Genomic DNA, 111,173 nt, shown 5'->3' on the forward strand with positions numbered 1-111,173 from the left:
TGAGCTCCTCTCTCCTCCTCTCCCTCTCCATCTGTATGCATTCTCATCCCATTAATGCATGCTACTAACTCAACTTCTTCCATCTCCCCATAGTTTTGTACTTTCTCTGCCCTTTCCTTTCTGCTTCTGTCGCTTTCAGTAGATGTGTCTGATAACAAATCAACACAGTACATAAACTAAGCACAGATTGGTCACTCTGTTTAACTATATGGCCCCTACTTTAATGTCCAAAACGCATAGCATCTTAATCCACTTTTGCTAGTTCCACTAAATAGTGGAAATGGCTCATTCCCCCCTCTCCGCTGTCTTTCCCCACCCAGTCCAGGCAGATGGCCACCCACCCTGAATATAGGTTTTGCTAGAGGTTTCTACCTCCTAAAAGGAAGTTTTTCTTTGCCTCTGTGGCCAATGAATAGAAAGCCAAACATTACAAACTGGGGGCACGCAGTTTAAAATATGTAGCTGTTTACCAGGCAGGGGGGTCTCATGAAAACATATGATTGTGTTGCATTATTGGTAAAGTGTTTTTGGAGTTTGACTCATACTATGGACTAAAAGTCAGGATATCTCAGCCTCAGCTTTTATTTTCACCATTCTTTTTTGTGTCACTCAATGGAATTGCATTACTAAATCACTGGATTACTTTAAGTTGTGTCTCAAAGGGCTCTACAATGAATCTGTAAGAATCTGGAGCAAGTTCTATCTCTATCTAAAATGTGTGACCTAAAGGAGTGTTTAGTGTTACTGAGAGTCTTTTCTCTATTGTTAATTTAGTAAGTTACCCCAATGAAAGGACCAAAGAAAAATAATTCTCAACTCAAAAACAACACTTGGCAAACATTTGATTTATGTGTTGGCATATCTATACAGAGTGAGACCACACTGCACCATGATTTACATACATGATTTTTGAGAACGTGAGCAAACTGTAAATTTGTCATCTTCTAACTCTCTCCCAGTGGAGGTGCTAGCTGCATCACAAGCATTGCTCTTCAGCTTTGTAAATTGTCTTGGTGGATTATTCACATTTACACTTCTGAAAGAAACCCAGCCCAACTATGAAAAACTACAAAGCATTTATATAGAAAGACTCTCTGCCAGTCTCAGTTCTCAATCTCATTGAAATACTCTGAGAAGCCTGAGTATGGAATGATGTCACCAGGATCTAAAGAGAACAACAAGACAACACAGATATGAGTAAAACAATGCATTTAGTATTGCTGAACTGTACAAATATCATAACAAAGTCTGGTTTAAAGAGAAAAATATCTTAAACTTTGCTTTTGTGTACAGTTACAATATGTCTGCATTAGTTTGACATAGAGATGAAAGTGGACAAGTAAAGACACAACAACAGCAGTCTAGAGTGAAATAGGTATGATCTTTAGACTGTGTGTTATACTAACCTTCACATGGTCCTCTTTTAATAAGGATGTCGTCAATAGCAATATCACTTCGTAGTGATGGGCCTCGGATGGCTTCAAATATAATCTGTAGGAAAAAAACTATGTGAAACAGAGTATGTCCACTAGACGCATAAAAGTGGGTGGGACAAACATATTATGGACATGATTTATTTTGACTCTAAATATTCTGACACATTATTTACAATGCTAAATAATGTTCAGCAAAAGAATGTTTGAAAATCTAATAGCATTCATGAAAGGCTAGTAAATTGGCGGCTTGTCAATTAACTGAAAAATGAAATTGTTTGTAGCATAGCCACTTAATGCACCTGAGAGTACAACAACCAGTCACATCTGACCCAAAGAACAACCTGTCCCAGTGGCTTTATTCGTTGTTCCACTGAGCAATTTAAAGCAATGTAATTAACCAAGAGTGTCCGTCTAACTCAGATAAAGAAAGCTACTCAGATGTTGAATAGTTGGTACAGGGAAAAAGTCAATTGGGTTGTTGGGCTGAGACTTTGGTCGCAGTGAACACAAAATAGACCAAAACCAAGCTAAACATAAATAATACTGGAAAATAGTGGCTGCTTTGTGAGGACTCATGAGCAATTTCCTCCATCACTTGTCATGCGACATGATGGCCAAGAAAAGAACTTGCCCACTGGCCCAGAGCATGTTTCAGACACAGCAGTCTGTTACACTAGTTTGTTCATGTCAGTCCAGACCCTAATGTCCCACAGATGAAATGAGATTATTAAAGTGTGTCTCAAATCAGTTTTCTCTGGACCCCTGACAAATCTGACTAGTGAAGATATATATAAGCGCATGACATCTAGGGTTGGTCCGATACAATGTCAAGTGACCATATTGTCCCGTTGTGTCTAGAGGTCGGAAACGCACGTGTTTGTCAGCCATAAAGATACAAAGTAGTTTCCGGGTAAATTTGTACCATTGTAACAGCATTGTTTAAAAGTACATTATCTTTACTTGAGTTACTTAATTACTTGAAGATGCAAATAGCAGATATATAAAAATAATTATGCAGGAAATGTGACCTTAATACTTTAAGAGTTACAACTCTGCCAGAGTCTGTAATCAGCTAGATTAATTTGATGATGAACAGAGACATGGGAGGCTACTAGCTGTTTGGTGTTTCCTCACCATCTCTATATTTGGAACCACTCTCTTATTGTTGTCATTTACTCAATGACGTACCTGGTGTCGAACATCACAGTGGTAGTCCACCATTGCCCTCATCCAGCTGACGCTCTGCTCACCACGCCGTCTCCACAGCAGCGTGTCATGCTCTTTGCTGCCGTGGTGCAAAAGCACGCTCAGTATGCCGGTGCCAGATCCATACATGTGGTAGTAGAAGATCAAACACTGAGGGGACAAAGAGCCCCGCAGGACAGAGGTCCGTAGCCGAGCTTTGTGACCGGGATGCATGAGTGACGCCTCAATGTACATGAAGTAACCTGGAGGAAGAACAGAGAGGACAAAAGAGCGGAGACAGGACAAGTCTGAAACTTTATTGATCTCAGTGGAGAGTTGTTTTTGCAGCTGTAAAAAATTTAAATACTACACACAAAGAAGAACAGAATACTGTGTGAATGAGAACACACATCCAACAGCCAACAACTTGTCAAAGTCTGAATTCCTGAGATTAAATTCTTAAACAGTGAGCTCTGGATGATGAACAAAGCAATGAATAAGGAAATAACTCACCCACCCCAGTAGTGTGGTCTCCTCTGGGCCCTGTATAGGAGGTGGGGGTGTGTCCTCTGACTCGCAGCCAGTCAGCTTTGTCTTCTTTCTTATCCTGGATGTAGCCACAGACTCCATTTTCAAAGTTACACTGGCCTGGGAGGGAGCCTATGGAGCAAACACACAACATGCATAAGGTGAGCAGGGGCAACCGGGGCTAGTTTTACTAAGAAAATGGCTGAGCGCAGTGTGTCTACGGTTTTCATTAAAAACTCCAGGATCTTCTGCAAGTGAAGGACAGCCCAGCAGACACAGGTCAGTGGTGGGATTTCTCCAATCCAGCAGCTCAGAGTGCACTATAATAATCTGAGGTAAATGTAGCCAAACACTCACGCAGTTGTCTGTAATGATTTTAATGAACAGTATAGGTCTGTGTGTATGGTTTTCCTTTATACTCCAACATGAAGGCCTCCTCTTTAAAGTACTGATATAATGCTCATTTTCAGGTTCATAATTTTATTTAGGGGTTGTACCAGAACAGGTTTTATTGGTTTTATTTTCAAAAACACCATATTTTTCAAACTGCACATTGCTGCAGCTCCTCTTTTCACCCTGTGTGTTGAAGGCCCTGTTTTAGCTGCCGGGGGAAGCATCCCACATTAAAGTATTAAATCTTTGTTGGGAGTTGTACATGCGCAGTACCTAATTAAGGACTACTAGCCAATCATAAGCAGAGTAGGGCGTGTCCTGACAAGCCGGAAAACACGGCTTTGGTTCACAAACTAGACTGGAGGCAGTGAGCAGATGTCTTGTCACTGTGTGAGCTGCAGCTCAGTGTGTTTCTCCACCTGTGTTTTTGAGGATGTGCCACACTAGCCGCTAGGCAAGCATTGTGACGCGTGTTACAAAGTGACACAGATAGGTTGCAGAAATAAAGGCTGGACTACAATCAAGCTGTTTTCAGGCAGTTCAGGAGCAGCGTTTTCTGAGGGAAATGGGAACTCCCTTTGGGGTGGACTTTTACATGCAACAATAAAACCATTAGAAACATTATACAAACAAGCATTAAAAATACTGGATAAAAAACCATACCATTACCACCACTGTAGTATTCTGAGGAAATATCAGTTACTTACCTGGGACAATCTAATTAATTTCAAAAACATCTGTTTAATTTATAAAATCAGACATGGTTTAACACCTCCCCCACTATGTGAATTTATACATTTCAGATCCAGTGAGGTCAGGGTAACCAGAGGGGCAGTGAGGGAAGACTGCTTCATCCCCTGGAGAAAAACATTTTAATGACCTCCTCATTGCATCAGACAAAGGACTTGTCTCTGTACTGGTTTTACTAGATCTTAGTGCTGCATTTGATACCATTGACCATCAGATCCTATTGAAAAGGCTGGAACATTTCATTGGCATTAAAGGAACCGCTCTAAGCAGGTTTAAGTCCTATTTATCAGATCGATTTCAGTTTGTACATGTTAACAATGAATTAGCTAAACTTCAAATGTGCCTTCAGGATGTTAAAACCTGGATGACCTGTAATTTTCTAATATTAAACTCAGATAAAACATAAGTTATTGTTCTGGGGCCTAAGCATCTCTGTGACTTCAATTCAATTCAATTCAATTCAATTCAATTTCATTTATATAGCGCCAAATCACAACAACAGTTATCTCACAGCGCTTTTCATAAAAGAGCAGGTCTAGACCGTACTCTATGATGCTATTTACAGAAGCCCAACAGTTCCCACCAAGAGCAGCACTAGGCGACAGAGGCAAAGAAAAACTTCCTTTTAAGAGGCAGAAACCTCGAGCAGAACCATGGTTCAGGGTGGGCGGCCATCTGCCTCGACCGGTTGGGGAGAGAGAGAGAGAGAGAGAGAGAGAGAGAGAGAGAGAGAGAGAGAGAGAGAGAGAGAGAGGGATGTAAGGAGAGAGAGAGGGGAGGGAGGCAACCTACACAATATACACACAGAGGTACAGACAGTAAAGGTAATGTTGCTATAGACTAAATGAAAAATGGTACAGATATTTATAATAGTGTTAATGGTAACCATCGTAATGTCAATGATTATAATAACAATAATAACAATAAGACTAGCAACAATAGTCGTTGTAGCAGAGGGTGTCGAGCAGGAACACGGGGGCAGCAGGTGACCCGCAGCCACAGATCCAGACTCCACAGCTCCAGAGCCAGAAAACCTGCAGGAAGTGATAGGAGGAGAGAGGAGAGGGACGAGAAAGCACAAGACTACCAGAAAGGGGAGAAGTTGTGTTAGTAACATGCAATAATGGGATGAGGTTGCATACAGAGGGAGAGGAAGTAGAGGAGAGAGGAGCTCAGTGCATCATGGGAAATCCCCCGGCAGTCTAGGCCTATAGCAGCATAACTAAGGGATGGTTCAGGACTCTCCTGAGCCAGCCCTAACTATAAGCTTTATCAAAGAGGAAAGTCTTAAGCCTACTCTTAAATGTGGAGATGGTGTCTGCCTCCTGAACCCAAACGCATTATCTAAAGATATAGTTTCCCTTGATGGCATTGCCTTGGCCTCCAGCACCACTGTGAGGAATCTTGGAGTTATCTTTGATCAGGACATGTCGTTTAAGTCTCACATTAAGCAAATTTCAAGGACCGCCTTTTTTCACCTACGTAATATTGCGAAAATCAGGAACATCCTGTCTAAAAATGATGCAGAAAAACTAGTCCATGCATTTGTTACTTTTAGGCTGGATTACTGCAATTCCTTATTATCAGGCTGCTCGAAAAAGTCCATTAAGACTCTTCAGCTGATCCAGAATGCTGTAGCACGTGTTCTGACAGGAACCAGGAAAAGAGATCATATTTCTCCTGTTTTAGCTTCTTTGCATTGGCTTCCAGTAAAATCCAGAATAGAATTTAAAATCATTCTTCTTACCTACAAAGCTCTTAATGGTCAGGCACCATCTTATCTTAAAGAGCTCATAGTACCTTACTACCCCACCAGAGCACTGCGCTCCCAGAATGCAGGGTTACTTGTGGTTCCTAGAGTCTCCAAAAGTAGACTAGGAGCCAGAGCGTTCAGCTATCAAGCTCCTCTCCTGTGGAACCAGGTTCCAGTTTGGGTTCAGGAGGCAGACACCATCTCCACATTTAAGAGTAAGACTGTTCTCTTTGATAAAGCTTATAGTTAGGGCTGCCTCGGGTCCCTTAGTTATCTCTAAGTTACGCTGCAATAGGCCTAGACTGCCATAATGACCATAACGACTGTTGTTAGTCGGATCCTTCACTCATGTCATGAGTGTTGCACAGTTTTCCCACCAGAGGGCACTCAGCAACTCCCCTATTAAAAGCACACAAAACAAAAGAATCAGCTGACCGGAATCTACAGGAGCATGCAGGAACAACGGAGAGGGCTGTAAGGTGTAACTTGGTCATGCATCACGTTAAATACATGACTTAAATAATAATATAGCCCTAACCACTTCTACTCTCCTGAAAACATTCAGGAACAATACTTGCTAACCCTCCTGTTTGTCATGGCCCTCTCCTGGCCTCTTCCCGGGTCACAGCAGTATGTTTAATTTTACAGTAGTTGAGTGGTGGAGGCTACGCTGTTGACAGACTTGATTGTAGATGTATTTCTGAAACGGTGTGGCAGTTCTAGCTCATCTCTCCGGAGTTTATTATTTCTAAATATTTTCTAACATCACTTACAGCAGCTAACGCCGCACATTGTTAAATTAAATTAGCCACAAAGCTAGCTAATGCCATGTTGATCAGTAGGTAACATTAATGAGTGGTTAAACTATACCGTTCAACATATTCTTCTAAACATATCTGTGAAACGTGAGCTGAGTATCTAACATGGTTTTTTGCCAAACAAGGTTAACTAAGTTAGATCCTCTTTCAACTGTTTCAAATGTGAAACATGTGAAATCTCAAAGTTGCAGGTCCTGGTTGTAGACAGCCTTGTAGTATTAGATGCATTCAAGAGCAGCGTTTTCTCTGGGTCACTATGTCATAGATGGTGGTTGAAAATCTTTCGTAGTTTTGGCTAGAATGAAAAGCGTGCTGGTAGAGGGACAAACTAAATGTGAATATGCTACATTGAATATAGTCATTGTGGCAGATTATATGTAAGGTAATAACTACTCCACGACAAAAAGTATATAGCCTATGTAGGCGAGCTCTGCTAATCATTATTATGTTATACAATAATTGTAATGACATGAGTATGGTATTAGTAGGGCCCTATTAGAACTGAAGGAATTATTAGGGCCCAAACACGAAACGTGCAAGGACCCTATTAGAACTGAAGGAAGAGGAGCATCATTTTTTACAAACAAAGAGCAAACTGCAATATTACAAAAACAGCCATAGTCTAAGTAGCACAGCTGCAGCTGAAACAGGCAGTAAGACGGAAAATCGCTGACAGTGTGAATGCCAAAATGAACAGGCGTAACCTATAATATAAAAGCATTTATTTAATGTGTTCTTATGGCGTGTATAAAAATATTAGCCTTTTTCTTTTAGCTCGGCTGTGTGTCGGTTAATTAGCCTTGGGTACTGAATAAGTGGTTGTTCCACCTCACTTTTAGGAACTTCTCGTCACTTCAAAAATCCGATTAATTTAACACACTCAAATATGTTCCAAATGGTGCTGTAAATAAACTTTATAAAGCAACAAAATGAAAAAATCAATTTATGCCATGAAAGGAGCACAAATAGTGGTCGAAAGGCTGTATAATATTTACTGAAAACTCACCACATTACCTACATCCAAATAGCAAAAGGTGGGGTGCCACATTGCCAGTCTCTATCATGGGCAACAAGATAACTACTAACCTAAAATAAAAACATTCATATTAAACATTAAATATAAAAAATCGCTCAAGATTCTCTTCATCATCCACAACAAACAAAGTAGAAAATAGTCTGTGGGATCTTCTACGGATGGTGATGTCATTTTCCAAGAGACCTGATTGGTCAATAGGTGGTGTTTTTATAACGTTAGAGTTGATCTCTTATCTGGAACATAACCTGTTTTAGGAACTTGGAAGGCCCCTGGCTTATTTCAGGCATCAACAACAGTTAGCAGTGTATGTAGTGAGTCTTTTACCTGCTGTGATTTGACAGTCCCCCAGGCTGATAGTGATGTCATCAATGGCTACCAGGCCACATTCCCAGAAGTTCTTACATATGCTGACAAACACTACCTGGAAGACAGAAAAAAGACTGAAAAATGCTATTCAACCATTTATCCAGTTAACATTCTAGTCCATTTATCATTCCATATTAGAGCCCGACCGATCTGGGATTTTTAAGACCGATACTCATTTCGATATTTGAGGATTTTAAAATCCGATATGCATATTATATATATCAGCCAATATTCTTTTCACACATAATGTAAACAAAGATTATCCCTTACATTTGTTATTATGAGACCTCACTAAGTTAACAAAATGATGAACAAAAGGACAACAAAATGTACTAAAGTTTTGATAAATAAGAATAAAAACTTAGATTAACAAAGATTTAAAGATCCATTATAAACTATAGAGTACTACTACTAATGAACACAAAAGGAAATATTGTGTGTAGTTGTCTGGGTCTGCCAAATAGAAACAGAGGCCGCACCGCAGGTGCCGCTGCTCTGCCGACGCGATTCTGAATTGTTACACGCTTCGAACGCTTTAGTTTTTGAGCATGTTTAGGTCCCCAAATTTTGATATTCATTCGCAGAAAAAAGAAAAAAAATTAAAGCTGTAAGCAGAGTTGGGCAACCCTCGTGCCTTTACGAGCCTTGGGGCCTATCGTGGGAGCAGTGGCTGGAGGTCGGGAGACATGGTTGGAAAGTGCTGCAACTTTTGTAATGGTCAGGAAGGAGTGAACCGTCACTTCCTGTGTCGCCTTTGTGGCGCTAGAGAACACCTGCTATTTATGCATATGCTGTGAAGTGTGGACCATGCTGTTAAAATGCCAGGTAAGTCTAATTATTTTTGTCACAAAGGGCTTACATCCTGGCGCTATGATATTGAATGAATTTTGGCATGTAGATGTGTTCAGGGGGGAACTTTAATGTAGCACTTAAAGTTTGGTACAGATCTGAGCATGTTCACTGACATTATAAAAACTTCCTGTTTCATGGGGCATCATTGATATTTGACGGCACGCCTTCAACTCATCAATCAATCAAACTTTATTTCTAAAGCCCATTTAAAACAACCAGGTTCACCAAAGTGCTGTGCATTGACATGAAATAATAAATAGACAAATACAACATACAGCTCTCATGCCGGATTAAATGCCAAGGGATAAAAATGTGTTTTAAGACGCAATTTAAAAACCGGAAGGCTGGGGGCCGGTCTGACATGGAGAGGCAATTCATTCCACAGTCTCGGGGCTGCGACTGAAAAAGCTCGATCCCCTCTGCTCTTGAGTTGTGTTTTAGGGACAACAAGAAGAGCCTGTTTCACAGACTTTAATGACCTTGAAGGAGCATGCAGCTTCAACAGATCAGTGATATAGGCTGGAGCTAGGCCATGATGGGCTTTAAAAACAAACAATAGAATCAATCCTAAAATGATCAAACATGTGACATTTGGTACAGATAAGAGCACATAAAGTGTAGTTACAAGAACTTCCTGTTTGATGGCGAAGTTTTGAGCTTCATCGCCATACAACTCACAAAACTTCCAGGCACAAGATTGTAAAATGTAAATGCGCTGTTACATTACATCACATTCACCCATACACTGAGCCTAACTGCTCAAACAGACATTCATACACAGATGGAACATCCATCGGGGGCAATTCGGAGCTCAGTAGAGGACACTTAGCTACCACGCTACGGACATGCCATTAACTCACTAATTTTACAATAGGTCGGAGTCGATGGGAGAAATGAGTTTGTTAAACCACGCACCCTGTCAATGATGAAATATTTCATGCTCGGGCACTATTAATTGAAGCTGCAAGCAGCGTTGGGTGTGCAATGACGCGTTTTGGACAGGTCACAAAGGAGTTAATTGTCACTTCCTGTGTCCAATATTTGGCGCTAGAGATCACCCGCTAATTATATGTTGTGTACCAGTAGGTGAAGTGTGGATCATGCTGTTTTAATGCCATGTAAATCAAATGATTTCTGTCACAAAGGGCTTACTTCCTGTTGCCAGTAGGTAGTGCTATGACATTGAGTGGATATTTCCATGCATATGGTGTTCAGGGTGGGACTCTTATCCACCATGTAAAGTATGGGACAGATCTGAGCATGCACACTGAAGTTATAACAACTTCCTGTTTCATGGCAAAGCATCGAACTTCGCCACTACGCCACAGACAAGCTGTCAACAACATAGCATCATCAACGTCTTAAGGCTCTTATGTGACTGCTTTGAAGTGGATGGGGCCAACCTGCTAGGACTAGTACATCACAGCGTTAAACTTGACACTTCCTGTTGTCAGTAGTGTTCAGGGCGGGACTCTCATGAAACATGTAATGTTTGGTACAGATCTGAGAATGTATGCTGAAGTTTTAACAACTTCCTGTTTCATGGTGAATCATCGATTTTTGATGCCATGCCACAGACATGCCCATCAACAAAAACTCACTGCACAACTTTTCATCATCAATGCCTTAAGATTACACAGCGAAAATAAAGAAGTTGATCAGATTAATTCCCTAGGGGGAGGAGTTGAAGTATGTAACCTGTGAATTGCCAAAAGTGACCGTTAAAATCAAAATGGCCGACTTCCTGTTGGGTTATGGGCATCACTCCCAGAGACTTTTTTCTAGGTCTAGACATGATATGACCACAAAAATTTTGTACAATTTGGTTAAATGTGGCCCTGGGGCTGCACTGTAGGGGCGTGAAAACAATATGACACGAAAACTTTCGCCACCCTTAAATTTTGTGCCAAGTTTGGGGAGTTTTTGAGCATGTTAAGGCCGCCTAAAATGTGATATGTGATGTGATAAAAATAATTCCTTCAGTTTCAATAGGGTTCTGACATGTAGCTAATTTAATTAAACAATATGTGGCTTTAGCCGCTGCAAGTGATGTTAGAAAATATTTGGAAGTGATGAACTAGTGAGAAATAATAGGGCCAATTGCTAGAACTGCCACACCCTGTTTCAGAAATAAATCTACAATCAAGTCTGTCAACAGCGTAGCCTCCACAACAGACCTACTGTAGGCAACAAACTGCTGTGACCCGGAAGAAGCCGGGAGAGGTGGTCATGAATGTTTTCAGGAGAGGAGAAGTGATGGAGGCTATTTTATTATTATTTAAGTCATGTATTTAGACTTAAATAACTGAGTCATTCGTTGGTTAACCAGATCTCTCCTTTGTTCCTGCATGCTCCAGTAGACTCCGGACTCCGGACAGCTGATTCTTTTGTTTTGTGGCGTGCCCTTTGGTGGGCAAACTATGCAACATACATGACAAGAGTGAAGGATCCGACTATGATTCTTCTGATTCACTCTTTGTGCTTTACTTCTAAAAGTGGTAATTGATGCTTAACGGCTAATCTGCTCCAGTACAGGTTATGTTCCAAATAAGAGATCAATGCTATAAAAGCCCTGTGTACTGACCCTGCTCTCTTGGAAAATGACAGAACCATCCATAGAAGACCCCACAGACTGTTTTCTGCTTTCTGTTTGCTGTGGGTCATGCTGATGCTTTCTACACCTACATCATCCTACAGAGACTGAGTGAAGCTCTAAAGCTTTGTGCTTGTTGTAATCTGAAGCTTCCATTATGAGCATATATTTTGGTATTCAAGTTGACTATGAATTAGTTTATTATGACTTTAAGTCTGAGTCTACTTAAGTAGCACCCACCTTTTGCTATCTGGGAACATAATGAGGTGAGTTCTCAGTAAATGGTGAACTGAAGCTGTGGTGATGACATGTATTGCCGCATGTCGTCATTCCGCCGCTGGTTGTCGAGGTGGTGTCCAGCAAACGATGTGGGCTTTGTTGATCATTGGCAGACTTTCTGGGGAAGACCTGGTCTGATTCGGAGAGACGGCATCCATCCCACTTGGGAAGGAGCAGCTCTCATTTCTAGAAATCTGGCCAAGTTTATTAGTGGACCAAATCCATGACAACCCAGAGTTGAGACCAGGAGGCAGAGTCGCAGTCTAACACACTTCTCTGCTCCTCCATTTCAGGAGTTACTTAGTGAAAATCCTATAGTGACGGTGTCTGCCCCCCGACCATCGAAATTATTTAAAAAGGTAAACAGAAGAGGAGCTGTGCATAAAAACCTCATAAAAATTAAAACCACAAGAGCAATAGTGCAAACGAATAGGAGAGTTAAATGTGGACTCTCTCTTCTAAAGGTGTACTAGTAAATGAACTAATATCAGATTATGATATTGATTTATTTGGTCTTACTGAAACCTGGCTGGGTGATGGAGAATATGTTAGCCTAAATGAATCCACCCCTCCCAGTCATATTAATACTCACATTTCTCAAGGCACAGGCCGAGGAGGTGGAGTTGCAGCTATCTTCGACTCTAGCCTACTAATCAGCTCTAAACCTAAACTAAACTATAACTCATTTGAAAGTCTTGTCTTGAGTTTTTGTCAACTTTAAAGTTATTATTGTAGGAGATTTTAATATTCATGTGGATGTTGAGAATGACAGCTTCAGTACTGCGTCTATCTCTTTGTTAGATTCCATCTCTCAGAGTGTTCATGAACCGACTCACTGTTTTAACCACACCCTGGACCTTGTTTTGGTGTATGGTATTGAAATTGAACATTTAGTGGCGTTCCCACAGAATCCCTCTTTATCCGACCACTGTTTGATAACTTTTGAGTTTGTATTGCTGAACTACACGCCATTGGGCAAAAATTTCTATACAAGATGTCTGTCTGATAGTGCTGTAGCTAAATTTAAGGATGCGATTCCATCAGCTCTAAATACATTATCTAGTCACAAAGTAACGGAGGACTCCTATGCTAATTTCAGTCCCTCCCAAATCGATCATCTTGTTGATAGTGCTGCAGGCTCGCTGCGAATGACACTCGACTCTGTAGCCCCTCTAAAAAAGAAAATACTAAAACAAAGACGGTTAGCTCCATGGTATAATACTGAAACTCGCAAATTAAAGCAAATATCACGGAAACTTGAGAGGAATTGGCGTTCCACCAAAGTGGAAAATTCTCGTTTAATTTGGCAAGATAGTCTTAAAACTTATAGGAAGGCCAGAGCAGCGTACTACTAGTCATTAATAGAGGAAAATAGGAACAACCCCAGGTTTCTTTTCAGCACTGTAGCCAGGCTGACAGAGAGTCACAGCTCTATTGAGCCAAGTATTCCCATAGCTCTCAGTAGTTACGACTTCATGAGCTTCTTTAATGATAAAATTCTAGCTATTAGAGACAAAATTCACCAAGACCTGCCCTCAACTGGCACCGACTTATCTCTTAACTCAGGAACCTTAGAAACAGCTGTAGAACCAGATACATGTTTAGACTGTTTTGCTTCCCTCAATCTTTACCAACTAACTTCAATAATTTCTTCATCTAAACCATCAACCTGCCTCTTAGACCCCATCCCGACTAGGTTGCTTAAAGATGTTCTACCCTTAGTCAGCACCTCTATACTAGATATGATCAATCTATCTTTATCAACAGGCTATGTACCACAGTACTTTAAAGTAGCTGTAATTAAACCTCTTCTGAAAAAGCCCAAACTTGATCCGGATGTTTTAGCCAACTATAGACCTATATCTAATCTTCCATTTCTCTCTAAGGTTCTGGAGAAAGCAGTTGCTAAACAGCTGTGTGACTTTCTACAGAGCAATAGTTTATTTGAGGATTTTCAGTCAGGATTTAGAGCTCATCATAGCACAGAGACAGCACTGGTGAAAATTACTAATGACCTCCTTATTGCATCAGACAAAGGACTTGTCTCTGTACTGGTTTTATTAGATCTTAGTGCTGCATTTGATACCATTGACCATCAGATCCTATTGCAGAGACTGGAATATTTCATTGGCATTAAAGGAACCGCTCTAAGCTGGTTTTAGTCCTATTTATCAGATCGATTTCAGTTTGTACATGTTAACGATGAGTCCTCCATGCACGCCAAAGTTACTCATGGAGTTCCTCAAGGATCTGTCCTTGGACCAATCCTCTTCACTTTATATATGCTTCCTTTAGGCAATATTATCAGGAAACATTCCATAAGCTTTCATTGTTATGCAGATGATACTCAGTTATATCTATCGATCAAGCCAGATGAAACTCATCAGTTAGCTAAACTTCAAATGTGCCTTCAGGATGTTAAAACCTGGATGACCTGTAATTTTCTCATGTTAAACTCAGATAAAACTGAAGTTATTGCTCTGGGGCCTAAGCACCTCCGTGACGCATTATCTAAAGATATAGTTTCCCTGGATGGCATCGCCCTGGCCTCCAGCACCACTGTGAGGAATCTTGGAGTTATCTTTGATCAGGACATGTCGTTTAAGTCTCACATTAAGCAAATTTTAAGGACCGCCTTTTTTCACCTACGTAATATTGCGAAAATCAGGAACATCCTGTCTAAAAATGATGCAGAAAAACTAGTCCATGCATTTGTTACTTCTAGGCTGGATTACTGCAATTCCTTATTATCAGGCTGCTCGAAAAAGTCCATTAAGACTCTTCAGCTAATCCAGAATGCTGCAGCACGTGTTCTGACAGGAACCAGGAAAAGAGATCACATTTCTCCTGTCTTAGCTTCTTTGCATTGGCTTCCAGTAAAATCCAGAATAGAATTTAAAATCATTCTTCTTACCTACAAAGCTCTTAATGGTCAGGCACCATCTTATCTTAAAGAGCTCATAGTACCTTACTACCCCACCAGAGCACTGCGCTCCCAGAATGCAGGGTTACTTGTGGTTCCTAGAGTCTCCAAAAGTAGACTAGGAGCCAGAGCGTTCAGCTATCAAGCTCCTCTCCTGTGGAACCAGGTTCCAGTTTGGGTTCAGGAGGCAGACACCATCTCCACATTTAAGAGTAGGCTTAAGACTTTCCTCTTTGATAAAGCTTATAGTTAGGGCTGGCTCAGGTTAGTCCTGAACCATCCCTTAGTTATGCTGCTATAGGCCTAGACTGCCGGGGGATTTCCCATGATGCACTGAGCTCCTCTCTCCTCTACTTTCTCTCCCTCTGTATGCAACCTTATCCCATTATTGCATGTTACTAACACAACTTCTCCCCTTTCTGGTAGTCTTGTGCTTTCTCGTCTCTCTCCTCTCTCCTATCACTTCCTGCAGGTTTTCTGGCTCTGGAGCTGTGGAGTCTGGATCTGTGGCTGCGGGTCACCTGCTGCCCCTGTGTTCCTGCTCGACACCCTCTACTGCAACGACTATTGTTGCTAGTCTTATTGTTATTATTGTTATTATAATCATTAACATTACGATTGTTACCATTAACACTATTATAAATATCTGTACCATTTTTCATTTAGTCTATAGCAACATTACCTTCACTGTCTGTACCTCTGTGTGTATATTGTGTAGGCTGCCTCCCTCCCCTCTCTCTCTCTCTCTCTCTCTCTCTCTCTTTCTCCTTCACCCCAACCGGTCGAGGCAGATGGCCGCCCACCCTGAGCCATGGTTCTGCTCGAGGTTTCTGCCTCTTAAAGGAAGTTTTTCCTTGCCTCTGTCTCCTAGTGCTTGCTCTTGGTGGGAACTGTTGGGCTTCTGTAAATAACATCACAGAGTACGGTCTAGACCTGCTCTTTTATGAAAAGCGCTGTGAGAAAACTGTTGTTGTGATTTGGCGCTATATAAATAAAATTGAATTGAATTGAATTGAATTGAGTTTCGTTGTTTTATGAAGTTAATTTAGAATGATGTTTGGAACATTTTTTGAGTGTGTTAAATGAATCTGATTTCTGCAGTGATAAGAAATTTCTTAATGTTGAAACACCGACATACAGTACAGCTGCTGCAGCAAAAGAATTAGGCTAACGTTGTCAAACATACCATAAGAACACATCTAACAACAAATTCAATTAATGGAACACACAAATGTAATTATAGTCAGATCTCCTCGCCTTTTATGTGAAGGCCCTCATGTTTTTAATGTTTTGGACAAATTTAACTCCCCATTGACCATTTTATAGCACTGTAATCCTATTATGTTAATTATTCTTGTTTTTCTTATTATTCTATTACTTTTCTTTGTGTCTATGTTTGAAATGTGCTTTATAAAAAAACTGCCCTGCTCTGCCTTGCTTTCAGGTCATTAAAAAGCATCACCTTCCACGTACATCACCTATCTAAGTGCTTCATACCTTGGAAAACATGGGCTTCATGTAGGTGATCTCCACCTCAGTCCATACAGCCCTGGAAGTGTCAGCCAGGCTCCACACCTTCTCAAGGGCCACATTGTTCTCGTCATAAATGTAAAGACTTAGAGCATTGTCTACTTTTCTAAATCCATGAAGCAGGTAGTAGAACCTCAGGCAGTATTTGTGGTTCCCCGGTAAAAAAGGACCGTGAAGCCGACCCACATAACCAGGCCTCGAAGTGAAACGTGTGTTTGCCAGGAGGTAACAGCCTAAGAAAGATAAGACAAAGAACATAAATATGAACAAGAGTGGTAATATTAGTGTAACTACGATGGTACAAGGTGCAAAGTAAAATACCCTGTACATCATGTCACGATCCTGGTCTGAGTCTGGTGTCTGCGAGTTTTGTCCATTGTCTGCCTCTTTATGTGTTTTGAATTGTCTGCGTCTGGGTGTCAGCGAGTCTGTCTGTTAGTCTGCATTTCTGCCTGTTCCTGTTTTACTTTGAAGTCTTCCGTGTCTGCTTGTCACTTGGTTACCTGATGTGTCGCACCTTGTGTCTCTCCCTCCCTGCTCGTTTGTGTCATTATATATGTACTCTGTTCAGTGTTTGTCGGATCATTGTAGCTTGTTGTTGCTGTCATCAGGGGCGGTGATGGTGCAGTGGATTAGACAATTCCCCAGTGTGACACATCTACCCATGTGTCCCTGAGCAAAACACCTTACGCTCCAGAGGTTTGCAACCTCTGGTTGCACATGCTTTTATCTGCTAGCAATTGTCAGATAAAAGCGTTAGCTAAATGAATAAATGTAATGTCATTGTTAGTCGAGTGTCCCTGCTTGTTTCCGTGTCGTTTGGATTTCCCTGCTCGATATTACCTGTCAGACTTGCCTGCAACTCAGTTCATGTGGTGTAGTCTAGTTTTTGGTAGTGAGTATACTGTAGTTCTTCCCTCCCAGACTCATACTCCCCTGTATCCAAGCGACCCGTCTCAGAGTGACATGTCCCAGAGTAAAGTCCCATAAGCACCACTACACCCACTAATACATGGTATGCTTGTACATGTAATTGAGAGAATTCTAAAGGACTGCTTCTGTGTTATCAACACTGCAGGCTTAGATGAATATGGTCCCTGGAGCACAGGTCTTATCAGCGGGCCATTTTTTAATGCACATTTAAGAGTGCAAGTTGCAACTATTATAAACAATAATGGAAAGCTGAGGCTTATTGGTAGCAGTAATAACAATGAACATTTGTGCAGTTCTATCACCAAAACTTTTTCACTACAGAATATTACAAACTTAAAAGTGAGGATACAAAAAGGGGTCCACATCTTCTCAAGCACACTTCTCTTCCAAAAACCAAAAAAAATGCATGAGCAAGCATCCAGGAACTGCTAACATTAACGTTCGTATCATCTGCTGGAGCTGCAGTGTCACCCGGAGCAGCAGGAGTTTCAGGCTTATGAAAATACTGAAAGCGTTTAGTTTGAGTTTGCTCTTGTTTCATTTCAAAGCATTGTTTAGACATACATATTAGTATGTAAAATGTAAATGCTCCACATTTGTATAGTGCATTTCTAGTCTTTTCGATCACTCAAAGCGCTTTTACACATCTGCATTCACCATGACACACTGGTGGAACAGCCACCAGGGGCAATTCAGGTTTCAGTATCTTGCCCAAGAACACTTTGACATGCTGCTCCTGGGATTGAACCACTGCCCTTCCGATTAAAAGGCAACCTGCTCTATCTCTTGAGCCACAGCCACCCCTTAACCCGCTTCTCTGTGTCCTCGGTGCAGTCTGCCGCTAAAGTGAGAGCACACTGCAGAAAGATTACTGGATGCACTGACGGTCAAAATAGCGCTGCTTAGGCCTAAGGCCCGTATTTTTTTAGTGTGGGCTACACTTTATAGTCTAGTGTGTGGAGGTACATCACGCAGTGTTGCATGCTGGGATGGGGGTGCCATGTTTACAGGAACAAGCTCTGTTTGCCTGCCGGTTGCGCCATTTTGTTTTGGCTAAAAACCATATAACACACCGACGAGAGGTATAATCTAAAGGAAAATGGAAGAAACGGAGAAGGGAAAAAAAGAGAAGGGACCCTACCAGGAGAAATTTAAAGTCACTCCTGAGAAACGTTATTTGGACAAACTGATAACGATAAACAACGTCCAGGCATATGACTTGGCAGCCTAAGACTGGATTAATGTTACAGAACCAGACGAGACCACTCACATACCCGGACATTGTAAATGACCTTGTTTTAGGACTGCTTGTGTACACTTAGCATTACTTTATTATAAATCCCTACAAGCTCATGAACAGTTTTGCAGTGGCTGTTTAAAGGCCCCCTAACATTAAATCACATGCTAGGCTAACTGCCAGAGCACAGTCATAATGGAAAATGTAACATGTCACTTCTCTCTTTGGCCAAGTTATTAAACCAAACTCAAAGCAAAACATTCAGCTGTGGAGCAGGAGGTAGAGCGGGTTGGCCGTTAATTGGAAGGTCGGTAGTTCAATCCCGGCTCCCCCCAGGCTGGATGTCGAAGTGTCCTTGGGCAAGATACTGAACCCCGAATTGCCCCCGGTGGCTGTTCCGCCAGTGTATGAATGTGTGTGAATGTTAGTTTCTATTTGAGCACTTAGGCTCAGTGTATAAATGTGAGTGAATACAGATGTAGTGTAAAAAGTGCTTTGAGTGGTTGAAAAGACTAGAAAGGCGCTATACAAATACGGAGCATTTACATTTATTTTATAGAGTCATAGGCAGTTGGTTTGATCACTCGCATTATTAATACACATTATTTTCTATAAAAACATGTAAAACAACAAAGGTTTTTCTGTTTTCTGTGGCCAGATGTATTTAGTATTTGTTCATGTTGAGTACAAATTAATGGAGACATTATACAGGTAACTCCTACAGTGTTTGCATTAAAAGAAGATACTTTATGCTTATACTTCTACCTTAAAGTCATTTGTTACATGATTTGTGATGGATTTACATTTCTGTCTGCACAACAGGTGATAGGTAGGTAGATTTATTTTCTCACAATACAACAGGTTGTAGAGCATAAATCGCAGGGGGGTCAGGCCACTTCAGAACTCCAGTAAGGCTTGCAAGCTTGTTTGGTAGCTTGTTTAATAGCTTGTTGGATAGAAGTCACCCACTACAGCTTGAGATGCGCAGATCAATTGCCTGGGGACTGGAATAGTGACCATGACCGGTGACTGGGTCCGAGCTGCATCAAATATCCAATTTTCTGCACGGTGTTCCACATCATGCACACAGCAGCACAGCAGCACAGACAGTAACCAGCTAATGTCACAGCCACACACACACACGCTAAAACATGTCATAGGTGTGGAAGAAGACATAACGCTCACTATTAACATTTGCAGAGAAACACACAGAAAGAAATGCGTTCTTGTATCAGGTTAGCAGACACGTTGGATATTATAAAGCATGGACCAGATAAAGCATCAGTAAACACAGCTGTTGGGGCTGATGTCATTCATACCAGGGTGGTCTCGACTGGTAATTAATAACAAGCCTCCTCCACACTGGTCACCTGCTGCTATGAAAATGGAATGGCGGGTGAAAAGTAGAAAACTACTAAAATCATTAAAGTCAGAGCAGACAGATACAGGCAGAGAGACAGGTGTAGGTGTGTGCTTGTGTATCTAAAGGGAAAAGCAAAGTGAGAAGATTACTGTAGTTTATGAGTGAACACTAAAATATGGTGGAGAATAAAGTAGAACTAAATGGCCTACTAGAAATAGTGTCATTTATTCTTTAAATATTTTCAATTAAAATATATTAAATGATTGGATTTTATTTGTAGCTACAAAACAGCTCCCTCCAGTGAAAATGTGAACGTTGTCTAACAATCAATTTTTCATTATGACCATACAATTGAATAGACCCCATTGAGAATATCCAATATTTATACTGGTGCTGATGGGGATCTAATAAAAAATGTTTTTTCAATAGAGAAAACTTAGAAAGATGTTTGTTGGAAAGAATTGGAATCAGCAGGTCCAACCTTTAAATAATCAGCTAGGAAAAAGGCAATTGTTGTATATATGTGTAAATTGAGAATTATAATTATAATTGGTGAATAACAAATTATTTCAAAAGTTTCAGTCTGGTTTCAGGAAGTACCACAGCACTGAGACTGCCCTGCTTAAAGTCACCAATGACCTTTTAATGTCTGCTGATGAAGGTATGTGCTCAGTCCTGGTACTCCTGGACCTTAGCGCTGCTTTTGACACCATTGATCACAACATTATGACAGTATATGACAGACTGAGGCACTGGGTGGGGATCTCTGGTACTGCCCTAGAATGGTTTTCATCCTACCTGTCAAATAGGAAGTTTTGTGTGTCTGTAAACAACTATGTCTCTTCGTTCTGTCCAGTTAAATATGGTGTGCCTCAGGGGTCGGTCTTAGGACCCATTTTGTTTGCCTTGTATCTGCTTCCCCTTGGACATATTATCCATAAACATGGCATTTCTATTCATATTTATGCTGATGACACACAAATATACTTGCCTGTCAGATCCACAGACCCTGGAATGCTGAGTTCACTTAACAACTGCCTTTGTGAAGTAAAAAATGGATGTCAAATAATTTCCTCCAGCTGAACTCAGACAAAACAGAAATCCTGGTCATCGGGTCCCAGCAGTTCACTAGTAAATCACATTAAGTCTGTGGCAAAGAACCTTGGTGTCTGGTTTGATAGTAATTTAAATTTCGAGCAGCACACCACAAAGCTTGTTCAATCATGTTTTTATCAACTTAGAAATATAGCAAAAATTCAATCTATGTTAACTTTTAAGGACACCGAGACCATTTTACACGCCTTCATCTCATCACGCCTGGATTATTGCAACAGCCTTTTCACTTGTTTAACCCAAAAATCTATTGATCGACTCCAGACTGTCCAGAACTCAGCTGCCAGGCTTTTAACCAGAACAAAGAAATATGACCATATTACTCCTATTTTAGCTTCATTACACTGGCTCCCAGTATGTTTTAGAATTAACTTTAAAATTCTATTGATCACTTTTAAAGCTCTTCATGGCCTCTCGCCTTGTTATATTTCTGACCTTTTAGTCCCATACGCACCAGCACGCACCTTGAGATCCTCGGGCAGAGGTCTGTTGTCTGTTCCAGAGTCTCGACTGAAAACTAAAGGGGACAGAGCGTTTGCTGTCAGGGCCCCAAGGCTCTGGAACAGCCTGCCCGAGGAAATCAGGTCAGCTGAGTCAGTGAACTCTCTTAAGTCCCTTCTTAAAACATACTTTTATAGGAGAGCCTTTCCCGATCTTATTGGACTTTATTTTATCCCTTTTATTTTATTCTATTTTACTTATTTTATATTTATCTTAAATGTGTATTTTGGTCTTTTCAATGTTTTCTTGCTTGTATTGTTGTCTTTTGGGTATTGTATCGTTGTCTTTGCACTTGTTGAAGCACTTTGTAACTTGTTTTTGAAAAGTGCTCTACAAATAAAGATTATTATTATTATTATTATTATCATCTTTTACTACAACTAACACAGGGATGAGCCTGTGTCTACTGATATTACGCCAATATTGTAGACCATTGTGTTGGGTTTTGCTCAGTATGATGTTAAGTGGCAGATCAGTTGGCTTGCTGCAGTTGATTATCTAAGTAAGAGACGAAACCTAAAATACTATGTGGAGGATGCAAGATAATTAGGATAATACAACTAATGGTGAACCCACAAACCTAAGTCATATTTTAACAACTATTGCTGAGTGTTGTTGGCCAGAGAAAAGAGTAAGTACAAAAATTCATGGCAATTTGGTAACATCACTGCCTCCATGTTACACTAATAATAATAGTAAGACTTCCCTCTGTGTACATGCATCAAGTATAATTTTGGCTGGATTATTTGTCCCCTTTAAAAATTTCGTTTGAAAAATTTCATGTTTATTTGAACGATTAGCGGAGGGGAAGTGAGGGGGGATACAGTAGGTTGTTATCTTAAAAGTTACTCGAACACTGCTCATTTATCATTTTTCTCAATGCACGTAGGCTTATCTGTTTTTAGGGGCACATGCTAGAGCCTCTGCCCGTGGGCAGAGATAATGAGCAGACTGCAGCGCACACAGAGAATAGTGAAGTGTAATATACACTTTTTCTGTTTTATTAAATCACACACTTTTTGTGGTTATGTTATCACATGACGACATTGCGATTGCAATTAGATTAACCGTGCAGCCCTACTTTCGGGTAGTCTTAATAGCATCATTTGGGCTTTGCCACTGGTAGATTTATGATTTATGCTGAGATTGTTTATATTCATCCTAGGGAATGTCAAAAAACAAGTAGTTATGTAATAATTTTCTTACACTTTCCAAATGATCTTATGAACCATTAACAACTCATATAATAAGATCACAGTTATAGAAACGTAGAACACTAAACAGACCTCTCTACTGACTCTGAAAAACACCAAAAGAAAGATGCGCAGGGTCCCTGCTCATATGTGGGAACATGCCTTCGGCATGCTGCAAAGAGGCATGAGGACTGCAAATGTGGCCTGAGCAATAAATTGCAATGTCCATACTGTGAGATGCCTAAGACAGCGCTACAGGGAGACAGGAAAGACAGCTCATCGTCCTCGCAGTGTAACAACACCTGCACAGGATTGGTACATTAGAACATCACCACTGCGGGACAGGGACAGGATGGCAACAACTGCCCGAGTTACACCATGAACACAAAATCCCTCCATCAGTGCTCAGACTGTCCAGAATAGGCTGAGAGAGGCTGGACTGAGGGCTTGTAGGCCTGTTGTAAGGCAGGTCCATAACGGACATCACTGGCAACCTATTGGCACAAACCCACCTTCGCAGGACCAGACAGGACTGGCAAAAACTGCTCTTGACTGACGCGTTTTTGACTCATCAGGGGTGATGGTCGGACTAATGCTGTGATATACAAGGAAGACATCCTCCTCCCTTATGTGGTATTGTGCGAATGAGGACACTGGAAGCAACTGGTTCTGGTTCTTGGGGGGCCTTCATAGATACTGTTTGACTGCCTGACACATACGCAAACCATTTGATAAAATTATTCGCCTGTGCTTTAACTCTGATGGCCTGTGTTTTAAGACTGATAAATGCTTACTGCTTAGCTCAGATGGCAAAAGTAAAAAATTAAAGTAAAAAAGATGTTTTACTTGATATACTGTTTTATATTTAGTGTGTCTCCTGTGCGTTGACCTTTGCTCGACCTCCGGAGACCTATTGTTGAACATGATCAAATCAAACTGGCCCTTTACTTCCTGCTTTCTTACAGTGCAGACAGATAGACACTTTGCTGCTTGCTCTTGCCTCTCCTTGCATTCTTTTGCTTAAACTCTCTTTTTTTTGCTAGAAATCAGCAGCTCTTGGATACTTTTAAATCACTGGGACTGTCAGATAAAGTTGTCTCTTGCCATACTTTGAAAACTTTTACGATCTTAGTGCTACGCGAGTGTGGCCTATCAATAGCACTAGCCTGTACTGCAGTGACTGGAGCTATAGCTAATGCTAATTAGCAATAAGATGGCCCCTCTTCTCCATGGACAACTTCTACAAACTTCTACAGAAAATTACTGTGCTGGAAACCAAGATCCACAGGTTAGAAGTGAATGGACTATCTGGGAATGACACCTCTTTACTGTGGACCCAAAACGGTGGACAAGAGCATGCTAACACACGGCTAATTAGCACCAACAAGACTACCAAGGCCTGTGTACTGGGTAATAAATCTGGGAATGGGAGTCCTCCCTGGAACGCTCTTGGTGCTAAGCCTAAGAGTAAATCATTTCCTGGGGAAATGGGAGGACGAGTAACAGACAGAACCCAGCGCCCTGAGATTTGTGATGCGACTGGCTGGCCTGCATTATCATCCAGGCAGAGTGCCTCTTCAACCCCTGTTCTTGGTAGGACACAGCCGTGGACAACTGCGAAAGGGAGAGTTAGCAACAAACCTCCCCAACAACCGAGTGTACAACAGCAGAACAGATTTTCACCACTATTGCAGGACCCTGGATCTCGGTCTGATGACCTGGATAACCTCCCGTCCTCACACAGAAGAGTATGGACTGAGAGTAAATCAGAAAGTAAAAGGCTGCAGGGAAAGCTAACGACTGGGCCTCAAACTCTGATTGTGGGTGACTCTGCTGTAAACGATGTAAGAAGCATGTGCAGTAAGAATTCAATTCAATTCAATTCAATTTTATTTACACTACCGTTCAAAAGTTTGGGGTCACCCAAACAATTTTGTGTTTTCCTGAAAAGTCACACTTATTCACCACCATACGTTGTGAAATGAATAGAAAATGGAGTCAAGACATTGACAAGGTTAGAAATAATGATTTGTATTTGAAATAAGATCTTTTTTAGATCAAACTTTGCTTTCGTCAAAGAATCCTCAATTTGCAGCAATTACAGCATTGCAGACCTTTGGCATTCTAGCTGTTAATTTGTTGAGGTAATCTGGAGAAATTGCACCCCACGCTTCCAGAAGCAGCTCCCACAAGTTGGATTGGTTGGATGGGCACTTCTTGCGTACCATACGGTCAAGCTGCTCCCACAACAGCTCAATGGGGTTCAGATCTGGTGACTGCGCTGGCCACTCCATTACCGATAGAATACCAGCTGCCTGCTTCTGCTCTAAATAGTTCTTGCACAATTTGGAGGTGTGTTTAGGGTCATTGTCCTGTTGTAGGATGAAATTGGCTCCAATCAAGCGCTGTCCACTGGGTATGGCATGGCGTTGCAAAATGGAGTGATAGCCTTCCTTATTCAGAATCCCTTTTACCCTGTACAAATCTCCCACCTTACCAGCACCAAAGCAGCCCCAGACCATCATATTACCTCCACCATGCTTAACAGATGGCGTCAGGCATTCTTCCAGCATCTTTTCATTTGTTCTGCGTCTCACAAACGTTCTTCTTTGTGATCCAAACACCTCAAACTTGGATTCATCCGTCCACAACACTTTTTTCCAGTCTTCCTCTGTCCAATGTCTGTGTTCTTTTGCCCATCTTAATCTTTTTCTTTTATTGGCCAGTCTCAGATATGGCTTTTTCTTTGCCACTCTGCCCTGAAGCCGAGAATCCCGCAGCCGCCTCTTCACTGTAGATGTTGACACTGGTGTTTTGCGGGTACTATTTAATGAAGATGCCAGTTGGGGACCTGTGAGGCGTCTGTTTCTCAAACTAGAGACTCTAATGTACTTATCTTCTTGCTCAGTTGTGCAACGCGGCCTCCCACTTCTTTTTCTACTCTGGTTAGAGCCTGTTTGTGCTGTCCTCTGAAGGGAGTAGTACACACCGTTGTAGGAAATCTTCAATTTCTTAGCAATGTCTCGCATGGAATAGCCTTCATTTCTAAGAACAAGAATAGACTGTCGAGTTTCAGATGAAAGTTCTGTTTTTCTGGCCATTTTGAGCGTTTAATTGACCCCACAAATGTGATGCTCCAGAAACTCAATCTGCTCAAAGGAAGGTCAGTTTTGTAGCTTCTGTAACGACCTAAACTGTTTTCAGATGTGTGAACATGATTGCACAAGGGTTTTCTAATCATCAATTAGCCTTCTGAGCCAATGAGCAAACACATTGTACCATTAGAACACTGGAGTGATAGTTGCTGGAAATGGGCCTCTATACACCTATGTAGATATTGCACCAAAAACCAGACATTTGCAGCTAGAATAGTCATTTACCACATTAGCAATGTATAGAGTGTATTTCTTCAAAGTTAAGACTAGTTTAAAGTTATCTTCATTGAAAAGTACAGTGCTTTTCCTTCAAAAATAAGGACATTTCAATGTGACCCCAAACTTTTGAACGGTAGTGTATATAGCGCCAAATCACAACAACAGTTATCTCACAGCGCTTTTCATAAAAGAGCAGGTCTAGACCATACTCTGTGATGATATTTACAGAAGTCCAACAGTTCCCACCAAGAGCAAGCACTAGGCGACAGAGGCAAGGAAAAACTTCCTTTTAAGAGGCAGAAACCTCGAGCAGAACCATGGCTCAGGGTGGGCGGCCATCTGCCTCGACCGGTTGGGGTGAGAGAGAGAGAGAGAGAGAGAGAGAGAGAGATGTAAGGAGAGAGAGATGTAAGGAGAGAGAGAGGGGAGGGAGGCAGCCTACACAATATACACACAGAGGTACAGACAGTAAAGGTGATGTTGCTATAGACTAAATGAAAAATGGTACAGATATTTATAATAGTGTTAATGGTAACCATCATAATGTTAATGATTATAATAACAATAATAACAATAAGACTAGCAACAATAGTCGTTGCAGCAGAGGGTGTCGAGCAGGAACACGGGGGCAGCAGGTGACCCGCAGCCACAGATCCAGACTCCACAGCTCCAGAGCCAGAAAACCTGCAGGAAGTGATAGGAGAGAGGAGAGAGACGAGAAAGCACAAGACTACCAGAAAGGGGAGAAGTTGTGTTAGTAACATGCAATAATGGGATAAGGTTGCATACAGAGGGAGAGAAAGTAGAGGAGAGAGGAGCTCAGTGCATCATGGGAAATCCCCCGGCAGTCTAGGCCTATAGCAGCATAACTAAGGGATGGTTCAGGACTACCTGAGCCAGCCCTAACTATAAGCTTTATCAAAGAGGAAAGTCTTAAGCCTACTCTTAAATGTGGAGATGGTGTCTGCCTCCTGAACCCAAACTGGAACCTGGTTCCACAGGAGAGGAGCTTGATAGCTGAACGCTCTGGCTCCTAGTCTACTTTTGGAGACTCTAGGAACCACAAGTAACCCTGCATTCTGGGAGCGCAGTGCTCTGGTGGGGTAGTAAGGTACTATGAGCTCTTTAAGATAAGATGGTGCCTGACCATTAAGAGCTTTGTAGGTAAGAAGAATGATTTTAAATTCTATTCTGGATTTTACTGGAAGCCAATGCAAAGAAGCTAAAACAGGAGAAATGTGATCTCTTTTCCTGGTTCCTGTCAGAACACGTGCTGCAGCATTCTGGATTAGCTGAAGAGTCTTAATGGACTTTTTCGAGCAGCCTGATAATAAGGAATTGCAGTAATCCAGCCTAGAAGTAACAAATGCATGGACTAGTTTTTCTGCATCATTTTTAGACAGGATGTTCCTGATTTTCGCAATATTACGTAGGTGAAAAAAGGCGGTCCTTGAAATTTGCTTAATGTGAGACTTAAACGACATGTCCTGATCAAAGATAACTCCAAGATTCCTCACAGTGGTGCTGGAGGCCAAGGCGATGCCATCCAGGGAAACTATATTTTAGATAATGCGTCACGGAGGTGCTTAGGCCCCAGAGCAATAACTTCAGTTTTATCTGAGTTTAACATGAGAAAATTACAGGTCATCCAGGTTTTAACATCCTGAAGGCACATTTGAAGTTTGGCTAACTGATGAGTTTCATCTGGCTTGATCGATAGATATAACTGAGTATCATCTGCATAACAATGAAAGCTTATGGAATGTTTCCTGATAATATTGCCTAAAGGAAGCATATATAAAGTGAAGAGGATTGGTCCAAGGACAGATCCTTGAGGAACTCCATGAGTAACTTTGGCGTGCATGGAGGACTCATCGTTAACATGTACAAACTGAAATCGATCTGATAAATAGGACTTAAACCAGCTTAGAGCGGTTCCTTTAATGCCAATGAAATATTCCAGTCTCTGCAATAGGATCTGATGGTCAATGGTATCAAATGCAGCACTAAGATCTAATAAAACCAGTACAGAGACAAGTCCTTTGTCTGATGCAATAAGGAGGTCATTAGTAATTTTCACCAGTGCTGTCTCTGTGCTATGATGAGCTCTAAATCCTGACTGAAAATCCTCAAATAAACTATTGCTCTGTAGAAAGTCACACAGCTGTTTAGCAACTGCTTTCTCCAGAACCTTAGAGAGAAATGGAAGGTTAGATATAGGTCTATAGTTGGCTAAAACATCCGGATCAAGTTTGGGCTTTTTCAGAAGAGGTTTAATTACAGCTACTTTAAAGTACTGTGGTACATAGCCTGTTGATAAAGATAGATTGATCATATCTAGTATAGAGGTGCTGACTAAGGGTAGAACATCTTTAAGCAGCCTAGTCGGGATGGGGTCTAAGAGGCAGGTTGATGGTTTAGATGAAGAAATTATTGAAGTTAGTTGGTAAAGATTGAGGGAAGCAAAACAGTCTAAACATGTATCTGGTTCTGCAGCTGTTTCTAAGGTTCCTGAGTTAAGAGATAAGTCGGTGCCAATTGAGGGCAGGTCTTGGTGAATTTTGTTTCTAATAGTTAGAATTTTATCATTAAAGAAGCTCATGAAATCGTAACTACTGAGAGCTATGGGAATACTTGGCTCAATAGAGCTGTGACTCTCTGTCAGCCTGGCTACAGTGCTGAAAAGAAACTTTGGGTTGTTCCTATTTTCCTCTATTAATGACGAGTAGTACGCTGCTCTGGCATTACGGAGGGCCTTCCTATAAGTTTTAAGACTATCTTGCCAAATTAAACGAGAATTTTCCACTTTGGTAGAACGCCAATTCCTCTCAAGTTTCCGTGATATTTGCTTTAATTTGCGAGTTTCAGTATTATACCATGGAGCTAACCGTCTTTGTTTTAGTATTTTCTTTTTTAGAGGGGCTACAGAGTCGAGTGTCATTCGCAGCGAGCCTGCAGCACTATCAACAAGATGATCGATTTGGGAGGGACTGAAATTAGCATAGGAGTCCTCCGTTACTTTGTGACTGATAATGTATTTAGAGCTGATGGAATCGCATCCTTAAATTTAGCTATGGCACTATCAGACAGACATCTTGTATAGAAATTTTTGCCCAATGGCGAGTAGTTCAGCAATACAAACTCAAAAGTTATCAAACAGTGGTCGGATAAAGAGGGATTCTGTGGGAACACCACTAAATGTTCAATTTCAATACCATACACCAAAACAAGGTCGAGGGTGTGGTTAAAACAGTGAGTCGGTTCATGAACACTCTGAGAGAAGCCGATGGAATCTAACAGAGAGATAAACGCAGTACTAAAGCTGTCATTCTCAACATCCACATGAATATTAAAATCTCCTACAGTAATAACTTTGTCCGTTTTAAGGACTAAAGTTGACAAAAACTCTGCAAATTCAGATAAGAATTCAGAGTACGGGCCAGGTGCTCGGTACACTATAACAAAAAGAATTGGTTGCAGTGATTTCCAACTTGGGTGCGAAAGACTAAGAACAAGACTTTCAAATGAGTTATAGTTTAGTTTAGGTTTAGAGCTGATTAGTAGGCTAGAGTCGAAGATAGCTGCAACTCCACCTCCTCGGCCTGTGCCTCGAGGAATGTGAGTATTAATATGACTGGGAGGGGTGGATTCATTTAGGCTAACATATTCTCCATCACCCAGCCAGGTTTCAGTAAGACCAAATAAATCAATATCATAATCTGATATTAGTTCATTTACTAGTACACCTTTAGAAGAGAGAGATCTGATGTTTAAGAGTCCACATTTAACTCTCCTATTCGTTTGCACTATTGCTCTTGTGGTTTTAATTTTTATGAGGTTTTTATGCACAGCTCCTCTTCTGTTTACCTGACGGCTACCAGAGGCTAACTCAGGCCGTTCCGCACCGACTACCGGGGACTGGCTAGCTACAGTAGCTAAAGATTGATCTACCAAGGTGCGGAGCCGGACTTCTAAATCACTGAGCCTCGCCTCCATGTCTATAAATAAACTATACTTATTACACGTACCATTACCGCTAAAGGAGGCAGAGGAGTAACTAAACATCTGACACACCGAGCAGGAGAAAGTAGGAGAGAGAGAGGGAGAAGGAGAAGCCATCGCTAGCTGCTAAGCTAAAGTCGCTAACGGCTAAGCTAAATTACTGTAGCGTCAGTTACCAAAACTTTAGAACAACTATGAGATTGAACAGCAGTCACTAAAAGATGGAAAGAACTGTGAGTGCTTAGGCAAAATTACTGTAAAGAATAAGTGTTTAGCGAACAGTTGGCCGCTGTAATCAAACAAATGTAACTGTTATTTAGCGAGAGCAACAACACGGTACCAACACACAAGCACCGGAAACGGAAATGAGTCGACACGCTTACCGCAATACGTCAGCACGCCATACAACGCAATACATTAATCCAAAATACCAAAATACTCTGCTTTCCGAAGTCAGAACTTGGCAGAAAGAATCCTGCATATCGTGGCTGAACATCCTACTGTGAAAAACATCATACTGCATATCGAGACCAGTGATGTTGTGAAGCAACAGTCTGAAGTGTTGAAAGAGGATTTTAATAATCTGTTGAACACAGTCAGCTCTTTGAATGCTGAGGTGTTTATCAGTGGCCCTATACCGCCAATCCAAAGAGGAGCTGAGAAATTCAGCAGATTGATGGTATTGAACATGTGGCTCTCAACGGCATGTACTGTCCGTTCAGTGCATTTCATCGAAAACTTTTACTTTCTGTGGGACCGCAGACATCTTTTTAAGGCAGATGGATTTCGCCTTAACAAGTCAGGAGTAAAATTGTTCAGCTCAAACCTGTTTTACTTTCTGCGTCACTCATCTGTTCCCTATGCCAAGGACAAGAGACAAGAGGCATCTAAACAAGAAGAAGACATAACACAACACGCCAGAAACCTTGAAGGAGAGCCACCTCAGCCCCCGCCAGAAGAGAGCTCTGATCGCAGGAGACATCTGAGTCAAGAGGAAGAGCCCCCACCTCCCTCACTGAAAACTAACAGTGAGGATTCACCATCTCTACCCCCCCCAATCCCCATCTAGGTCTCCAGACACCCTTTCTCCCCCCTCCCCCCTGTTGGACTTCACTGATCACATGGAAGACCTGGTTAGACTCCTATTCTCCCATTTTACTCCCCGCACCTTCCCGCGCTCCACTCCCATTTTCTCCACCCTAAACCCCCCTCACTGTCCACCTCCACCGCTGGTTCTAAGTCCTCCAGGTTTGACACACGTGTCACAAATACAGCGCACAACCCGCCTTCCCGCTCCGCAATGGCGAAAAAGCTCTGTCTGATATGTGCCTAGTCCTGGCTACAAGGAAAATAGCACTCATGACTCTTCCCAGGACAAGCCGGGGCCCAGTGTGCTGGTAGTCTTCTCCATCTTCGGAAAACAAATCTCCAGGTTCATTATGACATTTATAAAGAGAGACTTCGCATTTATAATTTAGAACTGAGAAATGCAAGGCGGTCCTTCTTCTCTGACATCATCACCAAAAACACTAATAATGCACGTGCCCTGTTTGCTGCTGTGGACAGGCTAACCAACCCTCCTGTGTCTGTAGCCTCTGACCTTCTGTCCACCAGGCCCTGCAATGTATTTGCCTCCTTCTTCACAGACAGAATTCAAACAATTAGACAAGCAATCAGTGCCTCCATATCAGGTACAGGATATGTCCTGTCCCTGTGTCCACTTAAAAACAATTCATATAGCATGAGACAATGAAATGTCCAGGAAATTAGACGTGCCTTGGTGAAGAGTGGAATAACATCTCACAGCAAGAGCTGGAAAATCTGGTGCAGTTGATGAGGAGGAGATGCACTGCAGTACTTCCTGCAGCTGGTGGCCACACCAGATACTGACTGTTACTTTTGATTTTGACCCCCCTTTGTTCAGGGACACATTTTTCTATTACAATTTCAATTTCAGTTTATGTCTTAGTTGATTTCCTTTTATTTTCATACAAATATTTACACATGTTGAGTTTGCTGAAAATAAAAGAAGTTGAAAGTGAGGAGACCTTTCTTTTTTGCTGAGGTTATGTTTATAAATGACTTACCAATCTCTATTAACGTAAGAACAATGCTTTATAAATGATGAATTAAAAATGTACTAATACTTAACAACTGGTTCATAGTGTGTGGATAATAAAGAATAAAACATTTATAACTGTGTTTATGAATGACTTACTAATGTGTATTAATGTATGTACAATGCTTGATAAATGATGAATTCTGTATTTACTAATACATGACTAATGCTTCATGTTGTGTAGTTATTATAAAGTGTTACAGCTAACTTGCACCGAGAGACCATCAGGCAGCTGTGTTGTTGTTTAGTAGGTGACGTCAGATCCTGGTCACAGGCCATGGAAGCCCCACAAGTCAGTGCTTCGCATTACAGACGGGGTGTCACAAAACCTTATTGATATGTAAATGCTCCATATTTGTATAGCGCCTTTCTAGTCTTTTCAACCACTCAAAGCACTTTTACATTATGGAACAGCCGCCAGGGGCCCAAGGACACTTTGACATGCTGCCTGGAGGTGCCGGGGATTGAACCTGAGCCACAGCCGCCCCTTAGATATGTATCATCTTGCTATTTTAAGTGGGTATACGGAAATCCTTGACCTTTCCTAGTGGGTATACGGTGTATACCTGCGTATCACATAGACTACACCACTGCTTTTTTCTGTTTTGGTGTTTTTTGATTAAATGCTGCAAACTGAACGAGTGGCTCTGTGTCTTGTGTTTGGGCTCAAAGCCTGTTTCACACTAGATCGCCTTGTGTTGTCCAACCTCAAATCCATCAGAGACCCACTCCTGGACCACCTGCAGTTAGCCCACAGAGCCAACAGGTCAAGCTCCTGAAGTTTGCGGATGACACCACCCTCATTGGACTCATCTCTAGTGGGGATGAGTCCACGGTCAGTGTATATTCTGATAGTTTTTTTTTTCGTTTGAACTGTAAAACGCACAAACGGGAAAACCTTTTCAACCTAAAAAATTAAGAAACGGGAACAAAAGAGCCATTCTTTTCATTCAATTTTGGTGTTTTGAAATTCCTATTTTAATTTTTCGGTTTTAAGATAGATGTTGAGAAAATAAAGACAGGTGGGCCAGGGGAACCAGAAGTAATAGTAAACAATGAAAATAAAAGCCAAGCTTGTAGAATGATCAGATCTGTAGGACATTTCTGTTGTGCGTTTGTTGTCAGAGCTGCTAGAAGCTGACAGCAGTGTTAGAACCAGGTCAGAACAGAAGGGCGTGCAGGTTTAACTCTGGGCTGAGGGTGAATGATGAAGATGATAACTAGACTGCAAATAAAACATAAATATCACAAACCAAATGAAATGAACAACAATAAATCCGTCTGTATCAGTAATCTGGATTCAAAACATAAAGACACAGTACAGACCTTCAGTTAAATCCTGCCACCTGTTGGTAGAAAGGGGGAACAGCTTGGTTCATTACGGTGGAAACCACATTAAATATTTATTTAATATTAAAATATAGCTCTGACAGTAACAACTCTGCACACACAATCATTTCTTAGGTTAACCTATATTAGCCTACCAACTATACTGCACCAAATAATGCGCTTAAAAAATGTGACTCCTGACTGCTGTTTACATGAATAAATGCACAATATTATAGTGCATGTAATCATAATGTTATAATCATCATAATAACGTATTTCTCTCGATCCAGGTTTACTTATTTATTTTCATCTAACATCACCCTGGTATAATGTTAGTGCTGCATAATGCTACAGATCCGACCGTTCTAAACGCTTGGCTTTTATTTTAATATCTATACTCTTACTTCCGGGTCACCTGGCTCACCGGTCTTTCTTTTCTTAATGTCTATCTTCAAACGGAAAATGAAAATAGGAGTTTCATAAAACCAAAATCGGACCATTATTTGAATTTGGCTTAGTGGTTTTTCGTTTTTGGATTCAGAAACCAAAAACGGGAGAACGGCTCTTTTTTCCGTTTCTTTGTTTTTGGTTTGAACTACAAATGAAAAAAAGGTGGTTTTCTCGTTTATTCGTTTATTGGTTCAAACGAAAAAACAAACTATCAGAACGTACACGGACCCAATAAGCACACGAAAAGGATTTACAAAAAATTACCAGCAGCACCTCCCTCAGCTGTGATCACCTGGAGCCACTTGAGAAAACAGCTCCACTGAGTTAATTGTGCAGTGTTTAAAGATTCATCACACCTGGTCTAGTTGGGCTTAGTTGTTTGTCTACTCGAGACTGCCTACATTTGAACATATTTCTGAGTAAGAGAAAGGGGTTTTGCACCTTTGTACCCATAGAATATTAAATTATTATAATTGAATTAAATGTGATGTGATTTTCAAAAATAGCCATGATGACAGATGGAAGCCAATAAGACTAAATAGCCATATCATATTTTATTATTAATTACTATTGCCCAGGTTTTATCGAATTTGTAAATAAAACAGCTGCTTTATGTAAACATGACGTCAATGTGTGCCTGAGCAAGAAACTTTACCCCTTGTTGCTCCAGAGGCGTGCGACCTCTGACATATATAGCAATTATATAGCAATTGTAAGTCGCTTTGGATAAAAGCATCAGCTAAATTAATAAATGTAATGTAAATGCAATGAACATAAAGCCAAAAAAGAGAACGTGATAAAATATGAGTCTTTTGTTAGTTTTAATGAAACACCACCAGGTAGTTGCCTACTAACATATGTACACTCCTGTGACCACTTTTTCCTTTTGCGAAGGGGCAAATCTTTCTATACACAGGGTCCTTCACAGCGTGAAGCGCGTAGCGCAGTTGCGTTTGGGGCGTGTCCAACTCCAATTTTGCTAGTTTGACGGCAGAAATAGTTGTCTTGGCGCCGGGTGCATGGTTCAAAAGAGTCATTCTTAGTCTGTGAATAAGTCATGGGTGTGTAGGACATAACATGCAATCCACCAGTCAGTGTCATTTCCCTTTTAAAGCCAGGTGCGCTTGTACTTTGGCATTGCTATTATAATAGCGTTTGAATGGCGCATTATGAAAAAAAAAACAACTGACTGATTGAATTGCAGACTCACAGCAGAGAGAAGACATGGAAATAGCCTAAGTGTGGCCGTGATATAAAAACCACCTCTGATGATAAAGCCTCTGCTGCTCTGTAGTTTATCAGTGAAATGTCGGAACTCCAGTCTGTAACCAGACAGACCAGTCTCCTCGAAACGTCTGGATTGTCACTGCGCTGCATTTATATAAATTATGAACCGGTTGTGGGTCACATCTCCCACACTGGTTTCTTTATTTTGTGTTTTATTGATGTATGAGTGTTTTCTTTAATGATTTACTTTCATGATCAGGGAGGCTGCTGTCGGTCATTTTAAAGGTCATGTGCGCAAGTCACAACAAATATAGTGGGATATTTGAGCAGCAAAAAATAAAAAGGCTGAAGTTATTAACTTGACATGACAGGGCAAAGGAAACTCTGCAGAGGAACTACAATTCAACTTTTAGCTTCTGAAATAATTTAGATGCTGTGATGCAGCTCAGGACTGATCAGGAGGATGGCTGCTTTACTCCAAACTGTTTCTCTGTATGAACCTGGACTGTGTGAGAGAGATTTTAACCAACGCAGTTGTCATTTTCACACCAAATGGCCATGTTGTTTAAATAGCAAATTGTGCGCCCATGGGAGTGTTGTTCTTAAAATAAGCTGTGGTCACTCAGGCAAATTGTTGGCACATTCCTATTTTGAAGCAACAGAAGGCGACTGTACCATTGACCAAACGGCAAGTCAACGGCACAGTATTTCACTGTTTCTTTGTTTTTTGGTATTTTTGTGGCGCATTACTCCACTTTACGCACGAGGCACAGCAACATAACTTAATATTAGAATCTCTTGACAAGTGACAGGATCGGTCAGGATCTAATGTTAGTTCATGTTCTGTGTTCTTCTCCATATCCAAAAGCTCTTACATACACGTCCATTGAAACTGGAGTAAAGCAGCGTCCTCCTGATCAATCCTGAGCCCCCTCAGAGCGTCTAAATTATTTCAGAAGCTAAAAGTTGAATGCTCTGCCTTCTGGCGAGTTTCCTCTGTCCTGTTATGTCAAGTTTATAACATTTTTAATTTTTTTTGCTTCTTGAATGCTCCACGATATTTGTTGCGACTTTTTTGCGCATAGAAACGTTTTAAATGACTGGCAGCAGCCTCTCTAATCATGAAAGTAAATCATTAAAGAAAACACTCATTCAGCAATAAAACACAAAATAATTAAACCACTGCAGGGGAGAGATGTGACTCCCCGACCGGTTCATCATAGTTTCTAATAATGCAGGGTAGTGAGGATCCAGATGTTTCACAGAGGAGACAGCATCTGTCTGTCTGTTAACAAACTCCAGTCTGCTTCACTGATAAACACAGAGCTGCAGAGGAACATTTGGCTTCATGAGGCAGTTTTTATATCGCTGTGAATCTGCTGTTCAGTCAATTAATGTATTATAATGCGCCATTCATCCACTATTATGATAGCAATGCGCCAAGGTGCAAGCGCACGCAAATCTGATTGGTTTGTTGCATGTTGTGCCCAAAACATGGCACGCACTTCACGCCACGCAGTTAGACCGTTCAAAGTGGGCACTGTGACTTCTTCCTCTTCACCTGTTGAGGCACAGCGGAGGAGATATTTGATCCCATCACATTTTACAGATGGTGTTGGAATAACAGGACTCCTGTGAACTTCTTGATCACAGCTGGTTCCAAATCAAGGCACATATCATTTATCATCAACTCAGATTGACACATTTCAGTATACGGGTCTCTTACTTATCCAACCGAGGTACAAGTTTAATCAACACAAATGACAACGTAGGCTATTAGGCTACAATTATTATAATGATTACATTATTTACAATTAAGAGGTGGTGTGCCTTGACGTTTTCGTTTGATCATTGATGTGGGAAACCTCTGCCGCAGACAGCGGCCGTTTTAATTGCAAATTTAGTGAAACCAGAACTAAGCTTAATAATAAATTATGATATAGTTATTTAGTCTTATTGGGTTGCATCTGCTATTTGCTATTTGCTATAATCTGCTATTATCATGCTATTTTTTAAAATCACATCAGGTACCGGTATTGATGGATAAAGGCTAACTGTGCTAAATGATTATCTATGGCTACAAAAGTGCAAAGTCCCTTTCGCTTACTCAGAAATTTGTTCAAATGTAGGCAGTCTTGAGTAGACATAAACTAACTAGACCATATCAGGTGTGATTAATCTTTAAACACTGTAGAATGAACTCAGTGGAGCCGTTTTCTTAAGTAGCTCCAGGTGATCACAGCTGAGGGAGGTGCATTGCGACACCTGCTGGTCATTTTTTGTAAATCCTTTTGGTGTGCTTGCTGTTGGTTCGATGCCATCGATCTTTATAATACTGAGAACACTTTCCTGTCCACAGTATTAAAATAAGCCTTAATCTGTAATGCTAAATAACAGAAATACCTTTGTTTAATTCATCACAAACTGATCACCACTTCATAAAAACTGTTAATCTCTTAATCATGGATTTATTGCATTACTTAATTAGTTTTCGCTAATAAACTGTCAACTAAGTGTATATTTTTGTGTAGACATTGCATTGTCTTAAGGCAAAGAGGGAGAACCACAGCAGTAATGGAAATTCTTTTGGAGCCCCTTAATTTTGAAAAGTAGCCTTAAGTACAAAGATTAGTGATGGAGCACACTATCCAATCAGAAGCAAGGGGTTGATGAAGTCCCACCCACCAATGAAAGGAATTATTGAGTAATAAATTAGTATTTTTGTTTTGATAAAAAAAAACAGTAAAAACGAAAACTCAAACTGAATGTTCATTTCGGGCCCAAAATTCAAAAAACAGAAGAACGGCCTGTTTCTGGTTTCTGCCTTTGTTAATTATACCAAAAAAACAAGCGTACCTTCGTCCGAACCGTTATTTGAATTTGCTTTAGTCGTTTTTCGTTTCTGGATTCAGAAACAGAAAATGTGCGTTCATTTGCTTCATTGTTTACAAACAGTGGATATGGTTGTGGATTTCAGAAATAGCCTGAAATCTATCATCCCTCCAGGACCTGTTCACCTCGAGGTCTCTGAGGTATCAGTGCAAGTGGACCAGTGTACTCCCTCACTCTTGACTGACTGGTGATCAATACTGAAGTAGGCTACTACTGTCTCTCACCTCCAAGGCACCTCATTGGAGGTGATTAGGCTTGACTAGACAATGACATAGGAAGAGATTTTTACAATTAATTAGGCTGGGTATTAACATAAATTCAGATCCAGAATAGTTGGAATTCCCTGACAAAGATATGTAAACAGCTGTACAATTTAAACAACACCAAACTGGTAATGCCATGCCATCTGTCACGAGACACAGAGAGGACAAGTAGGAGAGATGAGGCCAGCCCATTAAGCGATGTGATTGGGCCATTATAGAAAATTAACCAATATACCGTGTCCGCTGCTTTATGGGCCGGTCGTTAGGAATTAGAAATATATACAATGTATTGCCATACGACCGACCCCCAAAGTCGGCCAACCAGGAAAATGCCTGGTACGCCAGATTAGATAAAAGTGGACCTAGCAGTACTAGGTGTGTGGTGCAGTGTGACTCACCTGTTCCTTTGGTATGGTCTCCTATCCTGTATGCATTAGGCTTGACTGAAACTCTGCTCCACACCTTGCTATCTTCTTTCTCGTGATAGTACAGACACAGCCCATTCTCAAAGTCACAGTTGGCTATAGAGGGGTCAAAGGTCGGCTCTGAAACACAAAACACAGCATCTCCAATGTAGTGAACCAGCCAGTGTTGGTTTAATTATTTTATCCCAAAAGGAATAATCTGGAATCTCTCTTTGAGATGAGAGAAGGGGGTGGGGGCAGTTTTGACCATAAAACCTACCACCTCCAGTTAAGTTGAGATAACAGACTCTATGCTTGACTGTTAAAATGACAATATTGACCTTGTCCGGAGACTAACCTCATCCTGAACTAGACTATCAGGACCTTTTTGGACAAGGGTCATAAAACTCTAAACTGACCCCCACACAAAGTCATTCCCCAAGACCAAAAGTTATGGTAACGACGTTCCTCTTTCAGATTACCTCAGACATCAAAGAACCCCTTTCTTCAGTCTTGATTCTCTACCCTACCAAAGAGCCATTAACATGGACTCTTAACATGCCCTTTCCCTTTTCACACCCAGTTGTGAAACTGGTGAGGAAAGCCAGATGCCAAGAAAGGAACGGCCTCAACTTCCTTTATGTGAACAAGAATGTGGTCTCATAAACTTGCCTTATTACCTTGTTTGAATTAAATAATCTTTAAGTTACTTAGTGGCCTGCCACTATAATTTGAGTAGTTCTATTACCATGTTCTTGTTAGATACTGCGTGGAAAAGAAGAATCCATAAATAAGTTAATTTTGCAGTGCTCTTTAATCTTTAACTCACCAAATTTCCAGCATTTAATTTAGGTTGTAACTAATGTTGTTCCTTTATATACTTTCTTTATAAATGATATGGTACAGAAATATTGTCATTTGTTAAATAACCAACTTTCGCTGCTGACCAGTGTCCCCCCCAGAGGACAAAAGAAGTATTGCATGCCATTGTTAACTGACTCTCCTTGTGCATAATTTACATTACTCTGTCTTTTATTGTTTGTAATCTGATGCCATGTTCTTATAACTTTCTTATATATTTTCTAAGTAAGGATGTATTGATGTATAACGGTAGGAGGAATAGTCGTAAGCATTCAAAGTCCACGGGGCATCACCAACCTGTTCACGTTTCTAACAGATTTTCCCCACTCAGCGACACACCTGGTGAGAAACCAACTCTGATCATTGGCAGCTCCATTTTGAGAAACGTGAAGTTAGCGAAGCCAGCGGCCATAGTTAAGTGCATCCCTGGGGCCAGAGCGGGCGACATTGAATCTTATTTGAAACTGCTGGCTAAGGATAAACGTAAATACAGTAAGATTGTTATTCACGTCGGGGGTAATGACTCCCGGTTACGCCAATCGGAGGTCACTAAGATTAATGTTGAGTCGGTGTGTACATATGCAAAAACAATGTCGGACACCGTAGTTTTCTCTGGACCCCTGCCAAATCTGACCAGTGATGACATGTATAGCCGCATGTCGTCATTCCGCCGCTGGTTGTCGAGGTGGTGTCCAGCAAACGATGTGGGCTTTGTAGATCGTTGGCAGACTTTCTGGGGAAGACCTGGTCTGATCCGGAGAGACGGCATCCATCCCACTTGGGAAGGAGCAGCTCTCATTTCTAGAAATCTGGCCAAGTTTATTAGTGGACCAAATCCATGACAACCCAGAGTTGAGACCAGGAGGCAGAGTCGCAGTTTAACACACTTCTCTGCTCCTCCATTTCAGGAGTTACTTGGTGAAAATCCTATAGTGTCCGACCATTGAAGTTATTTAAATCAAAGGTAAACAGAAGAGGAGCTGTGCATAAAAACCTCATAAAAATTAAAACCACAAGAGCAATAGTGCAAACGAATAGGAGAGTTAAATGTGGACTCTTAAACATCAGATCTCTCTCTTCTAAAGGTGTACTAGTAAATGAACTAATATCAGATTATGATATTGATTTATTTGGTCTTACTGAAACCTGGCTGGGTGATAGAGAATATGTTAGCCTAAATGAATCCACCCCTCCCAGTCATATTAATACTCACATTCCTCGAGGCACAGGCCGAGGAGGTGGAGTTGCAGCTATCTTCGACTCTAGCCTACTAATCAGCTCTAAACCTAAACTAAACTATAACTCATTTGAAAGTCTTGTTCTTAGTCTTTCACACCCAAGTTGGAAATCACTGCAACCAATTCTTTTTGTTATAGTGTACCGAGCACCTGATCCGTACTCTGAATTCTTATCTGAATTTGCAGAGTTTTTGTCAACTTTAGTCCTTAAAACGGACAAAGTTATTATTGTAGGAGATTTTAATATTCATGTGGATGTTGAGAATGACAGCTTTAGTACTGCGTTTATCTCTTTGTTAGATTCCATTGGCTTCTCTCAGAGTGTTCATGAACCGACTCACTGTTTTAACCACACCCTCGACCTTGTTTTGGTGTATGGTATTGAAATTGAACATTTAATAGTGTTCCCACAGAATCCCTCTTTATCCGACCACTGTTTGATAACTTTTGAGTTTGTATTGCTGAACTACTGCTGTAGCTAAATTTAAGGATGCGATTCCATCAGCTCTAAATAAATTATCAAGTCACAAAGTAACGGAGGACTCCTATGCTAATTTCAGTCCCTCCCAAATCGATCATCTTGTTGATAGTGCTGCAGGCTCGCTGCGAATGACACTCGACTCTGTAGCCCCTCTAAAAAAGAAAATACTAAAAGACGGTTAGCTCCATGGTATAATACTGAAACTCGCGAATTAAAGCAAATATCACGGAAACTTGAGAGGAATTGGCGTTCCACCAAATTGGAAAATTCTCTTTTAATTTGGCAAGATAGTCTTAAAACTTATAGGAAGGCCCTCCGTAATGCCAGAGCAGCGTACTACTCGTCATTAATAGAGGAAAATAGCAACAACCCCAGGTTTCTTTTCAACACTGTAGCCAGGCTGACAGAGAGTCACAGCTCTATTGAGCCAAGTATTCCCATAGCTCTCAGTAGTTACGACTTCATGAGCTTCTTTAATGATGAAATTCTAACTATTAGAAACAAAATTCACCAAGACCTGCCCTCAACTGGCACCAACTTATCTCTAAACTCAGGAACCTTAGAAACAGCTGTAAAACCAGATATATGTTTAGACTTCAGAATCAGATTCTTCCCCACAACAGACAAACTAAATTCACCTTGAACCTTGAAATTATTCTCATTGATTGCACCCTGGTTGTTTAATCATCATTGTTTTTATGTCTTTGATATATTTAACCTCACTGTGTATTCACTTTAGTTAGTTAATAAATTTCACCTTAATCACAGGAACGAGTTTTTACTATTTCCGAACATTAATATTCATAACTTTATTAACCAGTAAAGTAGGTTTGCTACACCTATATGCCTTGTTCGCAGAGGTCTGAATGACTGAATGGAAAGTGTGCATCATGCAAAATAGGAACCCGGTATTGTCAGAGTAAAATAGTTTTATAGTATAACATTTTCCACAGATTTAACACCATGGAAAAAGTCACAAACATGTACATTCATTTTCATGAAACAATTCATGTTTAAATAATGGCCGTTGTGATTGCAGTCTGATCCACTCTATAGTCATAGTGTCATCATATATTCGACAGAAAAAGAGTTTTTCCTTGCCTCTGTCGCCAAGTGCTTGATCATGATGGGAATTGTTTGGTGTCTATAATATTACAAAGTACGGTCTAGACCGGCTCTATATGAAAAGTGCAATGAGATCATTTTTGTTATGAATCGGTGCTATATGAATACAATTTAACTGAATTGAATGAGAAGAAACTCTTAAACGTACATGTGTAAGATTGCATGATTTCAGTCATCTGTTCATCCTACAAGCAAATGGAGGGCATCACCAGACTAACCAGGAACGAACAAATCCTCCGAGACTGATACAGGAACCGTACATTATCAAACTCAAGCCTGATGCCAAGCCAGTTACCCTCAAAGTGCCACGGTGTGTTCTACGGCTATTGATGGGAATAGTAAAGACAGAGCTTAGTGCCATCTGCTGCATAGAAGAGCCGACAGAGTGGTGTATTGACGTGGTGGCACCAAAGAAGTCTAGAGATAAAATCTACATCTGCATTGACCTCAATGATGCAGTGGACCCAGAACTGGGCATGCTGTCAGGTGCAATGAGGTTCACCACAATTGATGCCAACGTGGGATTCTGACAGACCTCATTGTAAACAGAATGTGCACTCTACATCGCCTTCATGACACCATTTTGGGTGCTCTTACTTGAAATGTCCCCCATTCTGCATTGCCTCAGCCCCAGAGCACTCTCAGAACCTGGAGCAAAGCATATGATGTAATGTTAAAATAATGTATTTTAAAACATGAAGTTGTCTGAAGTCTTGTTTTGCACCGCTGAGGGAAGCAGAGGTGCAGTAAGAGGAAGCCAGAAGGCAATTAATATGTGCATTGTGTTCTACAGGAGCAAATAAATTGTAAAAAAGAAGCCATCTCGAGTCATCCTTCACACGCCATTAAACCACACCCGTTACACTACAATGTGTCACCTAAGCTGGGCGGACCACCAAAGTAAAGTGAATGTGTGGGAAACACTGTCTGAACAGTTATTCTTTTTCTTTTACAAGCCAGGTCTTCAGCACTGTGTCTCTCTCCATGATGTTGACAGTTTCTAGTAGACGGATGCGTGCAGACGAAGAGGAAGGGACGGGGCTGTGTGGTGAGGGAGAGAAATGAGCAAACGCTGCCAGGACCTTACAGAAACATATCAATTAATAATTAACATCAAACTATATTGGTATAAACGGTATTGTCTAATTTTATATCTCTTTTGAAATTATATCGGTATACCTCATTATACCACACACCCCTAACCTGCAGAGCCCGCACCTCCTCCACCGATGAGAATGGAGGAGGATACAAGCTCCACTGTGGGACACAAAGGCTGGGCAGGGCCACAGGCAGGCCTTTGTGAGCCTAGGAGCAAAATGCAGGCAGGACGGGCAGACGGACAAGTCACCAACCCGCTTTGCTGTGGTTAGAGCCAACAGTAAAGACGTTTTCAGTGAAACAAATTTCATCTCCAACGCCTACATAGGCTCAAATGGGTGACGAGAGAGGGCATCCAACACAAGTGACAGATCCCACAGAGGAAGCAGAGGCCTGGAGACCGGGAATTTGCAACGCGCACCGTTCCTAAAACCACAGACCAAAGGATGCTGCCCCACCGGCTTATCCCCAAATCCCACATGACAAGCAGAGATGGCCGCCAGATTCACCTTAACCGTAGAAAAGGCCCTCCCCTTGCACTGAAAAAGAATGGAGCACCACGAGTCGCACCATTCCTCAAAAATACACCACTTAGTGTGAGTGGAGGAGGCTCTTGCAGTGACCTGCTCAGGTAGGCCAGCAGCATTCAGGTTCCACTTTTCACGGGCCAAGCCTAGAGCGCCACCAGGATCAATCTCTGACTCTGACCAGGGTGGGGGAGATTAGGCTGAGAGGGGGAAATGCATAGAGCAGTACTCTCGGCAATGGGTGGGCTAGTGCATCCACCCCAAAAGGTGCACTTACATCCGAGAGGGAGAAAAACAGTGGACATTGAGAGTTTTCTTGCGAGGCGAAGAGATCTACAGCTGCCCGGCCGAATCTCTGCCAAATTTGATCCACCACTTGTGCGTGGAGAATCCATTCTCCCCTACGACAGAAGATCCCCCCCGTGTTCAAAATGCCTGGTACATGTGTCGCTCAAAGGGACAGGACAGGGCTTATCTGTGCAACTGCAGTGAGCACATGCTGCCCTGACGGTTGATGTACGTGTCGGATTTGTCTGTTTTCACCAGGACATGGTGATCTTGGAGAAAGTGCAGAAAATGTTTTAATGCAAGGAATACTGCCCACAGTTTCAATACATTTATGTGAGCCGGAACCACCTTCGGGGCCCCAAACACAGCCCAGCCCGACATGGTCGCCCCCCAACCTACCCTGGCTGACACCACCCCCAGTGCGACACCTGTCATGAGAGCCCTCGGGTCTCTCCGCTGGTGGAGAGCCGCCACATACACGGGTGTTATTTTCACCCTGCAGCTGAGGTGACGGCGTTGACACAGCCGTTAGGCAGCCAGCCAACGTTGAAAATCCCTCATTGTTAGTAGGAGTGGGAATCTCTGGGCACCTCACGATTTGATTACGATTCAGAGGGCTGCGATGTGATTATAAAACGATTATCGATGCATCTTGATGCAGAATTTTTTTCTATACAGTATCTCTGGATAAGCATTAAATTTGCACATTAAAATCCAAAAGAAACGTCTCCTAATTAGCTTAAAAGGACTAGTTTGCATCCCTAATTTACATCATTAACCTCAGCTCCATGGTCCCTCATTTCATTAACAACCAGATGTCAGACTCCTCAGAAAACGCAGGATGTACAGTACAGCTTGTACCTGATGTTCTCAACCCTTGACAAGTAGGTAAGTTAGCAATGACATACAGCTGAGCTAATTAATATTACTTCATTACTTATTTAGCTAACGTTACATAGCAGCCAAAAAACGTGTCGCACAGGGGAGATGTTAGCTAGCACTAACCGCCTTCACTGTCCAGCAGCTGGGCAAACAACAACAACAACTTTTATTAACGGAAACACTGTGACCTACACTGCACGTTTACCACCAGACAAACTTACGGCTAATATTTTTCCGCTAACTTTCACCGTCATGTTCAGCCGCTCGCTCTCTCGCTTACCCACACACTCAGGAGAGCTCGCCAGACGTTAAGAATCATCATGCTCGTACAGTGTGTGACTTAAAATCATTACTTGCGCATTGATATTAATGATTGTGTTTAGACATTTAGTAAAATCATAAATCATCTTGGAAGCGCATAGATTTCCTCAGCACCTCCACTTGCACTCTCTCTCTCTCTCTATCTCTCAAACACACACAAACACATTGAAACTGAACCATCTGAAAATCCAATGTTTTCCAGTTAGAGAAGTTAATCTCTTTATTTTATTAACACAACGCTGTCAGTGTCAGAGACCAACCTTCAAATAAGTTACAAGCAAGCATGTAAGCAGCCTAGCTAATAAGGATAGCTATGTTAACATTAGAATACAGCTGGGTTGCCACATGCACGGCGTAGGTACCAGATGTGCTCGGGTGGTCAGATATGCTCAGGGGCCTGCGCCTGTCAATAACGTCACATAACGTGATGACGTAACAGATTGCGATTGGCTGTACGTACTTTCGGATATAGTATTAACGGGTCCTCGGATCAACTATGGAGACCCCAGAGCTGTTAAATAATTTATTAAAAATTAAGAGCCGTTAATCTTATTTAACGGCTCTAGGAGAACTTATACAATGAAATACAGCTGTACTAAATGGGACCTAACACAGCCTGGCAATAGCTGTGTATTAATGTTACAAGGCTAATGTTAGCTGCCGATCAAGTTAAGCTAACAGTAGCTTACTTAAGCTACTCACACAAACTACATATGGCGCCTGTTATAAATGTAGGTATCAGATCTGCTCGGGATCTTTATTGAATATTTATGCTTTTATTTCATATTTACTTTGGCGTACGCACCCACGTGTGCTTAACTGGATCTGCAGCTAACATTAGCGTCGTAACATTAATTCACCGAAAACTAGTTTCCGTAAACAATACCACATACAGCCAATCACCATCTGCCACGTCATCATACAAACGTACAGCCAATCACATTATGTGATGTTTCCAACAGGCACAGGCCCCCGAGCAGATCTGAGCACCTGAGCACATCTGGTACCTACAGCGGTGCCACAGTTACACGGTTCTGTGGGAAACCCTGTACTGTGCATTAACAGATGTTTCTGGTGGTTTCTCTTCAAGCTAATAAGCCTATTTCTTCTATGCTGGCATTTCACTGACATGCAGCAACGTGACACCACCCCCTGGCAATCAGGTCACCAATTGGTGATCTCAAGTAGCCATGATCAGACGATATGAAAATAGAGAAGATTACCCAAGCCTACAGCCTCTGATTTTCGTCCCCCTGAACACATGGGGAGAGAAGGACGCCTGGAGAACTGGAAACTGCCAGGGCCTCTGAACAATATACTGTGGAGTTCTGCAACACTTCCCTTTCCCTCCCTTTTTTTTCTGGGAGCGGGGAAGAGAGAAGCTTGGAGTGTTGGGTCGCAGGCTTCTACTTCCCCTCCCCAGGGTGGGAAGGGCGGTTCCCAGCCACCACAGCCACAAAGGAGTGTTTTCCCCATGGCCTTGGGTTTTCTGACCGAGGCTGCTGTTTAGCCTGTTGACTGCATGCCTGTGTCTGAGGCTTGGCAGCCCTTTGTCTCCCTTTAACCGCTGCTGCTGCTGTAGCTACAGCAAAGCCTGCCCTTGGTGCTTGCGGGTGTAAGGGATGAGTTTCCGGGACAGGCAGAGGTCAAAAGCTTCAAAAAAGCGACCAAAAAGCGACCAAAAAGACCCTTGGCCATGGCCCCCTGAGAGGTTCAGCCACAAATCCCTCTCACCCGCGACAACAAGCCCCATCACTCGGCCTCAGCCTTGGACTGCTTCGCATGAGGAGCACAGGATGAGGTCGTTCATCAGCTGGCACGAGTTGTTTAGATGGTGGATGGGCTGGTGGGAGCCTCTTACTGTCATATAGGACTCTCACCATTGCCTCGGCATCCTGGGCTGCAGGCCACATTATCCCCAATTTCGATGCAGCCCGTTTGCAGACCTCGTATAAGTTGCTGTCCACGGGGGACACAGCTTGGATGCACTTGGGTCTGGACTGTTGAGCGGGGAACGTGGAGTCATCCTCCTCGTTCTCCATCTCGTCCATGTCGAGGATGTCAGACTGCATCCTCACAGCCCGGTTCCACTTCCACCTCAGCCTCCATCATGTCTGCACAGCTCGTGGTGGCTTTTGGCCAAAGAGAGTTGGTTGTGGCTTTCGGGGGCTGTCAACAGGCATGGGTCCTGGCTGTTAGCCACCGCAACTGCAGGCTATGCACATGAAATGAGGGGCCCTGCCCGAGATGGACGCCATGATGCTGGGCACAGGCGGGATGCAGCCTCTTTGGCCTTTGGTTCAGACCCTTTGGTGGGGGCAGCAGCCGAGGACATGGCACTGGAAAAGAACACCACAGCCTGATGAGTAGCTGTAGCTTTACTAGGCGTGCCGCTACTCGTAAGCCTATCTGCTCAGGTAAGCTAGCACAAGGGGTTTTAGCCAGAGCTAAGTAGGTAACATAGGAGACCGATCGTCATGACATGTTAGCCCTGCTCCGGGTAACGTTACACTGCCCAGTTAACAAATTAATGTTAACTAAAACCTATTTGACTTTCCGTAACGCGTTCGTAAGTTACAGGGTGGCCAGAGAAGTGGTTTGCCTTGACGCGGACACTGCTCTGAAATTATGCCATGTAACAGCAGAATATACTTCTTACGAAGGACTTAATCAGCAAATCCAGACTTGCCCTGAACTGCGTTTGATGACGTCGGCCTTAACGGATCGTCTCTGAACAGTTTAGCAGCTAACCAGCTTTGTATAGTTTCTTCATACAAAGAAGGCGAGAATGAGCTGGGAGGGGTTGGTTGGCTGTGGTAGCTCACACAGCTCGACCTGTCTGTCACTGACAGACATGGTGTCATCGGAGCTTCCATAGTAGGTCACGCTGAGGCATTTCCCATAGTGAAACACCAAACGGCGTGAGAAAAAGAAATACACAAAATATACAAAAGAAATAAGGGTCACTAGGGGGTTGTTGAAGAGAACTTAGAGAATGTTCTAGCCAGGCACTTTGGTCCCCAGGGCTCAGTCGCCAAAGAAGAGGGCGAGTGTTAAAATGCAGGGCATGCGTCAAAGAGTGGACGAACGTGAAAGAGCCTCTCATTCTCTCCAAACTGCCAGACAGGCCACGGCAGATGCTAGCAACACAAACAACCTGCTCGTAGTGGACAATTTCTCTAGATACATAGAGGTTACCCAGCTGAGCCCGATAAGGTGCACTGATGCTGTAGTACACCTGAAGTCAATGTTTGTGAGATATGGCATTCCAGAGATATGAGCTAGCCCCAATCACAAAGCAGTGGTGAGGCCAAACAAGCTGTGAAACAAACAGTGAAAAGCTTGTTGAAAAAGGCAAACGAAGCGTACAGAGCTATGCCACTGAGCAATGACTACAGCCCGGCCTAGTTGCTCATGGGCGCCTCCTGCATACAACCCTGTCAACCTTGCGATGTTGGAACCAGACATCACGGACCTGTGGAGATTTCAGACAAGGAAAGAGAGAGGAGGTGGATGGACAGGAGCAACTACGACCAAGATAACAGAAACGGGGACATGTACACATGCTATGCCGAGATACAGCCAGCTCCACCAGCTACAGACAGCTGCTTTGAGACACAACAAGCATGTACTACTGCAGTGAACGGTTCTGGCCCAGATCTGGCAGAGAAGCCAATATCAAATTGACTATACACACTGTGGGGAAAAAAAGGAGAAAACAAATGTCACTCGTAAGAGTAATGACAAGTCTCAGATTTATGTTACTGATGACAGGTGACACTATATACTTGTGAATTTCACCAAAACATCTTTTTTATTTAATGTTAAATCCTTATGTTTGGGACTGTAATCAATTGCATGTGTGTTTTATTTGGTGCGTGTGTGTGGACGTGACCGCCGTGGTGACATGGTTGCCGTGGTGACATGGGTGAGAGTGCAAACACTCTCACCCATGTCATGTCTGTCATGTCTGTTATGACTAGAGGTAAGCTGCCGTTGAACTTCTATATATATATCTATATATACACTACCGTTCAAAAGTTTGGGGTCACCCAAACAATTTTGTGTTTTCCTGAAAAGTCACACTTATTCACCACCATACGTTGTGAAATGAATAGAAAATGGAGTCAAGACATTGACAAGGTTAGAAATAATGATTTGTATTTGAAATAAGATCTTTTTTACATCAAACTTTGCTTTCGTCAAAGAATCCTCCATTTGCAGCAATTACAGCATTGCAGACCTTTGGCATTCTAGCTGTTAATTTGTTGAGGTAATCTGGAGAAATTGCACCCCACGCTTCCAGAAGCAGCTCCCACAAGTTGGATTGGTTGGATGGGCACTTCTTGCGTACCATACGGTCAAGCTGCTCCCACAACAGCTCAATGGGGTTCAGATCTGGTGACTGCGCTGGCCACTCCATTACCGATAGAATACCAGCTGCCTGCTTCTGCTCTAAATAGTTCTTGCACAATTTGGAGGTGTGTTTAGGGTCATTGTCCTGTTGTGGGATGAAATTGGCTCCAATCAAGCGCTGTCCACTGGGTATGGCATGGCGTTGCAAAATGGAGTGATAGCCTTCCTTATTCAGAATCCCTTTTACCCTGTACAAATCTCCCACCTTACCAGCACCAAAGCAACCCCAGACCATCATATTACCTCCACCATGCTTAACAGATGGCGTCAGGCATTCTTCCAGCATCTTTTCATTTGTTCTGCGTCTCACAAACGTTCTTCTTTGTGATCCAAACACCTCAAACTTGGATTCATCCGTCCACAACACTTTTTTCCAGTCTTCCTCTGTCCAATGTCTGTGTTCTTTTGCCCATCTTAATCTTTTTCTTTTATTGGCCAGTCTCAGATATGGCTTTTTCTTTGCCACTCTGCCCTGAAGCCCAGAATCCCGCAGCCGCCTCTTCACTGTAGATGTTGACACTGGTGTTTTGCGGGTACTATTTAATGAAGATGCCAGTTGGGGACCTGTGAGGCGTCTGTTTCTCAAACTAGAGACTCTAATGTACTTATCTTCTTGCTCAGTTGTGCAACGCGGCCTCCCACTTCTTTTTCTACTCTGGTTAGAGCCTGTTTGTGCTGTCCTCTGAAGGGAGTAGTACACACCGTTGTAGGAAATCTTCAATTTCTTAGCAATGTCTCGCATGGAATAGCCTTCATTTCTAAGAACAAGAATAGACTGTCGAGTTTCAGATGAAAGTTCTGTTTTTCTGGCCATTTTGAGCGTTTAATTGACCCCACAAATGTGATACTCCAGAAACTCAATCTGCTCAAAGGAAGGTCAGTTTTGTAGCTTCTGTAACGACCTAAACTGTTTTCAGATGTGTGAACATGATTGCACAAGGGTTTTCTAATCATCAATTAGCCTTCTGAGCCAATGAGCAAACACATTGTACCATTAGAACACTGGAGTGATAGTTGCTGGAAATGGGCCTCTATACACCTATGTAGATATTGCACCAAAAACCAGACATTTGCAGCTAGAATAGTCATTTACCACATTAGCAATGTATAGAGTGTATTTCTTCAAAGTTAAGACTAGTTTAAAGTTATCTTCATTGAAAAGTACAGTGCTTTTCCTTCAAAAATAAGGACATTTCAATGTGACCCCAAACTTTTGAACGGTAGTGTATATATATATATATATATATATACTTACACATATAAAAGTTGATATTTGTAAATTTGGCGTGACTAAACTGTTGTATGTTGTTGTATGTTATGTCCGACTCGCCTTGTGTGAGTCTTAATGTTATTTGCTAACCAAAGTTTTTTTTATTAATTAATTCACAAACCTAAAGGCTTACGTTAGCATGCTAGGCAGTCACAGTACAGAGTGGAGGACACTGTGTATTCTTCTAACGGCTAACGGCTGAATTACTGAAAAGTTAAGACTGTGCCTGTGTGTTTAATGCCAGAACACGACACAGACTCATCGGCAGACACATACACAAACACACATGATTGGGTCATTGAATACCATATCATATAGAGGTGAAATACTGTGAAATGTCTTGGTTGCAGTACACTTATATGTGAAAATGGTTTAAGGTAAGAAGTTCACATTAATGAAAAATTACGTGTGACATTCTACGCAACAGCAAGCAGAGTTCAGATGCATGCTCAGGGTTACCAAGCTGAAGAGCAGTCATGATTAAGCTACTGCCTGAATGTAGATAGTGTATTGCTCAGTAAAAGTTATAAAATGTGCCTATAAAATGTCTTTACCTGCTCTCGACTCCCTGGGGAAATTCTGAGTCTAGACTTCCTAAAAATAATACTAACAACATAATAGTTAGTATACTCTTCCATAAGTGCAACACTTTTGCATTGTGAAGGGTAATTAACATTGCAGTGAAACTTCAGAGTCCAGCATATTTAACACAAAAATGCACAAAAGTCTGCCTTTGTGGTCAACCATTACCCCCCTAAAATCTAGATTTCTTCTCTCACCTGTGTCAGTGTGGCAGAATTCAGGGGTAAAGGAGATGTCATCAATGGCGACGTATCCACCTCTGGCACTGTTAAAAGCTACCTCAAATACCACCTGGTAACACATACAGACATAAACAGCAACCATTAACAGATGGGTAATGAGCAATGTATGACTTAGACCTATTAATCCTGAGAACATGCTCTATAAATTGTCAAAGATATGTTGTGAAAGTTTGACATATACTTATAGATGAGACATCCGTAGAAGCCAGACAGTGACATCAGTATAGGATAAATTCAGGAACATGGGTCAGTAGCTGCTTGATGGAAACAGTCTGTGCAACTCTTGGCTCAACTGGACAGAGGAACTGACCCAGTTAGTAATGTTACGTAAGCTTCTTTCTACAGCAACAGCAGGCTGTAAAAAGTGTTTTGGCAGAAAGCATAAGGAAAGGAAACCATGAGAAGCATACACCATTGAAAGAGCAATGGAAAGCCGCAGAGGAGTGAGTGTGTCTGTCTATTCAGCTGCATACACAACAATAAGAAAGAGGCGGACCATACTGTATATAGACATGTCTGAAAAGCACAGTGGACTAATAACACAAAAACACTTGAAATAAGTTCATTACAAAGGAAATGAGCAGTTATTTGTCATGCTCAACAATTATATATGCTCAACAAATATATATATATATATGTATATGGTAGTGTTGTAGTCAAGACCGCACAAACCGAGACCAAGTCAAGACCAAGACCAGAGTTTATCGAGACCGAGACAAGACCAAGACTTTTAGGGGCTGAGAGCAGTCAAGACCGAGACTGAGGGAGGGCGAGACCGAGTCAAGACCAAGACCAGTTCCCTGCATTGCATAGCACGCAATAAAATGTGGAACGAGATCATAGGTACTTCTCAAATTGATCTGAAAGATCCACAGTCATTTTCTGGATTTCATGTTGATACTTTTGCATCAAAGTTGCATTATATAGTTTGCTGTTCAGCGTTTGTTAGGTATGATAAAATCCAAATCAAACATGGTGTGAAGTGATTTATCTATGTTCCAACTGTAATGGTAGTATTGCAGGAAATATATTTTTGGCTACAATACTTGAAGTGTGAAAAAATGATTCCAGCACAGCCTAACTTTGACCTACTGTACTTACTGTAGTTGTGTCCTCTCACAGTTTCCCTGTACAATGAGGAATTACTTTCAACATATTAACTATGCTCACTTTCAGTTTGACCATCAGATAATCTGGATAAACTGTTCTGTCTGACTGCTTGTTTCCATTGCATTTGATGACTTGATATCACTGTGTTTCAAGAGGTCAGCTATAAACTTGGTTAGTTCATTGTTTTCATGACTGCCTGAGATGATCGACAGAGTTACAAAAATAGGACCCAAACTGTAATAAACTGGAAAACCCATGCAGGCATTTTCTAGAGCAGACGAGACAGCCCATGTGACTTCCTGTATGGGCTTTCCTTTCTTTTTATAGGAGTGAGGCCAGACCTCACTAATTATCACCCGCTGCTCCATAGCTTTATAGTTGATTCAGTCACTCTGGCTCTCTCTCCCTGGGCATATGGTTTGTTGTTTGGGTTAGGTTTTCCTTGTCTTTAGTTTCTTTGTTCATTACACTTCAGTGTACAAACACGCAGATGTGATGGAAGCCGGCAAGGCTGTGCAGTGAGTAAACTTCACTCCTCGACACCCTAAGAGACGCTCTGGCGACCGACGCCAGGGCGCATGGGTTTTAACCTCTCCTAGTCTGCCTCCCATACCCGAGGTCGCCGGTTAGAGTCAGGACCGTGCAGTACGTTCTCGGGGGCAGACGGTTACACAGACACTCAACAACACACTACTGATGTTACTGATTTACATACTTTAAATCTTCATCTGTTAATTTATACTTTGTTAAAAAAATCTTTAGTTACAAGTTACGAGGTGTCCTCTCCCTTTTGTCCTCCCTTTGAGCCGGGCTGTGACACAGACCACAGGTTTTTTTAAATCCATGTGTGTTTTCATATATTTCATCTCATGACGTTGACCTACTTGCTATTAGTGTGCATTCTAGCTCCAGTACTGACCTCAAGGGGGTGTGGGGCCTTTATGTCAATGCCGACCAGAGTCCAGGCGGTGGTAACATACACCTCTGGCCTCCAGATCTCCTCAAAGTGGCCCAGCTGGTCTTTGGTGAAAACTGAAAAGATGTTTCCCCTCTCCTGGTCTCGGTGGTAGTAGAAGGACAGGCAGCCGGCCATGGGCACCGTAGTCATGGGTGAGGTCAGCTTGGCCACTTCCTGGAAGTGCTTGGCGTACACAGAGTCCACATACATGTAGTGGCCTGAAGCAGCAGAAGATATAGATGAGCTCACACTACACATTATGCGCTGATACAGTCACATTTATAGAAAATGTGTGGTTTTACAAGTTGTCATAAGACAAATGACAAGATGACTCATTTGCAGTAATTCACACAGACCTCCATCAGTGTTTGAAGACTAAACAATTTTATTGACAGACTGTAATGAGCATTGACGATATTATTATTATTATATTATTACATAAAGCAGTAATGGATAACCACAAGTCCCAACCTGTAAGTCTTCATTCTAACCAAACAACACAGCAGCTTTTCTCCAGCCAGCACTCCTCCCTGATTACTGATTCTGCCTCCAAAACCATTAATCCATGTAAACAGACTGTCAAACTATAGAGCACTGCTCTCTGCAACTTTATGTGCAGCCGGATCCTGGATGTTTAAAACTGATAGACCATGAGCTGTGGGAAAAGTTTATTTAAATGCAGCACAAGGTCTTTACAGACTAATAAAGGTAAGAAAGAAACAAGAACAGAACAATAATTAACTGATGACAACACTAGGTTTGATAAGAAATGAACATGAGGCATGTTACAGAGAAGTGCTCATTAACAACACAAAACAAAACAAAAAAGCTGGAAGCTGTGGAGAACTTGAGATAAAGCATCATCATCAGACTTCTGCAAGAATGTTTTTGTACTTTTATCTTAAACATCTCCAAGTGACAAACTCAAATTCGTACACAAGGCTACACTCCCTGTTCCACTCCATTTTTAGGTATCATTCTACCTAAAAATTTACCAAAGAGTAATAAAAAAGTCCTGGTGTCAGCAGGCAGAAACAAAACCAATGTAAGTAGTGAAATTAGGGGATAAAATAAAAAACAAATATTACTACAGCTGTCTTTATAATATTATAATATTCTGTATTCTGAGAGAGAGAGAGAGAGAGAGAGAGAGCATTGCTCACAGCTTCAGGGCTTGTCAGCAACTACTAATTTGTCCCGAGCAAAATTGTAATCAAAACATTTAAATATAAATGTTGTCGGTCAGCGTCTAGTCAATGTACTTGCTACACAAATGGTTAACAGTCGCCGCAAAGTAGTGAGAGAATAACATGACACACCTGACCGCGACACAGACACCTGTCGCTCTCTCTGCTGTCTCTGTCCCCCTCCCTCAGAGACACTTCGCTCTGTTTGACTGTCTCTCTGCTCCAGGATGCTTAATTCCCTCTGAAGCGGCTGTGAGCTGCACTTTATCAGAGGTGCTGAAGTGAACATGTGTGTGGATGTGTGGTAATATTTCTGTCTGATCACAAGTGTTTTCAGTTTTGGTTTTCTACCTCTGATGAAGAGCAGTGAGCTCTTCTCATCCAGTCCAGTCCCAGACAGGTATTCTGTCTGTCGGACGGTCTAAAGGGGGTAGCAGCCTACTACCATTTCAGCAGAGCACTAAGGCAGGGTAATGCACAGCAGTGGGGCAGGTAGATTTTGTTAAAATATAATGACTTCATTCTCATTATATCTCGTAATATTATATCTCAACTTGTTATTCTGCAAATGTCAGAGAACACAGATATGTGGGAGAGATTTTTAATGTGCAGAAAGTTCTGAACATTGAGCAGAAAAGCTGCTGAAACACAGGAGCTATTAAGGTGCAGGGGATATTAACTGAATTAAATGAATGGGGGAAAAAACAGGAGAAACATATTTGACAGCAATACAGAATGCCTGAGAGCCTTTCCTTTATATAAATAAAGACATTTCCTCAATGAATTGGTGCAGAACAATTCACCAGAATGCAGGAAATGAAGTGTTTAAAGCCCAAATGTTTCAGGGGGAGGATCCCCAGACTCCCCTCTTTAATCTTTTTTTTTTTTAATTATTATCAGTAGTAATTATAAAAATCATAATAAATGTATTTATTTATTATGATATTTAATAACTAAAGTGTAGCTCAGTGATTTATAGGGTTCAGTTTGACAAATGGAACAACAATGTAGCAGTTTTTGAGGGTTGATACAAGTATGTCTCCAGAATGCAGGAAATTAAGTGTTTAATGTTTAAAATCTTTTGTGGGGGTACCTCCAGACCCCCCTATCAACTATTTTGTCAATAAAAATTTTTCCCAAATACAAAGCCTATTAAAATATATTGTCTTGTTGTCATGGCCCCACTATTGTGCAGTGTCAAGTCTCATGGGCTAAGAGTTTTGTCAAACCCCTAATCTAAGCCCTTAAAAGCAAGGATGGTGTATTGGTGAGGGACGTCCGACCGATTTTGGTGGGCCGCCTGGGCCAAAAATGCCAGGGCCGATTTTTTGTCCCAGTCCAGATGGTGGAGAAGTGGTTTAAGCTACGGTAATAATTAGAAAAGTTTCTATGGACATTTTGTTAGTTTGTAATCACATTGGTCTGCTGCTGAAATCCATTGTCACTGCTGAGAATCCAAATTGCCTTATATTGCTAATGTACAGTCTTCACCTGCTCGATATGAAATGTGCAATGAGATAATGTTTGTTATGAATTGGTCATATATAAATCAAATAAATTAATTCATACATTGCCAAGCAGAAGCAAAGTGTATATTTGATACATATTAGAGATAGAGTATTGTCCTAGTTTAAATTCAGTCTGTAATGACTGAGTTTATTTCACCATGGCTTTTATTGTATTCTGTTTGATAACTACCTCATATGTTTCATTCCCTTTGGGATTAATATAGTATACACTAACTATCTACAGAATGTACCTATCTATCTTACCATTCTCTGTAAAGGAGCACGGCAAAGACACCTTTTCAAAGCCACCTTTCAAGACAGGAGTGGGCATCATCTAATACTCTAAACATGGTGGTGTATTCCTTCAAGGACAGCTTTGCTATCATCAGGCACACTTTAATCCCAATAACTCTTTGCCTTAAATTTCTGAAGTTATGGATGCAGGTTATGAATGTGTATGTGGGGTGTGTAAATGTGTATAATGTGATTAAATGTGTATAAAGTGATTTTTATGTAACACAGTGTAGCAATGAACAAGTATTTCATTGTTTCTTGTACTTGACTTTTAAACGACTAACTCTTCGACTTACAAATCTATCTGTTGACATGAGCTGCCGCGATAAAACCTGCACATGCACAGCTCTGGATGTAAACTCAGGAGGTCAGACAGGCTGTGTGAATGTGTGTGTGTGTGTGTGTGTGTGTGCGTGCGTGTGTGCGTGCGCACATATACCTCTCTGGTTATTGTTGGTGTGGTTTCCAAGCAGGTTAGACTCAGGCTCTCTAGCCACACTTCCCCCAACATACCAGTTGACATTTGGGTTCCAGCTGTTACTGTAGCCACACAGGTGATGCTCCTCAAAATTACACTCTAGTAACAAGAACAGCAAATGTTACATTTTTGGAATGAATAAAAACACTTTCACATCAAACTTTACATCAAAGGTGAAACATCTCACTTGCTATAATGTTGACACTGACCAATGCAGTAACCAGTAACAATGTGAATTTCAAAGATGGCCACGCTGTTCCCTGAGCCGTGTTCAGGTCGACCTTCCAGCAAAACCTGTGTAAGAAAAAAAGACTTAACAAAGTGGGACAGAAGGCAGCCAACATTACAATATCTCCCATTTGCTTTATACTACATCAGATTAATCTAATCTAAAAGTAGTCATCTGCACACATTATTCACCACCACATTGTGCATAAGAATGTTATTTTGGCCACTTTTCTCTCATTAAGTTAAATCAAGTGACTGTTAGCAACTTTAGTTATATAGCAAAATTTAATATATCACAAGTGGCCTCAACTGTTTTCAAGGCAAGATGAAAAATCAGCTGTGCAAGAACAAGCAGCACAGATATAGAACACACACAAGGGACAGTTGTGTATCTGGAGGATGGATCCTGACAGACTTCCATAAATGTAGGCAGTAATTAAATAATACAATGAGACATAGATGTATATCTTTTTTAATTAGCTTCTTTATTTAGTTGGCCGCAATCAACTTGCAGATTTATCTGCATCAGCGTTTATAACAGCGGATACAGTGGGAGGAAGATAATTGTCCTTGCCACAAAACATTGCAGGAACACCTCGAGAGGTAGGATTCGAACCACAGGAGTGCTTTACTCGAGATGCCCATTGCATCAAGCAGGATAAGAACCGAGGATTGGGCTGCAGCTTTAGCTGACCTTAGGGCTTCTGTTACAGACAACAGAGCCATTTCAGTAGTGTGGGCACTCTTAAAACCAGACTGATATGGATCTAGGACGTCATTCCGTGAGAGGAATTATGAGACCTGTTTGAAGACTGCCCGTTCGATAGTTTTGGATAAAAATGGTAGAAGTGAAACTGGATGATTGGACTCGACTTGAGTTGGGTCATGCGAGGGCTTTTTGAACAAGGGTGTAACCCGAGCCCTTCTGAAAGTGGTCGGGAAGGTTCCCGAAGCCAGAGAAGTATTTATCACGAATGATTGCCGGGACCACGGTAGGAGATATGGCTTGGAGGACATTGGTAGGAATCGGGTCCAGTGGGCATGTAGTAGGACGGCTATGGGTCAGGAGTTCTGATACTTCACTTTTCATGAGAGGAGTTAACGAGGAGAGTGAAGTGCCATTGTCCTGCGAAGACAGAGAGGTGTCGAGCCTTTTGCATCATTTATTTATAAGGAGGGCAACACTCCAGTCCAGCAGGTGGCGGTAATGCGCTTAAAACGGTTTCTTTCTTTATGAATGCTTTGGCTGCCAGTGTGCATTTCTTGTATATAAATTATGAATGTAAATGTAACGTGTTGTAGGTAAGGAAACGTGGAAGGTAAAATAGTGAAATAATTACATATTTTGGGTGGTTTTGTGTGTATTTGGGCAGTTTTTGAACAGTTTCTGGCCTGGAATCCATCAGCTGGATCTGGCAACACTGGCAGCAGCACAGAACATAACATCAGCTGACCGGAGTCTACTGGAGAGTAGCTCCTGGTAGCTCTCACACTCAGTGTTCCCGGTAAGTTGGTCATTTGTCAGGTCAATTACATGACTTAAATAATAATAAAAATAGCCATCATCGTAGACCATACTTCCTAACCCTCCCATTTTTTACTGTCCTCTTCCGGGTCACAGCAGTGTGTTTAATTTTACGGTAGGTGATTGGTGGAGGTTACGCTGCTGACAAACGTGATTGCAGAATTATTTCTTAAACTGTTCTAGCAAACGGTCCTCTCAATTCTCTCTAATTCATTACTTGTAAATATTCTTTAAAATCACTAACAGCACTAATGCTGCCCATTGCTAAATAAGCCACAAAGCTGGCTAATTCCATATTTATCAGTAGAGGAGCGCTAACGTTAATGAGCAGTTCAACTATTTTGTTTAACGTAACATATACCTTACTCTAACCCTAACCTGCAAGCCAAGGCCTGTCTCTCGTTAGAGTCGCTACATCAGAAATGAGAGGGGACATGTAAATAAACACGAGCTGAAGGAGATTTGATATATGGTATTATTATTATTATTATTAGTAGTAGTAGTAGTATATTGGTATTTTTTATAGTTTCTGGCCCTTTAATGTTCATTAGTGGTAGTACTCCATAATTTATAACAAATCAGATATTTGTAAAATGTTTTCTGTAGTTTTATACATTTGACTCTTATTTATCAAAAACTTTAATTTGTTGTGCTTTTGTTCAAGTACTACTTTTAACAATCAAAAAAGTTTCTTTTTAAACTGCATTATGTCATCTGTGGTATCTTGGCATAGTCTCAACATGTTCTTACAACAAGGGGGAAAGGAATAATGCCTGATATATCAGCATATCTGATTTTAAAATCCTCAAATATCAAAACCGGCACCAGACTTAAAAATCCCATATTGGTCGGGCTTTAGTTTAAATGTAAATGCTCCGTATTTGCATAGCACCTTTCTAGTCTTTTCGACCACCCAATGCGCTTTTACACTACATCTGCATTCACCATTCACTCACATTCATACACTGAGACTAAGTGCTCAAACAGAAACTAACATTCACTCACATTCATTCACTCTAAGTGCTCAAACAGAAACTAACATTCACTCACATTCATTCACTGAGCCTAAGTGCTCAAACAGAAACTAACATTCACTCACATTCATTCACTGAGCCTAAGTGCTCAAACAGAAACTAATTCAATTTCAATTCAATTCAATTCAATTTTATTTATATAGCGCCAAATCACAACAACAGTTATCTCACAGCGCTTTTCATAAAAGAGCAGGTCTAGACCGTACTCTGTGATGTTATTTACAGAAGCCCAACAGTTCCCACCAAGAGCAGCACTAGGCGACAGAGGCAAGGAAAAACTTCCTTTTAAGAGGCAGAAACCTCGAGCAGAACCATGGCTCAGGGTGGGCGGCCATCTGCCTCGACCGGTTGGGGTGAGAGAGAGAGAGAGAGAGAGAGAGAGAGAGAGAGAGAGAGAGAGAGAGGGGCAGCCTATACAATATACACACAGAGGTACAGACACAACTAACATTCACTCACATTCATTCACTGAGCCTAAGTGCTCAAACAGAAACTAACATTCACTCACATTCATTCACTGAGCCTAAGTGCTCAAACAGAAACTAACATTCACTCACATTCATACACTGAGCCTAAGTGCTCAAACAGAAACTAACATTCACTCACATTCATACACTGAGCCTAAGTGCTCAAACAGAAACTAACATTCACTCACATTCATATACTGAGTCTAAGTGCTCAAACAGAAACTAACATTCACTCACATTCATACACTGAGCCTAAGTGCTCAAACAGAAACTAACATTCACTCACATTCATACACTGAGCCTAAGTGCTCAAACAGAAACTAACATTCACTCACATTCATATACTGAGTCTAAGTGCTCGCCCCCAGTTTAGTTTTAACACGTAAACGGTATGAAAATAAGATTAATTGGATTATATTTTTACAAGATGTATAAAACATGTTACATGTGTCCATAAAAAAATGATAAAATGTTAGGGAAATGACATTATTCTTTAACTGTGGTTTGCTGGAAACACATTTAATAACTAATTACTAAAACTAACAATGACTAAACACATTTGAGTACAGGATTATTCTGACTACATACAGATTTAAAATTAAGCATTTTTACTTTAGACATTTTGAGAGACTGAAGTACTGCAGTTGTACATTGAAATACCAAAATAGGGACATGGGAGGGCTTTGTAGCTGCCAGGAATATTCATGCAGACGTGGTCCAGTGTTCCTTTTGTGGGGATTTGGACATGCTGGTGGAATTTAGGTAAACAGTTCTGAGATCTGTTTGATTAAAATCACCAGCAACAATAAAAACACCTTAAGGTTGTTTTGTCACATGACTGCTGATGATCTCAAACAATTCGTGTAATACATTTTTACTTTTTTGCATCTGGAAGAATGTAAACAGCAACAACAACAACACAGAATTCCTTGAACAGATAATATGGCAGACATCCAAACATTAAAATTTCTGGTAAACGTTGTTCATCCTCTTTGACTGCATTTGAGCATCAAGCATCACTGACGTAACACACTCCTCTCCCCCTTGTCTTTCCGGACTACTGAATCCCGTCAGCGCAGAAGACACTCCATCCATCAAGTGTAATAGTACAAGAGTCTGCAATGCAGTACCTCAAGGCTCAAAGACAGTTTCTATCCCCAGGCCATCACACCTAATCAAACAAAGGGTTTAATGCAACTTTGCACACGACCAAACAATTTGTACACCTTGTTTGTCATTTTGCATATAGTATTAATGGTCTGTATTTGTACAGCACCTTTCTAGTCAATTCAGTTCAATTCAAATTAGCTTTACTGGCATGAATGTAACAACAATATTGCCAAAGCATCATACAAACTACATAAGAACAATCAACCCCATACATTTCATTAAACAAGTAATTAAATCGTGTGTGTGTGTGTGTGTGTGTGTGTGTGTGTTAGAAAAATTTAAATATATTAAAAATTTAAATAAAATAAAAAAATAAAACAGTAACCTTTCTAGTCTTTCCAACCACTCAAAGCTGTGTAGTGTGGAAATGAAAAGAGACTAAGGTGCCTCTGCCACCAGAAAAAGAAGGGGTTCAGTATCTTGCCTGATGACACTTTGACATGCAGCCGGGTATTGACCTTCTGATAAGTGGATGACCAGTCCCACTGAGCCACATCTGCCCTTGTAACACCTCTGTGAGTGGTGGTTGGATATGATAGTGGGTGGGTGTGTATTTGACTTCAAATAAGTTTTTTTCTTTATTTATCCCTTTTCTTTTTTTATTTATTAAACTTAATTAAACTTAACTTAATTAGACTTAAAGTTTCTAGTATATATTATATAGAATAATTAATTCAGGTAGTACAGTGCCCGATGGATCCCTCTATCTATTGAAAATAAAAAATTTGAATTAAAACATGGGAACAAGATACTACCTCGTGGCCATGAGAAAGTGTATATAAAAAGAGCCAGCACAATGGAGCAGCTTTTCTCCCCAAAGCTTGAGGCTGCTCCTAAAGGTTTGGTCTGGACAAAATGGGACTCAGGTTGGCCAAGAAATCAAAATCAGAGACTTCTGTGCCCACATCCTTACAGAGAACTGCTGATCAACATCCTGCTTATCAACATCCTTTTCAAAGCCTTCAGCACAAGAATCCGGGGAGGGACTCTGTTTTACATGGATAACGCTTGTTGTTCAAAAGCTGTCAAGATGGACAAATGTCAGACTTTTTATGGAGGATGATAACCATATTATCATATTGTTGCTGCTGTTTACATTCACCACAGAGCAAATAAAAAAACTGCATGTATAATAACTGTATAATTTTATTTTTATGTCACCTTATTTACCATTTAATTATCTGTTCATTTCTGTGTGTAGACTAGTGTTAATTAGAGTGGGGAGGCGCACAGAAACAGATGTTTCTCTCGCTTGCTCCCTCTCCCTCTCTCTCTCACACTGCTCTACTGGGTGGAAAGGAAATTGAAAAGCAAGCAGGCTAAGACAACAAACTGTGGTGTGGCAATTAGCTTTTGATTTCCGCTTGTTTCAGCACTCTGGACAGCACCATGCCTTTACAAACCTCCTAACCAGCCAGTATTGTATATACACAGAGAAAAATCATAGAGCCATTAAGTTATGTCAATTTACTTCTTCTTTTTAACTCAAATAGCTCTGACAAGTTTTGGATTTTGAACTCAACTGTATGAGTTTTAGAAAGTTAAACTTGCATTAATTCATTGTGTTGACTATTTCACACTTTTGTCGTGTTGATTGAACTTAAGTTATCAGTTGAAAAAAAAGGCACGAGTACGAGGATTGCCTAGGTGCTGCGTCTGATAAAAACATACATAATCAACTAATTATTAGGGTTTAGCGAGTACTCGGTTGAAACAAGTATCCGGTACAGATACTTTTAATGAGTATCATCAGAGTAAAATGTGTCAATATCTGTTTTATTAAAAACTATAAATATAGGAACCTTTTTTATCAATTACTATTGTGATCAAAAACATTGCTCTGAAGCTCAATTCTGAGGCTGTTCTGTAAATAGTTTTCTAATAAATACAGCAAGTTCTGGTAGAAATTTCAGGCTTAAATAACTTAAAGATTAAGCCCCGCCCATTCTCAGTACAGATACAGAAAATTTGTTTAACAGATACAGATAGAGATAGTGGTGCTGATTACTGAATTATATTCCATTATATTTTTATATTTTGAATTGTCACCTTGTACTGGCACCTATTTTTTTCCCACTTCAACCACTGCATATTTGAATATACAGTACATTTTTGTAAGTTCTGTGTGTAGGAGGCTAGGGAAAATGGCCTGAAAATTTGTCCCATATTTGAATATAGTTTTAATTATCTGTTAAGTTCTGTGTGTGGGATGAAGCAGGGTGTGAACTACTCGGGAGCAAGGGGATAGCTTGGCTCCCCTTAATAAGACATGAGCTCCCCTGAAAACATGATTTGTGAAATGGGGAGGCCTCTAAAATATTGACAATATGCTATTTATGCCATTCATTTCTATTTTTCTGTATCATCATGGATCATGTGTCAAATCAGGAGCTTCAGGCCATCTTGCCTGAGGGAATGATCAGCGCACTGGCTCCTCACGACATCCTGTCCCTGTCCACTCCAGCGCCTTGCTCCCTCTCAGGTAGACCTAAATGGGTTGTGTCGTAGTAGGACCACTGCGCTGCAGACATCGGTGATCGTTTCCTCTGCTGTTGAAGCCCAAGGCACCTGATTTTATGATGATCCATGATGATACAGGAAAATAGAAATGAATGCTATTGCAGCTGGAAGCTCTCCACAGTGCTGCGCAACTTTCTAAATTCTTCTCTCTCAAGGAAAAAAGAAAGGTCAGGTCAAAACAGTGTAAAGAGCCAGCTGTTGTGTGAAGCCTAATAGCAGCAAAAGGGCTATAACAATGGAATAAACAATGCCTGATATTATCACATTTAGCACTAGGCCTACATGCTTGCAGCTATGAATGTTTCTTTGCAGCAGGAATCCTGTCTTTAAAGCACGCAGTGTGTGCTATCATCTAAGCTTTGTGCACACGGTTAGGCAAGAGAGCTTTAGTAGTGGCTTGTGCCAGATATGAATAAGCTGGGCAGATGCAAGCGTTTAGAAAATCATGCAAATACCTTTTGAATTTCAGGTTTAGGTGTTCTACTGATGTAACTCAATCCAGGAAACTTAATTTTGGAGATGCAGTGGGGGATAATAAATGAGTGGATACAAAATCATGTCTGGTTTCACCTGTGAAGCACACCTTAGTCTGTATACTTCAATCAACCATAGGCTGCTCCCATGTTATTGCCACAATAATTCTTTGTGTTGTAAAGATTGTTATAGATAATGTGACCGGTTCATGGTTAAACAAAGCCCAAATTATCCTATTGGGGAATAGCTGTACCAATCAGCACACTCGGACAGAAACTTAGTAAATCATATTCAATACATACCTGGGAACCTTTTGCAAGCCCTGGTTTCTCGTTTATGCCTGCTGTCGCTAATTTGCATCATACCTACATCATACCTGAATTTATATCTTTTCTGTGTTCTATAGACAAATTAACAATTTCTACTTAATTTGACATCAACATGAAAGCAAATGAAAACAGAAATATATATTATTTCTTTTTATTGTAAATAAATTCATTCGTCAAGGGGTTAAAGTGATCGTATTGATACCATGTAGAAAAAAATAATTAAATTGTTAAACAAAACTGCAGAGCAGATTGTAGGTCAAATGTGCCCTGTTTTGCTGCTTTTTGATCACACCTTAGCTACCTACCAGAAATGAGAATGTAATTCAATGCATTTCTTTATTTTCTGTGAACTTTAAACAAATTACTAATATCTAATGATAATTAAACCTACGATGTCTGTCCATGTGCTGAAATTTGTCACAATAGATAAGTTTTCACTGCTCTTTCTAAGTTGTGTGTTACATGCAAATAGGGTAAATGGGTTTGGACCCCATAGCAGACACTCAGGCGAGGTAGGCTCAGTTAGAAGAATTTATTAACAGAACAAGGTGTGCAACTTGCTGGTAGTGTCCAAACAAGTCCCACACAGGAACAGTGGCTACGAGGATTCAGAGGACAGAAACAACACACCTGTCAAAGAAGCTGTTTTCAATCGGAGAAAATAAATTCATAGGACCGCCCCTCTGCCAAGCACCTGCCTGCGCAAGAACACGACCAGAGATTACAATGTAAAACACAGTCTTTAGTAAAGTTAATTAAAATACACAGAGTGACACAGTTTAAAATGAGCTGCTATAAAAGGGAGCCTTAATTGTCTCTAAAATGTCCAAAACAAAGGGCCGTTCCTACTCAGTCTGTCCTCTGAATCCTCGTAGCCACTGTTCCTGTGTGGGACTTGTTTGGACACTACCAGCAAGTTGCACACCTTGTTCTGTTAATAAATTCTTCTAACTGAGCCTACCTCGCCTGAGTGTCTGCTATGGGGTCCAAACCCATTTACCCTGCCTGAGCATGTAACGTATTCTGAGAGGAGTACTTTATGATGTTACCTTCTCAATGTATCTCAAAATAGCTACATGACTGCTTTCATATAAAAATAAAATCTGTCTAATACAAGCTAATACAATAACATAATCTTTCTTACCTTCATGTATCCATACCTCACTTTTATATTTTAATTTGGTAAAAGACACTAACTCACATTAATCAGTGACACACAGTCTAATTCACTCTCCACCTGTCCAATTCATACAAATTCATAAAAATAGGGTGCAGCATATCACATATCAGGTCATAATTTCTGCTAACTGTCATTAGCTTGTTAGCTCAGTTATCTGTGCAGCTAACTTAGTGATACTATTAGCTAACTGACTACGGAATGGGCGCCAGAACTGGAGCCGGTGGAGCAGGCAACGGAACAGAGCTCAGCAGCTTCCCAGTGATCACCTGGGCGGCATTTGTTACAAATCAAAGTAAAATAATAATAAGCACATTGATAACCCAGCAGTAGACCAATCATCAGACATTAGAGAGTTCCAAGGACAAAAACAGAGTTTTGAAAAGTGGGTGGGACATGTCTCCCTGTCCATAGAGGATGTCAAGCCCAAGCACTGCCTGAATGAAAGGGCAGCATATTCGCTTTTTCAGAAAATGGGCAATTCTTATCTAGTGCTGAGACACCTGGCACCTGCTGCCTATCCCTGCCTATTCCTATCAAACATGTTCCAAATCTGTGAACAGTGACTTCACCTAAGAAACCTAGCAGGGATCACTGTGATTATGGTCTTTACAGCCATTCTTACCTGGTAGGGGACTGTGGTGTTGGGTAGGTCCACACTAGCAATGAGCCAGCTGTCAGAGGCTTTGTTGGCATTCCACAGTTGGTGGTCGAAGTTATCACCGTCTGGTCTGAGGTGGAGCTTCAAGGAACCCCGTCCAGTGATCTGGTACACCAGCCTCACACAGCTCCAGTCCTGCTGGTCCAGAACTGGACTGACAAGAACTGCCTGCTCCTGGTCATGTAAGAAGGCTGAGTCCACTGTAATCAAATGCCCTATGACAACAAAATGACGATATAAAATTCATGTAAAGAACATATGAATATTATACAGCCTGATAGCTTTGATCAAAAGATAACTAAAGGTGATTTTATTCATAATGTGTTCATTTCAAGAGAATTCAGCTATTGTTTCAGCTAGCCAGTTATCTCGAGTTCATTAATAAGATGAACGCTACTTTTGCTGGAAATGCCCATTCCTAAAGTTCTGGGCATCACCATTGGAGTAGCCCTGACTCTGCCAAATCAGAGTAGAATTATAATTAAGACGCAATGTTTTGACAGCTAAAAAAGGCTAAACTTTCTGAAAACAGTGTGACATTTAACACAAACAACAAGCAATGCCAGTTTAGCTTTTCCCAAGATTTAGACGCAAAAGACGCTGGTGATGGACTCTCTTACTGGAATGAGGTTCGACTCGCTGCGGTGTCCTGCTTTATTTTTGTGGCTAATCCTACAGTACACTTATAAAATCAATACACCAATCTGGTGCAGAGCTGGGGCTTTAATTCCTGTTTGGCGACAATACTACCTCTTTTGGGTTTTGGTTAGCTCCAGTCCATGGCCAAGACATCACAGGAGAAGTTCAAATGCAATATGCCTCTTAGAATGTCACCATGCCTTATACACACGTGTGATTACGAGTGGTCCTTCAATTACCATATGAAGTTTGAGGCTGATTAACCAAAGCATAAGAGAGTAATTCCCACTTCCTGTTTGGGATTGCTTTAAGCAAATGCCATCATACCTGGTAACATTGGGATTTGAAAATAAGGGAAATAATAAGGGAACAACTTACTATATAGTTATTATCTTCATTATAATTACATATGTAGTTTAACATTAATCCACTATATTAATTCCAGTTACAGCTGTTTAATTTTTCTGGGTTGTTTTTATTAATTAAATCCTTGCGCAAGAAGCACAGTCTACATTGGTCTCTAATTTATTATGTCTTAACTCTCACATTGTAAATAATTTTTTCGGTTCCCACGTATCTATTTTTGGGGCAATATGTGAGTGAAATACTCTGTAGAGCAATGCATCATCCAACCTGAACAAACATAGCAAACATTGCAAATATGCCCAGCTGGTCTTGAAAGTCATATATTGTCCTGGGCCAGTGTATCCTTTGCCTCATGCGTCTTGCAATCCTCTGTCCCCAGAGGTAGCAAATCAGGAATAAATGATCAAATGCACAAGCATTTTTTTTAGAAAGGTTAAAAATACGGGAGTTGTACGGGAAAATGTTAAAACATGATGACAACGACATAGAACGTTAAAATACAGGAGAATCCCGGGAAAAACTGGAGGGTTGAAAGGTATGCCGGCCATGTCAGCTGCTGTAATAAACACGTCCATCTATTGAGTGAGCTGTAAGAAATTGATTGGCTTGCATAAATGAAACAAACTGACGTAGGCCTATGGAAATTTCTTTCAGCTTCATATCAGTGAAGCCTGTAGATGATCCTGACCACGTTTTGGGTCAGGTGGCCCAAAGGTTTCTGACAAAATGTCGAAAATATGATTTTTAGAAAACTGTTTTTAGAAATGGCAAAATGTGCCCAGATGACTTCAGGGAATATAATGATGAAAGAATGTTGACCGTAAGTCAAGCTGTTTGAGATAATTGCGGAAACAAAAAGGTGACTGAGGTCTTGCAGTTTTTGCTGCATAAACAATTTCAGCATAGAAAACTAAGACAACATTTTCACGGGCCACTTGAAAACACACTGAATTAATGAACTGCCACTTTGTTGGCACGTAGGCCGCCTGGTGATTTGAACCCCAGACCTTTGTATGCCCAAAGAAGGTGACTTACTGACAGAGCCCTTGGGGAGATGTAGTTTCCATACATCTTCTCACAAATTAAGGCAATGACATCACGTCAGACTAGGGTAGTTTGTCTGTTTATATTGAAAATGCTTGGTGATAAAATTCACAAAAAACTCATCATTCTGCTGGTTTCAGGTCTATTTTTCTTGTTTGAACAATGAGCAAAGCTGGTTTCTCTGACTCAGTCCAAGATAAGAAGAACCCTAACAGTTTACTCCTCAGTCCCTCTCTTCAGCCACACTCTCATCCCTGGCCCTCAGACTTTCCCTCCTTTCACCATCACCTGACTGCCCCACCCATCTACACATATTTTCCCACTTCTCTCATCGGCCCTGCAGTTACCTGGCCTACTCTGCTCACTCTTCACCTGCAACTCATTCCCTCATCAGCCACTCACCATAAATACCAGTTCACTTCCTTTTTTTCTTGGCCAGTGTTGCTATGTAACATTATGTAAGTTTTTTTCTATGCAGTTTGGCACCTCTACTGTTTCGGTTTTAATTAGGGCCCGAGCAGGAACCGTGCAAGGTCCCTATTGAAACCCTATTGAAACTGAAGGGATTATTAGAGTGTTTTTAATTCACCGCTGTTGTAAATAAGGACAGCTGTACAGGTGCATCTGTTATGATTACATAACAAAAAGCAGCAGAGGGCTTTTTCACAAAAGCAGAATTTAGAAATCCAGGATAAGAGAAAAAGCGATCAGATAAATGCACGTCAACAGCTTTCTTCCAGAGACCACACGGTTGATCACAGATTTATTGATGCTGAAAAATGAAAAGATGTGTGCAGCATTCTTTACACAAAGTGAGTAACGGCGAATAAAGAAGGTTTACAATGAAAAATTGCACATAATATAAAAAAAAAATTAACACGGCCGCAACATTGAAACAGCGAGAAAAAGCGTCACAGACAATTGAGGACTGACTTTTGCTCCACAAAAGCCATTATTAAACATGTAGCTCTCTTTTTTCTTTACCTCGCTACCATCTGCTTACAAATTTCCTGTCTTCCACCTGAAATCCACTGGACCGCAAGCTCACAGTGGAGAGAGAGAGACAGAGAGAGAGAGAGAGGGAGTGAGTTGTGGGGCAGATCCGTTGCAAAGCACTAGAAACTGTAATGAAAAGAATAGAAAGTTGTGAACACTTGTCATAATTCGGGAGAAATGTTTCCCGGGGAGGAAACCGTGAGAGGACAATGAAATACAGGAATCTCCTGTGAAAATCGGGTATGAGCGAACTGGAGCTAACCTCTGTGGCTCCTTGGTTACTTCTGTACGACAGCGTGCTGTATGTGACAGCTTTGCATATGTTTATCACTTGCTGGCAATGTTATGAATTAAAAAAGAGAGATTTTCAGACGTAAATTCATCGTGACTGAAACCCTAAGACAGAGTTTCCATCTGCACTTTATGTCACAGCTGAGGTCTGAGAGAGCAGAGAGGACATTTAGTGGATATAAACAGTGTTTATGGAGAACTGGTTGCTGGTGCCCTCAGTTCTAAATCAGGTTGGGGGGGGGGCAGTCAAATTTACAGCTGTATCTATGATCCCTTATTTGGTCAAATCAGTCCATTGAGAATCTACCTAGCAGCAGAAGGCAGCGATTTGCTCAAACAGTGCGCCATAGAGGAGCAGATAGGCCATAGTCCATAATGTCTCAATGTATGCAGAAAAGACAATATACGCCTGCAGTTGCATTGAACAACAGAGCAATAAAGAGGGTGTGAATAAGGCTGTGAAAGATATGAACCTGATCATTTATGAGGCAACTACTGAGGCTGACCTGAAAAAAAAAATAGAACACCAAAAGAAACAAAAACAAAATGAGAAATGAGTGAGTGAACCTGAGTGAAAAACCATCAGACAAACACTATAAAAACACTTTAAGAAGGAAAAAACAAAACTACACTTACCAAACACTAGACGATATTGAAAACTATTAAATCAATTCTGGGACATGTGGAACAAATTAAGCACAAGCAAACCACATGCAGCCCCCATTCAGGAAGGTTCCTGAGTGAAATGACCCGGAAATATTTAGGTAGCAGCCATGATAATTCTCTTAAGCTTAGGAAAGGTGCTTCAGTGCTTCCTTTCTTATTCCCTTTAGCATAGGATACACTGGACCATCCTTTACGAAAGGAAAGGAGATTATGCCGTCCCACAATTCCTTGCGGTAGCAACATATAAAACAACCACATTTTTCAAAATCCTTGCAAAATATGAGCAATGCCTGCAAACTTTTTTTCTTTATTGGACTCATTTATGATATTTAAATAAGGCACTCACAATTTCCTTGTTTCTTTGGGTTTGTTTTCTTTTGGCTTTGCTGTAATTTAATACTGTTTTAACACTACTTTTTGGGTTGTTTTAATATGGCATAAAGTTTTGTATTTGAATTTGCTACAATAAAAAAAAAAACTCTACTACCACTACCATTGGCAATTAAGCCTTTCTCTCTTATGCCATAACATGCCATATGCATATGTTTTGAACAGTCAACAATAACTGAAACCCATGTTTGTTACTAGTCTTTTCAAAGTGAGGATAATGTTGAAATGTGTCGGTTTTATATGCCTAGTTTGAATTTTTGGCCAATATATTGCCAGCCTTCACCCTTGCCTTAGCAATGATCAAGCTACATGACCTCTTCAGTAAATGGAAAGTATTATTTACATACAATAATTGGGATTCATGTTGAGAAATAAGGGTGGGCAGGAGGGTGAGTGTGAGCAAGCATTCTCAATGTGACAACATTTCCATTATTTGGTGACTGGTACCCTATATGCCATTTTGCAACCTCGGTAATGAAGTAATCTTTTCCACCGTGTTGTCCACCTTTAGATGGCCTGCATTAAAAGAACACAGGGCAATGTGTCAAAGACACGCTTTTTGTAGTCCATCTTGGGAACACTGTAGTTTTATCAAGGCAGGCCACGTCAGTAACATCCGCCGTCGCATAATTATTTAGCCTAGAGTGTTATGCCCCGTGGTTGTCTTTTCCTTATGGTTCCTTATGAATTGTCCATCACATCATTCCTTGACCTCATGACAATTCCTATCGAGGTCAAGGACTTTTTGACTGCGGCAAAGGTCTTGTATCTCCCATCCATATTACATTTACTCATTTGGCAGACTCTTTTATCCAAAGCGACTTACATTTGAGGAACAACATACAAGCATCAACAGAGCATCAAATACAGATCTACAACTGACAATACATACACTAGTAAGAGCAGCAATAAATATAGGTTGAGATAAATCTTAACCCCAACAACTACAGAGGGATCTGTGTGAGCAGGAATCTGGGGAAGTTTTAAACAACAGTATTAATATTAAAGCTGCAAGCAGTTTGGGCGGTCCCTCGCACGTGTAGCACGTCGAGGTGTGAGACGGCGGCGTTGCAGATTCAGGAGCTCTACCAGTGTGGCTGTGAATTTCCAACGCGCTTCGGATGCTGAACAAACGTGTTAATCATCACTTCCTGTGTCCCCTTTATGGCGCTACATAGCACTTCGCACTACGACTATAAATGAACATGTAGATGTGTTTGGGGTGCGACTGTTATCAAGCACGTAATGTTTGGTGCAGATGTGAGGATGTAGACTGAACTTGAACATTTTCCTCTTTCATGGCGAATCATCGATTTTTGGATGCCACGCCACGGGCATGCCGTTCCGCAAAAACTCACCATTTGTACAACTTTTAAAGTAGGTTTAGAGTAGACAGCGACAACCTGAAGTCGATCAGACTAATTCTCTAGGAGGAGTTTTTTAATGTACAAAGCATGTAAATCCTCCAAAAATGACTTTTGGGTTCAGGGCATTGCTCCTTTTTGATACATCTGGACATGATACATGTACCACAGAAATTTCATACATGTAGGTGAAACGTGCCATGGGGGCTGCTTCGTTAAAAGTAATTTCCTCTTGCCAGCAGGTGGCGCTATGACCATGGGTGAATGTTGGCATGTACATGTGTTCAGGGTGGGACTTTTATTAAATGTGTAAAATTTCGTACAGATCTGAGCATGTACAGTAAAGTTACAACAACTTCCTGTGTCATGACGAAGCCTGTAACTTCAGCGCCACGCCACCACCACGCCGTTTACCGAAAACTCACAAGTTTTACAACATGGCATTGTCAATGTGTTAAGGGTTTTCTGGGACAGTTTTGAAGTTGATATGGCCAACCTGCTAGGAGTAGTCCATCATAGCGTAAAACATGTCATTTCCTGTTACCAGCATGTGGCGCTATGACTGAGTGAATATTGGTATGTTGATGTGTTCAGTGCGGGACTGTTATCATATGTCAAATTTGGTACAGATGTGAGCATGTACCTGTTTTGTGACGAGTCATCGATTTTGGACGCCACACCACGGACACGCCTATTGTTGAAAACTCAGAGATACCACAGCAGACATACAAAATTTTTCGCCATGTCTGAATTATGTGCAAAGTTTGGTGAGTTTTCGAGCATGATTAGGCCCCCAAACTTGAGGTTACTTTGCAGAAAAAAAGAAATCCCTACAGTTTCAATAGGGACCTTGCACGGTTCGTGCTCGGGCCCTAATAATCTCTTCAGATCGAGGGCGTTAATATAGAAAGAGTATATGAAATGAAATTCCTTGGAGTGATTATAGACGACAAGATATGCTGGAAATCTCACATAAAACATATTTCAGTCCTGGCTAAAGCTAAGCACATTCTAGACTGCAGATCACTCCACATTTTGTATTGTTCACTGGTGTTACCGTATTTAAATTACTGTGTAGAGGTTTGGGGTAACACATATCAAAATTCATCAATCAATCGTTATTTATACTTATGTATAAATATAATTTAATAAAAATATAATTTACTTATATTTATACTAATGAGAATAATTCATAACACTGGATATTTGGAAGACACCAACTCACTATTTGATCTAGCTGAATTTCAAACAGCAGTAATGTTCAAGGCTAGAAACAATTTATTGCCTGGCAATACACAGAAAACTTTTTCTGAAAGAGAGGGAGGCTACAACTTATGGGGAAAGTCAAATTTTAAAACACCCAGTTTTCAAACTTCTAGGAAAAGTTTCTGTTTATCTGTCAGTGGTGTTAAATTGTGGAATAAACTAAATAATCAATTAAAGCAATGTCCAAAGATATTGCATTTTAAAAAGATATTCAAAGAATTTATATTCCAGAGGTACAGAGAAACACAGTGCTAATAATAACCTGGGCTTATATTGAATAATTTGTAGTATGTATAAATTTTGTCGTGTCTGTGTAATATCTGTATGTGAATAGAACTTCTGAATCTATATTTTCATTGATTATAGTTTTATTGTCTCTGTAGACTTATTATTTTTTGTAGTTATTTCCTTAAATATGGTAGTAAGGGTATAAAGGGGTAGGAGTACATAAGTTTTACTTCTTCCTTTTTAAGTACTGAAAAGTATGGAGTTTTACTTTGTTGTTCATTTGTTTTTTACCACTATTTTTATTTAAATTTTATTTACATGTTCAAAATAAAGATATCAATCAATCAATCAATTCACTTTCAATAGGGACCTTGCACGGTTCGTGCTCGGGCCCTAATAATCCCTTCAGTTTCAATATGGACCTCGCACAGTTCGTGCTCGGGCCCTAATTAAAACTGCAAGCAGCGTTGTTGTCGCATGTGTTCCGAATTTGCCATGCGCTTTTAACGGTGCATGAAGGACTTCAATGTCACTTCCTGTGTCCCCTATGTGGCACTAGAGAGCACCCAGTAACTACGTTATGTCCCAGTGCATCAAGTGTGGAACAAAATTGCTTGATCAGTGTAACACAGAGCTTAATTCCCGTTGCCAGATGGTGGCGCTACCACTATAAATGACTATTGGCATGTACATGTGTTCAGGGCGGGACTCACGTAAAGTTTGGTGCAGATTAAGCTTATAGTTAGTGCTGGCTCAGGTGAGTCCTGAACCATCCCTTAGTTATGCTGCTATAGGCCTAGACTGCCAGGGGATTTCCTATGATGCACTGAGCTCCTCTCTCCTCTACTTTCTCTCCCTCTGTATGCAACCTCATCCCATTATTGCATGTTACTAACTCGACTTCTCCCCTTTCCGGTAGTCTTGTGCTTTCTCGTCCCTCTCCTCTCTCCTCCTATCACTTCCTGCAGGTGTTTCTGGCTCTGGAGCTGTGGAGTCTGGATCTGTGGCTGCGGGTTACCTGCTGCCCCCGTGTTCCTGCTCGACACCCTCTGCTACAACGACTATTGTTACTATTCCTATTATTATTATTGTTATTATAATCATTAACATTAAGATTGTTATTCATTAACACTACTACTATAAATATCTGTAGCATTTTTCATTTAGTCTATAGCAACATCACCTTTACTATCTGTACCTCTGTGTGTATATTGTGTAGGCTGCCTCCCTCCCCTCTCTCTCTCCTTCCATTCCCCTCCCTCTTTCTCTCTCTCCCTCTCTCTCCCTCTCTCTACTTCACCCCCAACCGGTCGAGGCAGATGGCCGCCCACCCTGAGCCATGGTTCTGCTCGAGGTTTCTGCCTCTTAAAAGGAAGTTTTTCTTTGCCTCTGTCGCCTAGTGCTGCTCTTGGTGGGAATTGTTGGGCTTCTGTAAATAGCATCATAGAGTACGGTCTAGACCTGCTCTTTTATGAAAAGCGCTGTGAGATAACTGTTGTTGTGATTTGGCGCTATATAAATAAAATTGAATTGAATTGAATGTAAGCATGTACAGTGAATTTACAACAACTTCCTGTTTGATGGCAAATCACCGTCACAGATGATGAAGACAAGCAACTGTTTCCTGTTTAGAATGCTATGTACAGGAACTTACACATGTAACGGGCATATTTGTCTACATATCCAAATGAGGACCACTAACTTTCGTCCGCTTTGTCCAGAGATGGTCCATGCCAAGTTTGGGACCCATCAGACTTGCCACTTTGGAGGAGTTTTATTATTTAAAATAGGTTAATAAATAATTAAAATAGGTTTTTCACTTTTCATGATTTTGCGGAATGTCATCACACAGAGGTGTCTCCTATATCATACGATTTGGGATATGATGTACTGTGCAGTTGTTATAAGGCAAATGTAATTTGGTTCCAAATGGCATAGAAATTAATAGGATTTTTCCACGCTGATTCAGCTTTGATTATACCAAATTGCACCAAATTTTGCAGGTGTCATCAGGGGCCCTTGGGGAACAATTGTCAAGATTGGTGGTAATCTGACTGCGGCTAACTGTCCACTAAACACTTATTCTTACAGTAGTTCTGCCTAAGTTCTGCCGTTCAATCTCATAGTTGCTAACGCTACCGTACTTTAACTTAGCTGTTATCGACTTTAGCTTAGCAGATAGAAATGGCTTCTCTTTCTCCCTCTCATTCTCCTGCTCAGTGTGTCAGATGTTCGGTTACACCTCTGCCTCCTTTAGCGGTAATGGTACGTGTATCAAGTGTTGTTTATTTGTAGACATGGAGGCGAGGCTCAGTGATTTAGAAGTCTGGCTCCACACCATGATAGATCAGTCGTTAGCTACTGTAGCTAGCCAGCCCCCGGAAGTCGGTACGGACCGACCTGAGTTAGCCTCTGAATAAATAAATAAGACTGTTATTCAAGTCAGCGGTAATGACGCTCCATTACGCCAATCGGAGGTCACTAAGATTAATGTTGAGTCGGTGTGTACATATGCAAAAACCATGTCGGACACCGTAGTTTTCTCTGGACCCCTGCCAAATCTGACCAGTGATGACATGTATAGCCACATGTCGTCATTCCACCGCTGGTTGTTGAGGTGGTGTCCAGCAAACGATGTGGGCTTTGTAGATCACTGGCAGACTTTCTGGGGAAGACCTGGTCTGATTAGGAGAAAAGACATCCATCCCACTTGAGAAGGAGCAGCTCTCATTTCTAGAAATCTGGCCAAGTTTATTAGACCAAATCCATGACAATCCAGAGTCAAGACCAGGAGGCAGAGTCGCAGTCTAACACACTTCTCTGCTCCTCCATTTCAGGAGTTACCTAGAATAGGTAGGTTATCTTGTTGATAGTGTTGCTGGCTTGCTGCGAATGACACTCGACTCTGTAGCCCCTCTAAAAAAGAAGATAATAAAACAAAGAAGTTAGCTCCATGGTTTAACACTGAAACTCGCAAATTTAAGCAAATACCGCAGAAACATGAGAGGTATTGGCGTTCCACCAAACTGAAAAATTCTCTTTTAATTTGGAACTTATAGGAAGGCCCTCCGTAATGCCAGAGCAGCGTACTACTCGTCATGAATAGAGGAAAATAGGAACAACCCTAGGTTTCTTTTCAGCACTGTAGCCAGGCTGACAGAGAGTCACAGCTCTATTGAGCCAAGTATTCCCATAGCTCTCAGTAGTTACGACTTCATGAGCTTCTTTAATGATAAAATTCTAACTATTAGAAAGAAAATTCACCAAGACCTGCCCTCAACTGGCACCGACTTATCTCTAAACTCAGGAACCTTAGAAACAACTGTAAAGCCAGATATATGTTTAGACTGTTTTGCTTCTCTCAATCTTTACCAATTATCAATAATTTCTTCATCTAAACCATCCATCTGCCTCTAGGTCTAAGTTATCAAAATGTAGCCACATGTCTTTTCTCTCTCAATATAGCAAAATCTTCCTCAGTGGAGGTTTAGTTTTTTAGTTCTGAACCTTAATTGATAGGTCGTGGTCTCATTGACTCCCTGTTCTAACTGCAGGCTGAGTTCTCCCCCTGTCACCAATTCTTTAACTTGCAAATTTGACACATGATGTATATTTTTAGGCCCAGCTACTCAAGCTCTAACTTTTTTTTTTACAGCAAATGCACTTTTTTGTCAACAAAGATCAAATTGTAGTATTACAAGCAGTCTGGTTGAATAGCTCAATTGGTTCAGCATTAATCTCTGGAGCAGTACTTCTAATTCCAGTCATGGGTTTGAATCCCACCTCTGGCAGCAGTGATTATTTCTTTCAACTTTAAACACCTGTATGGTGATTGAACTTGATTTTAAAGCAAATGCACTGTGCACATAAAACTGTCACTTCCTGAGAAGGCAGCCTGAATATCTCAATTGGTCAGAGCATTGACTTCCACAGAAGATCTTATGAATCCAAACCCAGGTTAGATGCTGTGATATTTTAGCAATATCAATTTCAAAACTGTCCCAGAAAAGCCTTAACACAGTGATGATGCTATTGTTGTGGTGGCAGCCCGGCTGACGCTGTGTGTCCTGTTTATTCCTCCTTTTTTTGCTTGTGATTCTGTTTTCCCCTGGTGTTGTGTTTTCCTGTACTCTGCCTGCCTCCCTGTGTCTCGTCCCCTGCGTGTGCTCTCCCTCTCTCTCTCCCTCCGCTCCTGAGCCCAGCCAACGACCCGCACCTGCACCTCGTCAGCCACCTCCCCTGCCTGCCACACCTGCCAGCAACCACCCTCATCTCTGACAGTACTTCTACCCTGGTTCTCCAGTCAACCCCTGCTTGATCGTTGCTGCTCCTTACCCAGTGCCACTTCACCACTCAAGCTCTTACGTATTCTGCGTCATTGCAGTGTCTAACCCTGTCTGTCTGTCTCCCCCCCAGGTCCACTCACCTCCGTCCTCCGTTCCGTCAGCTGGGCTCACCACCCTGCCCTCTCCCCTCAGACCTCTTCCACGGCGTCCTCCCGGCTCCTCCCGTGCCTCCTTGCTTCCTTGGTCCCCAGTGCCCCTAGCTCCCTTGTCTCAGTCTCCTCGGTTCCCCGTGCCCATGTTTCCCCGGCGTCCGCCTCTCCCTCACCTCCACTCCCTCAATCCCATTTCCCCTTCAATAAAGCCTGTTCTTCCCGAGTGTTGCGTTTGGGTCCACTCTGTCCCCACGCCACAATGTAACAGCTATGCTGTGAAGCTTAAGAGTTTTCAGTTAACAGGAAGTTGTTGTATCTTCACTGTACATGCTCAAATCTGTACCAAATTTTTCATGTTTGATAAACCCCCGCCCCGAACTAGCTCATTCACTCTGACATAGCGTTACCTACTGGTTCTAGGGAGTGACTACTTCTATGCCATGATGAACCACATTTTGTATGTATCTACTTCAATACTATCTCAGAAAAGTCACACATTGATGATGTTCTGTTGTAAAGCTTCCGAGTTTTCCTTCAGTGCTGTGTGCTTGGCATGGCAGCAAAGTACCATGCTTCGCCATGAAACAGGTAGTTGTTACAACTTCGCTGCACATGCTAAAATCAGTATGAAACTTTGTGATTGATAATGTTCCCGCCCCACACATCTACATGCAAATATTCAGTAATAGTCATAGCGCCACCTACTGGCAATAGGCAGTAAGCTCTGTGTGACACTCATCATGTGATTTAAATAAAATTTTCTCAATGTGTTCCACTCTTGATATACTGGGACATAACCTATAGGTAGTGGGTGCTCCTTTGGGCCACATAGGGGACACAGGAAGTGACTTAAGTATTTCGTGCAGCGTCCAAAGTAAGTACAAAGCAAGACAATTCAGAGCTGCATCAGGACAGCTGCGGCATCTGCAGTGTGGACGCAACACTATCTGCTTCGCGTGCGAGGGCCCGTTCAATGCTGCTTGCAGCTTTAATATTTTAACTGAATTAGTCTGTGGCAAATGATTCTATTTCCTCTAGGTAGCGCTACAGGTCTTGAAAATTTGCTGATGGAGCAGTACTTTGCAGTAGTAGCGGTAGCAGTGACAGCTAACAGCTGGCAGCTATCACACACATTTAATTTAGGAAATGGTCATTCTAGTTACCATTAACAATACTGCAATTGTTAAGGCCATTCAATTTCAGTTTGTACCACTACTACCTTTACTGTCTGTATTTCTGTTTGGATCCGTTGTGTTGGCTGCTCGGCCTGCTAGCGTCCAACCTTCACTGCAGTCGATTGGCCTTAGGTTCATTAGACTGCAGGCTGTCTGCTCTGAGCTGGCTAGACCACCACATGTCTGCCCTGATCCCGTATTCCTGAACCCCATGAGCCAAAGATGGAACACTTGAGGAGCCAACCTGACATCTAGCGGTCACCCTTTGAGGGGACTCACCAGGCCATTTTCAGTGGACACACATTGACATGGAGCTCTATAGCACCGAGGAATAACATGTACCAGGCTTTGGATATACACACAATACTTGTTAGTAGAACAGAGCTACCGCCCTTTTTAGTCTTAGCATTTTATTGCCTTTGATCATCAGTGATGTAAAAACATCAGATTGGTCCCCTGTGCACAGTGCGTGCAAATATGGGAAGAAAATGTTTGTATTGATGACACAGTGAGGCTGGCATACACACACATAGGGCCTTTGATAAACTAAAACTGGCTTATAATATCAGCAACATCAACATATCAGGCTCCACAAACTGGACATTGTGTACCACAGTATCATTGTCAGTATCATTTACTGCAAGAATCCAGCATTTTCAGCAAAACAATATAGGCACTGTTTGTTATAGCAAATTAAACTTTTGTTCAGTTGCAACAGACCGGAGTTTAGAAGAGGAGAGGAGGCGAAGAGAAGAGACGAGAAAGGAGGAGTGTTTACGGAGTATTCTACAGAGTTAAGAGCCACTAATATTAGCAGAACATTTCACCTTAAGTTGTCAACATATCTGAAGTCAGAAACTGGCTGGGAAGAGCTCTAAACAGTCCAGAGAGTGATAAGGCGTTTCCTTCGTGGTGGTCTGTGGCACAGCAGTAAGTCCCTGACAGCTCTCTACCTCACTCCATCCATCCCTGCCTTTTTGTTTATCCTATTCCAGCACAGTTTGAAGTCTTTGTCTCTGATGTCTCTGTTTAGTGAATATAATCACCTAGGACGCCCATCCAGGTTTTAATCACAAACTCTGCCTTGGGTTCTTTTTTTGGTGCAGCTTCTTCCACTCAAGCCCACATTGTCATGGCAACCAAACAGAAAACACGACCGTGGTCCTGTCTTCTTTTTTATGAGCCTATTTATTGCCACAGTGGGTGTAGTCTATCACCATTTCCAAGGCCAGGCTGGTGGTTAGAGCTCATGCCATCTCAGTCTGGTTTGTGGTTTAGTGCACACCAGGCTGGGTCTCTGCTAAAACTTCTGTTTGGGGTAGAGCTCTGTTTTCACTGTCACAGGGAACATGCAGTGCACTCGCGATAGTGAGTACACGCTAAGAACTAAAGGCTTGGCTGGACAAGAGATGGTACACACAATGTAGAGTACAGCCACTTATCTTAACAGTGGGAACATAAACTGTGCTGACAGATTATCAAAACAGAGGGAGCTGTTCTGGGACGCTCTGTGGCTTGATGTGCACAATGAAGCAGCCGCTGAAAAACAAGACTGGGAGTTGATCGGAATGTCTGACTTGGCATGTGGAATGCAGAAACACACTTCTATAATGCAGGAGATCAAAATTCAGCACATCTCACACGGTCTCATCTTTTACCAAGAACTCAGTGTAATTACTTATGTTAGAAAGTTTCAAGTCAGCTTATATGAAGGCCACTGTCTGGGGAAAAATATCTGAAATTTAGGGATTTTTTCAGGAAAAAAATCATAAAATGAGATAAAGGCTACGTTCAGACTGCAGGCCAAAGTGACCCAAATACCATTTTTTTGCTCGTATATGACTCAGATCTGATCTTTTTATGACAGTGTGAACAGGCCAAGTCATATGGAATCTGGTCTTTTCCAGTTCGGATTTGGGCCACTTTCATATGTGGTCCAAATCCAAAACAGATCAGATCTTTTGAAATGCGACCTGAGTCTCGATACTCAGGCTGGAATTGATGCGACTTTGGCATCACTCTAGAGCAGCTGTTTCCCCACCAGACGGAGCCACGATAAACGAAAAACCTCCACAAAAGCCATAATTAAACATGTGGCTCTCTTTCTTCTCTACCTCGCTATCATCTGCTCACAAATTCCCTTTCTTCCACCTGAAATCCACCAGAGAGACAGAGAGAGTGTTGTGGGGCAGATGCTTTGTACAGCGCCAGAAACCATACTGCAAAGGACAGAAAGTTCTGAATACTAAGAATTCAGGAGAAAAGTCTCAATTTAAATTGAGCTTTAAGGCTTGACTGAAAGTACCTTAAGTAACTGTATAAGTTGTAATTTTACCAACAAAAAATACAATATCACAAGAATAAAGTAAATAAATAAAATAAAGCCGTAATATTCCTATTGTAATAAGTCAAAGTTTTACAAAAGAAAAATGCCATGAAGGTATGCGAGTAAAACTGTGCTATGAGGACTCTACGCAGACCCCACGCAAGAGTATAAATCAAGTCGTCGATTTGATACAGAAGTATAAATTACACTTAAGGGGCGGCTGTGGCTCAGGAGGTAGAGCGGGCTGCCCGTTATTTGGAAGGTCGGCTCAATCCCCGGCTCCTCCAGGCTGCATGTCAAAGTCTCCTTGGGCAAGGCTGTTCCACCAGTGTGTGAATGTTAGTTTCTGTTTGAGCACTTAAGACTCAGTGTGTGAAGGGTGAATGCAGATGTAGTGTAAAAGTGCTTTGAGTGGTTGACTAGAAGGCGCATACAAATACGGAGCGTTTACATTTAAGTCATGCATGTCACATCTTCATACAGCTCTGGTCAGTGTCCCTTCCCCTCTTTCTGCCTGGTGATAGAAATTGCACTCCACAGACTGGTTTCATTTGGTTCAAGAGTAACCACTCCCCCTTACTCTTACTTTGTGCACTAAGCCAAAGATTTTGTAATAATGAATCAGCACTGGTCCTGGTTTGACTATGTCTGTAAAGCTGCAATGATTAGGCAGAGCAGCACATTCACACACTCTGATTCCAGTATATGGGCTATAGTTAGTCAGCGTCAACTATAAATCAATGGCTTTTCAATATCACATAATTTCTGGTCAACTATAAATAGATGATTTTTTAACATTTGTTGTTGTTACCCAGTCAACTACAAATCAGTGCTTAATCAAGTATAATCGGGACAACTATAAATCAATATTATTCTAATGTCATGCTCATATATGGTCGTTTTTCATCGGTATTGCAATACTGACAGAGATTTCAATCTCAACCACTCCGATGATTCAGATGGAAAATCAATATTTATTCAGTGTAGTCTTGCTATCTGGGAAGTCACTAAATTAGGATGCAATTAGGAGTCATTAGCAAACTGTTACTTAAACATCAAAATGTTGGTTACTTTAAAAATACTTATGGGTGAGCACAGTGATATGTGAATATTTGATCTGTTAACTGGTTGCATGACTCATTAGGCAGAGAAAACCTGTTGCTCTCAAACATTGTCCACTTAATCAGCTGAGTCAGTGTTCTGGTAAAGGGATAGATCAAATTGGCTGATAGAAGGTTTGACAAGTGATTTTATGGTTGGAAAAGTATTAATAGTATATTTAAATACAAAAATACAGTAGTGTTTTGACACATGGCGTGGCTGCTGTATTTTTTGCCCATGTGTATCAGAGGAGACACACGGCTGTCTATACCACTCTCAGGACAACAGTGGTGAAAAGGTGACAGAAACCACACTGGAGGCCAACTACTCCAAATGAAAGAAGAAAAACAGAAAAAAATCAGATGCAGCCTGGAAAATTCTGAGTCCTGACTATGAAAGTGGAAATGCTAGCCTGCAGCCATCTGTTACATTATAGAGTCTGTTCCACCACTTCCTCCTAAATATCGCACAAATGATGCCATGAGTATTATCATACGATTTCAAGAAAAATGCAAAAACAAATGGGCTCAATGAGATTACCAGTAACTACCAGTATCTGACATCACAACAGACCATCTGATGAGCTTTTACGGGGTCTCGCTCACCTGATGGCTTAAAGGTTTCTGTCATTATATGGGTCCCAAATAGGCCTATATTTTGGTGGTGGCATTTTGCACACCAGGCTGGGTTTTCGGTGAAGACATCTTGTCCCCAGTACTTTTGAAATGAAACATATTTGTATCATACATTGTGGATGTTTCACTGAGGGAGAATGAGTAGATGTGGTTTTAAGAATTTCTACTGGGTAATTGAACTTTTTAGCGTGATATCTGGAGAGGATCTTTAAGGCCTGTGTTTCTACCTCGATTGAGGTAAATTTTCCCCCACACTACTATTACACTACTGCTGTAGTGAGCGATGAAAGAACACAGAGGAGTTGAAAAAGAGGAAAATGGGGAAAATAGCTGATGTCACACAGTAGAATTAGGATTTTACCACAAGAACACAGTGGGAGATATGATGCAACAATGAACATCCCGATTTATGACAGGAAAATCCCTGTCATGTTTTCCATCTCAGTGACTCAAACACACACACTAACACACAAACTCAGCATTTTTCTCACCTCAAAACTGAACTGAGACCTCTCTATTTGTAAAGGAAACTGCTGGCTCATATGTGTCACAACTGTAGTGTAATTTTGCAAATTCACGTGTTATATTAGCATATGGCTCCAACCGAGTGGATATTTCATTAACTAGTATTGCTCTTGGTCTTTGAAGCACTTTGAGCTGCATGCTTGTATGAAATGTGCTTTGTTAAAGAGGAGTTGATGTGAATGGGTATTACTGGAGTTAACACCCCCTACTATTGAGAGCAATATTTTTATAATTAAAATTAACAGCCACCTTTTTTGGTGGGTATGGCCCTTTGTTAGGTCATGATAACAGCTGTGCATAGGCTAGAGACTAGAGAGAGAGAGAAAATAACTTAGGGCAGTTGAGGGCGTCACCACTGACCTCATTTAAATGTCTTGCATGCTGGTATGTGGTAGCCTACCTTTTCACTGCTTTCACTGTCATGCCATGTTGTCTTCATTGCTTACATAAACAATAAAATCACCACAATAATTCACTGTTTTATGAGGCTGTTGTCTGGTAATACTACTGCAGTATTCCATGTTTATTATGTCAATAAGCAGAGTTCATGATGACACTACCTTCTTCATTCATGCTCCAGCTGCCGTACTCTGGATCAGATGTGTAGCCACAGGTACCCAGCTCAAAGTTGCAGGACCCGGGTAGCAGCTGCAGCTGCGCTCTGAGGAACCCGCACAGCAGCAGTGCTGCAAGAAGAGCAGAGACAACCATCCATGTTGCAGACTCACGAAGGACATTTTCATACACGTTTGTTGGCTTTTGCTTAGAATGAATAACAAAAACTAACAAAAGCAAAGTTAGAAGAACTCCTGTGTGCCAAATGTAGAATTCTGTATTCAGCCCCATCGTTCAGTGGCTGGGATTTACCGTGCAGCGTGAGGCAGACGGAGCTCATCGTATCGGCCGTTGAGTCTGGGAGCTTCCTCTGTTGTTTGCTGATCGTCTCCCGGTCAGTCTCTCAAACGAACTACAGCTCCAACAGCTCAAGGCCCTCATTGGCTGTCCTTCACATGTTGTAACAGTGTCAGCAGGAGAGACGGTGTTGATCCGGGTGGATGAATGGATGTCCGGGGCGGGAAGGAGAAGGTCGCAGCTTCTCTCCGCCTACATGTGCTCCTCATCTCTGTCATATCAATAAGCAAGGCGCACCCACACTGTCCCAGGACGTTTGTGGAATTCCCCGTCAACCACCCTGCCAACATGAACATATGTAAGGGCTCAAGGAGGAGTCAATAACAGTCTTACAGAGGTCTGAGTAGGCTAAATTTCCAGGGAAGCAAGTTATTTGTGGCTTGATTTGTCAGTAGTGATTCATGACACTCACTCTGTTACTATGGGCTACACAGAAAACCACCTTAAAATAAATGCTGAAGACTACCTTAAGCGTTTGCCTGCTTTTGGAACTTGTTATGGATCTCTGCTATATTCTAAATGAAATACGTTGCTTTAGTAACTTTGGACCTTAGAACCTCTACCTCACTAGATGACATGTTCAGGTAAAATGGGACAGACACTCAAAGCCCTTTTACATAATAAGTGTGTATTAGCCTAATTCTGAACTTGTCACGTGTCCAAATTGCACCAAATGCAACACTGCACTCTTTTAGGTCCACAGCAACACACCGCCACGTGCGAGTCAATTGGATGAATAGTTGTAAACAAAATAAAAAAAACACACACACAGATTTCTGTCTTTATTAGAGAGATGTCTCAAAGTACCATTTCTGATGTTCACAAAATTATTTCTGCTCTATTAAAAATTTTTATTTATTTGTCTTGCAATTATGCATTTATTTTACTTCCATTTAAATAACACGTGCTCTGACGGGGCAACAAGCCCAACATATAAAAGTCTCACTATGCTTGGCTGGATACTTAGGATGATCCAATTATTCATTTATTTAAAAAAAGAATGAAAATAAGAAATCACCTCTCAAACTGAAAAGAGCCGCTCAGCACAGCCATAGATTTCAGGGGTCACGCAGGGGACACGTCTCCCTCAACATCTGGAACATGAGCATTTGTAAATCCATCCAATAAAAACAAGAAAGCAGCAGAGGACTTTTATTTTGACAAACCACTAGAACACAATGCCTCAGGGTGGTGGTGGCAGTATCATGGCTGATTACCATACTGCATTAACCTTATAATAATTTTTGCTAAATATTATATCCAGAAATGTAAATTTACTAATGCCAAACCAATATTTACCTTACTAAAGAAAGAAATTAAACTATATATAGGTATGATAAACTCATCCCAAAACAAGAAAGCTATCAAAACGGTGAATTTATGTAGCCTACTTTACACATTATATTCGTAGATTATAAGGCCCCGCTCCTTTCATTTTATTTATTTCTTTTTATGCATACCTTATATTTTCCTTGCTGTGTTTTTATTCCCCCTGGAAAGTTCTCCGCTCTGTACTCATACTGTTTGTCTGTATGTTGTATTGAAACAATAACGTTTTTAAACTGAAAAAAAAAAAAAAGACAGGGGGGACCTGTAATGGACTGGAGGAGGATTCACATGCAACCACATCTGGTTTTCCAAAAAAGATGTTAACTCTGAGCATACAAAATACATACTGTATATGTAATTATGATTATTTGGATTATATTCACAGGAAGTATACAGCATGTTATCTGTGTCCCTTTATAAATTAAAAAAGCTAAATTGTGAGGGAAATTACTTTAATCTTCGATGTTAGGTTGCTGGAGAAACAAAATCTTGTACATTTCATTTAGGGACAACTCTGACTACAGACAGACTGTTTCAATATAGAGAAAGTCCAATATTAGGACCCTGAAATTACCTCTTTGCTGAAACTTGAGATGATGTAAAAACACACTGCAACATGGTGTCTCACACTGAATGATGACAATTTAGAACTCTCACTACATGCAAAGACAAAATGAATGGTTTATGATTTAAGTGTGTAGTAATAACCCATTTATCTGTGTGACATTGCCGAAAATCTTCATCAGTACTTCACAGTTCACTCTAGGTTTTTGCGTATCATTCTTTTGCATGTCCTTCTTTATTTCTGACCCTCTCTGTTGTCTTCTCTTTACTGTCTTCTTCTTCTTCTTCATTGGTGGCCTAGAAAATCAATCTTGTGACCATGATGTTGCCGCTTAAAATCACGGACCGGCAGGTTAAATCTCCGTGTGGAAAATGAACATGCAGTACTTGCCCACCCTCATTTAGCACCACTGAGCTTCCCTTGATCAAGGCCCTTAACCCCAACTGCTCCAATGGAGCTGCTCAGTGGCCAGCAGCTCAAACTGTGGTTGTACTGGGCAGCTTCCAGGTGTTAATGTGATCAGGGTCTTCTTGAAAAAGAGAGGCTTCCTCTCAGTGAAGCTCCCCTGAATAAATAAAATTAAAAATACTATAAAAACACTCGTTACACTTTAGTTCACGGGGCGGCTGTGGCTCAGGAGGTAGAGCGGGTTGGCCGTTAATCGGAAGGTCGGCGGTTCAATCCTGGCTCCTGGTTGCATGTCGAAGTGTCCTTGGGCAAGATACTGAACCCCGAATTGCCCCTGGCGGCTATTCCGCCAGTGTATGAGTGAGTGTGAATGTTAGTTTCTGTTTGAGCACTTAGGTGTATGAATGTGTGTGACTGGTGAATGCAGATGTAGTGTAAAAGCGCTTTGAGTGGTCGAAAAGACTAGAAAGGCGCTATACAAGTACAGAGCATTTACATTTACATTTACTTCCATGGCAGGTCCATGCATCATATCAATCTCATAGCCCTCCCTGACTGACCACAGTATACACATATACATAACTTGAAGTAGCCAGAAGGAACCACTAGATGGGCCTAATGTTTTTTCAATTTACTTTTAGTAAGTGTTTAAGTAAGTGTTGTTTACTAGTTTGCTAACTAATACAGAATGTCTGAGAGCCGCACTGCATGATAATCCATTATATTTTTATTTGTCACCTGAATTTTGGATGTGCCTTTACATAAATAAAGACATTTCCAACATAAATTGATGCAGAAAAGGCACGCGCATGCACCAGAAAGCATAAAATGACACTCAGCTGACGGAGTAGCCAGAGAACCCCACTTAAAGGGAGGAAAGGATTGTTCATATTCGAACTCAACTGCCAAAAAAATAGACCCCTCCCTTCAGTGCTCCCTCAAAAGCTTCGCCCCCCACATTTCAGATCTTTGAGATTTCTCCAGCTTTGAAACACCTTCGTCCTTGCCTGGTCATATAACTTTCTTCTCTGTTTATACTCTTGAGACATATTTCTCTTTGGCAGTTTCTCGTCATCTCTCCTTCTTCACAGTGCCTGGAGTCCAACACATTCCAATATGCCGGTGTATAGAACTCTCTCTCCCATTGCTCCTGTGCACGAGCACTAACCTCTTTCTTTGTTTTCACATTTACAGAATCAGAGGGCTGTTTCATAAAACCAAGATAACAGATTAAGTCGGGATTTTCCAGATATCCTGGCTGAATTGAGCCAGTTACCATGGTGATTTATTCTCTGACCAGGTTAACAGCCAGGCTTGGTTAAATCTGATGCCTCATCTGTTCAGTCAGCAGCCACTCTGATCAGAAACCAGTGTGTTTTTTCAGTTATTCCATGTTCGTTTGGTTAAAGAATATTCTTAGGTGTCTTAATTGATGTAACAGGGAAAGGTAAGACAGGTCTACCTTAGAGTCAGTGGCTGACCCCACAAGTGTTCACTGACCTACCAGCTCTAGTTCTTCCTCTCATGTAACTGTCCCTGTTAGGGAGACAACAGTTAGATTGAAAAGGTAGAGATAGTAGCTCATGCGTCAGGCTTGCAGATAGGTGTTCTCTGGGAATTTTACAAGGTTGAGTCTTGTAGCATTGGAGTCTAAACATCAGATTGATTCTAGTTGAAAGCCAGCTAAAGATGACCTAATAGCGAAACCTACAGAAACCAGTTGGAAGACAGAAACATAAAAGGGTCCACAAGATGTTATCCTTCAGATTGTTGGCATTTAACGTGTTCACATGTTGTATGCTGGCACTGAATCTCCTCAGCCAGGCTCAATAAACTTTGCTGTTTTAAGTCTTCATCAGTCTGAAACTTCTTCACACCTGAACCTGGCTCACAATATTTCTTCAACAAATGTATGTGTTTTGCATATTTTTTTATTAGCCTGCATTAAAATACCACCTACATGCCTACATATTGGCAATATGGTAGCACACAGTTTAAGTTATTAGGTTGCATAGTTTTACTCTGCAAAACAGAGCATTCAGAACAAGAAGAAGACTGAGTTTTTTGCTCACAGGGATTTCTTTTAAGTACTTTAATCTCATTATTTGAAGCTTTGGCCATGTTTATCATGAACATCCAACATTGTAACATTGTAGATAAGTCATAAATTGTGGAAAAGCATAATAGGTCTCTTTTAAGAGCAGTGATATTTTTAGCTAATTACTTATTCAGTCGGTCTTCTATTGTCTGCCACGTCTTTTCTCACCTCCGTTTTTCTTTTGTTTCTTTTTTTTATATGTGCTTGTGCTTTCATCGTAAACCTTTATTATTGTCTTTTCTGTTATCCTGGATTTCTAAATTCTGCTTTTGCGAACAGCCCTCAGGGCTGTAAAGGAAAACTAAATTTGTTTTCAGAGCACACACAAAGTTTATTGGATTACAATCACTTACTGTTCCTTTAATGTGTGTCTCCCCCTATGTAGAAACGAAACCTACGCCCTATCACAAAGGCAGAGTATTGAGGCAAGAAACAGAGTTTTGGACCCAGAGGCTCTGATAGAGTTGGTGTGATTTATTATAACTCCAACAGAATTTCTCAGGCTTACATGACATCAAGCAGAAGTCCAAACAGAGGCAAGTTTCCTAACATAAACATAAATCCAAACAGGTCTCTGACACACCAACAACCAGGAAAACACTCGACAAACGATGATGACACTACAAGGACTGAACACATATGACAACAACATATACAGTACAAGGGCACATCACACACACACAAACACACACACACACAAGCAGGCAGGGCAATTAACCACAGGAATCAGGGTAGAAAGGAATCAAAGGCTACGTTCAGACTGCAGGCCTTAATTCTCAATTCAAAATTTTTTCCCAGATTCGATTTTTTTGTTTGGCAGTTCACATTATTACTTAAATGTGGCCCATATCAGACTCCAGTGTGAACTATCCGCAGCCTGAAAGTGACTCACTCAGAAGAGAGCCCACAACACTCTCTCTGTCTCTCTGGTGGATTTCAGGTGTAAGAAAGGAAATCTGTGAGCAGATGATAGCGAGGTAGAGTAGGAAGAGAGCTCCATGTTTATAATGGCTTTTCTGGAGCTTTTTGTTGACCACGGCTCTGTCTACAGCAGAACTGTGACAACAGCTGCTCTAGAGGGACGTCTAAGTCGTATCAATTCCAACCACAGTGTCCAGACTGAAGTCACATTTAAAAAGTGGCCCAAATTCGAATTGGAAAAGATCAGATACCGTGTGACTTGGCCTGTTCACACTGTTATAAAAAGATAAGATCTGAGTCACATATGAGCAAAAAAATCGTATTTGGGTGACTTTGGTCTGCAGTCTGAACGTAGCCTTAGATATTTAACTGCAGCAAGCCAACTAATCTGCCACTTAACATCATAATGCATGGCAACGGCAACGCATGTAGACACAGCGACCAGTAGCTCCCTTAAATGGTGCTAAATTTTTGCTTTTAATTAGATTTTTCTTTTGTCCTTTTTTTACAGAAACTCGTCTAATTATGGCTAATGTCCAATCATTGGAGAGTAAAATTGAGGAATTAAGACTAAGGCTCGCTTAACAACAGGAAAGCAGAGACTGCTGTGCCCTCATCTTCACAGAGACCTGGCTGCACAGCAGTGTCCCTGAGGAAGCGGTCACACTTGACGGGAGGAGTTTATTCCGCACAGACAGGACACTAAGTCCAGTAAGACGAGGGAGGAGGACTGTGTATCTACGTAAATAATGCTTGGTGCTCAAACGCAGCTAAAGTTGATGGACAATGTTTACCAGATGTGGAATTTTTAATGTTGAGATGTCGGCCATACTATCTGCCCAGAGAATTCTCCAGTGTTTTTGTCGTTGGTGTTTACATTCCTCCAGATGCAAATTCAAAAACTCCACTACAGGAACTGCATGAGGTCATCAGCAGTCACATGACAAAACAACCTGATGGTGTTTTTATTGTTGCTGGTGATTTTATTCAAACAAATCTCAGAACAGTATTACCTAAATTGCACCAGCATGTCCACAACCCCACCAGAGGAACAAACACGCTGGACCACGTCTACACCAATATTCCTGGCAGCTACAAAGCCCTCCCCCATCCCCATTTTGGTTAATCAGACCATATTGCTTCTTCAGCCCACTTACACACAGCTGATTAAAGGGTCAAGACAACAATTAAAACAGTCAAAGTGTGGACAGATGAGGCTACAGTAGCTCTACAGGACTGTTTTGGTAGCACAGAGAGCCACTTCAAGCTTGAGGAATATACATCATCAGTGACATCATACATCAGCAAATGTGTTGATGATGTGATGATCACTAAAACGATAAAATAATTTCCCAATCAGAATGCCTGGATGAATGGTGAGGTGAGGGCTCTGTCCAGAGCCAAAACAGCTGCTTTTCTGTCGAGTGATAAAGAAGCTTACAGCGTCGCCAGAGCGAGACTGAAAGCTGGCATCAAGGAGGCGAAGCAGAGACATCAGCAGAGACTGGAGAGAGACCTCAACACCAACAACACCAAAGATATGTGGCAGGCCATCAAAAACATCACAGGCTACAAAAGCAGGAGTTCCCCCATCATGTGTGAGGCATTGTTACCAGATGAACTGAACACCTTTTATGCTCACTTTGATCTCCTCAACAAGGAGTCAGCTGTAACGTCTACTCCACCTCCAGAGGACCGGCCACTGTCACTATCGCAGCAGATGTGAGGAGAGTTCTGCTGGGAGTGAATGACTAAATCAGCTGGGCCTGATAACATTCCAGGCCGTGTACTAAAAACCTGAGCCAATCAGCTAGTTGATGTTATTCCTGTACCTAAAAAGTCTGCAGCGTCTACTCTGAATGACTACCGCCCTGTGACACATTCTGATGAAGTGCTTTGAGAAACTGGTTCTTACATAAAGAACAACATCCCAGCCAGCCTGGACCCTCACCAGTTTGCTTTCAGAACCAACAGATACACAGAGGACGTCATCTCCACTGCCCTCCACTCAGCCCTCACACACCTTGAGAAAAACAACACCTACATCAGAATGCTGTTTGTGGATTTCAGCTCAGCATTCAACACAATCTCCCCATGAAACTTATCGGTAAACTCAGCGCTCTGGTTTAAATACAACACTCTGCAGCTGGATACTGGACTTCCTCCCAAACAGACACCAGTCAGTTCGGATTGACGGACTCACCTCCTCCACTCTAGTGCTCAACACTGGAACCCACGACTGCATCCCCCGACATGGAGAGAACTCTGACACCAACATCATCTGCCGGATTTCAAACAACGATGAGATTTGATGAGATAATGATGAGACTTGAACTGATCGTTGATTTTAGAAAGAAGATAAAGACACACACTCCTGTCTACATCAGTGGAGCTGAGGTGGAGCAGGTGAACAGCTTCAGGTTCCTGGGAATCAGCATCACAGAGAACCTGACATGGTCGTCTCACATCTCCACGCTGGTGAAGAAAGCTCAGAAACGACTGGATTTCTTGAGAAAGCTTAAGAAGGCCAAATTCCCGCGCCAAGGCCAAGTTCTTGTCAGCTTTTACAGAGGAGCAATAGAAAGCATCCTGACTGGAAACATCTGCAACTCTGGCTCTGCAGCGGGTGATTCAAACTGCTCAGAAGATCATTGGTACCCATCTCCTGAGCATCAGTGATATCGGTGAGGTGAGGTGCCTACAGAGCCCAAAGGATACTAAAGGACAGCACCCACCCAGCCACAGCCTGTTCACCCTGCTGCATTATGGGAAGTGATCTAGAAGTTTCTGCTGCCACACCACCAGACTGCAGAGCAGCTTCTTCCCCCAAACTATCAGACTCTTAAACTCTAATTCAGCCTCAGCACTGCTCCACTGATGATGATGAAGTTTATTTCTGTTTACCATTTTTATAATTGATTTTTTATTAATGTATATTGTCTGCTGTGTAGCAGAAGGGAGTTACAAAACTAAATTTCACTCTACAACTTGTTGTATTGTGACAATAAACCTACCTACCTATAATGCGCAAAATGGGTAGAGCTACGGTATTAAACTAAGATCAGTTCACACACAGGCTTATAGTTGTATTAGTTGTAGTAAGAGATGCACAGATTACATTTTTTCCTGGCTGATTCCAATTACTGATTTTTTAAAGGTCTGACCTTCTGATTATGATTTTGGCTGATTTCGAAAAAAGCTCCCCATTAGCACCAGGATAAATGTTGGCTATTCTCACTGGGGTCCATTCAATTGTAGAGCCATAATGACACATTGATTATTAAATAACATTCACATTTTCACTGAAAGGAGCTTTGGACAAATAGCCCACAATCCAACAGAAAATGTATTGTATTAATATTTGACTATATATTTTATGTATAGGCTACAGTATATTATAATTGAAAGTATTTGAAAGAATACATTATCCTATTTCTGATCTCACCATTTTAATTCTGCTTAATTCTTCACCTTATTTTTGTGTTTGCAGTAATCTGCTCACCTGGCTTTTCCCTTCAGACACACATGCACACACCTACACCTCTCTCTCTCTCTCTCTCTCTCTCTCTCTCTCTCTCTCTCTGTATCTGTCTGCTTTGCTCTCAACTCACGTTTTGTATTTTTTCACTCCCAATTCCGTTTTCACAGCAGCAGATGAGCCGCGTGTGGAGAAGGCTTGTTGTTAATTACCAATCAAGATTATCATGCTAATGAATGTCAAAAAAATCAGGGTACAATGAATTACCCGGACAGTTATTTCTTATTTTCTTATCACCCTACCGCTGAAGGTGCTCTTCCGAAACACCTCTAATGTGTGAAGTGGGTGCGAGTCATTGTAAGTAAGTAAGTAAACTTTATTTATATAGCACCTTTCACAGACAAGAGGGGTCACAAAGTGCTTCACAGTAAAAAATAGAATAAAATAAAACAACAACAACAACAACACTTAAAATACAAAACTATTTGGCTAGTTAAAAGCTTGTCTAAAAAGATGTGTCTTAAGGTGTTTTCTAAAAGTTTCCACAGAATCCAAGGCTCTCAAGGCAAAAGGGAGAGAGTTTCAGAGCCTTGGAGCCACCACACAGAAAGCACGATCACCTCTTGTTTTAAAAATTGTTCTGGGAACAGTTAAAAGGTCTTTCTTGGCCAGAAGACCTCAGAGCGACCAGAAGTGTGTGTGTGCAATAGATTCTGGATGTAAGAGGGAGCTTGACCATGCAAGGCTCTGTAAGTAATGGTTAAAATTTTAAAATGCACTCTAAAACCAATCGGAAGCCAATGAAGAGCCTTAAGCACAGGAGTAATGTGTGATCTCCTGTTGGTCTTAGACAAAAGCCTTGCAGCTGCATCCTGTACAACTTGCAGTTTGTCCATGGAGGATTTGTTTAGACAAGTGTACAGTACATTGCAATAATCCAGACTAGAAGAAAAAAAAGCATGAACAAGCATCTCCATCTCTTCATTAGAAACCACTGATATAATCTTACCCAGATTTCGCACAACATTACAGTCAGAGGATGATAGAGCCCCAATGGGATGCGTAATCTTAGGGGTAATGCTGTCTGGGGCAAAAATCACCATCTCAGTTTTGTCTGTATTTAGTTGCAAAAAGTTGTCAGCCATCCATTTGTTAATGGAGGCTAAGCAATTGTGCAACAAGAACAGTTTGTCTAGCCTATCAGGGCTAAAACATAAATATAATTGGATATCATCAGTGTGGTGTAGCCTGACCAGAGTGGCTACGAAGGTGGTAGGTAGGCAGACTCAAACATCGTATGTTCCCAGAGGTGATTGTTTTATTTACAGTGGTCTGCAGTACACGGATAACTCAACAAACAAACAAACAGACTTAAGAAAATAACTCATTAAACTTATAGCACCGCTAACAAAAGGCACATGTTAACAGCAGCATAGCAGCACCTCTTTTTTTCCCCCTTGGGAGCACAAATCCCTCCATTTATATAGTGTTCAATTCACACCCAAACTGCTTCAGCCCATCCCATTCTGATGCAGGTTGATCTACTCCATGACATTACTCTCTAGAAATCTCTTAACATTTGGAACTTAGTTACCAGTTCACTCCGCTCCAACTGACTAGAAAACAAGTCAGGGATATTTACACATTTATTTATAATAACCAAAAACAACCAAAAGAAACATTCCTATTCCTATCTACTTGGTTTGGCCCGGTGATGTCATCCATGACCACCCTAGTCCTATAAAACAGGAAATGCTTAGGTCAGCCCTCCCCAAACAATTGTCCTGCATGGTCGAGCTGAACAAAGGAACAAACAATTGTAAGTATTAACACAGGAAAACAATGAAACCAGGTTTAAACTTGCAACCTAATAAAATGGAATTGAAACTAACTTATGACTGTGTGTTTACTTTAACTTATCATATGCTTTGCTGTCGACTGTAACATAATGCAAACACAAACAACCCGGGATAGTAAGTGGTGCACTTTTACACAAGCTATGGTAAATTACAAAAGATACACACTTGTATAAACTAGAAGGTGTAGTATAGATAATAACCTGTATGGACAAGTGGTGCGCAAACCCACTTTGTCACAATCAGCATTGCAACGGTAAGATATTTCTTCAAAACTACCAATAATCTTTCCAAGAGGAAGCATATACAGACTGAACAGCAGGGGGCCGAGCACAAAACCTTGGGGCACACCACAGGACAAAGGAGCAGAGTCTGACATATATGTTCCTATGGACACAGAGAAACCCTTTTTATGTTTCGCCTCCATGTGGCTGGACCAGTCAAGTGTATTGTCCACGTGTACTTATAGTTGGATACAAGCTCTACATCTGTTCCCTGTATGGAGACTGGATGTAGTTTGGGCCTCTTTCTCCTAAAATCAAGGACCATTTCTTTGGTCTTGGAGATACTGAGCCTCAGGTGGTTATTGTTACACCACTCCACAAAGTCAAAGGCCCTATATTGACTTTCACATCCTGCCCTGATGCAGCCAACAACAGCTGAATCATCTGAATATTTCTGGAGAAAACAAGTGTCAGAGTTGCATTTAAAGTCAGATGTGTACAGACTAAACAGGAAAGGTGACAGAACTGTTCCCTGTGGGGCACCTGAATTGCACACAACAGAAACACAGTTTTGGAGCCCCACGTACTGAGGTCTGGCTGTTAAATAGTCTGTCACCCCGGAAACAAGCCCTAACTCCACCTGCATTCTCCTCATTTTTTCATCCGACAGCTCCGGCTGGATGGTACTGAATGCACTTAAGAAGTTGAAAAACATAATTCTTACACTTGCATCAGAGTTGTCAAGATGTGTATAGACACATGTAGACAAGAGCGTCATCTACACTGATGTTAGGCTGGTAAAAACTGTAAAGGGTCAATGAATGTGTGCACTTTGGGCCTGATGTGAAAGAGGACCAGTTTCTCGAGTGTCTTCATTATATGAGAGGTGAGGGCTATAGGTCTATAGTCCTTGGGTTCTGTCGGATGTTTCCATTTTGGAACAAGAACCAGGCACAACGTTTTCCAAAGAGAAGGAATCTACTGCAACCTCAGGCTTAGATTAAACAGGTGTGCAAAATTTTCACAGTGCTGACTAGAGCAGGATTTTAAAGGTTTGGGGCTGATTCCATTAGGCCCGCCGTCAACATAGCCAAAACACCAGACACCGATGATTACAAAATAAAACGGGAAGTAAAGCTACCGACAAGACACACGGACGAATGTACCAGAATACAACAGAGAACATGGAACCAATGATCAACTGACAAAACAGAGGGAGGGAGTGAAACAAGAAAGGGCATTAACCATAATAGAACAGGAAAATACCACACAAAAACCTAAAACCATGACACGCCCTTGCAATACAGTTGTAAAAATATGCTATAGGAAAATACTACCTAAATTTCACAGATACAGTGGGTACGGAAAGTATTCAGACCCCTTTAAATTTTTCACTCTTTGTTTCATTGCAGCCATTTTCCAAAAATCAAAAAAGTTCATTTTATTTCTCAGTAATGTACACTCAGCACCCCATCTTGACAGAAAAAAACAGAAATGTAGAAATTTTTGCAAATTTATTAAAAAAGAAAAACTGAAATATCACATGGTCATAAGTATTCAGACCCTTTGCCGTGACACTCATATTTAACTCAGGTGCTGTCTATTTCTTCTGATCATCCTTGAGATGGTTCTACACCTTCATTTGAGTCCAGCTGTGTTTGATTATACTGATTGGACTTGATTAGGAAAGCCACACACCTGTCTATATAAGACCTTACAGCTCACAGTGCATGTCAGAGCAAATGAGAATCATGAGGTCAAAGGAACTGCCTGAAGAGCTCAGAGACAGAATTGTGGCAAGGCACAGATCTGGCCAAGGTTACAAAAAAATTTCTGCTGCACTTAAGGTTCCTAAGAGCACAGTGGCCTCCATAATCCTCAAATGGAAGACGTTTGGGACGACCAGAACCCTTCCTAGAGCTGGCCGTCCGGCCAAACTGAGCTATCGGGGGAGAAGAGCCTTGGTGAGAGAGGTAAAGAAGAACCCAAAGGTCACTGTGGCTGAGCTCCAGAGATGCAGTCGGGAGATGGGAGAAAGTTGTAGTAAGTCAAACATCACTGCAGCAATCCACCAGTCGGGGCTTTATGGCAGAGTGGCCCGACGGAAGCCTCTCCTCAGTGCAAGACACATGAAAGCCCACATGGAGTTTGCTAAAAAAAACCTGAAGGACTCCAAGATGGTGATAAATAAGATCCTCTGGTCTGATGAGACCAAGATAGAACTTTTTGGCCTTAATTCTAAGCGGTATGTGTGGAGAAAACCAGGCACTGCTCATCACCTGTCCAACACAGTCTCAACAGTGAAGCATGGTGGTGGCAGCATCATGCTGTGGGGGTGTTTTTCAGCTGCAGGGACAGGACGACTGGTTGCAATCGAGGGAAAGATGAATGCGGCCAAGTACAGGGATATCCTGGACGAAAACCTTTTCCAGAGTGCTCTGGACCTCAGACTGGGCCGAAGGTTTACCTTCCAACAAGACAATGACCCTAAGCGCACCGCTAAAATAACAAAGGAGTGGCTTCACAACAACTCCGTGGCTGTTCTTGAATGGCCCAGCCAGAGCCCTGACTTAAACCCAATTGAGCATCTCTGGAGAGACCTGAAAATGGCTGTCCACCAACGTTTACCATCCAACCTGACAGAACTGGAGAGGATCTGCAAGGAGGAATGGCAGAGGATACCCAAATCCAAATGTGAAAAACTTGTTGCATCTTTCCCAAAACGACTCATGGCTGTATTAGATCAAAAGGGTGCTTCTACTAAATACTGAGCAAAGGGTCTGAATACTTATGACCATGTGATATTTCAGTTTTTCTTTTTTAATAAATTTGCAAAAATTTCTACATTTCTGTTTTTTTCTGTCAAGATGGGGTGCTGAGTGTACATTACTGAGAAATAAAATGAACTTTTTTGATTTTTGGAAAATGGCTGCAATGAAACAAAGAGTGAAAAATTTAAAGGGGTCTGAATACTTTCCGTACCCACTGTATATGCGTAGACACAGTGTCATAGTGCTAAAAAAAGGAAGGTTAAAATGATTTCCACCACTACAAAACATCAACAGGTTGAAAGCACAATACAAATAAATAGAGGGATGAACTGTGTTCATGAGGGTTCGCCCTCAACTACATCCCTATATATTCCTCTATTTCCTGTTTCAAAATGAGAGTGACTTTTCCAGGGGATGAAATATTTGATGTGAATTATATGTGCTCCCTGCAGGATACACCCAGAGCACAGAACTCCACAGTTGCCCTTTGTGGAAACATCTGGATATGGTTATATTCAAAAACACATCCCAATACATAATAATAATACAAGTCTGCTTCTGCTTAGTGAGCAAAGTATGTGTTTCTTCTCTGCATACATGAGTGAAATGAAGACATAGTTTTGGTCTCTATTAGCACTACTCCTACATCCTTGATGTCCTCATTTGAACTGGTTAAGTAGTACTTAAGGGTCTTCTGGTTCCGGGAGAGCTGAGGCAGGGACTTAAATCGAGGAGCTGAACAAGGTGAGGCAGGTGAAGGAAGCCAGGGGTAGTGAGTAGCTGGGCCAAGGGAATCCAGAGAGCCAGTAAGAGTTTTGCATCTCCAGTGCAGTTTATATATATATATATATATATATATATATATATATATATATATATATATATATATATAAGAACTATTTGATTAACAATTTGTTTCAGAAAACAAAACAAAAATACAGCAGACAGAGCTGCTTTGGTTTGGTTCATTTAGTCCGGACCAAGGGAAAAAATTATACATTGTTACATGGTAGTTCTGATCTTGTTCATGTTCACACTGACTTTTTACAAAGGAACCTAGAGGAGTAAGCATGAAGGTGTATAGACTGAGAGGAAACATGTGGCATGATCAGATTAATCAGAGAAGATTTATTAGATTTCATTACCATGGTTACCAAATTGATTTGCATAAATATATAGCTACATGGCTTATACAGATCAATTATAAGATCGCTTTCTGAACAGATTTCACAATCTGTTTTTTTAATTAGTAGTTTAGTTTTTGAAAAATAGCCAAAATAACATATGTGCTGTCATAAAATCCTGTGGTTGGTTTGTTTGCTTTCACATCACATGCAAACCACCCGTTGGAAGCAGTCCACCTTTTCAGATGGTCTTGGTGCACTTGTTTGGGCTGCACCAGAGTTCTTTCACATCAGCCCAAACAAACCGTATAAACTGGGCACACACACCAGGGTTTGTTTTAAAGGTGTGGAAGCAAAACTCCTGGAAAAACAATCACGGTGCCTATTTAGAAGAAATCAACAATAATACAAACAGGCCACAGTTTCAACACTGGTGCTGTTTTCTGCATGAGACAAGAACCTCTCCATAGTGGTTGGGGCTCGTCTCTGCACAGACATGGTCTGCATTTACATTTATATTTACTCATTTGGCAGACACTTTTATCCAAGCAACTTACATTTGAGGAACAACACACAAGCATCAACATCAGGCTGACTCAACATAAAGCTGACTATTTCTTTTATTCCACAATCAAGACACACAAACTTTATCTTTATTCAAGTTTGACTTTATTGAAGTAAAGGCAGATAACTAATAATGTAACAGGAGAGAACTATGGTCTGGGGCAGCTGTTCCCTCTTATCATCACTTGGTTTCTTCTGACATAAAACTAATTCTTTCATTCGTTCTATAATCTACTTATCAGGAATTGTCTAATTTGTTACACTTCCTGCCTTCTTACTTTAATCGTAATGGGTAGTTTAAGACAGCTGTCTTGAACCACTTTCTTAAATGAAACACAGACCCAAACAAAACACAGCTGTGTTTCCAGTGTAAGGGAGAGTCCTGGCAGCTGGAAGAGAAGCTCAGCAAAGGTTCCCAGCGTTCACTTAAAACAGCCAATGTTCAGCTCCTACACAGGACCGCACACTGTCGACTGAGGAGTCATACAGAGCGATGGGGGAGGGTGGGGATGGGTTCTTTCTGAAATCTACGACTATCTCCACTATCCATCTCCACTATTTTGTTTAAATGCACTTTTTATTTGCAAAAAGAAAACAAGCATTACAGACACTTAAAAACAAGCATTTTCTCTTTTGTTTCCCCCACACCCCACACACACTGCCTATGCAAATAATAATAATAATAATAATAATAATAGATAAATAAATAATAGAAAATTTAAATAAATTTTGGGACACCAAATATTGCTATTTCAGCACTCGGCTGTACATCCCAGTCGAATGCCTCAGACAATATCTAAATTACTGTAGTCCAAAAGTTGTTAAGCCTATTACAGGACCATAACATGTGAGACAGATCTGCCTTTCCAACATGGCAACGATCACATGTGTCATTAACGTTAGGTTAGATCTTGGACAGTCTGGCCTTACTATAATGAGTACGATGAAGAACCTTAAATTGAATTAAACCGAGGCAAGCGCATGAAGTTGACCCATTTACCCTATTTAATGCATTATTCTATATTTCATCAGAAATAACTATTCCAAGTTCTTTAACCCAGTCTGCTTGAATCTTATTAAGAGATTATTGAGGGACATAATATAATTATATATACTTAAGGTAAGACCCCTAACATGTGTAGGAATTTGCAAAATTACTTCTAGCTCAGTTCTAGGCGGGAGACCGGGAAAGGATAGCCTAATGGATCGCACAAAGTGACGAACCTGGAAATAGCGGAGAAGGCTGGAGTGTTGCAATTTGAAAATGGTAGAAAGGGCATTAAAGGTAGCAAAAGTGCCATCAATGTAGAGGTCACCGAATTTGTAGAGGCCTGCTCTTTGCCACTGGGCAAAGACAGGATCCAATTTGGCAGGGAGAAAGGCGTGGTTATACATATGGCACTATCAATGGAGAAATCTATCAGATTAAAACTTTGTCTAAACTGAGACCAGATCCTAAGGGTGGAAGTCACAACAGGGCATGATGAGTATTGTTTAGGAGACAGGGGTAGTTTGGCAGCAACCAGTGCAGGAAGTGATGATGATGAGCAGGTAGTTGCTTCCAATTGGCACCAGATCGCATTTGGGACCTGAATCCAATGAATAATTTTTTGTAGATTTGCCGACCAGTAATAATACATAAGGCTGGGCAGGGCCAGTCCACTCTTAAGATTATTGATCAAGGGTGCAAAGTTTTTGTCATAGAGACCAGATAGAGTGCGGGTAATATTGATCCCCAGGGATTTGAATCCTGACCTAGATAGAGGGAAGGTCAAGTCAACATCTGCAATTGTGAGGGATGAGTTGTTGACCAGAAAACATTCGCTTTTAGAAAAGTTCAGTTTGTAACCCGAAAAACTACCAAATCTATCAAGCATATTCACAATCCCAGAGGCACAAGGCACCGTGTCCAAAATGTAAAGTAATAAGTCGTCCGCATATAAGGACACTCTATGTTCTGTATTTCCCCTGTGAATTCCATGAAAGGTTTTTAGCATGATAAAGAGTGGTTCGATAGCCAAAGCAAAGACAAGTGGGCTAAGAGGAAAACATGCCGCATAGCTCTTGACAGTGGAAAGGGCTTGGAATATAATTCGTTAGTCAAAACTGATGCTTTTGGTGAGGCATATAGGAAGCAAATCCATGATATATGTCTGGGTCCAAATCCAAATTTATCCAACACTGCAAACAAATATGGCCACGACCCGGTCAAACGCCTTCTCCGCATCCAAGGAGACCACCACCTCAGGAGTCTCAGAGGATGCCGAGGAGTGAATGATGCCAAAGAGTCTGTGTATATTGGAAATATATTGGCTGTGGCTCAGAAGGTAGAGCGGGTTGGCTGTTAATCGGAAGGTCGGGTTCCGCCAGTGTGTGAATGTTAGTTTCTCTGAGTGTTTGAGGCATGGTCCCCTGATCCAGAATTCAATCAGGTAGCCATCTGCTGCAATGGAGTTGATAACTTCCTTTAGCATAAGGGGTTCATCCAACTGATTATGCCTTCTTGTCCAAATCTATGGAAGGAGCATCTAGGTCATCTAGAAATTCACGCATATCTGAATCATCGTCCAGTAATTCAGAACTACTGTATATAAGTTTGAATAAAACGTTTTAAAGGCATTATTTATTTCAACAGGATCGACTGTTAATTTACCTGGAGTTTCTGTGGTATAAGCTGGGCAGCACATCTACACTTCAACTGATGGGCCAAGAGCTGACTGGCCCTATCACCATACTCATATATGTAACCTCGGGACCGGAGTAAATTCTATCTGGTTGATAGTAGGTTATATTGCATTTGTAAATTCAGTCTTTCTTTATCCAGTTCAGTGGAAGGTGATATGGATATGATAAGTATTGACTCAATGAGTTGCTCCTGCCTTAACATTGTGGTTTTGTTACATTTTGCAGTGTATGATATTATTTCTCCCCATATAACATTTATCACGGTGGATATCAGCCTGCAGAAATCTCTATTTGACAATGAAGTTGTGTCTAACCTCCAGTTGGGGCGTTCTCTGTGATTAGATGAAAAACATAAATCAAGCAGTACTGGAGAGTGGTCCGATTCCACAATAGCTGAGTATTCAGTTTTCTTAACCGAGGGAAGCGGAGTGTTATCTATGAGAAAATAATCAATCCTCGAATATGACTGGTGTACGTGTGAAAAGTATGAGAATTCTCTATTTTGTGGAAAAAGGAATCACCATGGATCTATGCAGACTGTTTCGTTAATAAATATAGACAGAGCTCGAGCCATCTTAGATGAGTCACTGATTTGGAGCTTGAACGTTCACCCCCAAGGATCAAATGATGCGAGTTCATGCTGGGGAGAGAGAGAGAGAGAATTAACCTACTTACAAACCCCACATCATCCCAGTTGGGAGCATATACACAGGCAAGTACATTGCTCAAAAAAATAAAAGGAACACTAAAATAACACATCCTAGATCTGAATGAATGAAATAATCTCATTAAATACTCCTTTCTTTACATAGCTGAATGTGCTGACAACAAAATCCCACAAAAATGATCAATGGAAATCAAATTTATCAACCCATGGAGGTCTAGATTTGGAGTCACACTCAAAATCAAAGTGGAAAACCACACTACAGGCCAACTTTGATGTAATTTCCTTAAAACAAGTCACAATGAGGCTCAGTAGTGTGTGTGGTGGTGCATGAGGTGGCGGATGGTCTCCTGAGGGATCTCCTCCTAGACCTTACCTGTCCTTAAAACAAGTCAAAATGAGGCTCAGTAGTGTGTGTGGCCTCCACGTGCCTGTATGACCTTCCAGCTAGAGAAACGGACTATGGATCCTCCTATTTTAGCGTTACTATTGGACGCATCATTCATCTTTGTTCAGAATTGCTATGAACATGATGCTACTTTAACTTTCCATCTCAGCATTATTAGCTGATAGCTTAATGAGCTACAGGGCATTGTTTTATCCACAAATACTGTTGAGACATAAAATAAAACAAACCATACAAAAAAACAAAAACAAAAGAAACCCCCATAAACATAATCTCTAATGGCAGCAATTACTCTAAAACCCAGTAGAACACTTATTTCCCATGCATTTTTCACCCCAACTGAAGCAAACTTCTCTCCATTACTACTCTTGCAGATCTCCCGTAAGACTATCTTCTTGCTATCTAACCTAAGAAGGCTCCTCATTAACATATATATAAAGTTCCACTATAAACCGAAGCAGGATTGGACCCTGAGTAAAGGTTAACTGGTCGTCTACATGTGCGCACCTGCACTCACGATTGCAATATATACACATGCACACACAAAAACCCACATACACACACACACACAATGTGCATAAGATACCAAACCCATCCTCTTCACTAAACATTGGAGTGGCAACATCCACCAAAACGAGTCACAACAGTGCCCCCTACCCCTCCAAACCTATAACTACAGTAAATTAACATTTGCAACTTATTGCATGACTGTATAAAAATAAAAAATAAAAGGTCAGAACATTAAATCAGATGAAGCTAACTCATGAAGTAGTAATGACCAATCCCTTTGTAGCAAAATACTATTTCAGTGAAGAGCGTGAACATCAGCTCAGACAGCGCTCAGACAGTGATCACACCAAGGGGACAGCCCCCTGACATAACCAATTACTGAACAACGTCATTAGCCAAATACACAGTGCAGTTTCTTCATTATCATCAGGGAGTTGAGGTTCAGACCTTTCCAGTACAAGGGGGCAAAAGAGACTTACTTTGCATAGAATTGTTCAGTTGTCCATCAGATCCTGAGTAAGCTGTCCAGTCGTACCGTGTGGCGACGGTCTCCCAAGAAAGCTGTTCAGCAGCAAGTTAACTTTAGTTTTCCATGTAAAAATACAAAGATGCTCTGTACTTGTATCACAACTTTCTAGTCTTTTCGACCAATCAAAGCACTTTTACACTACACCTGCACACTGACTGCCAGGGGCAATTCAGGGTTCAGTATCTTGCCCAAGAACACTTCCGGGATTGAACCCCCGACCTTCTGATTAAGGGCCAACCCCCTCTAACTTCTGAGCCATAGCCGCTTTGAGAGTCTATCGGACACCATCACCCATGACCCCTTTGCTAAGCTGAAGCCCCAGTCCACAACTTCTCTTTTGCACATACTTTTCGGCACGACACCTGTCGCTTCCTCCAGCGCATGTTCTGATTTGGATTGTGCAAGAGGAGAGGCTGTTCACAGACGGGTCCATTGTCAATGACAGAGAGAGTAGCAAGTAATGGACACTTTAGAGGGGTCCAACCGGTTACCTCCACTGTCAGGCCGGTCAGTTTTTTACATCCCCACAGGATGTCACGTGACGCATTCTCATTTTTTTGACGGCCTGACGCTACTCTACACATCATGACAGCGGTAGGTGACTGGTTAGCATTATCCAAAACATTGAGTAAGTCTGAATGCATTGTTCTTGGTATATGTTCGCTGTCAATAGCTACCGCTATCATATTGTACATCTAAATCACACAAATTACAGAATGTGTGTAAGTTAGGTTATTTGTCGTTCTACATAGGTAACGTAGCAGGATTAGCTTTTTTTTTTTAACGTAAACTACATATAGCATTTTGCAAGGGCATAGGTTTGCATTTGTTTTAACATGTTGATGATGCTCAGGTTAGTTATTTGTCCAAAAGAAGATAAAATAAAAATCTATATCGTTTAGACCGTTCGGTGTAGCTTTTCACACTTAAAGAACAGTGTGCAAAGTTGTTGGCTGTATGAATTGAGCTTAGTTGAATTGACGTTTATGTACTACGACAGTGTTTCCCAACCCTGTCCTGAAGAAATTTACCCCCTGTCCTGCATGATTTAATCTCTCCCTGATTCAACACAGCTGATTGAAGCAGCTTCAGGATCCATAACCAGTTGATAGTTTGAATCAGCTGTTTTGGAGCAGTGAGATATTTAACACACACGGTTTTGACTCTCTACCAAGAAGGCACTGCAGATGGCCGCCTCGGGATTATGCTCCGTAGTGCTTTTTGTGTTTTTGTTTATTAACGCTGTTTTCTGCCGTCCCTCTCTGGTAACATTTACCAGAGAAGAGCTCTTAAACATTGGACTATTCCACCGCTCTTTATTGACCCTGAAACTTTCCTAGAGTTATTAGTTGGAGGAGCAGCAGCTCTGTTTGGGATCCTCCGGAAACGTCGCAGGGGAAAGCGCACTGGTTAAACTGAGACAGCGGGGATTTCACACTGCACTCTCTTCAATCCACCTGGCAAATGTCCGCTCTCTGACCAACAAAATGGATGAACTGCTGCTCCTCAACAGAACTAACTCGGACTTCTGCAGATTTGCTGCCCTCTGTTTCATCGAATCCTGGCTCACCGAGCACATCCTACTTCACCTACTGGGATTTAATCTCATCTGCGTGGATCACGAAAGGGAGCTCACGGGAAAAACACGGGGAGGCGGACTCTGTTTCTATATAACTGAAGGTTGGTGCAAAGATTTCACAGTGTTGAAGAAATCATGCAGGCCTCACCTAGAGACTTTATTTATAAACTGTATACCGTTTTCAGCCGCGGGAGTTTTCCTCGTTTGTTCTGGTCGCTGTTTACATTCCACCTCAGGCCTGTGTTAGTGAGGCGTTACTACACCTGGCCGACCAGATAACTAACGTGGAGAAAAAACACCCAGACTCCCTGCTCATTGTTCTTGGAGACTTCAACAGAGCAAACCTCAGCCACCAACTTCCAAAGTACAGACAGCATATTGAGTGTCCCACCAGGGACATTAACACACTGGACCACTGCTCCACAACATTAAAGGACGCCTATCGCTCTGTTCCCCGTGCAGACTTAGGACTCTCTGATCACTGTCTGGTTCATCTTCTCCCGACACACAGGCAAAAACTGAAATCTGCTAAATCTGTTGTAAAGACTATGAAAAGATAGACCAACGACTCAAAGCTGGAGTTACAGGCCAGCTTTGACTGCACTGACTGGAGTGTTTTTGAGGCTGCAGCCACTGACCTGGACGAACTAACTGACACTCTGACATCTTACATCAGTTTTTGGGAGGACATGTGTGTGCCGACTAACACCTTCCGCACATACAATAACCAAAAACCCTGGTTCACGGCGAAACTCAGGCAGCTTCGTCAGACCAAAGAGGAGGCCTTCAGAAATGGGGACAGATTCTTGTACAACCAGGCCAGGAACACGCTGACTAAAGAGATCAAAGCTGCAAAGAGGTGCTATGCTTTGCAGCCAACGACCCTGCGTCAGTGTGGAGAAGCCTGCGGACACTCACAAACTACAAGAGACTATCCCCCAACACTGCTGGTTCTCAACAACTGGCAGACGAGCTGAATGGTTTCTACTGTAGGCTTGAAAAGCCCAGAGTCACACCTCTCCCCCACTCCAACACCATCTTCAAACAGTCACCTTCCCCCTCTGACCTCTCACCTGCACTCAAGACCTGTGAAGAAGACATGAGCCACCTCTTCCAAAGGCAAAAGATCAGGAAGGCTCCTGGACCTGACGGTGTCTCACCATCGTGCCTGAAAATCTGTGCGGACCAGCTGGCCCCCATCTTCACTCAGATCTTCAACAGATCACTGGAGCTGTGTGAAGTTCCCTCCTGCTTCAAACGCTCCACTGTCATCCCGGTCTGAATGACTACAGGCCCGTCACCCTGACATCTGTAGTCACGAAGTTCTTTGAAAGACTGGTGTTGACCCACGTGAAGGACATTACAGGCCCCCTGCTGGACCCCCTGCAGTTTGCCTACAGGGCTAACAGGTCTGTGGATGATGCTGTCAACTTGGGTCTGCATTACATCCTGCAACACCTCGACTCTCCGGGGACATATGCGAGGATCCTGCTGTCCTCCAGGACTTCAGCTCGGTGTTCAACACCATCATCCCAGACATCCTCAGCACCAAACACACCCAGCTCACTGTGCCAGCCTCCACCTGTCAGTGGATCACAGACTTCCTGACTGACAGGAGTCAGCAGGTGAGGCTGGGAAACATCACATCCAGCACCCAGACTATCAGCACTGGCGCCCCCCAGGGGTGTGTGCTCTCCCCACTGCTCTTCTCCCTCTACACCAATGACTGCACCTCAGGAGACCCATCTGTCAAACTCCTGACACAACGGTCATCGGCCTCATCCGGGATGGTGACAAGTCGGCCTACAGACAGGAGGTTGATCAGATGGCTCTCTGGTGCGGTCAGAACAACCTGGAGCTTAACACGCTCAAAACTGTGGAGATGACCGTGGACTTTAGGAGGAGCCCCCCCACTCTGCCCCCCATCACCATACTCAACAGCCCTGTGTCTGCTGTGGAATCCTTCAGGTTCCTGGGTTCCACTATATCCCAGGACCTAAAGTGGGAGTCCAACATGGACACCATCATCAAGAAGGCCCAGCAGAGGATGTACTTCCTGCGTCAGCTCAGAAAGCTCAACCTGCCTAAGGAGCTGCTGATCCACTTCTACACAGCCATCATCCAGTCTGTCCTCTGCACCTCCATCACTGTCTGGTTTGGATCTGCCACCAAAAAGGACAGGAGCAGACTACAACGGACAGACAGGACTACAGAAAAAATAATCGGTGCCAACCTGCCCTCCATTCAGGACTTATACATTTCCTGAATCAGGAAACGGGCAGGAAACATCACTGCAGATCCATCTCACCCCGGACCCAACCCGTTCCAGCTCCTCCCCTCTGGTAGGCGCTACAGAGCACTGTACGCCAAAACCAACAGACACAGAAGCAGTTTCTTCCCACAAGCCATCACTCTGATGAACAGCTGATTTCCTACTCACAGTGTCAGGAACAATTCCTGTGCAATAACCCAGTAACTCTGTCTCTAATCTGCCACCTGTTTACTGGTTTCCAATTATTATTTATTTATTCACCATTCTCTATTTCATACTATGTCATTGTATATACTGTATACCAATACACCTACTTCAGGTCATCAGGTCATTTTTTTTTTCCAGCATCCTTTGCACTATGCTCCATCACACTGTGTACATGTGTACATATATGCATGTATGTGTATGTGTACCTGTTGTAGCATGTCTACTTATGATAAAATTATGAAAATTAATATGTCATAAATATTAACTCATAAACCTCAAAATAGGGCACCACCGGAGATTCAATTCACCCGGAGTCTCCGGACCTCTGGGTAGCGTTTTAATAATTATGCAATTATTCACTAGTGATCAGTCAGTTAAGAATTGCTCAATTATCTTAAATCAATCAGTCAGTCTCATATCGAAGGGGTAAATCCTCGTGACAGGGACTTTGAGTTAGACAATACACACACACAATTCCTGTGATTACGGTGAAATTTATTAAATAACTATGGTGAAATAAATACGGCTAAATACACAAAGAAATAAGCAATGGCTAACAAACATGAGGCAAACAACAAGAATGTGGAGTTCTATGTAAAATGGGTTCTCGTGTGGGGAGAATTTGATACATATGGGCAGCTAATGAACGCAAGCTATGAGTTTTAAGGGTTAAAGATAATCTACCACATGGTACCTGGCACCTATTTCTAGGAAAATCGCCTAAAATAACATACCCAAAATAAATCAGTAATATCTCCTCAACCATTAGGCCTAGATGCATAATTCTGGTCTCCTTTGAAAGGTCAGAAGCTAAGAAATATAAATCCATTATATATTAACATATTGTATATAAATACTATGTATATTTTACCATTACTACATGGATATGAAATACAGAAAACGTAGACACTCGACTCTGTAGCCAAAAAAGAAAATAATAAAACAAAGACGGTTAGCTCCATGGTACTGAAACTTAAATTAAAGCAAATATCGCGGAAACTTGAGAGGAATTGGCGTTCCACCAAACTGGAAAATTCTCTTTTAATTTGGCAAGATAGTCTTAAAACTTATAGGAAGGCCCTCCGTAATGCCAGAGCAGCGTACTACTCGTCATTAATAGAGGAAAATAGGAACAACCCCAGGTTTCTTTTCAGCACTGTAGCCAGGCTGACAGAGAGTCACAGCTCTATTGAGCCAAGTATTCCCATAGCTCTCAGTAGTTACACTTCATGAGCTTCTTTAATGATAAAATTCTAACTATTAGAAACAAAATTCACCAAGACCTGCCCTCAACTGGCACCGACTTATCTCTAAACTCAGGAACCTTA

The 111,173-nt window shown here is 41.4% G+C and overlaps 1 protein-coding gene across 2 annotated transcripts; it reads right to left on the minus strand.

Moving 5' to 3' along the window:
• Positions 1-830: 830 nt before the first annotated feature.
• mamdc2a (MAM domain containing 2a) lies at positions 831-85,933 on the minus strand. Of its 2 annotated transcripts, XM_038704114.1 has the most exons (14): positions 85,611-85,923; positions 85,304-85,429; positions 67,258-67,508; positions 57,918-58,002; positions 57,670-57,807; positions 54,203-54,459; positions 52,129-52,222; positions 38,837-38,983; positions 16,410-16,675; positions 8,224-8,320; positions 3,135-3,281; positions 2,625-2,884; positions 1,407-1,491; positions 831-1,165 (listed from the first exon to the last, which is right to left on the minus strand). In XM_038704114.1, the coding sequence occupies exons 1-14, from the start codon at positions 85,636-85,638 to the stop codon at positions 1,104-1,106; spliced, it is 2,043 nt and encodes a 680-aa protein (XP_038560042.1). In that variant the 5' UTR covers positions 85,639-85,923; the 3' UTR covers positions 831-1,103. The 2 variants fall into 2 exon arrangements, with proteins under 2 accessions (XP_038560042.1, XP_038560043.1); XM_038704115.1 differs by lacking the exons at positions 831-1,165; positions 1,407-1,491 and having other exon boundaries at positions 2,636-2,884; positions 3,139-3,281; positions 85,611-85,933.
• Positions 85,934-111,173: the final 25,240 nt, after the last annotated feature.

This window comes from Micropterus salmoides, unplaced genomic scaffold (genome assembly GCF_014851395.1).
Source record: "Micropterus salmoides isolate LMB-PRFRI ecotype aquatic unplaced genomic scaffold, ASM1485139v1 Ms_hic_scaffold_7, whole genome shotgun sequence".
NCBI classification, from domain to species: Eukaryota; Metazoa; Chordata; class Actinopteri; order Centrarchiformes; family Centrarchidae; genus Micropterus; species Micropterus salmoides.

Coding starts and splice junctions, on each gene's coding strand:
- mamdc2a (XM_038704114.1), bottom strand. CDS start 85,638: ATGAGCTCCGTCTGCCTCACGCTGCACG. Junction 85,430..85,610: donor CGTCTGCCTCACGCTGCACG/GTAAATCCCAGC, acceptor CTCTTCTTGCAG/CACTGCTGCTGTGCGGGTTC. Junction 52,223..54,202: donor AGGCCCCACACCCCCTTGAG/GTCAGTACTGGA, acceptor ATGTGTTACCAG/GTGGTATTTGAGGTAGCTTT.